Here is a 144179-nt window from a genome sequence, read left to right on the forward strand (position 1 = left end):
CAAAGGGGTATCAGCACTGTGGACCAGTCCTTATGGCTTCGCCTACTTTGTGACAAGTATGTTGCCCTGAGGAAAATGGCTATGCGTTCGGTTTTCATTGACCTCAGGACAGCTTTTGACACCATTCCTAGGGCCAGACTATGGAAAGTTTTGTCATATTTGGGCATTTTGGTAGCACTACTTAGAGCTATTATGCTGTTATACAGGGAGAATGGGGCCAGGGTGTGCTGTGATATGGGTGGGGCATTGTCCAGAAAACAGAATTTTGACATAGGAGTTTGCCTGGGGTGTGTTTTAGCCTCCATTTTATTTTGTTTTTTTTATAAATGGAGTCATCCATGAACTTCTGGCCTCACCCACTGATGCCCCAGCACTGGCGCACTATAGTTTTCCAGTCTAGATGTTCGCTGATGGCGCTATCCTCCTGTCTTTGACCCCGGGGGTTTGCTCCGTCAGCTGGACATCTTCTCAGGTTTTTGTAGCAACAATGGCCTGGCAATAAACACTGGAAAGACTAAGGGTTTGGTTTTAAGTATACGCCGGGTACAAAAGCACCCCAGATTGGATCTATTCCTTGATGGGTCACAAATTGAGCAGGTATGACTAACTGAGTATAAGAGTGCATAAGATTCTTCTTGGGGTTTGTGATGCTGGAAATGCATTGGAGGGACAGGGCCTCTCTGTCCTTGTTCTGTAGTTCTTTTTCATGTATGTTCTGTGTTATTTTCTGCACAGGGTTCCATGAATGCCATTTGAGCCTGTTTGGCTGCTTCCCTTCTGAATGCCCTTCTGAGTGATTGGTTACCTGAGTGTGACCTAGCAGAATGAATGAGAGTCCAAACAGTATATCTGGGGGGCTCTCACTGCTAGAAATCATTCTGAAGCAGAAGAAGATACTTGATGCTGATCCTTGACGCCCAGCTGGAAGAAGAAGAATTGCTGCTGCATCTGCTTTGACCCGATCCGAAAACTGTAGAGTTGTTGAGGACTGATCCGAGAGAGCACCTGGTTAGGAGACTGCTTACCGAGCTACGAGGGACCATCGAGCACCGCTAACCTTCACCAAAGCTCCCTGGAATTCAGACCCTTGACAGGCTGCCGACCGGAGACAGGGACCGCCGAAGAGAACGAGGAGAATAACCCAACATTCGTCCACCGCCGTCAACCAGGGTTCGCAGGTTTGCTATAACCACTGGAGCCCATCGGAGCTGTGTTGTCCAGAAGCGGGGACCGCTTGACGCTGTGCCACCGACGACCAGAGCCGCAACGCTCCACCTGATTAAGACATTCAAATTCAAGGATTAGGTGGGTTTCCCGCCACCCAAAGACCGCCGGACAACTCGATGCCCTTGCTGGGCCAAACTTCTTCAGTGACTGTTTGTGACAACGAACCACCATCGTCAAGGTGCACCACACACCTCTTCTTCGCAGGACGTCCATGACCGTTCATCGACGAACACTGCCAGGACCGAATCTGCAGCCTCAATGCCATTGAACCTTTTCATCGACGACTCTCGATGCCAAGGTTCACCTTCTTCGAGGAGTATTGATGATCCGTGACGCCTGCCTTAAAGGGGGTCACTCAAGAACGATCCATCGGCACCTCATCGAAGAACTCTGCTATCCCAGGTCTATTTGGGGTGGAAGAACTATTTAGAAAAGAATAAGACTCATATAAACAGGTTGCACAGGTAGGGGGATCCTCATACAGAAATGTGCCTGGTGGTAGGGGCCCAGTTTTCTGCCCATTGTTTTAACCAACCTGCTTTCTTCCTATGTCTATTATTGGTTCACTTTATTAACTGATTGGTATGACATTTGACCTGAGTACATTTGATGCAATTTAATGGAATCAAAGAGTAAATGTGGTACCGTGTAGAAACTGTATATATTTACCATTTTAGATTATCTTGAGCACAAAGTGTGTTATTGTGATAGTGTACATAACTTGATCCTATTTATATAAAGAACTGTGTTTTCACTAACATAGTGTGTGGACATTCCTTTATGGGTGCTTGGGTAATAAAATATATTTAAGAACCAGCCTGCATCACCTCCTGAGAGCTTAAGCCTTGAATGCTCGTCCACGTTTACGAAATAGAGAATCTTGGCTGGGGTCCTCTGTGCCTTTATCTGCCATATAGAGGGCAGAAGTACAGACACCCCGTCCAGTCTTTACAGGGTGAACAAACCAAAAAGGCGTGGTTCACTCTGTCTAGATAGAGTGACTCAATTGCTAATTTTGCAAAATCCTATCAGCGTGGTGCAGTGAATGTGGCACTAGAGGCCTACAAGGCCCAAACAAGGCAAGCTGCTGTTTACGGCGCAGAACTATGGGGGTGGTGTAACACCACCCATTTGTCTGTGGGTGAGAATGTCTTTGTAAAAATGTACTGGGGCTTCCAACTAGTGCCCTGACTTTTCAAATTCTTTTGGAATCAGATTTACTGTCCATCAAACAGTTAGTTTGAGTCAAACCGCTCCTATATTGGATTAGGTTGTGGAAAAATGAGAACCGTGTGCAATCTCAGAGATTTCTGGAAGATGTAATGGCTCAGGAGGGTGCTTTAGCCCTTCCTTGGCTGCTGCATGTAAAAACCAAATTCCTAGCCCTGGGTCTGTTGGATCTTTGGGCCCACCCTATGACTATTGATGTAAACTCAAACGTCAAAGTTCAACATGTCCTTAAGCTGGAACGGGCAGTAGAAATAGCTGGGAAAATAGAAATATCATTCCAGTTCAGTACCTATTGAGCTCTTAAGCAGGCTATGAAGACTATCTGGACGTTATGAGCCCCATGCGATCTTTGTTTCTCAAGCTTCAATTGGCATCCTACCTCTGGCATCTGTAAAGTCACCATGTAATGCCACCACCAGGCCGTTTTGTCCTTTTTGCCCAGGGCTTAGAGAAGATCAAGTTCATGTTTTGCTTCTCTGCCCCGTAAACAGGGACCTTAGAAGAATGTTTTTAAAATATTGTTTTTCACAGAATCAGGTCTCAACTGTTATTGAGGCCATTCGATTCTGTTTGGTAACCAAGGTACCCCTGGCCACATTTACCACAGGTTGGTTTTGGATACAGGTTTTGTATAGGAGAACAATTTTCTTCCATAAACTGTAATTATATTCTTTCATCTGTCTCTCTGCCCATGCCAGTCCATGTATGAAAGAATCTCTGCCCACTCTGACGGCCTGAAGAGATGTACAGACATTCACGTCTGACGCAGGTCAAAGCCAAAATCCTTATAAACTGCATGCATATAAGCATTTTGCTCTTCTGATTTGGTACTGAAAAACGATTGTTTTTATATTAGTATTGGTAAATGGTATTGTATTAGTTGGCCAAAATGCATAGTTCTTGCTGTTATTAATTGTGATTGTGTTTTTATTTGTCTATGTGCTTGTTGGCTTTTATGGTAAATTTGTTTTATTGAACCAAAGCAGAAATGATGCTAAATATTTTTGTAGAAGTCCACCCTACTGACCGTGAATACCAGCTAATTTCCTTAAAGTGGGTAATTTATCAAGTCGACAGCATATGCCATTCATTTTTATGACACATGAAGTGCAATCAAACCAGAAACTTCAAAGACATACGCCTCATTATGAGGTTGACTGTAACCCGCTATTGCGACCGGCGGATTGCCGCCAACCCTGTGACCCCAAATCAAGCGACTAGCCGGTACCACTGTGATATTTACCAGTGCCGGCGGCACGGGAAGTCAGGCGCCTGATTTTGTAACTCCCCATTCCTATAGAGTACTGTAGGACTCTATGGGAGTGGGGAGATGGAAGCACCGGCACCCGGCAGGTCAGACCTGATGGGCAGGAAGGCCCCGGCAGGCAAAGCCATAGTGTGGCGGTGCAAAACCAAGGGTGCCGGTAAGCTTACAGGCACCCTTGTTTCTGGACCACTACACTCGTAACGAGGCCCCATAGTTTGCAAAGTAAAATATGGAGGAACTCTTTGCCAACTGGATAACCAAATGCCAGCTATCCAGGTGGCAGAGATCCAGAAAGCAGAGCCAAAAGGCCAGATCACAAACAACACCCCTGTCTTTGGTGCAGTTTTACGATTACTCGGTCATCCGCAAACCTGCTTTCCTAACTTCAAACTTTGGTATCTAGCATTTCCTTAACCAGAATAGAACTGTTATCACTGATGGGAGATGCCGGGTATAACATAGCTTACCTTCATGCATAGGGAGCGTATTGAATTCACTTCATCCATAGCTTTCCATAAGCACATGGCATCCTCTTGACTACATTTGATTCTTATGTGACTCGAGCACAGTAATGAATATTAAGCAGTAATGGAAAAAAAACAAAAAAACTCTTCCTATGAAAAATCAGGATAAAAGGATACGGAATATAGCAACCATAATGATCTCACTTTATTTAGTAAAACTCCCCAAAAGTTTGAGACATAACGTGACTTTTATAAGTAGGGAATACATCAGCTTCAGAGTGCGCTTGCCAGTGTCGTGTAAAGAACACTTCTGGGTGGTATGCAAACCAGGCTCCAGAGTAAATGCAATTTGTGCACTGCTTCAGCATGATTTATGGGGTTATTTAGAATTTGAATGATGGAACAATTCAAAATGTGATTTATGGAAAACTTCACAATGAGTATGATTTACAGTATTTGTCATCAGACCATTTAAGAAGCTGCGCCGGTAACTGGCGTGCTCTTTTCCCCGCTCTGAATGTCTGGCTTTTGGCGCCAGTCACGTCCACCTTTCGTCAATAACAGTGCCTCCATCGTCGAGTCACTGCGTCCTGAAGGAATGCATAACCAATTGTGCTGTCAGCCGTAATAAAACTGTGCTGCTCATGTCAACGCTTTGGTTACAATTAAAACTTTGGGTGCTTTTGAATGTGGTTCTATTACTGTCTCACAACAGCAATGTGGCAGATACTAGCTCTGGTGGCACCACCACTGCACTCTGTCAGAAATAGGAGAGAGGGCCACAATAGTCATACAGTTTTAGTTTTGGCTATTGTGCCACCAATAAACTGAAACTATTGCATTATAGTATAGCAAGGGAGAAATGGCATATCAGGAGGGAGACAAAGCTTGCAGGTGTTGTTTGGTTATATACCTACCGATTGACTACCCATGGCCATGCTAATCACCATGGTCATTCCCACACAGTTCCTCCGCCTCCTGCCCAAAAACCATCCACCTAACTTTGTTAAGCCTTACAATCAAATATTGTGCTCAAAGTGCCTGACAGTGTTTGCTCAAAGCAGTCTTCTGAGAGTTAACAGCTTATATGGAGTGGTAAACGTGCTGCTGGTTTAATCAAAATATCTTAACCAGGTCTTCTGACTCCAGGCACTCGATTTTTAACCACTAAGTATTTTCTTCACTGAGGGTCCAGCAAAAAACAAACATTGGGAAAGTCAACAGTTTTGCCCTGTGCATAAGTATTAGGCATTTGGCAGGGACTAGTTAATACCACTGTGGCAGTGCATGGCAAGTGCATTTCCCGTGCCTACACAAAAGCCGAAACTGTTGGCATTGCCAATGCTTGTTTGTTATTTGGGCAAATATACACATTGTATTGTCTGGGGATATCTGGATTGTTTTACTGTGATGCTATATTTTGCCTGTCACCACGGTAGTGGTACTGATTTTCATTTTCATTATTACACCACTACACATAGAACCCTGTGGGCCACTCCAAACTCCACCTTTTTCAGAGGCAGAGAGAATGGGGAGGTTCCATGGATGGCTAAAGGTGTGTGCCACGCTATCTGCCTCCCCAGACCATTTAATTGTAGTGTGTCTGTTGTATGCCACTTTGCATTTATATGGATATCCTTGGCCCGGTCTGGACCGAAAGCACCAGTTGTGAGCCAAAAAATTATAGTGGGGCAAAACTAGTACCTATGAGATTAGTGATGGTGCAAAAATAGCACCTGAGTCAATAGTACAGCACAAGGAAACATGCACACTTTTTGTACCTCCTGCGAAAATGTCCCGAAGGTGACCGGAGGTAACCTTGAACCTGTTTTGTGGCGAAAGTAGGTAAACAGCCATATAAATGTATGATGCTGAGGGAGGCCTGGTAAAATTCTCAGTTATAGAACCATCTTAAAACCACCTTACCAAAGGAAGTAAACACCCAGAGGAATGCCCCAAAAGCAGAGGGTTTCTCTGGGCCAGTGCAAGATTTGCCCATGGACGTCTGGTACTGCGAGAGTAAAGGTGCTCTTTTGAGGGGGCCCAGTTGGGCCAATGGCAGAGCTGGTAGAGGCTTTGAAGAACCAAGGCAATATGAGGAGCCTGCTAAACCCCAGCATGACATTGGGCCTTGTGTCAAGGAAGCAGTGGGAACAGGAGAGCAACAAGACACTTTGATCTGGAGGGAGACCGGGGCAGACGTGTGGAGCCAGTTCAGAGATATCCAAGAAAAACTAATGCCACAATAGGGAGGAGCCCACAATGAGATACACCTGAATCTTGAGGTCATAGAGCAGAATAAATGTGAAGATTTGCTTTACCTAAAGAACAGAGCAAAGACAGAGCAATGTCAGCAGTTAGAGGAAGTTCACAAAGAAGCAGCAGTGTCCCGGCACTATGGGCGGGGGAGTGATGCCCCCTTGACTGAGTGGCAAGCTGCCACCGTGCCTGAGTGACGGGCATAACAGTACCCCATCTGAGTTATTAGCATGGGGGGCCATGTTACCTGAATCACAGCAGGGTGCGTCCCCTGATACACAATTGTTTTTGTTTGTTGCAGTGCGCTTTGAGCTCTGCAACACATGTAGCACAAAATACTGGGAGATGGTAGTTCTCCAGAAAACTGGCCCCGCTGCCTCGCATTATTGCACAAGGAGCATAGTCTGCATAGACAGGCTGCATGCATGTCTGGATTGTGTGCATGTATGCATATATGTATGTATGTATGTATGTATGAATGTATGTATGTATGTATATATGTATGTAGGTAGGTATGTATGCAGTGTGTAGTTCAAATATAGCCCCCAGATATAAAGGAAACTGTGTTTGGATAAGATGGGCCTAAAAATGCAGAACTTTGAAAACACACACACATGACTGTCAAACTGAAAGGGCAGCATTTAATTCTCAACTGCTACATCAACATGCTGTTTCCAGAAAAATAAAATCAAAAGGCCGAGGCATAGAGCAACGAATAAAGGGTAACTTTGCACACAAAACAAACAGTTACCATTGAAAGGTGTGCATTTTGCAGATTAGAACAAAGAACACATGAGAAAATGAATATCCATTGCCAGAATTATGCAACACATATACACAACAATGTAAAGATGAACATTGATGGCAAGGTACAGGAGAAAACTGCATATGAGATGAGCCCAACTATCTATGCAGGCCTCAAGTCTAAAGAAAGAAATTGAGATATTTAAGGCCTGTTTCATGGAAGTGTTTTATAATGGCACAATCCCATAGGAAAATTATCCATGAGGCAGGCCCTTAAAGTCTATATTTCTGTTCATTAGACCGGACTTTAACACTGAGATTCATCTCCACCTTACCCCAATGGATGCCAGGCTTCTGTTCTGCTCCTTGAAGTTTCAGAGCCAGAGAGGGAGCTGTTTTCATATATGACAGAGGAGTTATTGGGGTGGAGTAAACAGTCGATTTAACAGAGAGGCAGCCCTCTAATGGGGTGAACTCTGAATTATTTGTGAAAATAAAATCTAAATTGTGGTCAGCTCAGAGATACTGATCACAGGTCTGCTCCCGAAGGATTTCCCATGAGCATGGATGTGGGGCAATCTCCTCTGATTTTCAAGATAAACCAACAGATCATCCATTAGCCCGGCCTTTTACTGTGCAAGAATGTTGATGGACTTTATTGCTGGCTTGGATCAACAAGACCAGATGCCAGACCTGCATACAGGTCATGGGAAGCAAAATGGCTGCTTGATTGTAATAATCATATGCATGTAATTATTTTGCCATAGATTTACATAGAGGATCATATTTTGATTATTTTCTCGAGATCCATACGCTACAGGAAAACAACCCAAATATCATTAAAAAAACATTTGAATAGCTGAATCTGCTGAGACTACTCCCCTAGTCATTCAACCATGGAAACTCAAGTTATAATCTGAAATGTGACGGTAGCTCCCCAGAAAATGTCACGAAGCAGACATTTTGGAAAATAGTAGTTTATCGAAGTAAAGAACTGTGCATACAATTTTGTGATACTGACTTTTATCATTTTTGCGGAATTCACAATAAAACAGCATTCCAGCCTGCGACATTGTGCCAAGACAAGACAAGTTTCATTAGGTCCGGCATGGGCAGGCCCTTTTAGTCACCTAAATTTATGTGCTAAATTGAAATGTGTAGAAAAGTTAATTTCAATTGGAAGGACTTGCCCCTCCCGAATTTGAACTTGGGAAACTAAAGGGGCCAATAAAAAAGAAGATGTTGAGCCGTGAATAAAGGGATGGAAAATAGTTTCCCATCCAAAACTAATGACCAAGTTGTGTTGGCATCATTTAGACATTTTTGTGGGAGTGGTGAAAGATTAATAAGGGGACACACAATGGAAAACTTGCAACTGCATGAAATTACCTGGGTTGGAACTGCTGATAAAGTTGCTGGAGGAAACCAGGAAATGGCAGATAGAATTGGATCTATGACCAAGGAGAGGCAAAATAGAGGGATTGAGCCAGGAGAACATCATGACTGATATTGGATTCTGATTGTCCCTGTCCTGTACCTGAAAGGTAATTTGAGCCTTGATGTCCTTTTTCATGAGTGCAACCCAGAGATGTTTATGCAAGTTAACTTGTCCAAACAAACCATGTCTTGTGGGGATATGTGTGATGTAATGTTTCCCTTTATTGATTGGATGGGCCAGTTAAAATAAATCTTTAGCATGTTATTAAACAATAATTACATAATTTCCCATACAGCCAAATTACACAAGATGATTTTGTTGAAATTCAAAATGAACAGCATCGCTTCCAGTGTGAATAATTAACTTTTTCTTATTAAAGTAATAGACTACCCCTATTTCTTTTTTCCAACCACAAAAAATCCTGGCAGTGAGGGGTGCAATAAACACATAATTCCCTACTGCTTCCACTTCCACTGAACCCTGCATTAAGGTGGAGGGGTCCCAAATGATCAAATGAATCTCAGTGTGTGTGTGTGTGTGCTGGGGCAGAACTGGGTCTTGTAATCACAGGTTTAAAGGTACATCTCTGAACAAAGAGTGAAAGTGTTTCCGGAGAGAAGGGAGATTTTGCATTGCATAGTGGTGATGTTTTTAAAAGTTTGTTGTCTTATAAGAGCACACCACCAGTCAAAATCCTTTTACCATTGACATTTGTTTACATTTATTTTATATTAAACTCTATGGAAAGGATTGCCAGGCATGCAGGAAGATAGAAATACAGGTTGCTGCATGGGTGAAATTATTCTTGCAAATAGTAAAGTGGTGCATGCTATTTAAATTAAACTTCATGTAAAGGGTCTTGCTAAGTGTATATGATCTGGTCATGTTTCAAGTTTCTATATATAAGTGAAACCATGCAAAGTGGTTTGACTGTATATGTGGTGGGGTTAAAGGGTCTGTGATTTGTGTTATCCTGAACCAACTAATGTTTTCAATTTGTATAAAAAGAGATTGATATGAAAGAAAAGCATTTGACCAGAGAGTGAGGTAGCATGATTTGTGGTTTACTACAAATTTTAATTGTCCTACTCATTAATACATATATATTCTTTCTATATGCCAGCCTGGTTTTTGGCTTGCCTGTTACTAAAGGGTGAGGGATATATGTGGTACTATATGGATCACAGACAGGACTAGATTGAACCGAAAATGAATATTGGTGTGGTGATTTTGATTGGGAGGGAAAAAATTCCCTGCATCAATGGTTGGCACATAAATATCTCCAACAGTAGGTCTTTGTTTGTATGAATCCATGCATGCAAATAGTTGTATGAGTATTTGTATTTGTATTTAGTTTATTGGTATTGTGCACCTGGCACGGAGGCATCTGGGCGCATTTCTTGAGAATGTACAATCGTTACATAAAGCATCAACAGTTATAGTATTTGTAGGTACAAAAAGTTGCAAAAGGTTAAAACAATTACAATAGTATATACTATATGTCAAATAGTTACATAACAGATCAACAGTTACAATATGTGTGGGTGCAGATGTACAGAAGGTTAAGCATGTACATGGTACAGTATAGTTAGTAGTAGGGCAGTATGCTAGGCACTGGTGAGGCATCAGGAGTACAGCAACTGAACAGGTTGAGTTTGTTGTCAGGATTTACAATTTAAAAATTAAAAGGGTATAAAAGATACGTCAGGTTTAGGTTAGGTTTACATAATATATTACACGGCCACGTTAGTCCCCCAAAAGCATATTTGTACGTAGTGTAGTTATATGCCCCAATGGATGTCATATAGTGTGGTAGTAGCGGCCAGGATGTAGAGTATTTGAACAAAATAATAAGCACTGCAGTTGTAAGCAACTATGGATTTTATATACTGTATACCCATACATTGATAAATCTATGGCTTCACACTCACGTCTGTAGACTGTGGCTACAAACTACTGCAGCATATCACAGCTATAGGTACACTTGTACTATGCAACATCATTCAGATGGTTGTAGGGAGGGCGAAGGCCATGCTCCCAAAACCAACTTTGTTTGTAGTGAAATTATAAGGCACAATGGTTCCGCTATGCTGTGGTGTTTCTGCCCAGGACCCAGAGTCTTGCCTGCATGCCCAAAGGCTATGCAGCCAAGACTGAAGTCATAAGCAGTGGGGTTATAAGTGAATATGGGTGTGGTGTAATGCGATAGTTGTGTGCACGTCCTAGCGTCTTGGCTGCATGGCTGCAGACAATGGTCCCAAAAGTTAACTTATAAGTAGTTAATTTACAAGGACCATGGTTTTGATATGCTGCGATGGTTGTGGGTAGGAACTATACTCTTTGTACATTGGTCGTAAGGCGTAGGTGGTAGGTTACACAACCAAGATCCAAGGGCCAGCCTACAGCCACTGCACCATATTAGTACCCTAGATTAGACGTGTAGGTTTGCATGTGTACAAAATGACTGCCAATATACTTACTTTGTACTATGTTTTAAATGCCTTTAGTACTTGGCGGAAGTATCTTTTTTAAATTTCTGTGATAAAAGAAAAAAGTATGTTAGTCTTCGCATTTTATGAAAATTTACTACATTGCATAATAGACAGTTTACCTTTTTTTTTGTACCCTCATATTTAGTTTACAAACCAGAGTACTGTGCATCCTGCTCAGTTTCTGTGTTTGCTTTTCTAATCCTTGGGTCTGGGGAAAAAAATCCATGTTGGATTAAAAAAAAACTTTATTTGCTATGGTACTAACTACTTCCTTGTTTCCTTTGAGTGTTTCCTTCATCTTTCTGATTAATGTTATGTTTGTTGCCTTGCTGCCGATTTTTACCAACAGTTAGATACCTGTAGGCGTATTCTAACTGTGCATTTGTTCTTACAGTTCTATGATATTCATTTATTTGTGTCGTTGTTATATCTTCTTGGGCATTTAGATACCTGTTGGCGTATTCTAACTGTTTGTAGTCTTTTCCATAATTTTTTGATAGTCTTGAAGTACACATTATTTATTAAATTTTGGCTTTAAGAAGATTAAATACGCATTTGTAAGATAAGCTGGCAATATCTGCTTTAGAGTAATGGTGCTATCATTACATTCAATCCATCTAAATTTATTTTTAATGTATGCAGTGTAGTGACCTGCATTGGTTGTAGCTCCTGCATGGTAGATTATACCTATTGTTGTAAAGGTTTTCTTTCCAAGTGACACTTGACCGTGTGTGAATCCAGTCAGTGTGCAATTGTTTTTGGTACCATCTGCATTATAAAGTAGAAGCATAAGTATTATGGAGGCACTATGCGATTGTATCAGTAAGGTGGACTGATTGTCTGAATTGCAAATAGTACATAATCTGCCATGGTTTGCATTCTGTACAAGTTGCTGAAATGGAATGGATTCACAATTAGGTATGGAAACATAAACAAATTGCTCATTTGGGATTTGTTCCTGTGTCACATTGTTACAGAGAGTGCATGTATGTTTCCACATGTACGATATCTGGAATATTTCATTTACAGGTATGCTTTTGTTTTCCAATACTAGTAGTAAGTACATTAGACATTCTTGTGGATCTTCTTGTGAGTTCATAGTGAATCTCACCATTCCAGCACAGTAGTCCAATTCTTGCCTTATTCCATGAACACTGTATGTGTTGTCAGGATTGTTTGTTGCATTTCTATGAAACACTACCATTTACACACAAAATTGGTATGTACTGTGTAAGTAAATATTGTTAAGAATTGGTGGCAATTGAAATAGAATATTCATTGCTACATTTGCATAGCAACTTACCCCAGTTTCATTTGCAAATTTGAATTGACCAGCTAGTTCTGTATCTGAGTGTATTTTTTGGAGTTTCTGTTCCTTCTTTGAAGACATACCTGGTTTACATTCCCTAATAGGTTCTTCTTTGTTTGTGGTAATTGATGAAGCTTTAGCTTCTTTTGTTTTCTTTGAAGGATTTGCGGTTGGATTCTGTTCACTTTATCTGGAACAGTATATTGTTTCAGATGGGGGTGTACAGTTAACGCAGTCTATTGCATTCTAGAATGCAAGGAATATCAGCTTTGACTTTACTTACATCAAAGTTCATTAGCAATAGACCGTCAAGTGTACGTAAGCGTTATAAAGCTACGTAGCTCAAGTCTTCGTTAAGGACTCTGTTTCCTATATCTATCAATGCTTTGTCTAGGGTAAGACCTTGGGATTTATGAATGTAACTGCATATGCAAGAGTTAGAGAAAATTGCTCTCTATGTACATATATGTCTTTGAAGAGAAGGAATCGAGCAATTGAGCATCCTATCCTTTTCATTTCTGAAAGTTAATCAAAGCTAATATTGACAAACTGAATGTTGCTGTCACGTGGGTATGATTGAAAGCCAAAAACTGTACCCAGTGCTCCATTAACTAGTCCTTGCTCGACGTCAAGGTTACATTTAAGCATTACTCTACAATTTAAGGATAATTTTAATATTTTTTCCAACTCAGCTGTGTTGGAGATTGAATTTTATAAACTATTTAGTTATGTTGTGGCTTGTTCACACATAGGTACTGTCATACCATGTACATCTAGTTTGTCTGTGGCGCTAATTTCAATTATTGGTTGCATTTCTTTATTTAACATTGTTTCATTGAATTTGAAACAGCTTGCAAGAGTTGGCATTAAGGCCATAAAATTCACATTTTTGTGCGCAATTTGTTCCCTAACATCAGTTGCACATGCATTATCGCTATAAAGTGCATGAATGTGCCGGTTTTTCAATACTGCTTGTGCTTCTTGCGATAGTACACCAACTCTAATACTTTTTAAGATGTTTGCATAAGTGAGATATGCAGATTGCAGCATGTTCTCTGTTAATTCTCTGTATTGGAAATGTTGCCAAAGGTTGATATTTCCCATGCTGCCAACAGTTTTACGGCAGAGTTTGTGGCCTAAGGTTTTAAAAATAGGTTCACCTTTCACTGGTGTCAATTGTAGAAGATCTCCGAAAATGATAATGTGTTTCCCTGCTTTTTCGTTCGTTGTTACTTATAAGTACTTCTTGCAATCTGAGGTGAATCAACGCCAACATTAGTTTGGAGACCATGCTCACTTCATCTATTAGTAGCATTTTCATTTGTTTTAATACTTTGCGTACTTCCATTGCAGCTTCTGCAGAAAGTTTGTAATAGTCTAATTTATTTTGATGCTCTACTGGAAGCAGTAGTAATCAGTGTAAAGTGACACTGCCTATGTTTTAGGCAGCTAAACCTGTGGGGGCCGTTACAACAGCTGACAGTTTGTTGTTTGTCAATTGTTGAAGGAACTTTCTGATGAATTTGATTAAGAATGTTTTTCCTGATCCAGCTTCACCACTCACGTACAGCAGTATAGGTTTGTAATTTTTGCAATTACATTCTTTATTTTCGTGTTGTACACCATGTACAATTTGTTTTGTTACATCTTCAAAAATGGTGCGCTGATCTTTGTTAAGTTTTGCTTGTTGTACAGTTAAGTATTCTGTATCTTGTTGATGCTGATACATGGTGTTTTCTACTTCTGCCAAAGCTACTTCTGCCTCATTTGCTATTAGTTGTTGTCCTAGTGGTTCTTGACTTCCTGTTACAGAAGGTTGACTACTGTCAGAAGAGTCCTTATCTGGTTGGGCAGGAAGTTCGTCTTCCTGTTGCTGCTCATTGTGTAACATTGTTTTGTTCTGCGTAAAGTTCACATCGGTGATAGCGCTTCCGTTTGCTTTAAACACATCTAGATAGCAGTCATAGGCCCTCATTACAAGTCCGGCGCTGGACCATGGTTCTATTAGCACCATGGTCCATGCCGGACTCCGGCATGGTGGATGGCGGAATTACCGCCCCATTCCAAGGTGAGTGGGGCGGTAATTCCCCATTCACCATTTGCCCTTCCCCATTCCCATTGATGCCCCATAGGGCATAATGGGAATGGGGAAAGGTGCTAAGTATGGTGCCGCAAATTGCGGCACCGTACATAGCACCAAGGTCACTTTGCGGCATGGGTTTTTAACGCCTGCAAAAATCAGGCGTTAAAACGCGGGACCTCTTAATCAGGAGTTAAGGGTTAACGGCGCCGACGGCGCCGTTAAACCCTTAACGCCTGACTTGTAATGCGGGCCATAGTTATCTAGTATGTCTTCCTCTTTTCTCCATGGTTTAAAAAAGTTGTAACAGAGACATGTAATATAGTCCTTTCTTTTGAGAAGTTTTTAATTATATTTGTACATGATTAATTAAGCTTCGTTTGGTAAGTTTCACTAAGCCCCCTTCACAATCGGTCACTCTATATCTACCTTTGCTTTCATCAGGTTTTATATTATTTTTGTATGCAAAGTTTTGAGCTATGTGGTATAGACACATGCTTTTCAAAATGCTACTCCTGTTCAGATATTATGTGTCCAGTAAATTGTTTTTTAGAATGTCTTGGCTGTTGGGATCATTTCTGGCAATTGTTTCTATGTCTTCATATGATTTAAGCAATCTTTTTTCTAGATTTAGCAGGACCAAGACTTAGCCATACTATGTTGTCTGATTTTCCATACAAAGCAGTACCGGTTAAACGATCTGCTGCTTCATAGCCAACACATTCTCTATGAGAGAGCATTTTTATGCCTAGGCTGTACAATTTCTGTGATAGTGTTTTGTCTGATGCTAGGTCATCCCAGAGGTCTTGAAGCTCTGTTTTTTTCTGCTTTTGTTAAGTAGGCTGTAACATATTGTACAGCAGCAGTAGACTTGTCTGCAATGTACTGCACATCTATGTTTGCATTCCATAAGAGGGCAATGATTGCATTGTAATCATTGATATATTTTGATTCTTCTGTTCTTTTTATCTAATACGTGTTCTTAGGTGATTTACCTTTAACACTATGTCGAACAGAAGACATGAAGTTGTTTACTTCACCAGTTTCTGTAACTGGTCTAGGGAAACCAAAGCAGCATTTGGTGTAGTATTTACCTTTGTTTCTGTATTTGCGGTGACAATATTTGCCACAATTGTGTCTTTGAAATTTTAAAATCTGCCCATGCAGCTCACTATGTGTCTGTTGTGAAGGGATTTCACAAGTGACATAATTTTGGATAAACTGCAAAACAGTGCTATCACTATCGTGACCAAATTTAGATGCACCTTTGATCCATAACAGCATGTGATTGTGCGGTGCTCCTCTCGCTTGATATACTTTTCTTCAAAAGATGTGTTGCACTTCTCCAAGGGGAGGAACAGTTGTATTGCAAATAAAGTGTAGAATGGCAATGAAACAATGATGGAAATACCTTCACACATTAACTGGATCTAGAGAGCAAAGTTCTCCAGGTGTTAATATATCTATGTTGTTTTTGTTGCTGTTTGCTTGCGTAGGAACTCATGCAAATCTTCCCATGCATATTCTGCACAACTTAGTGTAACAAACCAAGTCGGTGGTCCAAGGTTTCTGATCATACAACGCACGTCTCCATGCCATCGGAACCAGTATTCCTTAGTACCACGCATGTTTGCAAACAAATTTGTTATACTTGATTGTAAAACCTCATCTTTTTCCTGTACTTTTTGTATTAACTGCGTAGCTGACATATTTTGAAAGTGGGTTCCAGATTTCAAAATTTGTACAACTCGGTAACATAGCGTTGCTAATTCACTTTCATAGAGTAGGTGGAATATGTATTCCACATTTTTTCTAAATCTGAGATCTTGCGAATACATTCGTAATGAGCTGTATTCTGATGCCTGTATCTGAGTGGGCCTATCATTGTATCTTCCACCTTTGCCAATAGGCAATAGCAGTGGAAAAGCACATGCATTTGGTCCACAAATGGAGAAAGAGAGACGCAATGTGAATAAGGCTGCCTGTGCCTTTCTAAGAGATGTTGGCATGTCCTCATACCACAATGAAAACATTTTGTTTCGCAGCTCTTTCATTTTCCGTAGAGATGGAGTCCATCTCACATATGCTGGCAATCAGATTTTTCTTCGCAATGTACAAAATGCATTGCAACCTCTTTTGCATTCACGATAACCTATGTGACAATCCGTTTTCTCCAATCCACAGTTTTTGACCCACACAACACACCACTGAAAGGCTCTTTTCAGAGCCACCACTTAACTTTCTCCGGATCTGGCATCATGCCCTTTTCTGAGAATATGTGCCCAAAGAATCGGAGTGCCCTTTTGCGAAACTCGCACTTCTCCTTTTTTAAAGTGAGCCGGGATTCTTCTAGGGCCATGCAGACTCTCATTATTGTGTCATCATGTTGCTCTTGAGTCTGGCCGAAGACCAAAATGTCGTCACTATAGTTCAAGGAGTTGGGTACATGTTTGATGACATTGTGTATTTCTGCTTGGAATATTTCTGCCGCGGAGGATATCCCAAAACTGAGCCGTTTGTAACAGAATAAACCTAGGTGGGTGGCAAAAGTTGTTATGTAGCGGGAGCTCTTGCAGAGTTCCAGATGGTGGTAGCCTTTGTTTAGGTCCAATTTGTAGAATACTGTCGCTCCATTTAATAGATGCACAATGTCCGTTATTCGTGGGGCTTGATGTCGTTCTCTCAGGATGGCTTCGTTTGGTCTCCTCATGTCTACACATATCCGGATGTCGGGGGAGTCTCTTTTGGGCACCGGTACTACAGGTGAGACCCATGGTGTGGGGCCTTCTGCTGGCTCAATGATATCTGCCTCGAGCAATTTGGTCAGTTCATTCTCGACTTGCTTTTGAATGTTTATGGGGATGCCCCTGTAGTGTTGTGCCACTGGTGGGAGGATGGCGTTGATGTGGAGTTCGATCTGTCTGTTTTTCAGCTTTCCAAGGCCTTTGAATAATGATGGGAAAACTTGGTCAATGCATGCTGTCGGGTCTAAGTATTTATGCACCATGAGGCGGTATAGTATGTGAATGAGTCCCATCTCTATGGCTGCTTGATAGCTTAGTATGCACCCGTTCTCCGTGGCAGCCTCTAGTACATGCATGGGGATGCTTTTCTCGTGTTCCTTGTATCAGCATGATGCCATGAAGAGTCCCTTGCATGCCAGGGGTGTTTTTGAGCTGTATGGATGGATGAGAGCTCTTGCTGGCTGTAGGCGAGGGGCGTTTGGTATGCTTTCGTAAACTTCCTCACTGATTACGTTCACGGTTGTCCCCATATCTATCAAAAATTCAGCAGCAGTTTGATTGATGTGTATTCACAGTATTGGGCTGTGTTCCTTTGCTGTGTTGTGTTGTACCCCTTTTTCCGTGGTGCTTCTTGGTGTTTCTCTGGTTGGCGGGCTCTCTCTTCCGATGACGCACTTGACACGCTGTCTGATTGCGACTGTTCTATGAGGCACCATATATATCTCCTGGGTCTTCTTCTTGTTCTGGATGGGGTGGTTTTGTTCTCCCTCCAGTTTTTTCTTTCTTGTCTTCTTGATGGTTGTTCGTCGTAGTGTCTGTGACGTCCTTGTTCATGGGGTTGGTGTGCTGTCCGGTGGTGCTGCGTGGGTGGGTTTTGCTCCAGTTCTGTTGTGGGTTTCCCGCTTTTTCCTGCCCCTCTCATCTTGCTGCAGAATATCAAACACACGGCCTTGTTTTGGTTGTCACCACCGCATGCGGAGCATGTTTGGCCCATGGCGGGGCACGTTCCTTCATGGGGGTACTCGTGTCCACACGGGTAGCAAAATGGATCGCTGTTGGCTCTCGCTGTTCCTTCTAACTTGTTGAGGCTTTTGTGCTTACCGTGCGTGATTTTTATTTCCTCCAGGCCCTCTAATTGCGCTGCGAGGGCAGCATCTGATCGTGCCAGCTGTAGGATTTCTTCTAGGTTTCTCGGCTGTTGAAGTAGTCATTTCCGAAAATCGGCGCTTTTGCATCCCACTATGATCTGCGACCTGAGGGCCTCCTCATTTGAGTAGTTGTTGAAATCACAGTGCTTTATTTTTGCTCTTAACCTCATGACGAATGAGTCTATGGTTTCTCCTCTGTTTTGCTTGGTAGTGTGGAATACATGCCGTTCATAGTCCATATTTGTGTGTTCGTCAAGGATGTCTCGCATGTTAGATCCTACGGCATGGATTAAGAGGTTCAGTTTTTGTTCATCCTCTAGTGGTCCAGCCGCTTTTAGGCATACTTCGAAGTCTCTCAACCATCTTTTCCATCTTGATCTGAGGGTGCCGGTGTCAGTGAGGTCAAAATTTGTTAGCAGTTGGGCTAAAAGACTGTCTGTCATCTTTCTGGGTTCTGGTCTGGCTGGAGTCACTGGGATTGTCAGTGACTCCCCTTCCGATCCACTCATGGGCTGATCTTCCGACGCTGTACTAGCTGTGCGGCTCGCGAGGCCTGCTGTCCTGTGTGCAGCCGTTCTGTGGATGCCAGGGGGGGAGGGGCTCTGTGCCACGTGTTGACGGGCCTGTGGGGCCTAGTTTTGAGGCGCGCCCTGGAGTCTTGTGCGCATTGGGGGTTTTTGATCTTACCCTTCTTATCCTTGTGGAGCTAACTCGGGAGGCCGTTTCCCTGCCGCTCTTCTCGGTATTGTTTTTCACCGTAGCCATTAGCGGGAGGGTCAGGACTCCTTAGCCGCCCAGAGATGTGAACACGGAGCCGCTGCTCCACCTGCAGGTGATTGGATGCGCCCACCGGCGTCCTTGCCGTTGGCAGGAAGGTTTTCCCTTCCTCCCCCAACCGGACGGATGATGCACGGGGAGCCGCTATAGCTGCTCCACCCGTGTGGGATGTGCGCGTTGGAGCCTTGGTTTAGCTTGCGCTGGGGCTCGATTTGACGGCAGGGAGCCTTCTCGCTTCAACCTGCTGCCTCTGGGAACCCTCGACCAGATGATGTCCTGCGGCTCCAGTGGTGCCTCACTGCTCACCACGAGCATTGTGGACCCGAGGTGGCGGGCACGGTGGAAAATACGTGTCCGCTTTGTCGCCAGTGTAGTATCTCGCAAGTGGACTTCCTCACGCTGATAGTCAGCTACCCTCATTCATACAAGGATACACCGACACAGGAGCTGGGGTGCAACACTTCTTTACTTCATAACCGTCAGCCTCGAACTGACTTTCTGGTGGTAGCTCCGCCCCTTGCTACACGTGGGTCGCAGCCCACTGATTAATGGTAATAAACAGAGGACTCATTCTCGGAACACATAAACACTGGCGACACCACAGGGGGGTCACCATGGAGAAAAATCCCACTGAAGCTGCACCTACTGTGAAGATTCACTGAGGTTAACTGCCCCTGTTTTATGCTCGGCCGTGTCTACCTATGCTTATGACCTGCGTCAGTACAAATTATTAAGGTCTCTTCTCGACCTGCTGCGCAGGATATAACTAAGATCACTGTTTGTTTTCCTACCATGTCTCTGAGTGTTTCTGACACATCCTCGGAGCTTCAAGTAAAATGATCTACTTCACTTAGGCACAAAAGCGGTCGAAAATGTTCCCAACGCCCTTCCGGGCTCCAAGGGTGAGTCTAATTGTTGACTTGATTGAATCTACATTACCCACACCTTCTGTACTGTAGCTATTGACTGTTCCTCGCCCACTAGCCCAGGAGGAATGTATCCTGCACTGCAATACTGAAATACTCAATGATAGGAACTTGTCATGCGGTCCGAACTACCTTTTTTTTTTAATTCCAAGTCAGGAGTCAATGATGAACCAGGAACGCCTCAGTTAATCAATCATTGATATCTGCATCTGAGGTTTATAATGATGTTAAGTTTGATGAATCATGTGTGCAGTTTATTATATTGGAACAACCTTTGAATCACTTAAATGAAAAATGTGATTTAATCGCCACTATCACTTATGATCACAACCAGACGTTAGCCCAGATCTTACAATTAATTAAGGTTCCCCATCGCCTCACGGCACGCCTTCAGGATTTGTCCATCAAGCTGTTACCCACTCCTCTGACACGTGTTGCCACTACTAGTGTAACAGGAGTGATGTCTTCGAATTCAGATACAGTTGTAATTTGTGATGCAGATATTGTTGGTGACGCCATTGTTATCGAGGCTGACCTTAGTGACGCCTTAGTGACTAATGATGTGGACGATATAAATATTATGTCTGTCATAACGAATGATAATTGTCTTCCCAAGAGAAATTGTAAAAACACAAGGAAAACGAAAGTTAAAACACGCCAATCCAAAGCGCATGGAGATAAAATAGATGTTAATAGTCCATGAGTAATGCTTCAAGGTGTCATTGACCTAAGATCCCCCAAAAGTATCGATTCCCCAACTGTGGTTGGTGGCCTTTGCAATATCAGACAAACAGGGGCGGGAGGGTGAAAAAGGAGACACTAGTGCCCTTAACATGCTGCCTCACTGTGATATTCACACGCTATATGGGGCCACTCAGACCAAAGGTCGCATAACGTTGTATAAACCACATACTAACAAAATTGTTAAGACAATTTCTGGACCTGTTTACAATGAGATGACTATACTTGAGGACATCCATCTACTTTTTGACTCAGAACCTCTTGCACCATTAATTTGTATATGCGACACAGGGGTGACTGGAAGAGTGCTTCATACTACGAAGCCTCCTTAGCCCCATGTTGTACTGTTGACTGAAGCTATTAGCCAAACTGATTTTCCAGAGACCTTTCCAGTCAACACTGAACTTGGTGCTGGCAGACGATTTGATCATCGTAGTATTCCGTCATGCCCCACTAAGACAAAGGTAGACCCGGAGGCAAGTAGAGTTAGATTTCAGCATAAAAGAGTTATTCAAATACCAAGTATCTTTTAGAATGCATCAGAGTTACTGCTAAATTGGTCCTCCTTTGTAAGAATTGTGTCACTGCATTCCCCAATTATCTCTACCAGCAGCTTCAAACTTGTAGAAATTCCTGAAGACCAACATTTTGCTACAATATTCATACATTTTTACCAGAACTATGTATACTTTGGACTTCATTCAACAATGTGAAATTGACCTTTATAGACTGGGCCATGCATGCATGATCGTAATGTTAGCTGAGGTTGATGAGTGGAATACTAGAGAGTTAAACGTTTGTGAGAGGGAACCAGTTAACATAACTAGAGAAAATTAGACCGGTCTTGGCTCCCTTTCTACCATTAAGATTGCCACTGAAGCCAATGGATCTAGAACAGTGTAATTCACTAATCCACCTTCTGCCTCTGATTCTGTGGAAGAAGTTGATTGATCATTAAAAACTGGTTTCCCCCATGTTATTTTGGGTAATGTCCCTGACCGTGAAATTAGACTACGTTCCTGGAATACCCAGGGTTTTACTCAATTCCACTTGGAGCATAGTTTGGTTAATAACTCACTGTGATTTAGCGAGAACTGGAGCAAACTGGAAGCTAAAGCCGGGCGCAGCACTTTGAAGTGATGCTTATCAACCAAAGTGTGTTCTACGTGGGCATGCCTAAGATTCCAATTGGAGTTGTTTCAAAGGCAGCAGTTTGATAGGGTGCGGATTCCCAAGAGGAAGATAAATCTGGACCATCTCCAAGTACAGGCCAGCCAGAAGCATCTGGTCAACATCGCAAATACTTGCAGGCAAAGGAGAGCAGGCCTAACAACTCTATTTCCTCAGAGATGTGAATGGAATATTTAAATTAACTCAAGTGGAAACGGAGTGCTGAGGAGCGCAGTCAGCATTTGGAGGCGTGTGATTTTTGGAGCTGTTGCTTCTAACGTGAATTTGACTGGCTGCTGCCTTTGGCATTTGTGCTGTCATGTTTGATTTCCTGGGTGTTAGCCTTAGCAGTGCACGTAGGAGGTGGCGCGAGTTATGGTTGCTTCGCTTACCATATCTGGTGAATTTTCTGGGTTTTTTGGTTTTACTTGTAACCATAACATTTCTTTGAGTTTTTTTAGAGAATTTCATGGGTTTTTGTTAATGCAACTTAACCATAGCATCTCTTTAACTAAGTTTTGTTCACTGAATTTCATAGTTTTTCATGAGTGAAAATGTTTCATGATGTTACATGACTGTATATAAGTTCTTAGAATTCCTCTTTTAACATATATGAGAGAATTGTAAACCTCCTTTAACAAACATATTTTTTGCAACACATACTTATGTGTGTCGTTATCAGCAGAGCATGCTGAGGATGCAAGTCATAGTTGAATTGTCTTGGGCATGAGGCTCTACCATGACCCCAGCCCCACAAAACTACCCCTGTTATCTATTGCACCTACCCTGCATCCTAGTTCAGTGTTCAGTATACCCTCATAATGTGACCAATGGCCATTTTCCACAAATCATGGTGCATGGGATTCGGTCATGCCACATTCCCCACTAGGCAAATTAGAGTAGAAATGTGTCCTTGCCGAGGGCCAGGCCCACTGCCCAGACAGAAAAGTATGTCACTAGTTTTTGTACTTACTTTTTTTTTAAGTGTCCTAATGTACGTACATAAAATAGTCATATAACTTGGACCCCACTTAACAAAATCCATTCAGAATTTTGTGAGAAACCTGAATGTGTCTCCCTAACTAATCACCGGGAATCTGTGATCCAGGTGGCCAGGACACGGCCATCAAGTACCTGGGGGTGGACCAGTGTGGAAGGATCACCTCGATGGGGGTCCCTGGGGAATGGAGCGGGAACAACCATTGAGTGAGACGCGGTACTCCACTTCTCATAACCCCTCTTCCCTGTCCTATTACATAGGATACTCCACATCTGTATCCCCCCTTCTAACACAAATGCTTCCGCACACCACGAGAGACAACAGACTAATGTTAGGACCATTTAGCAGACATGTCCCAACACAAGGGTCAGGCAAAGCCTGGCAATTAACCAGTATCACTCACAACTGACGGCCCATTCCTTTCCCGTGAGGGATAAAATGTGGAGCAAGACATCACACGGAGAGCAAGGCAGACAGCACAACGAGAGAGTTATCCCAGGGTGGAAGTTCAAGATGAGGAGAAAGATGGCGAGTACCGAGGGGGTGACAAGGAGAGAAGCGACCTTGCCGTTTCCGACCCAGACCCGTGATTCATCTGTGGAAGAAATTGTAAGAACGCAAACAAAGGCTAACGTGTGCTGCATCAGATGTAAACAGTACATGGAGTGTGCCTACACTGATAAGCAGGAGAACAGAAGGTGCTTTCTACCGTGGTACTGTCCTTGACACCAGATACAAGGAAAGCCGTACGGTTCATCACAGCTGGTGAGTTGAGGGGAGAACTGATAAGAAAACGAACTGTGTTGAGTGAAAGTTTCATGTTGAGGAAAGTTCAAAGAAATGTGATAGAAAGTAACAGGGGAAAGACAGCCAAAACCGTTTGACACCAAGTAGGTGTATGGTAAGAGACTCTAGTTGGTTTCCTATGTTTTTGTCAGAACTACATACCAGGAGGCTGTGCAAGAGCTATGAGAAGTGTGTCAAAGTGGTCATACAGTGGTCTAGCAAAATCTGCTGTACAGTCGAAAGTCTTTGACCAGCAAGTAATAGAAAGCAAAGGGAAACAATACATGATGAGAGAAAAGATTGGCAAGAGTGAACCCAAAAGAGTGAAGCCGATAAAAAGGGGTGAAGCCTGATGCCTCAATGAACATTTGTGCTGATAAGAGTAAACCCGATAAAGGGAGGTTCACTGTGAACTGTTTAAAAAAGATATTGAGAATCGTGAATGAAACAGAGAATATTGTGTAAAACCCTTTGAAATACAAGCCACAGGGAACCCGGCAGAGGGAGTCTAATATTTAAGAGGGGTCTGAGGAAGAAGGGGACACAGGGGTGAAGAGGTATCACCCAAAGTGCAAACAGAAAGTAACTCTTTGTTTATTATTTTGTATGCAGCAGGTCCCCTGGGGCAAGAAACTTTTTGTGGAAAAGAGACTTAACCTCCAGAGGTCCTGATCAATAAGAATGAAACTGTATGCTCATGCTGACAAAAGCTTGAGTGTGTATTGTGCTCCGGAATCCCACCTTGTCCCGTGCTGAAAACGTGAGGAAGGGAGACCCCCGGCTACTTCATCCTGACTTATCCTTTGTGAACACTTCTTTCTTTCTCAAGAAACCTTACCCCACGCTTTTCTGTATTTAGTTGTAAAGATTGGCAATAGTATTTTTTTTTTTTAGTATGGGCCGTTTTATTTTGACAAGACGCCACTAGGACTGCATAGATTTTCATCAAGTCAATGCCATCTCAGACTTTGATGCCTATACCATGCCACACAGCGATGACCTAATTGATAAACTCGGATCAGCCACCTTTACATCTAACCTAGATTTGACCAAAGGGTAATGGCAGGTTCCTGTGCATGCGCCAGATAAGGAAAAAACTGTGTTCTCAATGCTTTTGGGGCTGTTCCAATTCAAACTCCTTCCTTTAGCTTACATATTGCACCAGCCACTTTCCAATGCTTCATGGATCAAATTCTACAACCCTATTGCGATTTCTGTGGTACTTATATTGACAATACCGTCATTTATAGTAATAATTGGGAGGACCATCTCTTCCATCTTTATACCATCATGAAAATTCTCAGAAAAACTGCTAATCCAGCTAAGTGTAGATTGGCCCAGTCAGCCATAACATACCTTGGCTTCTTCACAGGGAATGGGAATGTATAGCCCCAAAATGAAAAGGTAAAAGCCATACACCATCAACCAAGATGAAAAGAGATCTTAGAGCTTTTCTTGGGTTAATAAGGTGTTGTCGTAGATTTATCCCCAACTTTTCAGACAAAACAGCCCAGTTGAAAGATAAACTTAAAATGCAGAACCCCAAAAACTTCATTGGAATGACGAAGACAAGATATGTTATAACACCTTGAAACAGACTCTCTGCCAGAACCCAATCTTGAAGGTATTTGACTTCTCTAAAGACTTTGGGGGTCATTACAAGATTGGAGGTAGCCATGCTGCTATTAGAGGCATGGCTACCCCCTTACTGGGTACCGGGTCCGGGTTCCATAAATGAGGAATTACCGGGCCATTCCAACCTTGGAGAACCCGGTAATTCCTCATTTAAGGAACCCGGACCTGGTACCTTTCCATTCCCTTCGAGCCCCCATAGGGCCCAATGGGAATGGGGAGGGTGCTAACAATGGGCCCGTTAATAACCGGTCCAATGTTAACACCCTGGTCTGCTCGTGGGACCCGCTAAGAGTGCCTGGTAAAACCAGGCACCCTTACCGGGTCCCACGAGCAAACCTCATAATGCGGCAGTAGGGGTTTAATGGGGCTGGCAGCTCTACCGGCCCCGTTAAACCCCTACTGCCAACCTTGTAATGACCCCCTTTGTCTTAGAAACAGATGCCTCCATGGGTTAGGAGCCGTCCTGTCCCAAGTTTGCAATGGATTAGAATATCTCATATTATTCACTAGTCTCAAGCTGTTCGCACGTGAAAAACATTACTCTGTGTTGGAACTAGAGGACCTGGTCATCATGTGGGCCATCATCCATCTTAGATACAATCTATTAGGATGAAAGTTCACACTGGTTACTGATCATTCATTCCTAGTTTGGATTAGCCAATGGAAAGACTCCAATCCTCGGGTCATGCAACGTTTCTAGAGCTACAACCCTATATTTTCACTGTGAAACACCAAAAAGGAAAAGACCAGGGAAACATGGATTTTCTTGCCCGGTGAAACAAATGTGGCTACATTGCATGGAGGAAGGGTATGCGAGAAACCTGAAGGTGTCTGCCTTACTAGTCCCAAGGGATCTGTCATGCAGGTGGCCAGGACACGGCCATCGCTATTCAATCCAGTTCCTGGGAATGGACCAGTGCAGGAGGATCACCCGGATGGGGGGTCCTCGTGGAGTAGAGCAGGAACACTGAAGGGGTGACACACAGTATTCCACTTCTCATAACCCCTCTTCCATATCCTACTACAAAGGATACTCAACCTCTCTAACCCACCGTTTTCTAACACAAACACTTTTGCACACCACGAGAGACAACAGACTTAATGTTATGGCCCTTTATCTGACATCTCCCAATACAAGGGTCAGGCAGAGTCAGGCAATTAATTATGATCACTCACATCTGACGGCCCTTTCCCTTCCCCACAGGGATAAAAGGTGGAGCAAGACAGCACAATGAGAGAGTTACCCCAGAGCAGCAGTTCAAGAAGAGGAGAAAGGCAGCGAGAACCGAGGGGGTAACAAGAAGAGAAGCAACCTTGACCTTTCCGACCCAGACCCACCATTCCTCTGAGGAAGAAATCATAAGACCACGAACAAAGGGTAATGTGTGCTGCTACAGATGTCAATGGTACATGGAAAGCGCCTACACTGACAAGCAGGAGATCAGAAGGTGCTTGCTAATGTGATACCTTCCTTTGACCAGCAAGCAATGAAAAACTAAGGGAAACGAATTTCACATGGTAAGAGAAAAAAATGGCAAGATTGAACCCGAAGGAGGGAAGCCGATAAATAGGGGCAAAGCCGAATGCCTCAGTGAACATTTGTGCTGATAAGAGTAAATCTGATAAAGGGAAATTCACCAATAACTGTTAAAAAAGACATTAAGAATTGTGAGCATAATGGAGAAGAGTGTTTAAAACCCTTTGAAATACAAGCCACAGTGAAACGGGGAAGGGGGGCTAATATTCAAGAGGGGTCTGTGGAAGAGGGGGAAAGAGGGGTGAAGAGGCATAGCTGAACGTGCAAACAGAAAATAACTCTTTGTTTATTATTTTGTATCCAGCAGATCATTGAGGGCAAGAGACTTATTGTAGAAAAGAGACTTAACTGCCAGAGGTCCTGATACCTAAGAATTGAACTGTAGGCTTGTGCTGCCAAAAGCTTGAGTATGTGCTGTGCTCCAGAATCCCACCTTGTCCCGTACTGAAAACGTGGGGAAGGGTGACCCCTGGCTACTATGTCCTGACTTATTATTTGTGAATACTTCTTTCTTTCTCAAGAAACCTTACCCCACACTTTTCTGTGTTTAGTTGTAAGGATTGGCAATATTTTCTTTTACTATAGTCCATTTTATTTTTTGACAAGACGCCACTAGGACTGCCTTATTATTATTTGATGTTTTTAGCTTGCTCCCATCTTAGATTTAGTTTTAGATCAGGTGCTTTTCCAACCCATTTATGCAGTTTAATAAACATGCTTGTACTGTGATCATTTGTGTCTCTTTACTGTTGCCACCATGATCTCCCTACACTTTGCACATACATTCAAGGTTTGGTGTATAATCTTTCTGCAAACCTGTGTGCACATACATTAAATGGCAACAAAGTTATAAGCCATCTAAAAATGTTGAGACCTCCCTCTAATGTTGACCCCGCTTTACAAAATCCCACTAACCTTTGCAATTAAATTCTGGGTCTAAAATCTTTTTGCAAATGTTTGTGCAGATTTGTCAAATGGCACCAAATGTATAAGCCTTTCGAATATTTTGGGACCCCCATCTACTTTCGCTCCCACTTGGCAAATAGCATCAAACTCTGCAGTACTCTTCAGGGTCAGGTCTAGAATGATATTGCAGAATTTCATGCAGTTTCACTGAGTTGTTCCAAAGTTATAAGCCATCCAAAAACTGCTTTTCAACGACTATGTTATTCAAAAATAGCCATGGATGTCCCAGAACATCTGAGATGTTCTCGAACATCACAGGACTGTACCCGTACTGATCTTGGAATTCAGGGAGGAAGAAACACCTGTTTTTTGGCTTCTTATTGCCAAATCTCATCCTATCATCATCACCCCAGAGCTCCCCAGAGATTGTATCATTAGCAATGTTGTGTTTTTTTATATGTTTTTACTGCGATGCCCGTGGACAACAGGCACTGTCTGCGAATCCAACATGGCGGGCATTTCCCAAAAATATGACGCACCTCACGCTTTTTACCATCCAATCATTGGGCATTTCCGATGTCCGTGGACATCGTGTCGCCCTCTGGACCAATAGGAGACCCATCCGTGGTCCACACAGGAAAGTGAGTCAGCTGACCGAACCCAGATCTCACTAATTTGATTTTCACCTACCTTTTGACTGTTCTTAAACAAACTACTGAACCAATTTACTCCGAATTTACTAAAGCATGCTCTAAGGACCACGAAAAAACAGTAATTAAATTAAACTGACAGAATAATAGCCTGAACATTTCAGGACTCACACATAGTTGCACACAAAATACATTTAAGTATACAAACTGATGGAAAGCAGCAATAGTTCTAAAATATTTTTTTTAAAAAATACCAGCAGAATCAGGTGAAGGAATTATATACATTTGTGAATGTATTCAGAATGTTTGCATATCCACCTTATTCTGCCTTGTACACCAGGCCAATACCAGGTACTTGGATGTTGAATAGACTGCCAACACATCATTGATATTGCAGCATTGGATCAATGCATTCACTGTATTACCTAATTGCCTCTCCCTAAAACTACACTAACAAATCTGCGTCTTGACATTAAATAGTGAGGACAAATCAGAATAAAGTGAATAATGGTTTCAGTTGATTCAGCACAGAATGGACCTGCCACTGTAACGTTTATGTTCCACGTGTTGCGGAGACTAGCTAGTGGTAGAGACCCAATTCACAGTGTGAGATGTTATGTTATAGATTTTCTAAAGCGCAACATTTTCCCATGGGCAGCGTGGTGCTATGAGCAACATGAAGGACAAGGCCAGGACCAAAGGTCTAGAGGAGAAAGGATTTGAGCAGCCTACAAAATAACAAATGATTTTCAGTGACTCGTACAAGGTTACGATACAAGGCTCTTTCATATTTAGGGTAAACATAACCAAGATATGCCTCATAACCTAGTCTTTGATTGTGGTTCCAATATGCTAGCAGCTGGGTGGATTGGTCTATTTTACTTAGGGTGCCCTGTTCTGCCTAAACTTGGTAGGCATTCTTGACAACCATCTTACTCGTGCTAGTCGTAGAATCAGGGCTCGTCCAGAGCTTGCTCAGTCCTATTGCACTAAGTTCACTTCTTATGTGAGCTAACCATGGAATTGACATGCCGCCGGACGGAGCTAAAAGAAGAAATCATAAGACCACGAACAAAGGCTAATGTGTGCTGCTGCAGATGTCAATGGTACATGGAAAGCGCCTACACTGACAAGCAGGAGATCAGAAGGTGCTTGCTAATGTGGTACCTTCCTTTGACCAGCAAGCAATGAAAAACTAAGGGAAACGAATCTCACATGGTAAGAGAAAAAAATGGCAAGATTGAACCCGAAGGAGGGAAGCCGATAAATAGGGGCAAAGCTGAATGCCTCAATGAACATTTGTGCTGATAAGAGTAAACCTGATAAAGGGAGGTTCACCAATAACTGTCAAAAAAGACATTAAGAATTGTGAGCATAATGGAGAAGAGTGTTTAAAACCCTTTGAAATACAAGCCACAGTGAAACGGGGAAGGGTGGCTAATATTCAAGAAGGGTCTGAGGAAGAGGGGGAAAGAGGGGTGAAGAGGCAGAGCTGAACGTGCAAACAGAAAATAACTCTTTGTTTATTATTTTGTATCCAGCAGATCATTGAGGGCAAGAGACTTATTGTAGAAAAGAGACTTAACTGCCAGAGGTCCTGATACCTAAGAATTGAACTGTAGGCTTGTGCTGCCAAAAGCTCGAGTATGTGCTGTGCTCCAGAATCCCACCTTGTCCCGTACTGAAAACGTGGGGAAGGGTGACCCCTGGCTACTTTGTCCTGACTTATTATTTGGGAATACTTCTTTCTTTCTCAAGAAACCTTACCCCACACTTTTCTGTGTTTAGTTGTAAGGATTGGCAATATTTTCTTTTACTATAGTCCATTTTATTTTTTGACAAGACACCACTAGGACTGCCTTATTATTATTTGATGTTTTTAGCTTGCTCCCATCTTAGATTTAGTTTTAGATCAGGTGCTTTTCCAACCCATTTATGCAGTTTAATAAAAACGCTTGTACTGTGATCATTTGTGTCTCTTTACTGTTGCCACCATGATCTCCCTACACTTTGCACATACATTCAAGGTTTGGTCTATAATCTTTCTGCAAACCTGTGTGCACATACATTAAATGGCAACAAAGTTATAAGCCATCTAAAAATGTTGAGACCTCCCTCTAATGTTGACCCCGCTTTACAAAATCCCACTAATCTTTGCAATTAAATTCTGGGTCTAAAATCTTTTTGCAAATGTTTGTGCAGATTTGTCAAATGGCACCAAATGTATAAGCCTTTCGAATATTTTGGGACCCCCATCTACTTTCGCTCCCACTTGGCAAATAGCATCAAACTCTGCAGTACTCTTCAGGGTCAGGTCTAGAATGATATTGCAGAATTTCATGCAGTTTCACTGAGTTGTGTCAAAGTTATAAGCCATCCAAAAACTGCTTTTCAACGACTATGTTATTCAAAAATAGCCATGGATGTCCCAGAACATCTGAGATATTCTCGAACATCACAGGACTGTACCCGTACTGATCTTGGAATTCAGGGATGAAGAAACACCTGTTTTTTGGCTTCTTATTGCCAAATCTCATCCTATCATCATCACCCCTGAGCTCCCCAGAGATTGTATCATTAGCAAGGTTGTGTTTTTTATATGTTTTTACTGCGATGCCCGCGGACAACAGGCACTGTCTGCGAATCCAACATGGCGGGCATTTCCCAAAAATATGACGCACCTCACGCTTTTTACCATCCAATCATTGGGTATTTCCGATGTCCGTAGACATCATGTCGCCCTCTGGACCAATAGGAGGCCCATCCGTGGACCGCACAGGAAAGTGAGTCAGCTGACCGAACCCAGATATCACTAATTTGATTTTCACCTACCTTTTGACTGTTCTAAAACAAACTACTGAACCAATTTACTCCAAATTTACTAAAGCATGCTCTAAGGACCACGAAAAAACAGTAATTAAAGGATAGTTCCGGGACTTTTTTTTTATTGTCCCTACGGGTCGGCCATGTGTTTGTAAGCATAAATCGGTAGATCGTAGGAAACTTTCCTATGGACCTTACCCGACTTTTCGCCCATTATCGCACTCGAAATCAGCCTCCATTTTGTGATAATCCTATCATTCCGCCGCATCGACCTGGCTCACCTGCCTTTGCGGCACTAAATCAAATCCCCCGCCCCTGAGCCTGACATCAGCAGACGCGTACTGCCCATTTCAAGCACGTCTCGTGTCAACAATCGCTGCGCCTCAGCTATTGACGTGTTGCCATGGAAATGGCAGGACGCCTCTTTCCCCAATAAGTATAAACAGACCGTTTCACAACACACAGCAGCAGATTTTCGATTCCATTCCTCTCTCTGTGTTACTTTGAGTATTCTGTGACTCGTTTCAGTGCTCTGGTCAGCTACCTTCGCCGCTTGTAGCCCGTGTGAACACCTGTACCATCTCTGTAAATTATTTTACTATCTTTACCGCACAATGGCCACAATAATGCCGTATATGTACGAGCCCGAGTACACCGAGGAAGAACTACTGGAAAGTCAAGCACGCGAAAACGATGGGGATTCGGACGGCAGTTGGGAGGACCAGTCAACGGATGAAGAGCCTGGACCATGTCGCATGGACGGCGTCTCCACCTGGTGCACGTGCAATCGGTGCGAGCTAATGCCAACTGAGGAGGAGAACTGCTGCTGCCGTGAAAATTCCGGGTGCTTGGCCTACATTTCGGAAAGCGAGCAAAGTCTGCAGGAAGGCGAGCAAAGTCCGCAATGCATCACCGAGCTGCCAGAGTTCAGGGAAGCCTGCTTCTCACGGACCGTGTTGAGGATGATGATGGTGCTTATGCACGAACTTCGCGGCACTGTTCGTCCGCGTAATCCGAGTAACGAGTAAGTATACTCTGTTTGTGATGTCAGTGATGCCACCACTATTTCATGGTCGTCTCCCACATATAAAATTACATTTACATATCATTCGAACGCATGTAAATTTGTTCCATATAGTGCATTTTCTAGATATAATTTTTTTCTAAGAAAAATGACATGTGTTACCTGAATCGACATTGATAAGAAAGTTTGGTCAGTTTAATACAGTTTGCATCTTTTTTTTTCACAGGTGGTACAGGCTGGTGGCCTATCGTTGCTTCACTTGGTGGCTTCACGGGAGGCTCGGACACCGCGTTCGGAGAGTAATACCTGCCTGTGCGGTACTTGCCATTAGTCAACATTTCCCCAGTGACAGTGGACAATACCGCGGATTTTCCCTCGATGTGCTGCAACCTCAACTTTACAATGTGTAATGTTTATTATTTATGTTTAATTAAAATCTAAAATAAAGCCCAACATATATTTTAACAATGGTTGTTTTGATTTTTTAAATGAATCTAGTGTATATTCTCCTGGGAGGGTGAGGTATTTATAAACTCACCCCCCTGCATTCCATGTAGTAGATCCTGCAGCCATCCTCTTACATTCAGTTAGATGGCCTCTCCTTGGTGAGGCCCTGCGGCAAACTGGTCTTGTCTGCACGACCACCGCCCCGATCCACCCCCCGCCCTATCAAAGGCAGTTCGCACCGGGGTACTTGTGCTGGCAAGTGGAGCTGTCAGGGAGCGATAAAGGCCAAGAGGTGCCAAAGACCATGTACACTTCAAAGTGGTCTATAGAGCATGGGTTGTTGTTCCCATGTCTACCTACAGACCCCGTGTCTCCTGCCAAGCATCCCCCCTCACGCTGGACGGCCCCCTGCAATCCACATAAGTGTGTCTCCATTCACAAGTCTTCCTGTGTCTTGTCTGCACGACCACCGCCCCGATCCACCCCCCGCCCTATCAAAGGCAGTTCGCACCGGGGTACTTGTGCTGGCAAGTGGAGCTATCAGGGAGCGATAAAGGCCAAGAGGTGCCAAAGACCATGTACACTTCAAAGTGGTCTATAGAGCATGGGTTGTTGTTCCCATGTCTACCTACAGACCCCGTGTCTCCTGCCAAGCATCCCCCCTCACGCTGGACGGCCCCCTGCAATCCACATAAGTGTGTCTCCATTCACGAGTCTTCCTGTGTCTTGTCTGCACGACCACCGCCCCGATCCACCCCCCGCCCTATCAAAGGCAGTTCGCACCGGGGTACTTGTGCTGGCAAGTGGAGCTGTCAGGGAGCGATAAAGGCCAAGAGGTGCCAAAGACCATGTACACTTCAAAGTGGTCTATAGAGCATGGGTTGTTGTTCCCATGTCTACCTACAGACCCCGTGTCTCCTGCCAAGCATCCCCCCTCACGCTGGACGGCCCCCTGCAGACCGCATAATGCCACGACATATACACGTCATTCATTCACAAACACACCCCTGTTTCGAATTCTTTATAACCCACTTCATATTTCTAATGAGAACTTCTTTGCGCTTTGCTAGTCAACCCGTGAAGGTGCTGGTTATCTGCTCTTCGTCTCTGTGAACTTCCGTGACCACTTTGAGCAAACTCGTCAGTTTGCAACCTGTGAACTGCTCCCTGTTCTACGACAAGAAACTACTCTGATCCCTGCATCTAACTGTTTGTTCGTCAAGGTAAGTCCATGTACCATAATCATTTTGCGTCCAATTTTTTAATTTATATCTATTTGCTAGTAGTCATCAAATTGCATCCATGTTTTCTTTTCGTTCACGACAGTACATGCAAGGAACTAGTCACATGTTCTGAGTTTAGTCAAATTACTTTTTCTATTTTTTGAAAGTTATTGAAATACTTATCCGCATGTGAATAACGTGTATAGTTCCAAGAACCAAAACGGACCTTGCATTGAACCTTTTATGTGTCATTTAATGTTTTAACACATTGGTATTCATAGAGAATTGTTGATCTTTACTTTTCAGAACTTTCCATAATGCCTGCCTGTTCCATTGGCGGTTGCCCTTCGAAGACCCATAACAAATCTGAAGGTACTATAATGCATGTTTTCCCTAAGACAATAGATCAGATAAGAGAATGGGTCCGATATTGCGGATAACCAGCCTCTGAGATAGAAAGTAGAGTCCTAGAAGTCTTTGCGGACAAGAGGGGTGATCGATACCGCATCTGCAGCAGGCACTTTAGCCCAGACATGTACTCCACATCATTGCTAATAAGGACGAAAACACCGCGAGCGAGGCGAAAATTGCTCTCAACCGCTATTCCCACTCTATTCGTCCACATCCCTCCACTGGTGAGTCAAGTTTACGTATTTATCTCTCGGCATTGCGGTAGTGTGTAGCATTAGCTAACAATAATTTCCCCATTTATGTATCCACTCAATATGAAGGCTGAAGATTCTCCATCCGTGTCGTTATTGCAGTCATCAGCCACTTCAAGCGCCTATCGGGTAATCTTACTTAGCTATTCTGACACTGACTTGTTTTAGGCATGTAAATCAATAGTTTTAATTGATCGTGTAATTATTTTACCTAATGGTACACCACAGTACTCGTCCTCTAGTCTTTGTTTTCAGTTATAATTATTGTTATCCAAAATAATGCAAGTACTGTCTTTCAGGGAGATGCTGAGGAGTCCAACGCATTGACGACAACCGTAGATGTCACTCAGATGCTCGAGGTACGTTTCCGGACAGTTCCATCGATGGAGATCATCAGATCTTGCATTCTTGTAGCGTGATTGTTACACACAATGTTTCTTTCGTTTTTAGCCATTGGTATGTCCTTCTGTCGTCGCCCTCCTATGTGTCTTCTTTTTTCAATATTGTGTTCATTACTAATGAAAGTCCTATGTTTCAGGGAGTCGATGGAGCATTAGTCCAAGAGGAAGGGGGAGCATGCAGTTACGGGTCGGCGCAACAGCTTGCAGAAGTGTGCACCGCAGTTACAGCGTCCCTTGATGTTCTTATGCATTTCGAGGTATGGATACTGACAGATCAATCATGCGAGATCAAATGACGTGATTACATCCGCTATACTTCCTTCTTTATTAACGCAAGTACTATGTTTCAGGGAGCTGACGGAGCTTCTTCAACAAGAACATCACCCCTAGTAGTTGATGCAGATCTCTGGGTGGTGACACTTCCAACGATGGAGCAAATCGAATCATATTTAGATATCCATTATTTATTTTAGACAACTGATCATTTGTGCAGGTCTATTTAGATGAGCCGTTGACGCCTGCAGAAAGTTTATGTTCTTTTAAACAAAATACAAAACCATACTAATGCAATTACTGTGTTTCAGGGAGTTGCTGAAGCCTCATCTTCAATAATATCATCAATGGAAGTCTATGCGGAGCCCGAGGTATGGATCTTGACAGTTCAATCTAACTAGATCAACAATGCGTGAACTATTGTCGTTTGAATGTTCTACACAATGCGTTCATTCGTGTTTTGCTATTGAGATGTACGTATGGGTATTGGTCCCCAAGTACATTTTGTGTTTTCAATATTATTATACATACTAATGAAAGTTCTATGTTTCAGCGAGTCGATGGAGCCTCAGTGAGTGATGGATGTGCTTATCATGAAAGTATAGTCGTTGCAGCGCGAGAGGAAGTGGAGACATGCACACACGAGTCAGAGCAACAGCGTCCAGATGTTGAAGTTCGAGGAAAGAAAGTTTCAAAGAAAAGAAAGCAAAAGAAGGTTAGTGTCCTGTTCACTATATTATGTTGTCTTTCACTGTCAATAGTTCAATACTGTAAGTTGTGTTTAAACTGAACATCCCTTTTCTAATCTGTCCTCTAGTTGCGAGTGGGTGTAAGAACTAGATCTACACAGACAGTGAAGCGAACGAGAGATGTTGCTTGTCAAACCTTTTGGCAGGGACTTGAGACTGGAGATGCATCGTGCCAATGGGAAGAATATGAAGTGATTGACAACGGAGCTATACCACCACCAGCCATTGATAGTGAATGTCCTCCTGGTAGTTTGGATGCAGTCGTAGATCAATTCACAGAATCCACACCCGCAAAAAATAAGAGCACGCGAAAGTTGAAGACATTGTTTTTTTCTCCCATCTCCGGACAAGGAACAGATGTTGCAATGGAAGAGAATGAAGTGGACGACAATGAAACACCATCAATATCACTCAGCATAGCGGAAGACGATATCAGAGATTGTACCTTTCATGCGAGTGACATGTCCTCAACGTTACAGGCCGAACCAGCTGGGATGCAGAGTGACAGTATAAGGAAAGAGGCCAAATTCATTGTATTCGATAGCTGTTTGATGGATATTATTATGATGATGAAATGTGGGCATTGGGTTGGTGGGGAAGTATGTGGGGAGCCATTGATTAATGTGACTCGTGCAATTCGAGGCACTAACCTTAAAATACATGCCACCTGTACACAATATCATCCGTTCGCATGGTCTGCACAACCCATGCTGGGGCAACTGCCAGCAGGCAATCTACTTTGTGCAGCGGCCGCACTTTTTAGTGGTTCAAGTTTTAAAAAGTTACAGTATTTCTTTCAGTTTGTGGGAATCCATTTCATTGCGAAAAGTCAGTTCTACAAATACCAAACCGATTATCTATTTCCAGCCATCAGCGAAGCTTGGAGATTGGAAAAAATGTCAATGGAAAGTACATTCGCGGGCAAACGCTTCAGGCTAGCCGGTGATGGACAATGCGACAGTCCAGGATTTTCAGCCAAGTACTGCACCTACCACTTTCAGGACATGGAAAGTAAGAAAATTGTGAGTTCGGTGGTCGTGCAGGTGTCACAAAGTACATCCTCAGTGGCCATGGAGAAAGTTGGCTTTGTAGCATCATTGCAAGAACTACAATCGCGGGGAATGGTGATCGACCTGATAGCCACGGACAGACACGTTTCAATTGCCAAGACAATGAGAGAACAGTACAAAAATATAAATCACCAATTTGACGTTTGGCATCTTGCAAAATCAATCAATAAAAAATTGTCGGCTGCAGGAAAAAAAAAACATATGCAAGGTATTTCACAGTGGTCCAAGTCAATCAGCAACCATCTTTGGTGGAGCTCAAAAACATGTGAAGGGTCGTTGGAAATTCTACTGGAAAAATGGCGGTCAGTAATGTTGCACTGTAGCAACGTACATCGATGGTCGACAAATGAGCATTTCCACAAATGTGAACATGGCCATTTGTCCACAGAGGAGGCACGGAAGAAGAAGTGGTTGATTCCTTCATCACCCACTCACAAGGCCATTGAAAAGATTGTATTTGATAAAACTATAACAAGAGATTTGAGGGGACTCACGAAATTCTGCCACACAGGAGATTTGGAGGTGTTCCACAATATGTGCCTAAAGTACAGGCCCAAAAGATTGCATTTTGGCATGGAAGGCATGATAAATCGGACTCTTCTAGCGGTCTTGGCACATAACCATAATGTTGGCCGTCAACAAAGTAGGACGACCGGAACTTTAGGGACGCTTCGCTACAATAAGGCCTTCACTAAAAGAAGTAAACAATGGGTGATCAAACCAGTGTTTGAGGATATGCAATATGAGTTTATTGAGAGACTTATCGTAGATGTCCTCAATAGGCACATACATGGAGTGGTGAACGAACCTATGCAGGGGACAACTGCATTGCCACCCAACATTGCCTCTGTTCCATGTCCACCTAAAGCAGAGCTCATTGAGAAATACACATCACGGTTTAAATGATTGTAATTCGATTGTCTGTTCTCTCGAGTCTCCTCATGTTGCAGGCCCATTGCAATTAAACCAAACAGTAATATAAATCATTTTTACAAAAATTATAGAATGTTTCCGTATTACAAACACATGGCCGACCCATAGGGACAATAAAAAAAAAGGCACGCAGACAAGATGCCCTTACACTAACTGGAGCTAACTAGAAATGTGTGCTCGCTCAAAGTGAAGGTCAGCTGCTTTGATGTTTTGCTCGGGTGGCGGAACGGCCCACGACCCAATATAAGGTTCTATTGTGATTTGACCTTGACAGGCCGGGACCATCCTGAAAGACTAAGAAAAGATAATGAATAAAATTTCAGAAACGAAACGATGAGCCACGTTCATTAGAAGAAGTAACGTCGGCAAAGAAGGAGTGGTGTTTCGGGTCTGCCCTACACAGAGACACAATGGAAAATGCAAATATAATGTAAGTAACTTTTGATGAGTTTATACCGCAATTTCATTACTATACAGTGGCTTTAAAGACGGGTTCAGTTGTACTTGTTCGTTCTATGTGGCATAGTGTTTTCTACCACGCACTATCTGGAGGAGAAACATCTGCTTTTACTGAAGCACCTCAAAACCTTCCTCTTTGCTTCTGCTTTCTCTCTCCCTCTCCCCTGCTACAACTGGTCCACTGTCTGCGACCTCGGTCCTGGGCCCTTCCACTCTCCACCTGCACTGCCTCCCTGTCAACCCCTGCACTGGGGGACTGTCTCAGTATCCTACAGCCCCCCCTTCCCAGCACTTGTTCTGCACTTACCTTGCACTTGCCACCAGCTGGCCCTATTTATTTATTATTTTATGCTACTTACCTTGTACTCCACTCCCCCCCCCCTCCATGCCTCGCCACGCCTTTAAACACTTGTGTACACCCAGTAGCGCTGTCCTCGCTATGAAATGAATAATTTTAATAAGGATCTGATGGTGAGACTAATTTCATTTTTTATGTTTTTAGGTACATCATTCACTACTGTCTGTGTCACGAGTACCAGACACCGGCGGACGGCTTCTACAGCCGCCAGTTGCTTCTCCGCGTGAACAACGTTACCACCCTGACCATTTTATGGGACGATCGCCAAGTACAAGTATGCCCTTACGCGGTACTAACGGTTAGATGCAACATACCTACCGTTGTGGTGGCCTAGTGCCTCGTTGTTGGAACAGCCATGCGATTATCAGTGCGACAGAAGAGCTTATTTTTATCGTAAACCAACACCCTGTGTACTGCACACGAACATCGCTTCCCTCAAGACGAACTAATTTGGATCGAGAGCAAAGAAAAATGCAAATCGCTGAATATTCTCTAAACATTTGATGTCCAATAAACGTACTTTGCCAAATGTACAATCTTGCCGTTTGCTTTTAAACCACGGTTTCACATTCCGAATTGTGGTGCTGTATTGTGAGATGCTCTAAGACCCTGTGTACAGCAAAGGACCATCGCGTTCCTCAATACGAACTTTTTGGAACATGAGCAAATAAAAATTCAAATCGCTGAATATTCTCTAAACATTTGATGTCAAATAAATGTACTTTACCACATTTACAATCTTGCGGTTTGATTTCAAAGTACAGTTTCATATTCCGAATTGTGGTGCGCTGTATTGTGAGCTGATCTGTGTTGATTTCCGGGGTCTGTGTGGCGTCGCGTAGAAGACGCCTGGGCGCGTTTGCCTACGCAGCTCAGTCACGTCACGGATAGAGGCGGGGAATATGAATGTTTTGATAAAGTCTGTTTCAGGGGCGGGGGATTTGATTTAGTGCCGCAAAGGCAGGTGAGCCAGGTCGATGCGGCGGAATGATAGGATTATCACAAAATGGAGGCTGATTTCGAGTGCGATAATGGGCGAAAAGTCGGGTAAGGTCCATAGGAAAGTTTCCTACGATCTACCGATTTATGCTTACAAACACATGGCCGACCCGTAGGGACAATAAAAAAAAGTCCCGGAACTATCCTTTAAATTAAACTGACAGAATAATAGCCTGAACATTTCAGGACTCACACATAGTTGCACACAAAATACATTTAAGTATACAAACTGATAGAAAGCAGCAATAGTTCTAAAATATTTTTTAAAAAAATACCAGCAGAATCAGGTGAAGGAATTATATACATTTGTGAATGTATTCAGAATGTTTGCATATCCACCTTATTCTGCCTTGTACACCAGGCCAATACCAGGTACTTGGATGTTGAATAGACTGCCAACACATCATTGATATTGCAGCATTGGATCAATGCATTCACTGTATTACCTAATTGCCTCTCCCTAAAACTGGACTAACAAATCTGCGTCTTGACATTAAATAGTGAGGACAAATCAGAATAAAGTGAATAATGGTTTCAGTTGATTCAGCACAGAATGGACCTGCCACTGTAACGTTTATGTTCCACGTGTTGCGGAGACTAGCTAGTGGTAGAGACCCAATTCACAGTGTGAGATGTTATGTTATAGATTTTCTAAAGCGCAACATTTTCCCATGGGCAGCGTGGTGCTATGAGCAACATGAAGGACAAGGCCAGGACCAAAGGTCTAGAAGAGTAAGGATTTAAGCAGCCTACAAAATAACAAATGATTTTCAGTGACTCGTACAAGGTTACGATACAAGGCTCTTTCATATTTAGGGTAAACATAACCAAGATATGTCTCATAACCTAGTCCTTGCTTGTGGTTCCAATATCCTAGCAGCTGGGTGGATTGGTCTATTTTACTTAGGGTGTCCTGTTCTGCCTAAGCTTGGTAGGCATTCTTGACAACCATCTTACTCATGCTAGTCGTAGAATCAGGGCTCGTCCAGAGCTTGCTCAGTCCTATTGCACTAAGTTCACTTCTTATGTGAGCTAACCATGGAATTGACATGCCGCCGGACGGAGCTAAAAGGTCTGCGAGAGCCTCTTTATTATACTTGCCCAACTGCTCGATTGACCATAGTCTTACCCGATAGAACACAGGCCTTGTTTGGCATATCAATTGGGCAGTTCGTGTTTGCAAACTTTGCGAGTAATGCTGGTTAATTCTTGCATCTATTAATTCACCCACATCTTTTAATAATAAAAGGCCAGATGTATGTTTGTCCGATACAGTCCTGCGCAGTATAGACAAACCACTTTGCCTGCCATTACTGCTAGAGGGAGCTGTTTCCTTAGGAATACATTACTTTCTTTTTATGCAACTTTGGCAAGTGTACACAGGCTTTTCCACTAATACAAAATATGGCAGTTAGTGTGTGCCCAAAATAAAGTTGACTTATTTCATTTTAAATTTGCATGAATACATATACTTCAACTTAAGAGCAGATGCTTCAACAAATCAATCATGGTGTTAGTACTTAGGGGCAACCCTTCCAAAGGTTATATATATTTATATCAGTTTGCTGAGGCTAATGCAAAAGCTTAATGGAACATGTTCTGCAAGCACAACACATTTTATGCTATTCTGAGACTGTGGGGGAAAACGGTCTTTCAGCTCCTTGTTGCTGTACTTGCATGAGATTCTGACTCCCACCCCATCCTCGCCCTTCTCCTCCCCATGAGGTGTCTGCTTCAGGTGGGCCAAGCTCTGACTAGAGATATTCCGGGAGGGATCTACCTTTATTGTCAAGCCTGGGGAAGTGCCCTGGTTCTGATCACTTCTTCCTAATAGGTGTATGTGCTTTGTTATTTTGTTCCAGACCTGCGTCTGCTGCTAATACGTGTAATCGCTATGCTTTGCTGAAGGGTATCATGCAGTCACTTCAGCTCAGATGGTTCTATGTAATAATGTTGCCAGCAAAAGCATCACCAGTGGAATGTTTTCACCCTGACACTTACATATTCTAGGACTGGTGTTACTTACAATTCAAACTCTTCCATAATCAAGTTGCACGTTTAAACCGTATAACCTGGTTTCATTGAAGTAAATCACACTGTGGTAATTTACTTCACCAGAATTACTTTGTGGGGAAGTAAATGTATATATTCTTTTAGAGGTTAGGGGTATGGGGGTTGAAGAGTGTTAGTGACAGGGCACGGTTGGTGGATATACCCCCCATAAAAAACGGAAACAATCAAAGTAATTATGATGATGCAAATTAGCACAGAGTGATTTACTTTATTAAAAGCGCATAGAAGTGCCCCCTGGCAATGGGCCTCATTATAGGTTTGCCGGTCCAGTAACAACGTTACCTGTAAGCTTGCCAGTACTGTTGTTACCGGACCGGCAAACTACGAGTTCTGCCCGCGGGTGCCTTCCCGCCCGCCACAACTGGCCTGGCAGGCAGACTGGCACCTGCAAGCATAGCATGTCGGATGCACCGGAACCATTCAGGAATGGTGCCGGTGCATCCGACCTCCCCGTTCCCAGTGAGCTCTATGGGGCTCAAATGAGAAAGGAGACGCATTTTCTTCCTGCGCCCGCGAATGGGCAATTACTGGGTCCAGCGGGGCTGTAATGACCCGGATTTTGCCCATTCGTGTTTGCCGGAAAAATTGCAAGTTTGGCAGCAGCCTTCCGGTTTTACTGGAAAGGCTGCCGCCAAACTTGTAATGAGGCCCAATTTGTTTATTGACAACATTATCAGTGGATACATCTCAGATTGGTGTACTTATCTTTTGTAATTCATGATAGCAGAAGGAAAAACTTGCTGTTTCGAACACTCTGCTGACCAGCGCTTACAGAGCTGCCTATTTTGCCTAGTGCTTGCACCAGCCATGTCTGGCTTCCATTGAAACACAAATGCATATACTCACAATAAATTAGGTGGATATCAGTTACCAATCCTACCATTATATTGCATGCTATTGGCCTGAGCCTATTCTAAAATGTGATCATTGGAGTCTAGAAACATTATTTTGCACTGACACGTGCACAGGCGGGTCGCATGGGCTCCTTGAGTTCACTGTAGGAGTTAGCTAATAGATGTTGATGGACTCTGCTGCTGAGTTACAGACTCTGCAAATGCAGGACTGTACTGTGCTCTGAGGTGCCCTTCAGCTACCTTGTCCTGGAGAAAATCTGAGGACGAATCGGAACGATTCCTCAGGAGGAGCGAGTCCATGCTACCTCACTGCAGAGTTACCTATGTTACATTTAATAAGTGGATTTTTAGCTGTGCAATTCATCATGAGAGCTCTTTGTGCCCCAATTTGAACTTTTTGGGCATGCTGGACGGGAGCAGCAGAATACACATAGTCATTCTTGAGGTAAATTTGTGAAGTGCAGTACTCTGCAGTTTTATTACCTTTTAATTTGAATTATGTCTCATCCCCGCTTGGTGTTTTCCATTAGGTCTCAGGAAACTGCATGGTCACTGAATAAAGAATGGAATGCATCATTTGATCGGCCAATGACAGCCATTATAGATTGTATGTAATTTGAAAACAGGAACAGGGGCATCCATAAACAATATTAGTACCCGTCGAGGGCGTAATCAGAATGAAAGAGCCATTCTGTTTGGCTATCGCCAAGTCATTACCAGACCGGGAATCCCTCTGTCGGGATTCCACAGTGTTTGTACCCTGTGGGGGGCGTGGCAGCCCCTCAGCCAATGAGGATGCCCGAAGGAGGGCCATCCCCGCTCCGAGCCTCCCCACGGCTGAGAGGCTACCTTCACCTCCCACCGGGGACTGAGGTAAGGCTTTTCTTTCCCCCTCCCCACCCCACTTACCTTCTATCCTTGGGTCCCCGGTGGGGGGCGATGGCAGCCTCCTGCTGTGTGGAGACTCAGAGCGGGGCCATCGCCACTCCGAGCCTCCACACGGCTGGAGGCTTCCATCGTCCCCCGCCAGGGACCCAGGTACGTTTTTTTTTCTTTCATTTTTTTCCCCTTCCCCCCTCTTCTGCTCTCCCAACCGCACTTACCTACTTTTATTTTGGGAGCGGATGCGCTGGAAACGCTTCTGTTTCCAGCGTGTCTGCTCCCGATGGCCGCCATGGAAAGGGAAAATGGACTCTGTTTTTTTTTCTTTGTCGTCTTTTCTTTTTTTCCTGAAATGCTGCAGCGTTTTGGGACAAAAAAAAGCTTTTAGTGCCCCGGTTACGCAGTTTTTGCGGGCTGGGGTACTAATAGCTATATGCCCCTCGCGGCAGGGCATTACCGACTCTGGTAATGCCTCAGGGCCTTCGTTAAGGCCCTTGCATCACTCGGGCCTATAACTATGGACCCCGGGGCATTATCTGAGTCGGTAATGCCCCTGGCACTCGGGGCATATTGCTTTAATACCACACGCCGATGTTCTGCATTGAAGAAGAAGAAGAACACATAGATGAATGTACCAAGGAGAATAGAAACAACAAATGATTTAAAAGCATATTTCTCAAAGCTATCACCCGCTTGCACAGCTCCACGGTCTCTTAAAAGATGGCACCTGTTGGAACTAAGCTTTCAGCAGGATGCACACGTCATGCTTGACCTGGCCTCTCTCCATATCCATTTGTACAATAGGCTGGCAAGGAGCAAGCTCTCTCACAAGATATAAGAACTGGTACTGGAGGCTGATTCCTCTTTGCAGAGGCAGGATGACTCCTACAAGCCAAGTAAGATTTCACAGCTAACTACAGCTTCAGGACCTAAGATATTCCCCAGAGATTGTTGCATTCTGGCACACATTATGCAGCTATGCTCACTGATGGCAACTTGTTTAAAGGGTTGAAGAAATATTGCCATTTGCATAACTTTGGAGTGGGTTTCAAAAGAATATAATTCATCGCACAGTTTAAAATGGATGAGATTAATAGAAATCTGTGTATCAAATGTGATTTATAAAGCATCTCAAAGTAACAATAATTCACAGTGATCATCTAGAGTCATGTGTTATAAAAAAACATTCAGATTACGATTTAAAGAGGCATTTGACGGTATATGATTTGTGGTCTGTGCCCCACTGAGTTTAACTTGGAGTAGGTTTCTGAATAAAATGATTAAAATAGCTTCTTAGTGAATGTTATTTATGGACTACATTTGGAAGTGATTTTAAAGAGTGCTTTTGCATGAATTTGATTTGTGTACCGCTTCTAAATGTGTTTGATTAATGTTATGCTGCACAAGGGCAGTGATTCATATAGTACTTTAGAAGGAAATTCATAGATTGCTCTGGAATTAATGTGATTTAGAATTAGATGGATAAGGATCTTCATAATAAATATGAATTAAAGAGCTCCTAAGTATTAATATGATTTACAGAGCTCCAATGTGCAACTCTTTCATAGAGTGCTTCAGAATATAATGTTTAAAAAAACCCACGTGTGGCTTAAAATTACGAACAGACGTCTTTCAAAGCGCGCTTCAGAATAGCCAAAAATGGGACTTTGTAGTGTTCTAGAAAGAATGTGATCTAAGAGTACTTCACAATTTATGTCGTTGTTTCAGGGGAAATGCGACCTAACAGGCACTTTTACATAAATTGTACCAGTTGAAGAGTTCAAGAGATGGTGAAGTGGAAGGGAGCACAAGAAAGTAAGGCGCCTGTTCGGCTCTGGTCACTTAAAGGCATGCAGTGGAAGGCTGTAAGGGACTAGAATGAGGCCTATGCTCCATGAGACCTCTGAGTAACGGACTGGAGAATCTGTAAGCCGGTGACCTACTAATCTTGTGCTCCATCTCCTGTAGGGTTGCCTTCGAGCCCAGTGAAGACATCTTTATGGAGTTCTGGAAATTGCATGTGATGGCATAAACATGGAGCTACCTAGGGATAGGTGAACCAGTGACGGACTGAGAGCCAAACTATGCCCCATCAGGTCACATAAAGAACATTGAGAAACAAAGTATAACTTCTGGCACCCCAGGAAAAGTCCTTGAAAGAAATCATTGTTCAAGAATATATTAACAGCGCCCAGGATTCGGCTACTGGCTGTAACAAGAGTATCCCTAACCACTGAGACATTATTTGTTAAGCATTTCCACGCAATTTATCCAATTCACTCTCCAAAAGCTCTGCACAAGTCTTTACAAAAAAATGTGGAAGTCATGCAATTGCAATCAGCAGTCTGATGATAGGTTAATTTCCATCGCTGTGAAAAATGATGTATTTTTGTTAATTTAGTTCATAGACATTAATTATCCTTCACCTTATGTTTCTGAGATCCCTGTCACCCAAATGCCTCACATATTAGGAGGTGTCCTTTACAAAGCTCCAGAGTGGTTTTGTATTAGGAGTTAGCTCCACATGAGCAAGAGAATATGCTCAGGCCTCTGCATTTGGGGACCACATTACAGAAATATCTCGCACTGGTAAATGGCCAACATAGAAAACATGTTCATCTGAGTTTGCTGGGATTTGTTTATAAAGTCAACATTTATTTATTTATGTTTGCATTTGTTACAGCACACTGAACCCTCAGGTATCTAGGCACTAGTTGCATTGCATTGGAGGAAGATACAAAAGTACAGCGGGGAGGGCGAAAAAGGGGTAAGAGGTATCAGATGTTACCATCAGACATGGAACCAAATAAAGGTGGCAGTTTGTCCGTTTGGGAGAGGCTGCAGGTGCAACATGTCTTAAAGCAGGGTGTCTTAGATGCAAAGCCAGGTTTTCAGGTTTTTTTCTAAAGGTCCAGTAGGAAAGTTCTTTTCTCAGGATGATGGGGAGATTGTTCCAGAACTTTTCACCAATGACAGGAAAGCTTTAAAGGAAGATTTCCACAGGAACCTACTTACACATTGGTGAATTGGGGGTCTTATTGAGCAATGCTAGTGGGCTTTGGAGAGCTTTGTAATTTGAGAGTGGCTCAGTATTTGTTTTTCCCTGTTTGGAATCATGTTATCTGTCTGTAGTTTGCAGTGTTGCTAATGTTTCTAGACCTCTTTTATCCATTTGTTTGTGTGTGTTCACCTCTCTAATTGTAAGTGTTTACCTTTTCATTCTGCTTTTCTTCCCTTTCTGTAGTGCCAGAATTTAAAAAGAAAAGCACATTCTGTGTAGGTTGTGGTTGCTTCCGGAAGGCGGCCAAGTTGGTAGGAGAGGAGGTGGTTCTTCAGGTGCAGCATGCAGAGGTAAGCACATAGATGCAGGGGTACGAAGGGCTGAGGGTAAAGGAAGCTGTAGTAGCAATGCAGGAGACAAAAGAAGACCATCCTTTGTGGCCAGAGAGCAGAGCGAACAAGAGGAGGGTACTCCATTTCCTGCACATGCGGGGGAGGGGGCAAGGCAGTATAAGGCTTCTCTTAAAGGGTTATAAGCAGGACAGAAATCATTTCACATGACATTTACCACGCATCTGGACATGGGTGGGGACTAATTCCAAATTCATTTTGTAAGCAGGTGTGAGAAGCAGGAGGGAGGCATGCAGTTTAATATGCCACTTCTGCCAGAAAAGAGATAATCGGGGTAACTCAAGAAAGAGCACCATGGGCATCTCCATGATTAATCACTATGGGCTGTGGCTCAAAGATGTATACAGAGAGCGCACATCACATGTGACAGACCAAGATAGTACAGCACCACCCTTCCACTGCTGAACTAACCACAAGTGAGTGTCAGATGACACCAGCTCATCACATGTCCTTTTCTATCAATCAGCCCCCATGTCCCGTTAACTCTGCACCAGCCCAGTCGTCTCCCCAACTCTAAGTTGCTGGCCCAGCACAGCTTGACCCATTGGCACCATTGCCTGGCATGGTTGCTTTACCACAAATAGCATGCAGCCTCTTGTTGTTGGTGCTGGACCTCAGGGTGTGACGCAATTTGGGCAGGTCAGGCAAGACAGAGTGAAGTGGTATGCAGGCATGTAGTTCTTCCATTACCTGTCTCTGTCAGTAGGGGGAACTGAATCATGTTGCCGAAGTGGTTGCCATGGAGAGGCACATGCTCCAGCAACATCCTATCCTCTTATCAGTGATTCAGCATGAGGGTAGTAGGGGGGACATGGAAACCTAAAGGAGGGCAGATAAAGATAGGAGTGGCTCCAATAATGGTAGGCAGAGAAAGAATTATGAGGCAAAGCTTCAGTTTGTGAGTGTTGTAATAGCACTCACGTAGTGGCTATGTGAATTGGCAGAGCCAAATAACCCGATACAGAACCTCCAGATTGTGAGCAAAGTATTAGGACTCAGAGAGTAGCTTCACTACTGTTAGGAGCCGAATAAATTGAGGCAGAACCTTCAGTTTGTAAGTCCAGTACTCAGGGACGTCATTTTACCAAAATGCCAGGAGTAGCAGAAGTGACATCCCATGACCCCTTGACCCCTGATGACATTGCAGAAAGTGATGTCATTTGACCCCCCCCCGAAGTGATATCGCGGGAAGTGATGGAACATGACATTTCACCCGTTGACAAAACAGGAAGTGGCATCACATAGCATTGTACACTATGAAAAATATGGTTACGATATCACTATAATCTGATGTACATTTCATACAAGAATGGATCACCATATGTATCATTAAGATTAGTGTGTATAGGCCCATATTACCAAATTACTGCAGACATCCATGACCAAATGAAAATGATGTGTTATCATATAGCACTTACGCTTAAGCGCTTTATATAGAAAGAATATACACCAAATAGCACCCAGCCATCCAAGATGGCCGCCGGGACAGAGAGACGTACGTAGTTCTCTCCCCGACCGGGCCGCCGCAGAAAATGAAATAAAGCAGGACTTCAGCAACAGAATTGCAGCAAAAACTTACCCGCCGAAGACAGGACAACACCAGGCGCCCGAAACCGACCGCGCACCGAAGGAGACCCGGATACAGAGACCCACAGAAGCAGAGAGACGTAGCCGCCCTTCCCCCTCCGGAGTCTCCAGTAGACAATGCCAAAGCGAAGAACCAGCAGGAGATGCAGGCGACCGAGACGGCATCCAGATAGCAGCGCGCCTCCGGAAGCGATCCTGTGGGAGAGCGCGGGGCGCCCCCCCCATCTCAGGAGCGCGCCCGCCCCCCACTCGCCGAGGAGACGAACAAAGGAGCAGAGGAGAAGACGGCATCAGAGCGAGGGGCCCAATACCGGAGAGGAGAAGGGCAGTAGCCCGAAAAGCATGCCACACGCCATCGGTCACCCGGAGGCGCTTCAGGTGAGCACCCCCCCCACCCACAACAACGAACACCCGAACAACCCACAGCCAGAGAAGGGGGGGGCAGGGACTGAGGGGAGCAGAAAGAAAAACCCTACCACAGGACAAACCCACAAGTGGGCAATATACACTGAAAGGGGGACCCCCACACTCCCCAACGATCCACAAAGTAAGGGGGAACCAGCATAAGGGGAGCGCCCCCCCCAACTCATATTGCGAACATCGGAACACGGAACAACCCCCCAGAGGCCTTACGCAGGGCCGGGGTAGAAGAGCACAGAAAAATAAACAAAATAAAAACCCCACGCGAGGACAACAGCCTCGGGAAAGGGGATCACCACCCCCCCCCCAAACAATCCTCAAGGCAAGGGGAACCAGTTAAAGGCGTCAACTGGAAGACAGCCCCCGGAACCCTCCATAAGCATTTCACTCCTCACAGCAACTCCAGGAGTACGATACACATCAGGGAAGGCATGTCGAAAGCAAAGGGGAAGGGGAACACAGCTCTCCCAAACTCACAATCAACCAAACAAGATGCGAACCTAGTACAAATGTGGTCGGCTGAATCCCAGATCAACACCAGGGGGAGACCCCGGGAAGACTCCCCAGAGGACTGCAACCACACCAACGCAACCACATCGCTCCCATCAAGGGAAGACATGCATTCATGGTTCGCGGAGCTACAGGAGAGGTTCATGACCACGGTCCAGGACCAGTTCACCTCAATGAGAAACGAAATGAAACAGGTGGTCCAAGAAGTCAAGAGAGACATCGCCAATCTGGAAGAGAGGACCGACAAGGTGGAGAAAATCATCCAAAACCTAGAGGATGAGACAACCCAAAATAGCGAGACCCAGGAACATCTAGTGCCCCTAACCCACAATCTAGAGATCCAGTGCGAAGACCTAGAAAATCGCTCCCGCAGATCCAACATCAAGAACATCACGGAGGCGGTACTCGACAAGGACCTCAAGAACTCAGTCCAGGAAGTCTTCAGAGACATTCTGGAGGCACAGGAAACAGAAACCATAGGGATAGACAGGATCCACAGAGTGGGTCCAAAAAGAACAGGGGCGCCCGGAGAAAGACCAAGAGATGTCCTAGCAGCCCTATCATCATATTCACAAAAGGAACACATCTTGAGGAAGGCGCGACAATTGGATCACATTAGGATGAACGGAGCGGACATTCAACTGTACCAAGATCTGGCATCGATCACACTACAAAAGAGGAGAGATATGGCACCGCTAATCAAAGTACTGGTGTTGAAGGAAATAAGATACAAATGGACATTCCCATTCGGCCTTCTGTTCAGCTGGGAAGGCAAACAACGAAGAGTGACAACATGTGATGAAGGCCTACAAATAATGGACATACAAACAGAGGAATCGGGGGGAGTGCACGACAGAACAAGAGGCGGACTCCAAAAAAGGCAGAGAGGATGGGAAGAGATACGGAAAAGAAAGAAGCAAAATGGTTAACCAAACAACACAGCAACGGTCCACGGAAAACATAAATCGGCGGCGCGGGAAGGGCCCCTACGGACTGAAACTCGGGAAGGTCTGAGGACATGCGGGGTATAGGACCCCCCGCGAAGTTGTTACCGAGCACCTTGAGGGCAGGGAGCGATAGGCGCAATGCCCTAGCAACCTTAGGTACCCGGGCCCTCCTCGGGAAGTTATATGTTTCAAAGTTTGAAGTTGGGGGGACAGAGAGGGAGAGGGGGAGGGAAATGTACCGGAAGATGCAAAGTTCTCACAACACAAGGGAATGGGAATCTCCCATAGTGATAGTACAAAATGGGGAAACTTAGAATCCTAACATACAACATACGAGGCCTGAACTCCCCGATAAAGAGAAAGAAAGTGGAGTCCCTGCTGAAGAGAGAAAAGGCGAACATTCTCCTGCTTCAAGAAACACACATCAAAGCACAGGACAAGCAGAAAATACATCTCAGGGGATACCGGATATGGGCACAATCGAATGCCACTGACAAAAAAGCAGGAGTCTTGATAGCAATAAAAGAAGGAGCGAAGGTCATTCTAACAGACAGGCTCACGGATAAAGAAGGGAGGCTAGCAATTGTCAATGTTCAGCTCGATGGATGCCACCTAACTCTGGCTTCAATCTACGCACCCAACACGGTACAAGATGGCTTCATTCGAGATGCTCTGGAGAAGCTCGAGGGCTTCGCAAAGGGAGAGGTAATCTTGGGAGGAGACCTAAACCTTGCATGGCATCCACAAACAGACAGGAGCACAGTGGGCCCCACCACACAGGACGCCCCCTCCAAATGACTCAAACAAAAAATGGACCAACTGGCACTCTGCGATGTGTGGAGACAATGAAAGGGCCACCAGAGAGGCTACACGTACTTCTCACACGTATATAACACGATGTCAAGGATAGACTATTTCTGGGTTTCAGTGGGCCTCATGGGGAAAATCCAAGATATAGAAACGGGGTCGATATCCCTGTCAGACCACGCCCCACTCTGGCTAGAAATAGTGACCCCAGAAAAAGGTGGAGGGCTGTGGCGCTGGAGGCTCCCTCAGGATATCCTCCAGTACCCAGTTATGGGAGAAACGATTAGGGACAAGATCACAGAATATTTTACACAAAACGACACAGGTGAGGTCCCACAAAGCACGGTCTGGGAGGCATTCAAAGCAGTAACCCGAGGCCACTTCATAGCCCTAAAAGCCACCAAAGAAAAACAGAGACACCGCTGGGAAAAAGAACTCGAAAAGAAAATAACGGACATACAGGAAGAAATTATATCCCACCCCTCTAGACCCCTAAAGAAGGCCCTAAAACACACACAGGGACAATTATAAATGCTTCGCACAAAAGGAGCCGAAAGATCCCTCAAATTCCTTAAACAACGGCTATACATAAAAGCCAATAAGGCGGACAGACTCTTAGCAAGACAGTTGCGAGAAAAACAAAAGTCAATTAACATAATGAGCATGCGAGACAAGCAGGGAGAACTACATACACAAACCCAAAACATAGGGAGAATCTTCCAGGAATTTTACCAAAATCTTTATACCACAGAACATCCGAATGAATCCGACCAAGACGCATACTCACAAACTCTCCCCATAAAGAAAATCCCAGAGGAAGACAGAGTAGCATTAGAGAACCCGATCTCGGAAGAAGAAGTCAAAAAGGCAATAGCGGCACTCCCGATAGATAAGGCACCTGGCCCAGACGGCTTTATCGCCCCTTTTATAAAAAATACGCAGATATACTCATCCCCGTCTTGACGAGACTCCTAAACACCTTTCGAGAAAAGGGCAATGTGACTCAATCAATGAATGAAGCAAAGGTCCTGGTGTTCCATAAAAAAGGGAAAGACCCATCCCTCCCCAGCTCATACCGTCCCATTGCACTGATTAATATAGATGCAAAAATATAAACTAAAATTCTGGCGAATAGGCTATCCCCACTTCTCCCGTCATTAATAAACCCAGACCAATCAGGATTTATCCCAGGGAGACAAACGCGTGACAACCTGAGAAGAATAATACACCTGGTCGAGAACACCGAGATCACCCAAACACAAGCAGCCCTACTTTCATTAGATGCCGAAAAGGCTTTCGATCGGGTGGAGTGGACAATACTATTTAAAACTCTAAAACATATGGGATTTGGAGAACAATATATAAAAATGGTAAAGGCCAACTACACCTCCCCAACAATTAGGATAGCCATAAATGGGGCGGTCACAGACAAAATAGAAATATCACGCGGCACCAAACAGGGATGCCCACTGTCCCCTCTTCTGTATGCCATCTTCCTGGAACCACTTCTAACTAAAATAAGGGAGACGGACGCCATAACGGGGATTGAAATGGGAGGATCACAACACAAAGTTATAGCATACGCAGATGATATGCTGCTAGCCTAACGAACCCGGGGACTGCACTTCCCCATGCCATTAGAGAGCTGGAAACCTTCGGGGCGATATCGGGCCTTAAAATAAACAAGAACAAATCAGAACTCTTACTCTTAGCCGGAGGGAGGCTGGAAATGGGAAGAATAGCAGCATCGCAGACTTGAAAATAGCGGATAAAGGAATCAAATATTTAGGGATAACCTTGACACGTAAGATAGAAACATTATACAACGAGAACTACCCCCCCTCCTTCTGGAACGGGTAAAGAGAGACCTGGAGCGCTGGAACCCCCTAACGGTGTCATGGTGGGGTAGAATTCAAGCAATAAAAATGAACATCCTCCCCAAAATGCTATACCACTCAGGCTCTCCCAATCAGGGTCCCCAAATCATTCTTCAGAGCACTGACCAAAGCAATCTCGTCCTATATATGGAACAAAAAGCCCCCGAGGATCGCCAGAGCGACCCTCACTGCCCCAACAAGGGAAGGGGGAATGGCCCTGCCACACTTTCGCAAATATTACATGGCAGCACAACTCTGGGTCCTGAGAGAATGGCTGGGAGACAATCAACAAACAATATGGGTGTCACAGGACCGGGCGGTCGCCAGATCCCCCTTAGAAGAAACTCTATGGAAAGCAAAACAACATAGGCACCCCAACCTCCGCATAAGCGAAATCATGAAAACCACCTTAGAAGCATGGGATGAACAGACACGGAAGGGCATCATGACCACAGTGGAGGGGCCATTCACACCCATCTGCCGGAACCCTCAGTTCCCACCGGGAATGGCACAGGGAGCATATGAGAAATGGGAGGCAGCAGGATACACCAAAATAGGCGAAATGTTCCAAAACGAAGAAATAAGATCCTTCAAAGAATGCAAAGAAATTCTAAAACTAACAGAAGCAGACAAATACAAATATGGACAGCTAAGGCATTGGCTCGCAACCCCAGACATCAAAACAGCAGCCACAAGGGAACTTAAGCCATTCGAGAAGTTTCTAATAACCAACTCAGGATCTCGAAAATTAGTCTCCTCGCTCTACACATTTATCAACTCCAAAGGGGAAGAACTCAAATGGGCATACATGGTCAGGTGGACGAAAACATTGGGGGAGGAAATCCACAAACGCCAGTGGGAAGACCTGTGGAACACCATACCGAAAATGACCCGATCAGTCCAAAAAAGAGACATTTAGGCGAAAAAGTATGGCTATGCGGAATCAAAGATCAGGCAGCTAAGAAATTCAGGAAACCACAATGGAGAGGCTTCATGGGTCTACTCATACCAGCTTGGGCGACAATTGCCCAAAACTGGAAAAAACAAGAACCCCCTCAGATGTTCACATGGCTCCAGAAAGTATGGACACAACTGACCATGGAAAAGTTAACACATACAATACAAGGAACGAAAGAGACCTTTTCAAAGGAATGGGGAGAGATACTGGAATACTTGCAATCAGATTATATGGAACAATGGTGCCCACACAATATAAGAATATCGGACATATTGAGAATATAGACATTCACAGTCACGAAAGAACTAACGCGAAATCTTCCGGGGTGGGAGGGGGGTGGGAGTTGGGGGGAGTTGGGGAACGGCCAGGGGTTCCCAATGTTGTAACAGAAAATAATAAATAAATCTTTTAAAAAAAAAAAAATGACCCTGTTGGTATACCATGCAGAAAAGCAGCACGGGAGGACAAACAACCTTCCATTTTTAAAAGAGTGAACCAACACATTGTGTGATTCTTGATTAAACTCCATGATAGCATCTGCCTATGAAACCCATTCCCACATAGCTTGAAAGGGCCTGACATTGTTCGTGTATATGAAAAAGCAAGAAGACAGTAGATGGTAATTGATACCCAATCTCATTTATTGACTGGGTTGTTTAGGTTTATTTGGAAAGTATTGTTACAGTGCCTCGAGGAATGGGTGCAAGAGAAAGACATTGGGGGTCATAACGAGGCTGGAGGTAGCCATGATTTCATCACCTTACAACACTTCTTAGGATCAATTGTAAATGAAAGGTGGCATGATCATGCAGGTGGACAAATTTGATTATCTGTGAATCCGGATGAAAAAGAAAGCTACATGGGCACCCCAATCCTAAAAAATGTCCTCTCTTGGAAAATGTGAATGGCAGCCATATTATCGTTTTTAAAGTGCTTTGAGGTTAGCTGTGCTGCGCAGAGCTCAGTTATGCGACTTCCATCAGTTGTCCTGCATGGGAGCTGGAGAAAGCAATTTTCTTAATCACCTATTATCTCTTCCTCAGAGCAATCCAAAAGTCCTGTTACACCACAAGGTGGACCTTAGATTCCTTGCGTCAATGGGAATGGAACCCTGCAGTTTCCCTAAAGCAAACTGATGTCGGAAAACTGCAAAATGCCTTGCTCCTTTTAAGTGTGAGGCAGATGACCCCGGTGGTGGCACTAACACTGCTCTGTACTACGCATCCTTGATCCTGAAAACAAGGAAAGGGTGCCTTTTGAAGTGTCAAACACAGCCGTTTGCCTCTGTGAAAATCTGATAAAGGTTTGATTTTTTTTGCACATTTCTTTTAAGTCTTGTCTTTTATTACTAGGCTGGGGCAGACACACGTTTGAAATGGAGAGTGCTGAATACCACTTTCCCTGATGATTCACAGCTCAGTGGGAAGGGGTCATTAGCACCCCAAAGCTCCTCATCTGTGTATAAGCCACAGTAAATGACTGCACCACATAACCCTGATTGTTTTCTATCTAGTCTACGATGTCTAAATTGACACGAAAACAGTGAGGTAATAATGTATATACACGTCAGAAGATGCTTATGTGAAAAAATTATGTGATGTGAAGACAAGAAGGGCTATACAACAATGTCTGGTTGGCTTGTGCAAATTATAAAATGTCATGCATCATGATGTTGTAATTGTTTTACAGACTCCTTGATTTCGGGAATAAGGGTTGTTTAAAATGAATATTGAAAACACAGAAAAGGGGTGTTTTGAAAAAATGGAGACCAGCATGGACACAACTTTAGACTGAGAGTGCCACCACCGGGCAGAGGGCTCAGTGTAGGGAGAATCCAGACCAATGGAGATGGTTTCATGTTTAAGTGAGAGAGTCGCTAAAAAAATACATAATTTTAGTTATGATTTCTGCCTCTTACTTGCTACCACAACAAGGGTGCACCTGCGGTATGCAGGTAATCACCTCAACACCTGAGAGAACACTTGTGGTGGACCAGTTTAAAATGAAACTTCATTTCTAAAAATGAAGAGGCACAGATCCGTAAAAAATATAATCCTGTTAAGTGGAGAGCACAGAATATGTTACAGAAATGTTTAAATGATAAACTTCCAATGGTAGGATGGTGTCAAGTTTTCTAAATGGCTCGCTCATGCCTTCCCCATGGTACATTAAATGAAGGAAAGGAATCATTCATTCACAGTCTTTTAATGTAATGTTTAATTTCTCCAAAAAACGTCTGATTATTGCACTGTGTGTATATGATAATATATTGTACTTAAATAATATCCTACAGTATAATATGTTGAAAAGAAAAGATTTTGTTTAGTTGGTTTGAATAACATTGGTATTTGATTCATCCTGATATTGTGCTGACTTCAAGTTGACCCGTGTTTTAAATCAGAGCCAGCTACCCCTCCGACCTTTAGGAGTCTTCCAGGGGAGAATGTTAGAACAATGCTTAATTCCAAGAATATGCAATCTCTGGGCTTTACACAAAATTAACATCTAGAGTGAAACGATGGCCTGATTTTAAAGCCAGCCTGAAAGCATGTTTATTCATTAACTTGAAACATTTGTTGACCCGCTCTCCCATGAAAATCAACCTTTTGCTCAGACACTGCTGCAATGAGAACAATGGGAACATGTCAAAATTGCCTAATTGAATATTAATCAAGGTATCACAAAGAGCTGTTTATATAACAAAAGTGTTGTTCATGAGACTCCAAGTTGAATTAAAGGGAATGTCCTAACACGTACATTTACCTAGGTTTAAAACAGAACATGCTATTTACCAAAAATTCTCTATGCAAAAGACAATTTATTAATAATTCTGGACCATATAATTTATGAACATAAAAATGTGCGGGGTTCGAAGATCAGAAACTCCTTTTTAATTTAACACCAAATTCAAACATGTGCATTAATCAGATATTATTAAAATGAGAAAAACTCATAACTTTATGAAGTAATATACCAAATATTTATGTCACATACCCAGGTGTGCATCTGCAGGCACAGATTAAAATGAGATTGATTTCATTGAATTAGCATACTTTTGCATTATTGATGGGATAAAAACAAATGCGCAGTAGTTGTGGTCCCACTGATTTTCTGATCACATTGAAATATGAACACCCAATAAAGATTGGGGCATTTATTCAATGGGGGCGGGGGTGACTATTGGGTAAGTCAGTGGATCAGGCCAATGAAATAGTGTAACATAATGATTACATATGTGTGGGAATTTCAGAAACTTTAAAGATAGTGTGAGCACAGAAGAAAGCATTCATACATCGTAAAAAGCTGCTGAAAAACAACAACGGTTTACAATTTACTACAAGATGAAGGGTGATGAGCTGGGAAATGAGGAGCATTGTGCAGGAGGGCAGTTGTACGCTGGTAATGATCGATTTTACCTGTGTCAGAGGGCACCAGAGACCAGGAGAACCAGATGCCTAAATGATGCTGGTAAAAAAATCCCCTGAAGTAAATTATAATTGCCGGTCAGTGTTTTCTATGTTAAGTCCCAGGAGTGGGTGGCTTGGAATTGGCAGGGTGTGATAACTCCCAATAGAATGCAGAAGTACTGTAATGTAAAAAGCATTTTGATTCTCGCTATAGGCAAGTGCCAAATGAGATTTCTTTTCAAGAAAACAGAATGCTGTTAGTGTAGTGTCAAATTGGCACTATATATTCAGGGTGATGCTCTTAGAAAATCATGCTCTCATTAAATTGTACCCAACATATCTGTTCATAGAAATAGAGAATATTGGGCTGTGGTATGAAGACATCTGTTGCACAGCCTAATGAAGATACTTTTTTTGTAATGTGTTTTCGTTGAAGGCCAAAGCTATTTAAAAAGGAATAGGAGAGAGGAAAGTTTTAAAGAGTAGTTAATATTCCCACATAGTGCCACTGTAAATCCTATGCCACCCCTCATTCTGAAATTTCACAGCGAGATTCATTTGCGATTTGAAAGGAGAGGGGTATTCATATTTGTTCAATACAATCTGAAAAACATGTTCTTAGGTTGGGTGGGTGAGTCAAAATAGTCTCTGCATTCCAAATTAAAAACATTACTTCCCTAACTCAAAACCTGCAGAATTCTAATGCAATTTGTTGTAAGAATATTGTAAGATGCACATATGTTAGAAGCTCACAGCACCATATGTACAATTGAAGCAAGAGACCTGAAATAGTTCTTGGATTCTAACATGTATCAATATCATTGGAGAAAGGGAAGCTTTTGCATCATTTGCAAATGTAACTTGAGTTTAATTTGGAAATGTTTAAACGTAAAGGAAGTGTTGAAATATTGGCCAATAAGTGCCAGAAATGAAATTAGCAGACCTATTGTAATTTAGAACTTAATATAGATATATACTTGATTAAAAAATATATATATATATATCACCCAGCCAGTGTTGCTACTCATTTATCGACCTCAGAAGGATGAAAAGCTGAGTTGAGGCATTTAAGAACAGACTAAATCAGTGACTCACCCCCTGAAGTGTGCCTGAAATAAACCTTTAATGAGTCTAGCAAATATCCTATTCTTTCTTATTTAGGGTCAGTGCTGAAAGTGTTAGACCTGTGGCACTCCTGTTCTTATTTTTCTTCTTTTTTTAAGGGGCCTGAACAAGAAAGCCAGCCAGAGAAGTAAAGAGCCACATGGTACTGGCCACAGCCCAGGAGCTTGCATAACAAAAAAAGAAAAATATTTTTTTATTTTTATAGGTCGCATGGGAGCCCACAGTGGTCGCAAGGGAGACCTCAGAGGTCACAGTTGCGACCTCTGGTGACCCCTAAATGATGTCCCTGCCAGTACAACGACTAACTGACTGGCTTTGTGTTTTTGGTTTTAGAGCCATAAAAATGGAGGCAACCTGCCCACACTGTGAGCATGGTACTACTAATGCGGACAGTGGCTCAATGAATGGCAGAGCCGCATGAATGGAGGATGAGAGGAACAAATGAAACCTTTAATATTCCAAAGCAAACACTACTGTCAGAGTCAAAGTCAGCACCATCCTTTCTACGACCCTCCAACCACTTGTCTCTATCTGACATGCATATAAAGAATCATTTGTATGGACTTGAATTTGATGGTCCTGATGTTTCCTCCTCCCATAATCTTTGGCAATACAATGCTTCTTAATTTGTATGGAAGTAAGCTCTCTCAGATGTGTATCATGAAGCGTCTCCCAATGTGTGTGGCAATAGCAATAGGTATATTACAACTCCATTGAAACTACACACTAGCAAAGGGGCACCTGAACAAGTACAGAAAGCCAAGTTTAGTGCTTTCCAGAATTGCAGTTGGTCATAATTACTGACAAGGTATCCAGAGCAAAGGCATGCATTACCTGGTTTGCAGTGCACTTATTAGATTCTCACTGGACCCATCACATAGAGTGATCCAGACTGGAGGAGTACTCTCTCCCACATTATCCTAGGTTTTCCAAGGGTAGTCATGGTGTCCCTAAATTAGTTTTAGAAGTTATGGAGAATGAGTGTGTACTTGTGATATCCAGTGGTGGAGTACCAAACTGGTTTCATAGGCTCTGACCTTTGGCTCTTACTTTGTGTTCTGTTTGAGATTTTACACATCGTTTTAGTGCATTCTTAGATGTGGATAACATGACCTCTCGAACATGAGAATCCCATGCATGCCCTCATCCACACACACATTTTGTATCCTCTTTAAAGGCTGCTAGCTTGACCTTAAAGCATGGGACAAGAAGTGAGGTCAGGAGGTGCTCCATACCCCACCTCATCCCAATACATGGGTACTGTCAGAAATTCAAGAGTCGATTCATGGCCAATGTCCTGCTTCAGCCTCACCTGACATTTCATGTTCACATATTATGTAAGATATTTCCAATAGCAACAAATACACCAGTGGCAGCACTTGAAAACCCTCTTCGAGTCCTCATAAAAAGGCTGCAGTAAAGAACAAATGCTATCCAACAATCTAGCATTGGAAGTGTTGAATTCCACTGAGTCAACATGGTCATGTTCATCCTGTTGTAAGGGGGTGGCGGTAGTATCTCTCCTAATATATTTAGCACTATGGGAATGGGAAATGGCATTCTGAGCCATGTGTACCATCTCATCTAGTTGTGGGTAATTGCTATTAACAGGGTAATTCATAGAATTTCGCACAAAAGTGGCGCAGGTGGCTGGCGCACAGTGTCCCCGTGCGATACACTGCGCCAGCCGCTTGCGATAAAATCCATTTCATCGCACAGCGTATTCATGGATTTTAGCCTCCAAAACCAGCCGGGGCGCAGAGTGGCGCAGCGACCTTGCAGCAGTGCCAGTTACGCCCCCAAGAACGCCCTCGCACAAGGAAAAGCCACCAAAATCCCCAATTCATCGCAAATGTCTGCACTAACCCTGGACCAGTTCACAGGACTGCCAAACAGCAAACGCCAAGCGGGGAACGTGTATTTCAGGGGTGCGCGGGAAGTTTCACACGTGAATTCAGCAGGGTACATGTATTTCAGGGGTGTGTGGGAAGTTTCACACGTGATTCCATCAAGGTACGTGTATTTCAGGGGTGCGCGGGAAGTTTCACACGCAAATTCAGCAGGGTACGTGTATTTCAGGGGTGCGTGGGAAGTTTCACACACGATTCCATCAAGATACGTGTATTTCAGGGGTGCGCGGGAAGTTCCACACGCGATTGTCCTGGGTACGTGTATTCCTGGGGTGCGCGGGAAGTTTCACACGCAAAATCAGCATTCAGGGGTGCGCGGGAAGTTCCACACGCGAATGTCCTGTGTACGTGTATTTCGGGGTGCGCGGGAAGTTTCACACGCAAATTCAGCTGGGTACGTGTATTTCAGTGGTGCGTGGGAAGTTTCACAAGCGATTCCATCAGGGTACGTGTATTTCAGGGGTGCGCGGGAAGTTCCACACGCGATTGTCCTGGGTACGTGCATTCCTGGGGTGTGCGGGAAGTTTCACACGCAAATTCAGCAGGGTACGTGTATTTCAGGGGTGCACGGGAAGTTTCACACGCGATTCCATCAGGGCACGTATATTTCAGGGGTGCGCGGGAAGTTCCACACGCGAATGTCCTGTGTATGTGTATTTTGGGGTGCGCTGGAAGTTTCACACGCAAATTCAGCAGGGTACGTGTATTTCAGGGGTGCGCAGGAAGTTTCACACGCGATTCCATCAGGGTATGTGTATTTCAGGGGTACGCAGGAAGTTCCACACGCGATTGTCCTGGGTACGTGTATTCCTGGGGTGTGCGGGAAGTTTCACACACAAATTCAGCAGGCTACGTGTATTTCAGAGGTGCGCGGGAAGTTTCACTCGGGAATGTCCTGGTTACGTGTATTTCGGTGTGCGCGGGAAGTCTCACTCGCGATTTCAGCAGGGTATGTGTATTTCAGGGGTTCCGGGGAGTACTACACGTGAATTGGCCATGTGGGTCCTCCCAGGTGTTCGCTCTGCAACCTCCACGGCCCCTGCAGGCAGCCCACACCACAGGGGACTACCCTGCACCCCTGCTCATGTCCCGCAGGCAGCCCATCCACCATGGGCATGCCCCCCAGCCAAGCCACATGTCACCTTGCACTACTGATCAATAACGCATGTCTCCCAGCACCCCCACCCCCAGCACTGTGGGGCACCTGCCAGCAGGCCCCCACTCATGTTTCCCAGCACCCCCACCCCCCAGCAGTCAGGGGCACCCTCCACCAGGCCCCCACACATGTCTCCCAGCACTCCCACCCCCCAGCAGTGCAGTGCAGCCTCCACCAGGCCCCCACACATGTCCCCCAGCACCCCCACCCCCCGGCAGTTTAGGGCACCCTCCACCATGCCCCCACACATGTCTCCCAGAACCCTCACCCCCCAGCATCCAGGAGCACTCTCCACCATGCCCCCACACATGTGTCCCAGCACCCCCACCCCCCAGCATCCAGGGGCACCCTCCACCAGGCCCACACTCATGTCTCCCAGCACCCCCACCCCCCAGTAGTCATGGGCACCCTCCACCATGCCCCCACACATGTCTCTCAGCACCCCACCCCCCAGCATCCAGGGGCACCCTCCACCAGGCCCCCACACATGTCTCCCAGCACCCCCACCCCCCAGCAGTCATGGGTGCCCTCCACCAGGCCCCCCACACATGTCTCCCATCACCCCCACCCCCCAGCCTCCAGGGGCACCCTCCACCAGGCCCCCACACATGTCTCCCAGCACCCCCACCCACCAGCACTGTGGGGCACCCTCCACCAGGCCCACACTCATGTCTCCCAGCACCCCCACCCCCCAGCAGTGCAGTGCACCCTCCACCAGGCCCACACTCATGTCTCCCAGCACCACCACCCCCCAGCAGTGCAGGGCACCCTCCACCAGGCCCACACTCATGTCTCCCAGCACCCCCACCCCACAGCAGTGCAGGGCACCCTCCACCATGCCCCCACACATGTCTCCCAGCACCCCCACCCCCCAACAGTGCAGGGCACCCTCCACCATGCCCCCACTCATGTCCAACTCATGTCCCCCTGTACCCCCACCCCCCAGCACTGTGGGGCACCAGCCAGCAGGCCCCCACTCATGTCCCACTCATGTCCCCCTGCACCCCCACCCCCCAGCAGTCAGGGGCACCTGCCAGCAGGCCCCCACTCATGTCTCCCGGCACCCCCACCCCCCGGCAGTCAGGGGCACCCTCCACCAGGCCCCCACTCCTGTCTCCCTGCACCCCACCTCCCAGCAGTGCAGTGCACCCTCCACCAGGCCCCCACACATGTCTCCCAGCACCCCCACCCCACAGCAGTCATGGACACCCTCCACCAGGCCCCCAATCATGTTCAACTCATGTCCCTGCACACACACACGCGTACATGGCCTATGTCACACATACAGGCAAGTATCAGACAACCAGCACACTGCAACAAGCCCTGTCTCACACAGCAATGCTAGGCCACTTACCGCTCGACTCCAGACGGGTCTGCCTCTCAAGGATCTGGGCATGGAGCGCTGGGCGTAGGCGTTCCAGGACCCTCAGCTGGATGTTACTCATGCTGCCCTGGCCCCCCTCCACGAGGCGCCGGGCCTTCATGAGGGTCCTGGACCTCAAGTCCTCCCAGTGCTTCTTGACTTGCTTGATGTTGCGGGTTGCCACCCCCTCCGCGTTGATGGCAACCACAAAGTCATCCCAGATCCTGTCCTGTCCTTCCTTGTCGGCGCGTGATGATCCGAAGAGGGCATCATAATGCCCCAGGACAAGCTCCACCAGGACACCAACTTCCTTCTGACTGAAGCTGGTGGCCCTCTGCCCCTCTGGCTGGGGGACGCCAGTTGTCTTGGATGGTGTTTGCCCCGACATGGCGACCCCCGAGGCAGGCGTGGGTGGGCAACTGGGTCCTGGGGCTGGGCTGTGGAGCGATGCTATCCCAGTCGGGAGTCTTCTGTTCGAGCAGCGGTGGACACAGCAACTGGACCCCTGCAGATGGCTGATGTGCAGGCACCAAATGGCAGGGCATGGTGGCGGCAGGCAGGCAGGCAGCAGCTGATGGCTCGTGGGAGGCTGCTCGGGGCTCTGGGGGGCAGTAATTCTGCCTTTTGGGCAGGAGTGTGGTCTTCTTTGTGCTTACGTGTGGCCAGCTTGACACGGAGTGATTTGGCACGTGAAAATTCTGCATGTCAGCGTGTAATTCGAGGAAAGGCCCTTAGCGTGTAAGCGCGTCAGCACTCATACGCGATTCCATTGGACCAAAGGCCTTTAGCGGGTAAGCGCGTCTGTGACGTATCGCGCACAGGCGTTGCCCAGGCAGGCCTTGAAGATCCCACGTGGATTTCCATTGCTCTGTATGTGCTTTTCGTGGGGTGCGGTGCGTGTGTTCTGCAGGCGTTGGGGTTCATACGCGATTACTTCACAGCGGGTGGGTGTTGGCTACGCGTTCTTCTACACGCAAGGCAGACGGTGAGTGGTACCCTGCTCCCCCAGGCCCGATCGCGTGTTAAACTTCCCGCGAGCCCCTGAAATACACGTACCCTGCTCCCCCAGGCCCGATCGCGTGTTAAACTTCCCGCGAGCCTCTGAAATACATGTAACCCGCTCCCCCAGGCCCGATCGCGTGTCAAACTTCCCGCGAGCCCCTGAAATACACGTAGCCCGCTCCCCCAGGCCCAATCGCGTGTCAAACTTCCTGCGAGCCCCTGAAATACACGTACCCCGCTCCCCCAGACCCGATCACGTGTTAAACTTCCCGCGAGCCCCTGAAATACACGTACCCCACTCGCCCAGGCCCGATCATGTGTTAAACTTCCCGCGAGCCCCTGAAATACACGTACCGCGCTCCCCCAGGCCCGATCGCGTGTCAAACTTCCCGCGAGCCCCTGAAATACACGTACCACGCTCCCCCAGGCCCGATCGCATGTCAAACTTCCCACGAGCCCCTGAAATACACCTACCCCGCTCCCCCAGGCCCGATCGCGTGTCAAACTTCCCGCGAGCTCCTGAAATACACGTACCCCGCTCCCCCAGACCTGATCGCGTGTTAAACTTCCCGCGAGCCCCTGAAATACACGTACCCCGCTCCCCCAGGCCCGATCGCGTGTTAAACTTCCCGCGCACCCACGAAATACACGCACACGCTATCATTCATACTGCGGGTGTCCGTGTTTGTCGCGTACCCCTTTGCACGTCATTTAGGTTTCACACGCAAATTCAGCAGGGTACGTGTATTTCAGGGGTTCCGGGGAGTACTACACATGAATTGGCTGTGTGGGTCCTCCCAGGTGTTCCCTCTACACCCTCCACGGCCCCTGCAGGCAGCCCACACCACAGGGGACTACCCTGCACCCCAGATAATGTCCCGCAGGCAGCCCATCCACCATGGGCATGTCCCCCAGCCAAGCCACATGTCACCTTGCACTACTGATCAACAACGCATGTCTCCCAGCACCCCCACCCCCCAGCACTGTGGGGCACCTGCCAGCAGGCCCCCACTCATGTCCCCCTGCACCCCCACCCCTGAGCACTGTGGGAATCCTGACAGCAGGCCCCCATTCATGTCCCACTCATGTCCCCCTGCACCCCCACCCCCCAGCACTGTGGGGCACCTGCCAGCAGGCCCCCACTTATGTCCCACTCATGTCCCCCTGCACCCCACCCCCCAGCACTGTGGGGCACCTGCCAGCAGGCCCCCACTCATGTCCCACTCATGTCCCCCTGCACCCCCACCCCCCAGCATTGCGGGGCACCTGCCAGCAGGCCCCCACTCATGTCCCGCTGCACCACCACCCCCAGCAGTGCAGGACAGCTGCCAGCAGGCCCCCACACATGTCCCCCAAACACCTCATTACGATTAATAACCATGGCCCCCATGCCCCCTCAATACACTGGCCACGCCACCCCAGTCCGAACACACCAACAGGTATGACATCCACCACACAAAGAAATCACCAGCACATGATGCATCCCAAATGGCTATTCTGCACATCAACATATATCCGTCAAAACCACACAATGACAGCATGAGAATGAAAAAACACACATTGCGACATGAATGAAACCGAAGAGAGAATACCACACATTGAAGTACCAACTGATAATGTATTAAACAGAAAAGCAAGGCAATGAAATGGAACAGAAGAAAATGGAAATAAACAAAGAAATCCAGCATGTCCAATAAATGAAAAAGACGCATGAAATCCAAATGAAAAGCAATCCAAAAGCAAGTCTCCAAAGTGTCATTCTGAGAAAATAAATCCAAGGTGCAAAAATAATAAAAAACCATTGATCCATGGGAAAAAGAATCAACAATCCAAATCCATTGTCAAACTATGTACAAAATGAACATCCAGGGTCCAACGGGCCAATCCTTTAAATGAAATGTATAAAATAAAATCCTACCTAATGAAGAAATACATACAAGAAGTTGGGGCATTGTCCAAGTGCCCCAAAACAAAACAAAACCGAAAGGAAACTTAACACTAAAGAACTATTTACAAGGGCAGCGGGCTAGTCCGACGGCTCACTTCTGGATGTTCCGGGCCAGGGCATCATCGAACTCATGCTCAATGTCCCGGAGGCGGTCCTCTTCCATGGCCCCGAGGGTCCGCAGGGATGACGACATGTTCTCCTCCAACTCCCTGCGGATTGCCTCATGGAACTCGGCCCTCCTCAGGGCCCTCCGCATGGAGTTCTCCACCCTGACCATCGTGAGCCGTGCCTCTTCCGCCCGCTGCCGCTCCGCATCTATGGCATGGCCCAACCGCTGCCACATGGAAGACACTTCCCGTCCTGGGTCCTCCTGCCCTCCGGCCGATGCCTGCCCCTCCGATGTCGAAGGCCCCGAGCCATCATGGCTCCCACCTCATTGCTGCTATTGCTGTGCCTGTGCTCGTGCCCTGGCTCCTACTGCCTGCACATCCTCCACCGGCCGGGGTGCAGTCGTTGATGTGGCCACCCCTGCTGGACGTCCGACTCCCGACTGTGGCAGGGATGTGTCCTCCATCAGCCTGGCCGCACCGTCAGAGGCAGCTCCACAGGGTACCCAGGTGACAAATGGGTGGAAAGATGGCACGGAGGACGACTGGTGCATAGGGTGTTCAGTTGAGGAGGGGGTCGGAACAAGCTCCAGCAAACAGAGAAATCCGGCCTGGCTGACCTGTCCCAGTAGGCCGACGCGGTCAACGAGCCATTCGAGATGATATGCAGTCTTCCCATGAAAAGACTGCAGGTCACCTCGCATGGCCCGTTGACGCAACGCCACACCAGTCAGGACAGGCTCAACCGGTACCTGGATAGCCACGTCCGCAGGCAGAAGAAGGCCAGTTGTTGTAAGCTCATCCCCTGCCTGAAAAAGGGTTTGGACGTAGGCATCCCTGCTGGTGCAAGATGATGCAGTGACAATATCAGGGACAGGATTGCACACAGGCACCTCCGCGGCGGCCTGTGCTGCCTCCTGTCCCAGGTCCAGCACTGCACCACTAGCACCAGTGGAATCCCCACCTCCAGACCCCGTCTCTGTCGCTTGCACGGCCTCCTTCTCCACGAAACCCTCCACCAACCTGGATGACTCCGTGCCATCTTCCCCCGTTGGGCCCTGTGGGGTCCCAGCTGCCCCTTCTGCTGCCGAGGAGTCCAACTCCGACCTCTGCCTCCTGGACCTCCCCCCGGCAGCTGCGGCCTGGGACGCGGCACCGGACTCCTCACTCCCCGACGAGATCACAACCTGGGAGGGGAGCCGGCCCTTGCGTTTCCGGCTGGCGGTGCAATCCCTGCCGCTGTGCTCCACAGCACCTTCTCCACCCTCTTCATCAGTTGACGCTGCAGACAGGGAGAAATCAAACACAGGCATCAGGGCACTGTACAATGGACGCATACTCACATGACAGTTGTACATGAGTGGCATTGGCAAACCTCAGACATGGCATCACAATCGCCAACACACATGTCATTTCAACTCGCACACATGAGCCATACCACAGCCATATTGCAACAGCCAGCACCATCCATACACATACGACAGCATGAGCAGGCAAAGGTGAGCAAGACATCACATGCAACACAGGGAGTGCACTACACATGCACACACACCACCACACTTGCATGCATGTGTACACCTCTGCCAACTGTCGCAGTGTTGAGATCGGCATCCATGTCACATCTGCCAATCAGTCTTCCACATCCCTGTGTCACATGCATCCATGTTGCATCACTGTTGCCCCCTTGTCAAATACACACACATGCACATGTACACAGTGCAGATACATGTAGCTGAAACCAACCTCCATGTGTGACATCATGAACATGCCTAGTTACATACACATTCATTCAAACATGTGTGCCCACACATCTGCATTTGGCATGCAAGCCTACACACACAAGCACCATCCATGTCTCACATATGAGAGCCCTCGCATGTGTTAGCCTCACGGCCCTGTACACCCCCCCTACTTGGCCCCATTAAAATACATGTGCAACCTGCACACTACTGGCACACGACCACATGCACAGCTTACAATAAGGAAGCATGTATACTTACCGCTGGACTCCAGACGGGTCTGCCTCTCAAGGACCTGGACATGGAGCGCTGGGGATATGCATTCCAGGACCCTCATCTGATCTTCCGACAAGTGGCCCCGGCACCCCTTAGCATCCGCTGCCTTCAAAAGGCGCCGGGCCTTGTTGAGGGTCCTGGACCTGAAGTCCTCCCAGCGCTTCTTGACATGATGGAATAGTCAGACTGCCACCCCTTCCGCGTTGATGGCAGTCACGATGTCCGTCCAGATCCGAGTCTGTCCTTCCTTGTCGGCGCGCAAACTTCCAAAGAGGGCATCATACTGCCCCAGGACTTGCTCCACCAGGACACCAACTTCGGTGGCAGTGAAGCTGGTGCCCCTCTGCCTCTCTGGCCGGGGGTTGCCAGTGATGCCAGATGTTGCAGTGCCCGACATGACAACCCCAGAGGCATGAGTGGGTGGGCAACTGGGTCCTGGGGCTGGTCTGTGGAGCGATGGAATCCCAGTTGGGAGTCTTCCGTTCCAGCAGGGGTGGTCACAGCAACAGCACCAATGGCTGATGTGCAGGCAGCAAATGGCAGGGCACGTGGGCAGTAGGCAATCAGGCAGCAGCAGATGGCACGTGGGAGCATGCTCGGGGCTCTGGGGGGCAGTAATTCGGCTTTCTGGGCAGGAGCGTGGTCTTCCGTGTGCTTAAGCGTGGCCATCTTGATACGGAGTGATTTGGCACGTGAAAATCCAGCACGTCTGCGTGTAATTCGAGGAAAGGGCCTTAGAGCGTAAGCGCGTCAGCACACGTACACGAATTCATTGGCCCAAAGGCCCCCAGCGTGAGGTGCGTCTATGAGGTTACGCGCACGTGCGTTTTCCATGGCGCGTAGAAAAAATAAGCACGTCAGAGTGTCATAGCGTGTAATTGGTGGAAAGGGCCTCATCGCGTATGTGCGTCTGTGACGTGCGTGCGCGGGTGTTTCCCTGTACACGGGTGCATGTTACACGTCCAATGACTGCATGTCAGAGTGTCAGCTCGTGTGATTGGAGGATGGGGCCTTAGCGTGTACACGTGGAAGTGCCGCTGGACGTGTGGGCATCTTTAAAAGGTACGTGCAGAACGCCATTTCCTTGTACGTGCTTTTCGTGGAGAGCGAGTGGGTGAAATCTGTACTTCTTGTCGGTTCACACGCGATTTACTTCACAGCGTTCCAAGTTCGTACACCCTGTTACCTCTGACAGCTTTTTCTCTTCTTGTCTTTTTCCTGGGCCTGTTTCCTCAAACAGCGTTCACATCTCCTGTTGTCCTGTCTCCTCAGACAGCGTACAATTCTTCTTTTGGCGGGGGTGTTGCCAACGCGCACACGTGCGTATTTTTCACGCGATATTTCCTGGCAGACGGTGTGTCACGCACGTATTTGAAATCTGTGCTTGCCCCGTGTGTAGCCTACCCCTTCAGAGGTCAGTCTAGGCTGCGTGTGACACGCATACGTTCATTTTTGTGTTTCTGGGTGCCACACCGTAGTGCAGGATTTTTTTTCCACACACGTGGTCTAGGAGGGGTTGCGTGCACATTATCTCCCTTTTTCGGGGTGCCTGTGCGTTGCGTGACCCGTCATCTTCCCCCAGGGGTCACATACAGCCTTGCTAGAGCACTTGGGTACGAATTCCATCTAGTACCCTACCCTTTTGACCCCCAATTGCCCAGGACAATAGTTTACTGCAACTCCCATACGCACAACAACATCAGTGCCATGGTTGGGAGGCGAGCACGCGGTAAGGGTGGCAAAGGTGGGCGAGCCACAAGAGGTGGCCATGGTGGATACGGTAGGGGACGTGGCCAGGACTTGCAGGGTGCCCCTAAACCCCCATGTGTGGGTGACCAGTCAGAGACACCCATGCCCCCCCGGTTGAGGGTAACGTGGCTGACACCATCCCTGCTCAGCCCTTGTTGGACCAGCCCACTGTGGCACCAGACCTGGCACTGGGTGACTCCATGGCTGACTTCCAGGTCAGCAGGTCTAGGCCAAGTGTGGCAGTGCACGTTGGTGTCACCAGTCCACGTGGATCAGGGGCAGCCATGTCATCTGCTGCCCCGAGAAGGCAGGGTGGGGAGGCTGCAGGGGCAGCTGCGGCTCCATCCACCCCAGCTCTGAGTGTCCCAGCCAGGACAGTGTCGGTCCTAGTCCATCCTGCTGACATTCCCCCTGACTACATCACACTTCAGCTAATGCCTGCACCAAGTCCCATGGTGAGTGTTCATTCCCACACTCCTAGTCCACAGTCCACCGGGGCTCCTGCCCCTAGTGTCCAGAGTGACGTAGGACACTCAGTATCACCACCACCTTTCAAGCGGAAGATGAAGAGTGCTCGTCCAGTACAGGCTGATGCCCCAGACACGGCTACACAGTCCGGCCCACCAAGGAAGCCCAGCTTCAATCAGGTCGAACTTGATGCACTTGTGGAGTATGTGTCCGCACATGACAGCGAAATGGTGATTACTGCAGGATGCAAGACCACACCTGCACAACGTCAGGCACACTGGCAGACCATTGCAGAACTCATAAGTGCCCTTGGATTCGTGAGGCGCACAGCTAATGATTGCTACAAGCGCTAGAATGACCTTAAGCGCGGGGCAAAGAAAAAGCTGGCCTCAAGTCATGCCGCAACTCTAGTGACTGGAGGTGGGTCTCCGGCAGAGGACATAGAACTCACTCCACATGAGTATGTTGCTGGGACCTACGTCATGGAGGAACAGATCCAAGGCGTGGGAGACCTGCGAGATTACGAGGCGTTGTCCGGTGAGTGCACATGCATGTGTGTGTCATCCATGTGCATGGCGTGTGTGTGAGTGCTTCTGATTGAGTGCCAGGTGAGGGGGTGTGTGCCTGAGTAGTTTGGGTCACCCATGTGCTTCATCCAATACATTCTGCGCACCAGGATTTGGGTGTTGCAGTATCCCTTCTGGCAACAGTAGACATTCAGCCCAACCTCACGTCAGTTGCCCTTGAATTGTCATCTTGCCACAACATAGTTGCATGTTATTCTTTGTTCATTCAGGCTGATTGTCTGCATTCCACCACTTTCACTAGGCATTTCTCAGTCCTATTGTCACATGTGTGACATGGCTAGGGTACATGCCATCTGTGTGATGGCATGTGTCATGTATGTGTATTGGACATGCCAATCACAGGCCAATGTGTGATGGCACTGCTAGGCAGCATGCAGCAAATTTGTTGGTCTTCCATCTTGGTGTCATCAATGTGTGCCATTTGCCTCCCCTTCATACGCAGTGACAGTGCATGCATAGGAGGGTTGTAGTCATGTGGTACATGTGTCAATGAAGTACTGTTTCTGTTGCTTCTCAGCCCGAATTGTGTTCCATGGTGCTAATGCCTGTTCCCATTTCTTTTCTTTCATGTCTTTGCACGGGATGACGCACTTGATACTGCTGGGGTTGTGGAGATGGTGCAGACACAGGAGGGGTCTCAGGCCCGAGCGGGCACCAGTGAGGGATGTGGTGTGGTGGTGGGTGAGAACCCACACTTGCTGCAGGCCGTCATCTCAAGGGGTGTCTCTGGGTGCACCTCCCCCGAGCTCTATTCAGGTGTCGATTCGGATGATGAAACCTATGTGCCGTCGCAGGTAAGTGTTTCTGGGAGGGATTCTGTACTGTCCAACCCACCTGCACCAGGGGTAGAACCCTCAATGGGGATGTCAGTGTTGGTAGGTCCGCCTTTGGTGGTTACGGATGCAAGGTCACACTCCGCTACATCTGATCCTGTTCCTGGGCCAGCAGATCAGAGGGGAACGCAGTCCTGCAGCCTCAGGCAGTGCCGGCACAGCAAGGCGTAGTTCGCCTTGCCCCAGACAGGTGTGGTGCCCGCCGATGAGGTGGCCGTACGCCACCTGGCAATACCGCATGGGAGCAATCCAAATACGGTATGGCAAACCAACAGGCAGCATCAACTGAGATGATGGCTCAGGCCCTGGATAGGGTGGCCACTTCCATTGTCCCCCAAGAAAGGCTAATTGAACAACTACAGCAGGCAACAGACTCCATTAGCCAGTCACACAGGGAGGACATGTTGGCGTCCAACAGGGACAGGCGGGCAGCACTGGAGACTCTGCGGGAAGCCTTTCTATTGAGTCCCAGGGCCACAGGGAAGCCCTGAGGGTGGAACTCCGTCAGCTCAGGGCAACTCTGGTTGAGCTTGAGGCTTCAGCTAACAAAAGGACAGAACAGCAGCTGGAGCAGCTCACACGTATGCTCTTAGCTGAGATGCAGGCAACTAGGGCGGAGGTCCGGGCATCCCGTTAGTTGTTGCATGGGGACCTACGCACAATTATCCTCCAGAACCAGACCTTCCACACCCGCATGCTTGCTGCCATTGAGGACCAGACTAGGGCTTTGCGTGGGCTGCCTCCATTAGTGCCATCACCTCCTGATGCAGCTGCAGAGGGTGAGGAGAGCGACAGCAGCGATTCTCCCTCAATGGGGTAGCCGTGCAGGCCATGAGCCCATGGAGGTGTTTTTTTTCCGCAAGATCCACACAGGTGGGTTTTGGTGTGCACCCTGTCCTCGGACCTCCTGGGTGGCCTCCCCCACCCCCCGGGCCCATTCATGGCCATTTTTTTTTTTTTTTTTTTTTTTTACTTATTTTTTAATCTTGATTTTTTTGACAGTGTGTTGCCTTGTGTGGCTCCCGTGGGCATACGCTGTATTGTGGCTGGGCACATGCAGGCTTGTCCTGAATTTGGGTCAGATGCTTGGGTTTGTGTGACACACCCCTCCTGCTTCCCGTTTCCATGGGCTTGCAAAGGGTGTGCCCAAGTGACATTGACTTACACGGTGACGTTGGACGCCCATATGATGTGTGGCCAGTCTGTAGTCAATACTGTAGTGTTTACATTCCTAGTGCATATTGTGGTTGTATTGTACACTGCATGGTGTATTGATATGTGCCTCTGCATCCTTCTCATCCTCCTAATTTGCAGGTCCATTTCTCATGTCTTCACAAAGCGGTCTACTTTGGAACTGGAGTCCATGTTGTAAGCAGTGCACCTACACTCTTGCGTGGCGCTAACACTGTATAGTTGGAAGTGTTCGAAGTGCTGGCATTATCAGGTAGTGAGGCTACCAATTTTTTAAGTCCGTACTGTCATGTTTATGGTAGGTTGGAGGTTGTGTAGGTGATTGGTATTATTGGTAAGTATTTGCTAATGTGTGTTGTTGGTCCTGCATTACAGTGAGCATTTCATGTGTGGCCAGTTTCCATTAGGGACACTGTAGTTGGTGACACTTGGGTCATGTTGTGGGGATTAATTTGTTTGCTCTCACATTGCATGACATGCCATGGTGTGTTGTGTGGCCGTGCCGGGGAGGGGTTGGGTGACATGGCACTGTTCTCATGTTGTATTTTGCAAGTGGCTATTCATTTTTGCTGCATGGAAGTGTGTCTTTTGATGACACTGCATTGGTGGTGTTTGTGTAGGTAGGGATGCACACATTGTGACACTTCCAGGTGAACAATCTCAGGCTGCTATCGTTCTGACAGTTCACTGTCCTTTGATTCATCAGAATTGTCAGATTGAGTCATCATTGATTGTCAGATGGTATCTACCAGGGCTGTGTGCACTCGACAGGGGTGTGCTTTCTATGTGAAGTAATTAGCCACCAGCTGTGTACGGGCTGCCTCACCCCGTGCGCTTTCCCCTCCCATGCGCAGCGGGCGTGCATGTGGTTGGGGATGTGGGGGCACCACCATGTCCACAGCTAGGCCGCGGCGTGTTGCAACATTGTGCAGGACACATGCTGCCACTATGATCCTGCACACTACTGGGGGAGCGTATAACAGCTGCCCACCAGAACAGTCAAGGGAGCGAAAGTGTGACTTGAGCACTTCGAATGAGCGCTCCACTATGCCCCGGGTTGCAATATGGGCTGTGTTGTATCTTACCTCGGGAGGCGTGATGGGGTTCCGAATTGGGGAAGTGTGTGCTCAGAGGGTAGGCACTGTCCCCTGGGGAGGTGGTGATGGGGATCATTAGTGGGGTATTGGCATTACTCTGTATCTGTCATGCATGCGTGTGCTGTGGCATTTCTACTCACCAAGCAGCCATGCATCGCCATGCTGCCCAGCTTCCATGTCCCGGTTTAGGATTGACATCCTGTAAATGAAGCTGTCGTGGGTGGACCCTGGATAGTTGGCATATACTGAGGTGATGATTCCCTTGGCATCACATACTACCTGGACGTTGATGGAATGCCAGTGCTTGCGGTTTCTATAGATGTGCTCAGATGCCCTGGGGGGACGTAGAGCCACATGGGTGCAATCAATGGCACCTAGCACTTTGGGGAATTGCGCCACCCTGTAGAAATCCTGGCTGACAGCCTGCCTTTCTGCAGGTGTTCTGGGCAGGTATATGTGCCTGCGGACAGATGGGCGTGCAGTGATGATGGCCAACACCTGGTGTAGGCACCGTGACTGCGTGGCATGTGACACTCCCCCCCCACTATGGCACTTGTCCGCTGAAATGATCCGGTAGCCAAGAAGTGCAGTACATTGAGGACCTTCTCCAGGGGGCTGAGTGCTTGGGAGCACAGGGTGGGTGATGTGAGGTCATCCTCCCACTCACTGACCAGTCGAGTATTATGTGTGGTGGAAACCTGTACCTCCCATACACCTGGTCATCAGGCATACCAAATAGCCTGGTTCTGGGTGTGAAGATTTTGGCCCTGACTATCCTTCTCCTCCTCCTGCGGTATCCCACGGCCACTGCTGCTAGGAACGGTATATTCATCCTGGCGTCTGAGCTTGTTTGTTGTTTGAGCACTCTTTTATGCTGCGCGGGACGTGTGCCTGCTTCATGCTGGCGTACGTGTTTCAGGATTGGACCATTTATTTTTTGGCGCGTTGTAGTGGACCATGTGAATCTTCCCGCCCACCCCAGGAATACACGTAACACGCTCTCCCAGGCCCAGTCGCGAGTAAATATTCCCACCCACCCCTGGAATACACGTACCCCACTCTACCAGGCCCAGTCACGTGTGGAACTTCACGCGGACCCATAAAACACGTACCCTGATGGTATTGCGTGTGAGACTACCCGTGCATCCCTGGAATACACGTACCCAGGCAAATCACACGGCTGGGGGGTGGGGGTGCTGGGAGACAGGAGTGGGGGCCTGGTGGAGGGTGCCCTGCACTGCTGGGGGGTGGGGGTGCAGGGAGACAGGAGTGGGGGCCTGCTGGCAGGTGCCCCTGACTGGGGGGGTTCGGGTGCAGGGAGACAGGAGTGGGGGCCTGCTGGCAGGTGCCCCTGACAGCAGGAGGTGGGGGTGCAGGGGGACAGGAGTGGGGGCCTGGTGGAGGGTGCCCTGCACTGCTGGGGGGTGGGGGTGCTGGGAGACAAGAGTGGGTAACCTGGTGGAGAGTGCCCTGCACTGCTGGGGGGTGGGGGTGTAGGGAGCCAGGAGTGGGGGCCTGGTGGAGGGTGCCCTGCACTGCTGGGGGCTGGGGGTGCAGGGAGACAGGAGTGGGGGCCTGCTGGCAGGTGCCCCTGACTGGGGGGGTGGGGGTGCAGGGGGACATGAGTGGGGGCCTGGTGGAGGGTGCCCTTCACTGCTGGGGGGTGGGGGTGCAGGGAGACAGGAGTGGGGGCTTTCTGGCAGGTGCCCCTGACTGCTGGGGGGTGGGGGTGCAGGGAGACAGGAGTGGGGGCCTGCTGGCAGGTGCCCCTGACTGCTGGGGGGTGGGAGTGCAGGGAGACAGGAATGGGGGCCTGCTGGCAGGTGCCCCTGACTGCTGGGTGTTGGGGGTTCCTCTGAGACAGGAGTGGGGGCCTGGTGTAGGGTGCCCTGCACTGCTGGGGGGTGGGGGTGCAGGGAGACAGGGGTGGGGGCCTGGTGGAGGGTGCCCTGCACTGCTGGGGGTGGGGGTGCAGGGAGACAGGAGTTGGGGCCTGGTGACAGGTGCCCCTGACTGCTGGGGGGTGGGGGTGCAGGGAGACAGGAGTGGGGTCCTGCTGGGTGCCCTGACTGGTGGGGGGGTGGGGGTGCAGGGGGACAGGAGTGGGGGCCTGCTGGCAGGTGCCCCTGACTGCTGGGGGGTGGGGGTGCAGGGAGACAGGAGTGGGGGCCTGCTGGCAGGTGCCCCTGACATTCTACAAACGTGGTTAGTAAACTGATTGCCAGCATTACATCAAGGATGGCATTGCATAGATGAAGTGTTTACTGTCTTTTGTTATATAACACGCACAAAAGTTTCATAAATGATGGTTTCGAGCATAGAGAGTTACATTTGTTGTCTGTATACTGTGGAATTTCCATACCAAGATGGTACTCTGACAAGTCTTGTGAACATCTGTGAATCAGCATGATTACTTGGTCTGCCAGTGTGTGATTGTGGTGCAAATGTTCCAATTACCTGTTGTTGAGGGGTGAGAGGCTTCCATGTCACATTTTCATTTTGATCAGCATGGAGATAGTGCCCTCTGATATGGTCCCACAGCCAAGATTCGGCAAGATGTACCTGGCATCTGGGAAGAAAACTTTCTTTGTATATGATGCAGGTCGCAAGATGTGCTTGTTGCTTTTCCAACATAAAAATAAAATAAAATGGCTACACTGAACATTTTGGAAGGATGACGTTATGACGTTAGAACCTAACCTCTCTTCCTTTTTTAGGTCTGCTCAGTGTACTTTACTGTTGATTCTGTGTGGGTGCTACTGATGGTGGCACCAGTGGTGTTGCTAGTGTTAATATGCATGTGCAACATTCTAAACATAAAGGGAAATGCAGACTGTGAGAATACTCAAAATGTGAGGGTTGCATGTTGTTTTAGAGTTTCGGATGCATCAAAGAGAACTTCTAAAGTTGCCAAGTACATGGCTGGATTGCCAGGCAGTGTAAATAATAATCATATTAGTTATTGTCTCAAAGTTCCTGTTAGCCTGTCTCATGAACTTTTTTCCCTGGGAAATTGAACACTCAGAATATGAAAGATTTGTGTTTTTAGCATTAGCTAAAAGGAAATGTGATTGTTGCAAAAGATGTATACTGGTGTGAATTAGGCCTTGTCACTGACAACATACTTAATCAGATTTTGGATCTACTGCCCTCTGGTGAAGTCCTAGGACTTCTGAGTCTGTAACAGAGTGCCTTGGTAGTACAAATAATACAAGAAATTATTTCTCAAACGTGGGACCTCTGTTACAAGTTTTTTTCTATGAGCATCTCTCATTACCAAGCAAGATGATAATCCTGCAAACTAGAAGTTTCTGTCCTTGGCCTAGCTTAGTAGTCGGGACAGGAACATGTATCAATGTGATAGTTGCAAAGATATGTTGCACAGTGAGGAAGCTGCAAGGTCTGGGAATCATCCGGGGTTCCAATATGTCTGGTGTCATGGGAAAGGATGCCGGTGTATCTACTATTTGTTGCCATGAGATGTTGATTCCACTATTCACTAAGTGCCCTATTAGGTCTTCTGTATGTATGTTGATCTTTAGGTTTTGAAATGGCAAGAGCTAGTAGGAGAACAGGGATTGGTATTCACTTAATGTCTGGAATATTATTGTAATTTTCTGGTTCTATCTATAAAAACTGTGGGCCGATGTGGGCGGGTCAATGTTCTCAGCCTTTTGGTCTCTTGAGACTGATTGATCTCCTGGCAGATAATTGCATACATTAAAGAGCTGTCTTTCTGCAATTTGTGCCACTCGTTATTGTTTCTTGGATTTATTTGGAGTCATGCACTAGGACACACTGGACATGTGTTTTGGGAGAACGCTGTAGACTATCACACAAGAGTTTCTGAATTGTGCTTCCTGTGCACAGTGCTTGCATTTCATTTCATTCATTTAATTTATTGAATTTGTATAGAGCTTTTACCAAAGTGGTTTGAACTTCTCCTAGGCTTTGATAAAGGACAAGAGCTTTTCAGTTCTTTGCCCTCCCTCTCCACCTACAAAATACTTGTGGGCATCTCAGTGCTTGGCTTTTCTCATCTGAAAGCAAAATTAACATGGGGCCCCCATGGGGTGTAATCAAAGGCCCCAAACCAACGGAACTGAAGGGCTATGTAAAAAAGGCCTACCTGTCATTATCAGGGTAAAATTAGCAATTTGATTCACAAAGGACGAAGAAATTGAAAGGTTCCTTTCACATGAAAAACAGGATTTGTAAACACAAACTCCAAAACGGCTTTGCATGTGTGTTTGCAAGCCATGAGAACAATGCCCCCTGCCATCATAAAGATGTCAAGGAAAAGACATGGTGTGTGAGTTTCCTAAAAGTAATGTAGATTATGCTTCTCATGTGAAATAAAATAACCCACTTTGTTGCCATGAAAAGTTCATGACTATGTGGGTGCCTTTCTGCAGTGGAAATCCAGAGAAAGCTAAAACAAAAATGTAATCCAAATGCAGACTGGAAAAGCACATCACATTACTGGCTGAGAAATAAATGCCGCATTTTCACTGAAACTGCCACCCATCAAAAGGTGGTGCTCTGGGACAGTTCAGACCTACTTTTCTGCAGGAAAACGAACAGCAGATAATTAAAAGTGTATTTTATTAATGACTTAAAGAAACAGCACTGTACTTTCAGCACAAAAGCAAAGTGAACCCTGATCAGTAAAACACATCATATGTGAAATAATCAAGGCGGATGTTAGAAAATGCAATATGTGAATCCTTTTCAGCCAAGGACAAATGGTGGGGCTCTCAGCAAAATTCACAAACAACTCCCCCACTGAAAGCCTGGCTTGCATCTGAACTGTTTACTACTGCAACAACATGTGTCCTGCCTTAAGTGTGTTGAAAATCAAGTGTTCCCCAGAATTGCTGTCTCTGAAGGAAGTTCTATGCAGAGAATGTATCTATAGCTAGTGCATCCCAGGTATTTATGAGCTGCAACCAACTTCAACAGCTAACTTCAAAGAGGCTGGTCACAGGCTGGCCCAGAGTGGCAAATGGCAAATGGCCTGGATGAAGGCAAGCTCCCATTTACACATATGACATTTCCCTTTGTTTAAATGGATGGTCACACGTGTTGCTTTTCCTCAAACTACAAATCAAACTGTATTCATGTATGTTTTATATTTTACTAATTTCAAGGTGATTTTGGTGATATAAAATGCCTCCATCTCTGACTTAGGGAATTGTAATAAACAGCTAAAAGAGTGTTCATGGCTGCTCTGAAAATGTCCCAATTTTAGAATTTTAGAGTTGGCAGACTGGTGGGGTGTGAAATTTGGTATTTGGAGAATAAATTGCATGTTCCTAACGATTATGCTTTTTGTACCAATGGTGGAAAATCATCAACTGGCCATGCAACATAGTGCAGACCTGGCTGTTGTTTTATTAAATTCCCCCTGATTAGCTGAACTGGAAAATATACCTATTATGTCAGTTACTAGTAAATCACAAAATGTGTGACACATAAGTAGATTTTTGCAAAATGTGACATGAGAACAAATGGGGACTTCCAATGGAAGTTGCTATATGTCTGTTCCAGACTCTTAAACCAATCCTTAGAGAGGGGCTGGGGTTGGGAGGGGAGAGAAGGGTAACTCTCCAATCCTGGGTGTGAGAACTCTTGCAGGGTACTCCCCAAGAATGTAAACGTGATGGTGTCATTGCTGCTATATAAAGTGGATGCACCATGAGGAAGAGGGAGAGCTGCTGAAATATACCATCTGACAGCCTCCAGGAAACACTAAAATGGAGATTGGACTGTAATTGCCTCTGAGTGGAGCTGTCTATTGATGCTGCCTCTTGCTGGGGAGGCCCAAAAAGCTGACTCAGCCTTTTGATGAAGAGCTGGGGGCCAACCTTGAGAGTGCGTTTACCAAAGCTCTACCCTGTTCTCCAAGATGGTCCTGAAATGCAGCTGGATTTCCTGAACTTTAAACAGAGGTTTACAATGAAAGTAGACTAGAGCCTTTTGTAACCAAATGGTGGGGGAATCTGCTGGCCTTAGACATTTCACTTTATAGTGGGCAGGTGGGGGCAAAAGTGTGTAGATGTAGATCCTTAGCCTATTTCACAAAAAAACATTAATTTAATGAATTTGCCTTTGCAGACTACCACAGTGTGAATTCTTTTAAAATTTGAAATTAACAAAGCTCATTCTCAGTGTGCGCTGAAAACTGTAGACTGGATTTTAATTTGATGATCCAATTTGTCCTGTTGACCCCAACATCTTTAGGATAAGGGGAGCCTTTGTCCCTAAGCTGAAAAAATAAACCCTTAACTGCCAGCTTCCCCCAACAGTGGTCTTTAAGTGAAGGGGGTCTGAACTCCAACATTCTTCAATCATCCCAATGTGTATCATCCAGCTTCCCCAACACAAGCCTGTAAGCAGAGGGGGTTCAAAAATCCCAAATTCTTCAATCATCCCAATTTTTCTGTCCAAATTCCCCAACACATATCAAAATACGGGTGGGGGGTGAAAAAAAACAACTGCTAACTAACCCTTTGTTATTTTAAAGAATCAGGTGTGGTTGAAATCATAATGGCCATATGCATTTCACCAATCAGGAAAATCAGAGTTGCACAGCCTTGCATACATAATTGGTTTTGTTTTTTGATCAATTTAATTATTTCTTGAAGTGGAATTTGTAGAAAGTAAAGAATTGTGATTTGTGTTCTTTTTAACTCACTTGTGTGATTTATTTATGTTGAGAGTAGTTAATTGTGTTGTGCCATGGATAAAATGGTGTTTGACATTTTAGTGTGATTTTCTTAACATCTCATTCAAATAAATATACCTGTAAACCAGGCTGGTTCTTGGCTCATTGGTAGCTCAGAGGGAGGGATCCAAGAGGCATGATATGAGGCTGAAATAGGACTGAATAAAGAACTGACATTCACTGTTTATTGTGTGACACTTAGCATGGGGGATGGAACAAACTTCCTGTGTTGAGAGTGGCCTCTCAATAAACTGTTACGAATTGGGGGCTCGTGGCCAGGATTTGACTGGCTATTTCTGACTCATGACAAGTGCGTTATGACAGACTATTAGTTTTGATGAAAGTGCATTAAGGTGAAGGGAAAGTCATCTTTTATTTTGTTGAAGTGCCTTGAGCACTTGAACCCTGAATTCCAGGGATGTGTATAGGTGATAAATTAAGACTGAGTAAGAATGTATTTGGATTTGCCATTGTGAGTGGAAATTAAGTGGGAACTGGATAATCTTTGCCCCTGTGTAAAGGAAATGTATACAGCAAATAGCAAAAAGGCCATTTTTAAAAATGAATACAATTGAATTAGATGATGCCACAAGACAGTTCCCTACTAAGCTGTTAATTTGTGGTGGGTGGACAGAGGTGGGTGAAGGAGGTTGGCAAGCTAAAATGATGCAAGATGTTACATCAGAAGGAGTTGACATCTGGTGTGAAGGTGGTCTATGATACAAAGCATTAGAGGCATTTTATATGACCCAAAATTCTCAAGAAGAACTGTGTCAAATGTCTCAGCTCAACGTTTATCTATACTTCCACTTGCAGTTAGTAGAAGAGTAAGTGCAGACTAGTGAGACCTGTGCGCAGAGCCAGACTGAGATTCTAAATATTGTGCAGGAAGAACTTAAGCAGTTGGAAGATCAAGCACAGCAGAGCCATGAGTTTGAGTTAAAACAAGAAAGTCTCATGTAACAAGTCAAAAATGAGTTAAAAGCCCAGCGGAAAGAGAGTTCAGAGAGTGAAACACTATTTTCTGCACTGCAAGATGCACATAGTGTGTGGATAATTTGAGCACACTACAACATAAGGTCATTGATCAGACTATTTATAATCAAGGGCTATTTGATGATATTATGGCCTTTCAATGACAATTAAAGGATTTGAATAATGAAAACTGTCAGTTAATTATAAAATGGGTTGATTCCCAAAATGACTTTGATGAGATATATAAGCAGGTACATACTTTAAAACAACAGAAAATGTAACTGGTGAAGGAAAAAGGCCTCTTGAACCAGGAGAATAGTGCACTTGCACAGGAGTAGCAACATTTGAAAATGGATACAGAAAAGAGTCAGTCAGGTTCCCAAGAAATGGCTAGAGATTGGCACGAAAATGAAGAACTCATGGAGCATATGCGGCAAGTGGAAGCTGACCTGTTACAGAGGCAGCACAGTGTAGAAATGCGCAAGAGAAAGAGATTGGTATTTTGAAAGCCAGCTGCTTTGCATATACAGGCACATTTCAGGCCACACAAAACGAAAATGTGTCAAGTCAGAATTAAATCAGGGAATTGAAAGATTGATTAATAGCCAAGAGTAAAGTGCCCTGGTCTCAGAGTTAAAAAGCCAGCTCTCTGAACACCATAAGGAAATAAGGACAGAGAGAAGAAGGTTTGAGGGTATGGCAAATTAAATAGAAAATACCAAACAGGCATTTAGGCACCCTGACCAATCCGGGATTGGGAAATGGCCTTCTGATCCATGGATGATGCCCTACCCATGTGGGGAGGATCGGGGCCTATTGAATTGGGACAGGAGCCTAAACACCCATTTGCTCAGACTTCCTGGTGGGTGAACACAAATAGAAGCAAGTTCATAACTTTATATTTCCATGTGCTCCCCAAATACATCCTCACTCAGTTGGTGCGTGATTTTCACAAGTATAGGACCGTGGATTCGGTGATTGAACAGGCCACCAGGGTCTATGAGAGTAACCTCCCCAAAAAGAAAACAAAAAAAAACGTCTAACACCCCTGCTCCTGCAAAGGTGGCAGAGATAAAAACTACCCCTCCATTGGATCTGGAGACAGGGGGGGGGCTAAATGTAACCCTCCTGCCAACAAGCAAACTGCAAGGCATAGGGAACCCCTAACCTGGCTCAATCAAATGGTAGTCAGGCAGGTCTCCAGAACAATGATCCCTCAAACCCTGCCTGTCACTCTCTGAGTCCTCAGACTATTGGCTCACCTGTTTGTTTCTTGATGTTTTGTTTCTTGGGTTTGCAGATTTCTCCTTCTTTCTAGAAGTTCAAGATTTGTTCAAGAAGGGGTGTGTCTCCTCTGTCGCCAGTATGCAGGTAGGTAATGTGTTGATGAAGGTTTGGGCTCCTGCCGAGGAAGGATACGAAGGTCTACAGCATTCAGAGTTCCAGGAAGGATTCCAGGAAAGACCAGGTGACAATCCCGGAGGGAAGGCAACAATCCAGGAAGTTGTGAAAGATACTCGCACGACTCCGAGAAGCAGAGATAGCGAGGAGCGGGACAGATCAATACACCGGGAAGGAAGGGAAGGCTAACCGCAAGGAAGCCAAAGGATTAGGGAAGTGGACAATGGATGGAATCAGAGTAGCAACTTGCTGGCATTAACATTATAAACAAACTTAGCGTTGAGACGCGGCGAGCAACGGGGGCGTGTCTGTTTTCAAGGAAGCAACAGGCATTACTGGGAGACTAGACCGTGTGTTTCCCCTTGGCATCGGCCATGTTGGGAGTACAATGGTTGCAATACTAGGATGTTTGAGGAACCATGTTGTCCAGAAGGTGCGGAATCAGCGATTCATGAAACTGCACCTGTATAAACCCTATGTAGAAGGGTAACAAATCAATCATGGGGTATGTATACAGTCCCCCAGCCCAAGCAGTGTTGACCAATCAGGTAAGTACTTCCCAGTAAAACATTTGCCCAAACTTCCCTTAGTAGAGAAGTATCACTCCACCTCCAAATTTGAACTTTTCCTCCAGATATCCCCTAAACCAAAACCTCCAAAATAATATTACTCTCTCCCCCGGTTCCAGGACAATAGACCCCTAAACCCCGGAGCAGGGAGATTCAGGATGGCAAATTATGGGAACATTTCCAGAACCCGAGCTACTCCAGGAAAAGGGACAGTTATCCCTTTTGGGAGCTGCAGAGGTGCGACTCGAGTCCTCCCTACAACCCTGAAAAGGTCTTGTAGTTGGCAGCGACAGGTCCAACAACTGACCGACGACCTGGGGTGCACGGTGAGGGCTCAGTCCAACCCTCAACCTAACCCTACTTCCCAGTATTCCCTAATGCACAGGACTGATGACCACAGAGTTACCTGAGGGCAACCAGACGTGGACTCCCTGCTCAATGTGCTCAGAGAGGCACAGCTTCACCTCACTGATGAGGCCCAACAAGGCTGAAACACGTGTATGGGGTTGTGTTGGTACTCTTGTTCAGAGAGGAATTGCCATAACATTTTGGTGCTGGACTGCGCATGTGGGCAGGACAAAGACTGATATGCAAATGGATATTTCCCATCTGAGAAAGGTACAGTGAGCAAAAGGTGTGTGCTGCAAACTCTCATCTCAGAACAGGTTATCATGCCATGATCTTTCTGGAGAGGAGCGCCTGCTACCTTTGTTGAAAAAATGATGGGAGGAAATGTCCAAACAACCACAGGAACCTGAGGAGGGGGCCTAGGTGGAGGGTAGATGACAAGCCCTAGAATAAGCTTGCTGTCTCACCCAGATATATCCCCTAAAAACCTCTCAGCCTGATCTTGTCCCTGCTACCCCCGAAATGTTAGAGCCCAAAGAGCAAAGGGTAAATAGGTGAGGCCAAAGAAATACCCACTTTGGGGAGGAACTGCGGATTGACCCCTTTGAAAGAGAATCATTCCTGGAGGATTCAGGTAAGCAGACCTTCTCTTTTAAAAATTGGGGTATCCCTCACAAAGAAAAATGGGTCCTAAAAGGCCCTGAGTGGGAGAGGGTAAGTATGGAGTCCAACCCAAAACAAGATACTAGTTAACCCTCAAAATGTGAGACAGACAGAACTGTGGAGGTGTCCTTCCCCCAAACAGATTCTGAGTACTGCCCCCAGGAAAAAGGGTACAACATTGTGTTCTCCCTGATGTTTTGTTCTCGTGGGATCAATCTTAGACTCGGGGGATTAGACACGATAAAAACAGCAAGATTGATTACCCCTCTCTTAATCCCAAAATTGTCACACAGGACACTGCAAGTTATCCACTGTTTTATAATCCAGTGGAAGACAAAAGCTCTACAAAAGCTAAATATTCAAAATATCTATCAATTTATTAATACATAATAAAATCTAAAAACAATTAATAGAAGCATTCAATAAAACAAAACAAAAGACTGTGGTACAAAGAAAGGAGGTTAGTAAGTGACTTGGAAACATAAATCCAATTGATATGTCAAGAAAATTCACAATGAATTCATATTGGACACTAAACAACATCAAAGAAAACAATTATTATTCTCCATTTTTCTGGTGTATCATGTATCTGTCTTACACCTGACATAAGTCACATGTTATTTTCTAGAACATCCTGCATTGGGTTTTCCCACACGGATACAAGAAGCATGATCTTATCACCTCATAAATAATAGACATATGTTTCGGCCTTCAAAGTCCATACTGCACTAGCCCTAGTGCTGTGGTTTGATGTTTTTAGAGGCCTTCTTCAGGACAGAACATTGCCTTTATTCAGGAATTCAATTATAACCCAAACGGTCTTGTGGTTCTTTCCACACTACAAAAAATACATAAAAACACTTGGGCAAAAACCTACTACATTAAAATTAAAGTCTTTGTGGAGATAGTTGTCTGGGTGTATTATTTCTATTCCATTTTGAGCACTGACCTGTGAAACAACATTCTGTTCAGGGACTTCAGCTTTTTATGACCGATTCATTTATTAGTGTCTGGTCTTCTCAGGGGCCTAACGGCTACCTGTAATAGAAACATCTTATTGTTTTTCTTATTAATTGCTTGGCATATTATTTGGCTGCAAGTGATACATTTGTTTACTCTAACCCACCTTGAATTCATCACAACCTGTGTGGCATTGTGTTTTCTTTCTTTTTCTTCTTTTTGCTGGTCAGGGAAACCATACTTATTTAATTTCTTTTTGGTGCCTCCTTTTTCAGTAGGCTTTATTATTTTTTGTGGAAAATTTATCAGTCTGTGTGTCAGACTCAATGTGTAAATAAGTAAAACTGTATTTTCTATTTAGTTTCTTCTTAATGGCACACAAGAATTTTGTTAAAACTGCAGGTTAAAAATCCCTTAGCAGTTTTCTTATTACTTTCAACTTTCATTAATTTATCATCTTAATTTCAAGATGGGGGTGCCCGTTCTTGCGACTGCATTCCCTCATGGTGGCGCTTAACTATGGGCCTCCTTTTTAACTATATTTCTACACACTGATGTAGGGCTGCTCATTAACCCACTTTATACATATACGGTTCCTTGTGGTTACTTACCATCATACTCAAAGAAATCTCCTTGCTTTTTTGCTATGTGTTGAAAGCGATTTTTCTATGCAAACGACCCTATCTGCAGATAAGGTAAAATACATTCTTTACTGCATTTGTTCTCAGTGACACAAACAAGAAGTGTTCACATTTATTTATACTGCTCTCTCAGATCATGCATCAGTTTTTTGGTATTTGTTTTAGCATGTCTATTCGATGTGATATCCCTAATGTAATTGTCATCTTTATATTATGTGGGGGCATGCTTTTACAAATGCATTTTCACACTGTCACACTCAACTTAATTCCTCCATGACTACATACATGCCTTGCATTGCCCATTTACTCATAGTGAACATATTCCGTATCTTATAGCTACTTACCGACTCATTTGAAAAACAAGGGTCTCCCTGTTCCTCAGCGTCCACTCGCGGATCTACAATAACGACGTGCAAGCATTTCCCTTTTACTTTTGTAAATAAACGTGCAGTCACGTGACACGATACGATGCATGCGTGTCATGTGATCGCTTTACCCGCATTGTGTGTTTACGCTGGTTTCACTTTCGTATGCTGTACTATTTGACTGGACGTGATTGAAAGCATTATGTGTTAATGCTGGTTTCACTTTTGTAAGTTGTATTATTCAACCAAATATGTTTGAAATAGCTGTTTTCTGTAGATTCTGTTACTATATTATATGAGTGGACACTTGATATTATCAATGTGTATTATTGTTATTGTTTTGTCTACCCATGTCAAGGCATATATGCCATGCTAGAAGGACCTATATTGCCTATTGTCTACAGCCTTTCTTTTACAATATCTTACTTAGGGGAACAAAGTCCCCTTTGGTGCTACCAATTCCCAAATGTTAAAATGTTCAATAACTTCTACACTTATTCTGCCTTATTCACTTTTGTTATATCAATAATTACAGGAATCCTCTCAGTGTGGTGGATTGTTTTTTCTGTAGATAGAAAAACATAAAACATAAACACAGAAAGAGGTGTCTTATATAGTATGCTGTAGTATAAGAGTGGAATTACCACCTGTGTTTGTTTTTTCTGTTTGGCCTTATCTGCCACATTTTCATTTATTTGATTGGTGACCCAGTCTAGTATTCTGCGGCCTTACTGATGTATTTCTCATTTACTCTGGTTCCTAATACTTCCTACTCCTGTGTAAACATGGTACTCGATACCCAGACTAACTGGCCTATGAAATTTAAAATGTGTACCAATCATGTAAGCATGAATGGTACCTGTCATTTAATTGATCAGCACTCTGGGAACGTAGATTTCCATTTCAAGAAAAACCAAGTCCTAAAGATCACTGTTGTCTCTCTAGGAGAACAACCTGGTGATGGGAACCATTTTCAATTCTTGAAAATAAACCTTCCTCCCAGTTTTAAGTGGCAATCCACACTGGAAGGGAACACCCTAGAATGTGACACAAGTGCAAAATCAGAAGAAACCTTTAGTCCCGTGAAACCAGATAAGGACATTCAGCAAAAGGGCAAACAGTTGTTTTTTCCCCTTCAGTTAAATGAGAGGCAGGAGCCGGTGCTCACCAGAATATGCCTGAATAATGGAAGGAGCTTCATCAGCAAAGAATTATTCAGGAAACTCCAAAAAGACCAGACTATTCCCATATATATTTTGATTGACAAATTCTGAGGTCGGCCTGGAAACCTCAAATTCAAAACATCTCCTGCCTAGCAGGTGTATGGCAAAATGTCCAACAAAAGTATAGATCAAAGTTTTTGGGTAGTGATAGATGTCCATTCGGACTTATCTGGGGAGTGACATTCTCAAACAATTAATTTGGACATAATTAACAACACCTGGTCCAGACTGGGGGGTAACACCATGAGCTTTGACAACACCAAAAATTAATTCTGGTGAGCTCACTTGCTGCCCTATGGGGTTGAAGTTCAAGTGCGAGAAGATGGTACCATCTCAGGACAGGTGCAACAATTCACTGTTCCCCTGAAATATAAGTGAGGACAGCCTACATATATTTACATTCCCATCTCCACCAAAAAGGTTTCTATTTAAATCCAGCACCTCTATTAGACCTAGAACACAACACCATTTGAATATTGGTGGGAACAGCGACCCTCGAAGTATCACATTGGGCGCAGACACCTTTAAGTTAAAGAAATCATGGGACCAATCCCAAATGACTGTTTTGACATCAGTAATGGTATTCCATATTTTTACTTGCCATGGGGGGAATTTCAAGGTGTACTCTTCCGGCCACTATGAGTTGGAAGAGGTGATGTGTGACATTAGAAGGGAGGGGATAGTGCTCAGAGTCAAGGACCACTAACTAGAATCCATAAAACATACTCTCCAGGTCAATGATCTCCCCACGCAACTAGTGGATACCACTGGAATTGCCTAGTCCGAGGTCTTTCTAGGTTTCAAGCAGATGTTTGAGGAAAGGACCAATCTTGCTGATGCCTGTGAGATCAAGGAGCAAAGGCAAAAGCTGAAGCAGGTCTTCCAGGAACTCCAATATATCTTTACAGTGGACTCATACGACTGTGGATGCACATTCATTCAACCACCATACCCATGGACCCTGAGATGGCTCCAGTATTTGTGAAAAAATACTGGTTACCTCTCTTGTCCATGGAATCACACACAGAGATTATTAAGAACTTAGAATCCCGTAGGGTAAGTTGTCCTATCCACAGTACCATCAACAATCTGGTACTGGGTATACTCAAACTAAACAGCCAATTGAGACTATGTGCAGACCCGAGGGAGTTGAACAAATGGGTCCACATGTCAAGATGGCCCCTTTCCTACATCGATCAGGGACTGGCCCAGATACAAGGTTCACAGGTGTACACTGCCATTGACCATTACAGACGGATACTGGATAGTACCCGTGAGTAGTACACACTTGCCTTTAACTTTAAGGGGCAGCAATATACATGGACCCAAACCCCCTTTGGAGGCATATACTCCTGCAATGAGTTCAACATCTTTTTACATAAGTCCATGCTCGACATGAGCAATAGGGGAAACCTGGCCTATGTAGATGATGTTCTTATCAAGAGCTCAACTGGGGAGGAACATATAGCAGCAATCCACTATTTTCTAACCCAGTTGCAGAAAGTCATAGCAAAACTGTCCTTTAAGAAGCCACAGAAGTGTAAGACCCGAGTGAACTTCTTAGAGCAGCCCTGAGGGTAATAAACCCCAGGCAAAGAAGGTGGAAGCCTTTTTGAAATTAAAAGACCCTACTACTCTGTGAGAATTAAGAAGCCTACTTGGACTAAATAATTATAGTCAGAAGGTCATTGAAGAATACACAGAGGTCACTCGATCCTTGGTCCATTTAATAAAGGCCGGAATCAAGTGGGAGTGGGGTCCAGAACAAGCCAAGGCAGTTAAATAACTGAAAAGAAGCCTTTCACAGGATCCTTGTTTGGCTTATGCCATGAAGAAGTTCTTCTTGGCGACAGGGTTGTCTGATTCTTGACTAACAGCGGTTTTGTATTAAAAGCGCAACAAGATCAACAAAGTAATCTCGTACAAATTCAATGACTGAGAGAAGGCACTCCTGGCAATGGTGTGGGCATTGAACAATTAGTGCCCATTCATCCAAGGGGAGCACATATTGGAGAGACTCCTCACCAACCCTTGCAATATCTGCAAAGTGATAGAATCCAGGCAGGGAACATCAGTAATTCCAGAATTACTTCCAGGATTCTGTCTATGCCAGGCTTTCTTGTGGAGGTCAGCTATTGTGGACTTACATGATTGTGCTCAAGAAAACTGTCTCAAGGATGAAAGTCTAATGACCAACAACAACATGGAGGCATAGTTAACTTCCCCATACAAAGTCTATGAAGAAGATACCTGTCAGGGGATACCCCCAGTTTATGTGAGTGGTTGTTCCTACCATGTTGAAAACAACAGGGAAAAAGAACTGGTGGCTGGCATTGGGAATACCTGGATGAATGATACCCCGGAACACTCTGCTGTTGCAGAGTTGATGGTTGTTCGTCAAGCCATCCTCACTGAAGTGCACCACCAACTCAATGAACTGGTCATAATCATTGACTCTGATTATGTCAGGAATGGGTTTGTGGTACACCTTATTAACAATCAAGGCTTGCTTTGTGCTAGCAACAAACCCCTAAAGCATGCCAAACTGGTCCACTCAATTGATGATCTGGTGACCTTGGAAGAGATGACCATCTATTGGAAAAAGATAAGAGGTCATTCCACAAGAGGGGCCAGATAAAACTGGGAATGACCTGGCTGACCAACTGGCTAAAACCAGAGCTCTGCCGGGGGATTTCATAGAAACAGAATCTCTGCTAGGGGAAATCCAAGTTGCCACCATCACCAGGTCACAGACGTGTGCTAACAGCCAACTCTCGACAGCCCAGTGGAGTGCAGATACCCCAGATTCAGATTTTATCATTGCATCGAAAGAGGACCTGATACTTTTTAACTGTTATCGAACATTGTAGAGCCTGTGAGTTTTCCTCTAACAGAGGATCTCCAGTTGCTGATGAAGATTTACAAGATTTTCCAGATCCAAGACAGTTTGTTGGTAAGGAGAGCCCTATCTGGCTGGAACCAGTGGGTGGTACTTCTGAAGCCTGATGTTGAACCACAACCTTGATCTGGTCACTGCCAGTTATAGGGTATTTCACATGACATTAGAAATCTTGTGTGAGGTTGCCTACTGTCCAGACATGGGCCGGGACCTCTACACTTACCTAAAGGGGTGTCATGTGGGTGCTCAATTTCAACCCAGTCCACTCACATGCAAAGCTCCCCAACAAAAAAGCAGAATGACACTGCCTTGGTCAGATTTGCAAGTTGATTTCATCGGGCCAGTGATTGGCTCCTATAGAGGAAACAAGTACATGTTGACTGGTACATGCTAGTTCACAAAGTTGGTAGAATGTCTTCTAGCCCAAATTGTAAGGCGGGGACAGCTGCTGCACTAATGATCAATCACATCTTCTCTTGTTTCTGCCTTCCGCAAAGGACTGAGTCAGATCAAGGAAGTAATTTTACCAGTGAGGTAAATGTGAAGATGTGGAAGATTCTAAGGGTAAAAAGAAAATTCCACATTGCCTACTGCTGACCTTATGCAGGGGGGTTGAGAAATACAACAAAACAATTGTTAAAGATATTTCTGCCAGACTCTGGACCCAGTTGGGACATCCAGAATAACTTTTCCTGATGGCTACTAGGTCTACACCATCTTCTGTAATAAAGATGTCTCAATTTGAGCTCATGACCGGACAAAAAGTGGTGTTACCTCAGCATCTGCTCTACAGAACTCAGGAGCAGACGCTTATGAATGTGTCCACTACTCTAGAGTGCATTGACAACTTGAGGAAGCACCCCCAGCCTGCTTTTGCTTATGCTCAGTGCAATTTAGAAAAGTCGGCTGAAGGAACGAAGACCTATTATGATCTAAAAACCACCAACAATTAATATGAAGTAGGTGACAAGGTTTACCTGTACAATTTTCAAAGGAGTCAGGCCAAGGAGTGGAAATGTCCTTAAATATCACCTGCTGCCTACAATATTTGCATCCCAAAAGGAGAACAGACAAAAGAAACATTGGTCCACATGAATAAGTTTGAAAGCTGTCACCCCAGACAAGATTTACGATTTATTGAAGAGCCAAATGAAAATCGAGCAGAGGAAGCATTTGAGGAGTGAAAACCATGGATGAATTATAACAGGCGAGACATTTAATTAATATTCTTTTGGAAATTTTAAAGGTGTTGAAGGGATATTCTCAAATATTGGGCCTAATTCCAAGTGTGGCGGTCTGGAAACAAGGGTGCCAGTAAGCTTACCACCACCCTTGTTTCCATACCGTCAAACTATGAGTCTGTCTACAGGGGCCGTATCCTGGTAGGCAGAGTCATCACGCAAGCACTGGCACCATTAGCAATGGTGCTGGTGCTTCGGTATCCACACTCCCATGGAGTCCTATGGGACTTCACGGGAATGGGGAGTTACTAAATCCACTGCCTGACTTCTTGCGCTGCCAGGACTTATAATGCATGGGTGGTCACGGGAAGTCAGGTGCGGATTCATTGTTTCTGTGTCAGTGTCAACCCGCTGGTGGCACCGGCACGTTTCCACCGACCTCAGAATGAGGCGCATTGTGTGTAGTTTTATGTAATATCCTCTTTCAAATGGAAGTCTTGAAATTGATGTCTATTTCTACGTAAATACTTTCTCTTGAATGCAATGTTCATCTTCCGTGTGAAACGTAGTGTGTAAAAGTACTGAACCTCTTTTTCTTTCTATTTTTTAGATAATGTACTTCTTAATTTCCAGTATGGAGGCAAGAGGGGGGACCCTGAAGGAAAGAATAAAGGGGGTACTGTGCTACACTCCCCAACCCAAAGATGGAACGGGAGACTGGAGTGAAGGAAATTGAGCCAGACGGGCTCCAATGAAAGCAAAAATATAAGAAAAAGATAACGGGACTTCAGACGAAACCACACTTTGCCCTTCGCTTCCCCATCAAAGAATTGTAGAAGGATGGAGATGCGTGTGGGGTGTAATCAAAGGCTCCATGAAAGGTTCATGTGAAAAAGGCATACCTGTCATTACCAAAGGAAAAGCAGCATATGTCTTCACAAAGGAAGAAGAAATTCAAAGGTCCATTTAACATGAAAAACAGGATTTCTAGACACTGACACCAAAACAGCTTTGCATGTGTGTTTGCAAGTTAAAGCAAGACATGACAAAAATGTACCCCTGCCAACATAAAGATGTCTGTGAAAAAGACATGGGCCTCAATACAAGTTTGCCGGTCTGGAAACAACAGTACCGGTAAGCCTGGCACCGTTGTTTCCAGACTGGCAAACTACAAGTCTGCCTGCTGGAGCCACTGTGCCCTACAGTTCTGACCCCGCCAGGTGCAGTTGCCATGGTAGGCAGACTTGTTATGGGAGCACCGGCACTGTTGTTAATGGTGCCGGTGCTCCCGTGTCCCCATTCCCATAGAGTCCCATAGGACACTAATCGAATGGGGATTAACGAAATTGCCAGTGCCTGACTTCCCAGCCATCGGACTTGGAATAGCCCTGTGGCACTTGGAAGTTAGGCACTGGTAATTCATTCCGAGTCTGGCGGCAACCCGCTGGTAGAACCGGCATGGTTATCAGCGGACTCGGAATGAGGCCCATGGAGAGTGTGTTGACAAAAAGATATGTAGATTATGCTTCACATGAAAAATACCAGAAAACATTTGAAAAGAAATGCCTACTTTGTTCCCATGACAATATTCTATAGGACCGAGACAGCCTATGTGGGTGCCTTACTGCAGTGGAAATCCAGCGAAAGCTTAAACAAAACACAAATGTAATTCGAGTGGAGATTGGAAAAGCACATCACATTACTAGCTGAGAAATAAATGCAGCAATTTCACTGAAACTGCACCCATCAAAAGGTGGTGCTCTGGGGATATTCAGACCCACTGCTCAGTAGAAAAACAAACAGCAGATAATTCAAAGTGAATTTTATTAATGACTGAAAGAATCAGCTCTGTAGTTTCAGAACAAAAACAAAGTGAACCCTGATCAGTAAAACACAATGTGAATCAAGGCGGATGTTAGAAAATGCAACAAGTGGGTCCATTTAAGCAAAGGATGAATGGTGGCACTCTGGGCAAAATTCACAAAGAACTCCCCCACCGAGAGACTGGCATGCATCCCCCAACTGTTTACACCTGCAATAGAATGTGTCCCCCAGAGTTGCTGTATCTGAAGGCAGTTCTATGCAGAGCTAATGGCCCTTGCTAGTTCATCCCAGCTGCAACCAACTTCAAAGAGGCTAAGAAAAAACTCTGGTCACAGGCTGGCCCAGAGTGGCAAATGGAAAATGGCCTTAAGGAAGGGAGGTTAATATTACCATATATGAAGATTTCCTTTGTTTAAATGGATTGTCACAATTTTTGCTTTTCCTCAGAAAATATAAATCACACTGTGTACATGTATGTTCTGCTCTGAAGATGTCTTGGATTTTAAAGTTTTCAGACTGGTGGGGCATAAAGTTAAGTATTTGGAGAATTAATTGCATGTTCCTAACGATTATGCTTTTCGTAAAAACAGTAGAACATTGCCAAACAGCTGTGCAACATGGTGCGGACCCGGCTGTTTAAGAACAACATCAATTACCCGTGATTAGCGGAATCAGAAAATACACATAATATGGCAGTTATTAGTAAATCACAAAGTTTCTGACACATAACCAGATTTTTGCCAAAATGTGAAATGAGAACAAAAGGGGATTTCAAATGAAGTTGCCATATTTTATTTATTTATTGGTCTTATGTCTGTTGCAGACTCTTAAACCAATGTTCGGATAGTTGGGAGTATGTAAGTATACTTGAGCCCTTTGTAATCCAACATTCTCAAATCATCCCAATGTTTACCATCCACCTTCCCCAGCATAGGCCTTTAAGTGGTGGGGGGTATGAAGGTCAACAAGCTCCAATCATCCCAGTTTTTATCATCCAGCTTCCCCAAAACAGATTTTTAAGTGGCGGGGTGTTTGAAATCCCAAATTCTTCAATCATCCCAATTTTTCTGTCCGACTTCCCCAAGACAGACCAATTTATAGGGGTGTCAGAAAAAAACAACTGTTAAATCACCCTCTGGTATTTTAAAGAAAAAGTTGTGGCTGAAATCATAATGGACATAACCTGAAGTGCTAGCCATTTTAAGCATGTTGAAAAATTGAAATAGGACAGCATTGCATATATAATTGTTTTTGTTTATTGATCAGTTTAATTATTTCTTGAAGTGAAATTTGTAGAAAGTAAAGAATTGGGACATTTGTAATATCCAAGTGACTTGTGTGATTTATTTATATTGAGAGACGTTTATTGTGCTGTGCCATGGATAAAGTGGTGTTTGACATTTTGGTGTGATTTTCTTATCATCTCATTCATATTTCCTGTACACTGGCCTAGTTCTTGGCTCATTGGTAGCTCAGAGAGAGGGATCCAAGTGGCATGATATGAGGCTGAGATAGGGCCGAATAAAAGAGCTGACATTAATCATTTATTGTGTGACACTTAGTTTGTGGAGGAAAGGAACTCCCTGTGTTGAGGGTGGCCTCTCGATAACGGTTACAGCCGTTACTGCTTTGGCCTTCTCCTTCACATAGAAAATGCTTATGGGGCACTATGCGCCTTGGTCTTCTACTATGCCTACAAAATGCACATAGGGTTCTAAATGTATTGGCATTCTACTTTGCATATAAAATGTACATGATGTTCAGTTTTGACCTTCCACTCTACCTACAATATGCATGTTAGGTGCACTGTCCTTCCAAATCATGTGCCACAGCCCACCAAAAAATGAAAACCTAATTCTCTAACTCAACCTACGTCCTTTTTGATTTAATTCTATTCCTCTTAGTTAATTTCTCTTAACTGTAACTCCCATAGTAAACAAACCTGAACCAATAATTTCTGTTCAAATTCGACCATCAGCTAGTCTGCATTTCTTCTCACCTGCCATTATATAGCAACAAGGTCAAACCCAGCAGAGGCTTTTTTCTCAAGCCTTCAGAAAAACCTGTAAGGTTGACGTGGTTGTAGCTATATTAATTCTAAGGTTTCACATTTTTCACAAACAGTCCTGCCTATGCCTACATTTAGACATTTAGGGGCCGATTCATGGAACAAACGAGCGCCGAAAATCTTTGCGCAAGCAGGCGCAAGCGCAAAAAAACAGGCGCACTGCAACATCCCGAAAGGCGTGCGCGACGTGCACAGTGAAAGCGCACAACCTCGGCGCATACACCAGAAAGTGGGCGGGACACGGGGCATAACGCGCGGAATGGGGAACAACGCGCGAAAATAAGGGCGTAACTGGGGATGTACTGCAGGGAAGCAGACGGAACGCCCACACGCACTCGAACCACACGTATTCATGGAATCGAATAGGGCAAAGCCACGCACAGCCAAAGACACGCACAAGCTGAAACACGTCCGCCACACGAAGGCTGGCGGAAGAGTCCCTGCGCATTACAAAAGTGGCAACATACAGCAATTGAGCCTGTGCGAGCAGGGCACGTGTATTTCAGGGGTGCGCGGGAAGTTACACACGCGATTCAGCGGGGTACGTGTATTTCGGGGGCGCGCGGGAAGTTACACATGCGATTGAGCGAGGTACGTGTATTTCGGGGGTGCGCGGGAAGTCACACACACGATTGAGCGGGGTACGTGTATTTCGGGGTTGCGCGGGAAGTTACACACGCGATTGAGCGGGGTACGTGTATTTCAGGGGTGCGCGGGAAGTTACACACGCGATCCCATCAGGGTACGTGTATTACGGGGGTGCGCGGGAAGTTATACACGCGATTGAGCGGGGTACGTGTATTTCGGGGGTGCGGGGAAGTATCACACGCAACATCAGCAGGGTACGTGTATTCCAGGGGTGCGCGGGAAGTTCCACATGCAATTCCATCAGGGTACGTGTATTACAGGCGTGTGCGGGAAGTTCCACATGCAATCTCATCAGGGTACGTGTATTACAGGGGTGCGCAGGGAGCACCACACGTGAATTGTACGTGTGGGTCCTCCCAGGTGTTCCCTCTACACCCTCCACGGCCCAAGCAGGTGGCTCACACCACAGGGGCCTACCCTGCACATGTCCTGCAGGCACCCCATCCACCATGGCCATGCCCCCCAGCCAACCCACATGTCAACTTGCACTACTGCCCACCAACGCATGTCCCCCTGCACCCGCAGCCACCAGGGGCACCCTCCATCAGGCCCCCACCCATGTCTCCTATCCCCCCACCTCCAGCACTGTGGGGCACCTGCCAGCAGGCCCCCACTCATGTCCAACTCATGTTCCCCTGAACCCCCACCCCCCAGCACTGTGGGGAACCTGCCAGCAGGCCCCCACTCATGTCCAACTCATGTTCCCCTGCACCCCCACCCCCCAGCACTGTGGGGCACCTGCCAGCAGGCCCCCACTCATGTCCAACTCATGTTCCCCTGCACCCCCACCCCCCAGCACTGTGGGGCACCTGCCAGCAGGCCACCACCCATGTCCAACTCATGTTCCCCACGACCCCCAACCCCCAGCACTGTGGGGCACCTGCCAGCAGGCCCCCACTCATGTCCAACTCATGTTCCCCTGCACCCCCACCCCCCAGCACTGTGGGGCACCTGCCAGCAGGCCCCCACTCATGTCCAACTCATGTTCCCCTGGACCCCCACCCCCCAGCACTGTGGGGCACCTGCCAGCAGGTCCCCACCCATGTCTCCCACCACCCCCACCCCCCAGCACTGTGGGGCACCTACCAGCAGGCCCCCACCCATGTCTCCCACCACCCCCACCCCCCAGCACTGTGGGGCAGCTGCCAGTAGGCCCCCATCCATGTCTCCCACCACCCCCACCCCCCAGCACTGTGGGGCACCTGCCAGCAGGCCCCCACCCATGTCCAACTCATGTTCCCCACCACCCCCACCCCCCAGCAGTGCGGGTCACCCTCCACAAGGCCCCCACCCATGTCTCCCACCGCCCCCACCCCCAGACACCAGGGGCACCCTCCACCAGGCCCCCACCCATGTCTCCCACCACCCCCACCCACCAGCAGTGCAGGGGCACCCTCCACCAGGCCCCCACCCATGTCTCCCAGCACCCCCACCCCCCCAGCACTGTGGGGCACCTGCCAGCAGGCCCCCACCCATGTCTCCCACCACCCCCACCCCCCAGCACTGTGGGGCACCTGCCAGCAGGCCCCCACCCATGTCCAACTCATGTCTCCCACCACCCCCACCCCCCAGCACTGTGGGTCACCTGCCAGCAGGCCCCCACCCAAACCAACTCATGTTCCCCACCACCCCACCCCCCAGCACTGTGGGGCACCTGCCAGCAGGCCCCCACCCATGTCTCCCACCACCCCCACCCCCCAGCACTGTGGGGCACCTGCCAGCAGGCCCCCACCCATGTCCAACTCATGTCTCCCACCACCCCCACCCCCCAGCACTGTGGGTCACCTGCCAGCAGGCCCCCACCCAAACCAACTCATGTTCCCCACCACCCCACCCCCCAGCACTGTGGGTCACCTGCCAGCAGGCCCCCACCCAAACCAACTCATGTTCCCCACCACCCCCACCCCCCAGCACTGTGGGGCACCTGCAAGCAGGCCCCCACTCATGTCCAACTCATGTTCCCCTGCACCCCCACCCCCCAGCACTGTGGGGCACCTGCCAGCAGGCCCCCACTCATGTCCAACTCATGTTCCCCTGCACCCCCACCCCCCAGCACTGTGGGGCACCTGCCAGCAGGCCCCCACTCATGTCCAACTCATGTTCCCCTGCACCCCCACCCCCCAGCACTGTGGGGCACCTGCCAGCAGGCCCCCACCCATGTCCAACTCATGTTCCCCTGCAACCCCACCCCCCAGCACTGTGGGGCACCTGCCAGCAGGCCCCCACCCATGTCCAACTCATGTTCCCCACCACCCCCACCACCCAGCACTGTGGGGCACCTGCCAGCAAGCCCCCACCCATGTCCAACTCATGTTCCCCACCACCCCCACCCCCCAGCACTGTGGGGCACCTGCCAGCAGGCCCCCACCCATGTCCAACTCATGTCTCCCACCACCCCCACCCCCCAGCAGTGCGGGTCACCCTCCACCAGGCCCCCACCCATGTCTCCCACCACCCCCCAGCAGTGCAGGGGCACCCTCCACCAGGCCCCCACCCATGTCTCCCACCACCCCCATAACCCTAGCAGTGCAGGGGCACCCTCCACCAGGCCCCCACCCATGTCTCACACCACCCCCACCCCCCCAGCAGTGCAGGGGCACCCTCCACCAGGCCCCCACCCATGTCTCCTACCACCCCCACCCCCCAGCACTGTGGGGCACCTGCCAGCAGGCCCCCACTCATGTCCAACTCATGTTCCCCTGAACCCCCACCCCCCAGCACTGTGTGGAACCTGCCAGCAGGCCCCCACTCATGTCCAACTCATGTTCCCCTGCACCCCCACCCCCCGGCACTGTGGGGCACCTGCCAGTAGGCCCCCACTCATGTCCAACTCATGTTCCCCTGCACCCCCACCCCCTAGCACTGTGCGGCACCTGCCAGCAGGCCCCCACCCATGTCCAACTCATGTTCCCCACCACCCCCACCCCCCAGCACTGTGGGGCACCTGCCAGCAGGCCCCCACTCATGTCCAACTCATGTTCCCCTGCACCCCCACCCCCCAGCACTGTGGGGCACCTACCAGCAAGCCCCCACCCATGTTCAACTCATGTTCCCCACCACCCCCACCCCCCAGCACTGTGGGGCACCTGCCAGCAGGCCCCCACTCATGTCCAACTCATGTTCCCCTGAACCCCCACCCCCCAGCACTGTGGGGCACCTGCCAGCAGGCCCCCACTCATGTCCAACTCATGTTCCCCTGCACCCCCACCCCCCAGCACTGTGGGGCACCTGCCAGCAGGCCCCCACTCATGTCCAACTCATGTTCCCCTGCACCCCCACCCCCCAGCACTGTGGGGCACCTGCCAGCAGGCCACCACCCATGGCCAACTCATGTTCCCCACCACCCCCAACCCCCAGCACTGTGGGGCACCTGCCAGCAGGCCCCCACTCATGTCCAACTCATGTTCCCCTGCACCCCCACCCCCCAGCACTGTGGGGCACCTGCCAGCAGGCCCCCACTCATGTCCAACTCATGTTCCCCTGGACCCCCACCCCCCAGCACTGTGGGGCACCTGCCAGCAGGCCCCCACCCATGTCTCCCACCAACCCCACCCCCCAGCACTGTGGGGCACCTGCCAGCAGGCCCCCACCCATGTCTCCCACCACCCCCACCCCCCAGCACTGTGGGGCAGCTGCCAGTAGGCCCCCATCCATGTCTCCCACCACCCCCACCCCCCAGCACTGTGGGGCACCTGCCAGCAGGCCCCCACCCATGTCCAACTCATGTTCCCCACCACCCCCACCCCCCAGCAGTGCGGGTCACCCTCCACAAGGTCCCCACCCATGTCTCCCACCGCCCCCACCCCCCAGACACCAGGGGCACCCTCCACCAGGCCCCCACCCATGTCTCCCACCACCCCCACCCCCCAGCAGTGCAGGGGCACCCTCCACCAGGCCCCCACCCATGTCTCCCAGCACCCCCACCCCCCCAGCACTGTGGGGCACCTGCCAGCAGGCCCCCACCCATGTCTCCCACCACCCCCACCCCCCAGCACTGTGGGGCACCTGCCAGAAGGCCCCCACCCATGTCCAACTCATGTCTCCCACCACCCCCACCCCCCAGCACTGTGGGTCACCTGCCAGCAGGCCCCCACCCAAACCAACTCATGTTCCCCACCACCCCACCCCCCAGCACTGTGGGGCACCTGCCAGCAGGCCCCCATCTATGTCCAACTCATATTCCCCCCCACCACCCCCACCACCCAGCACTGTGGGGCACCTGCAAGCAGGCCCCCACTCATGTCCAACTCATGTTCCCCTGCACCCCCACCCCCCAGCACTGTGGGGCACCTGCCAGCAGGCCCCCACTCATGTCCAACTCATGTTCCCCTGCACCCCCACCCCCCAGCACTGTGGGGCACCTGCCAGCAGGCCCCCACTCATGTCCAACTCATGTTCCCCTGCACCCCCACCCCCCAGCACTGTGGGGCACCTGCCAGCAGGCCCCCACCCATGTCCAACTCATGTTCCCCTGCACCCCCACCCCCCAGCACTGTGGGGCACCTGCCAGCAGGCCCCCACCCATGTCCAACTCATGTTCCCCACCACCCCCACCACCCAGCACTGTGGGGCACCTGCCAGCAAGCCCCCACCCATGTCCAACTCATGTTCCCCACCACCCCCACCCCCCAGCACTGTGGGGCACCTGCCAGCAGGCCCCCACCCATGTCCAACTCATGTCTCCCACCACCCCCACCCCCCAGCAGTGCGGGTCACCCTCCACCAGGCCCCCACCCATGTCTCCCACCACCCCCCAGCAGTGCAGGGGCACCCTCCACCAGGCCCCCACCCATGTCTCCCACCACCCCCATAACCCTAGCAGTGCAGGGGCACCCTCCACCAGGCCCCCACCCATGTCTCACACCACCCCCACCCCCCCAGCAGTGCAGGGGCACCCTCCACCAGGCCCCCACCCATGTCTCCTACCACCCCCACCCCCCAGCACTGTGGGGCACCTGCCAGCAGGCCCCCACTCATGTCCAACTCATGTTCCCCTGAACCCCCACCCCCCAGCACTGTGTGGAACCTGCCAGCAGGCCCCCACTCATGTCCAACTCATGTTCCCCTGCACCCCCACCCCCCGGCACTGTGGGGCACCTGCCAGTAGGCCCCCACTCATGTCCAACTCATGTTCCCCTGCACCCCCACCCCCTAGCACTGTGGGGCACCTGCCAGCAGGCCCCCACCCATGTCCAACTCATGTTCCCCACCACCCCCACCCCCCAGCACTGTGGGGCACCTGCCAGCAGGCCCCCACTCATGTCCAACTCATGTTCCCCTGCACCCCCACCCCCCAGCACTGTGGGGCACCTGCCAGCAGGACCCCACTCATGTTCAACTCATGTTCCCCTGCACCCCCACCCCCCAGCACTGTGGGGCACCTGCCAGCAGGCCCCCACTCATGTCCAACTCATGTTCCCTGCACCCCCACCCCCAGCACTGTGGGGCACCTGCCAGCAGGCCCCCACCCATGTCTCCCACCACCCCCACCCCCCAGCACTGTGGGGCACCTGCCAGCAGGCCCCCATCCATGTCTCCCACCACCCCCACCCCCCAGCACTGTGGGGCACCTGCCAGCAGGCCCCCACCCATGTCCAACTCATGTTCCCCACCACCCCCACCCCCCAGCACTGTGGGGCACCTTCCAGCAGGCCCCCACCCATGTCCAACTCATGTCTCCCACCACCCCCACCCCCCAGCAGTGCGGGTCACCCTCCACCAGGCCCCCACCCATGTCTCCCACCACCCCCCAGCAGTGCAGGGGCACCCTCCACCAGGCCCCCACCCATGTCTCCCACCACCCCCATAACCCTAGCAGTGCAGGGGCACCCTCCACCAGGCCCCCACCCATGTCTCACACCACCCCCACCCCCCCAGCAGTGCAGGGGCACCCTCCACCAGGCCCCCACCCATGTCTCCTACCACCCCCACCCCCCAGCACTGTGGGGCACCTGCCAGCAGGCCCCCACTCATGTCCAACTCATGTTCCCCTGAACCCCCACCCCCCAGCACTGTGTGGAACCTGCCAGCAGGCCCCCACTCATGTCCAACTCATGTTCCCCTGCACCCCCACCCCCGGCACTGTGGGGCACCTGCCAGTAGGCCCCCACTCATGTCCAACTCATGTTCCCCTGCACCACCACCCCCTAGCACTGTGGGGCACCTGCCAGCAGGCCCCCACCCATGTCCAACTCATGTTCCCCACCACCCCCACCCCCCAGCACTGTGGGGCACCTGCCAGCAGGCCCCCACTCATGTCCAACTCATGTTCCCCTGCACCCCCACCCCCCAGCACTGTGGGGCACCTGCCAGCAGGCCCCCACTCATGTTCAACTCATGTTCCCCTGCACCCCCACCCCCCAGCACTGTGGGGCACCTGCCAGCAGGCCCCCACTCATGTCCAACTCATGTTCCCTGCACCCCCACCCCCAGCACTGTGGGGCACCTGCCAGCAGGCCCCCACCCATGTCTCCCACCACCCCCACCCCCCAGCACTGTGGGGCACCTGCCAGCAGGCCCCCATCCATGTCTCCCACCACCCCCACCCCCCAGCACTGTGGGGCACCTGCCAGCAGGCCCCCACCCATGTCCAACTCATGTTCCCCACCACCCCCACCCCCCAGCAGTGCGGGTCACCCTCCACCAGGCCCCCAGCCATGTCTCCCACCGCCCCCACCCACCAGACACCAGGGGCACCCTCCACCATGCCCACACCCATGTCTCCCAGCACCCCCAGCTGTCATGATCTCTGCTTCCAAAAGATCAGGACTTGCCCGACTCCCTTGGAAGCAGACCCATAACCCCGGTTCCGAGTGCCAGCCAGTCCCAATTGGGAATTTTTGGACCCTGTCCTGGCGCCAGTCGCACCAGGCTCATAAAGATGCCCAGTCCCAGCGCTGGAAGCGCCGGGCACATAATGCTTGGGTGGACTTACCTGCAGCAGACCATACTGCTTACTTACCTGCCAGTTGAACCCCTGATCCTCTTCTGTTTGGGACTACTTTTCCTGTTGGGTGGGGCAGGAGCCACTCCCTAGGTTCAGAACACTGGAACTCTTCTGGAAAGCAGGAACTCTTTTCTTAGGCGTGGCTGTGGAAGGAGACACCTAAGCACTACAGGAGGCTATTTAAACCACACCCGATGGATGAATCTTGCTTTGCGTTATTCTGCATTCTCTGCAGCAGAACGCTCATCGTGTCTTCTGCTTCTGATCCTGGGCCTAAGGGAACAAAGGCTTACCATCCTGGAATCCAGTCTTCAGCAGCACCTGTAAAGACAAAGAAAGAACAAGTTACCACTACGGTCTTCAGTGGCAGCGCATCTCTTACCTGGTCCATCGGCTGTCACCCACGCCTCGCGCTGCATTCCGGCATCTGAAAGACAAAAGCTTACCAGCTCTTCGCACGCTCCGGAGGCCTTCGGCGCTGCATCCCGCATCTGAAAGACAAAAGAAGGTGCATTTAAAGACATTGGACAACTTTATTACTCACGTGCCATTACTCCCTCCCACGCCGAATCCAGTGGGTATTCCAGCACCCTTCAGCTTCTCTAAAGCTCCGAACTTGTACCTGCAAGATAAAAGGGACAGTTAGTGCGCATCGTGAAGCAGGCTACAAGCGCTTACTTACGTGCTTCCAGGCGCTTCTATTCCTCACGCGGGTTCGATCCTCAACTCTCATCAGCCCGCCATCCGCCATCGCCGGAATCCTGCAAAACAAGAGATATCATTACAAAAGACTTTTAAGACATTTGAAGTGCCCAGAACTTACCGTTCGTGCAGTTAACGACGGACAGCAGTCCTCTGAGGTCAAGAGGCCTGCACCCTTATCCAGTGAAGAAACTGGTTACGGCACCCTGCCCCGAGGCAGATGGAGAGCTCGGCGTTCACTTACCTAAGGTGAGGGTGTTAACCTTTGGGGTTCTACAGGAGAAGAGAAAGGGAAGAGGAGAGAGGCATCCAATAACCCCAGTTCATTAATCCCATATTTTCTATCTGCAGACATCTTACTCTTCGAGTCAGACATACAGTGCACAGAGGTCCAGCCCAAAGAGCCAACCGTGTGTTACACATCACCTTTGAAGATACGGCATTCACCCAGTCAAGACCGGCGCCTCTGCGGGAATCAGGTGAGCGTTACACCACCCCCCAGCACTGTGGGGCACCTGCCAGCAGGCCCCCACCCATGTCTCCCACCACCCCCACCCCCCAGCACTGTGGGGCACCTGCCAGCAGGCCCCCACCCATGTCCAACTCATGTCTCCCACCACCCCCACCCCCCAGCACTGTGGGGCACCTGCCAGCAAGCCCCCACCCATGTTCAACTCATGTTCCCCACCACCCCCACCCCCCAGCACTGTGGGGCACCTCCCAGCAGGCCCCCACTCATGTCCAACTCATGTTCCCCTGAACCCCCACCCCCCAGCACTGTGTGGAACCTGCCAGCAGGCCCCCACTCATGTCCAACTCATGTTCCCCTGCACCCCCACCCCCCGGCACTGTGGGGCACCTGCCAGTAGGCCCCCACTCATGTCCAACTCATGTTCCCCTGCACCCCCACCCCCTAGCACTGTGGGGCACCTGCCAGCAGGCCCCCACCCATGTCCAACTCATGTTCCCCACCACCCCCACCCCCCAGCACTGTGGGGCACCTGCCAGCAGGCCCCCACTCATGTCCAACTCATGTTCCCCTGCACCCCCACCCCCCAGCACTGTGGGGCACCTGCCAGCAGGCCCCCACTCATGTTCAACTCATGTTCCCCTGCACCCCCACCCCCCAGCACTGTGGGGCACCTGCCAGCAGGCCCCCACTCATGTCCAACTCATGTTCCCTGCACCCCCACCCCCAGCACTGTGGGGCACCTGCCAGCAGGCCCCCACCCATGTCTCCCACCACCCCCACCCCCCAGCACTGTGTGGCACCTGCCAGCAGGCCCCCATCCATGTCTCCCACCACCCCCACCCCCCAGCACTGTGGGGCACCTGCCAGCAGGCCCCCACCCATGTCCAACTCATGTTCCCCACCACCCCCACCCCCCAGCAGTGCGGGTCACCCTCCACCAGGCCCCCAGCCATGTCTCCCACCGCCCCCACCCACCAGACACCAGGGTCACCCTCCACCATGCCCCCACCCATTTCTCCCAGCACCCCCAGCTGTCATGATCTCTGCTTCCAAAAGATCAGGACTTGCCCAACTCCCTTGGAAGCAGACCCATAACCCCGGTTCCGAGTGCCAGCCAGTCCCAATTGGGAATTTTTGGACCCTGTCCTGGCGCCAGTCGCACCAGGCTCATAAAGATGCCCAGTCCCAGCGCTGGAAGCGCCGGGCACATAATGCTTGGGTGGACTTACCTGCAGCAGACCATACTGCTTACTTACCTGCCAGTTGAACCCCTGATCCTCTTCTGTTTGGGACTACTTTTCCTGTTGTGTGGGGCAGGAGCCACTCCCTAGGTTCAGAACACTGGAACTCTTCTGGAAAGCAGGAACTCTTTTCTTAGGCGTGGCTGTGGAAGGAGACACCTAAGCACTACAGGAGGCTATTTAAACCACACCCGATGGATGAATCTTGCTTTGCGTTATTCTGCATTCTCTGCAGCAGAACGCTCATCGTGTCTTCTGCTTCTGATCCTGGGCCTAAGGGAACAAAGGCTTACCATCCTGGAATCCAGTCTTCAGCAGCACCTGTAAAGACAAAGAAAGAACAGGTTACCACTACGGTCTTCAGTGGCAGCGCATCTCTTACCTGGTCCATCGGCTGTCACCCACGCCTCGCGCTGCATTCCGGCATCTGAAAGACAAAAGCTTACCAGCTCTTCGCACGCTCCGGAGGCCTTCGGCGCTGCATCCCGCATCTGAAAGACAAAAGAAGGTGCATTTAAAGACATTGGGCAACTTTATTACTCACGTGCCATTACTCCCTCCCACGCCGAATCCAGTGGGTATTCCAGCACCCTTCAGCTTCTCTAAAGCTCCGAACTTGTACCTGCAAGATAAAAGGGACAGTTAGTGCGCATCGTGAAGCAGGCTACAAGCGCTTACTTACGTGCTTCCAGGCGCTTCTATTCCTCACGCGGGTTCGATCCTCAACTCTCATCAGCCCGCCATCCGCCATCACCGGAATCCTGCAAAACAAGAGATATCATTACAAAAGACTTTTAAGACATTTGAAGTGCCCAGAACTTACCGTTCGTGCAGTTAACGACGGACAGCAGTCCTCTGAGGTCAAGAGGCCTGCACCCTTATCCAGTGAAGAAACTGGTTACAGCACCCTGCCCCGAGGCAGATGGAGAGCTCGGCGTTCACTTACCTAAGGTGAGGGTGTTAACCTTTGGGGTTCTACAGGAGAAGAGAAAGGGAAGAGGAGAGAGGCATCCAATAACCCCAGTTCATTAATCCCATATTTTCTATCTGCAGACATCTTACTCTTCGAGTCAGACATACAGTGCACAGAGGTCCAGCCCAAAGAGCCAACCGTGTGTTACACATCACCTTTGAAGATACGGCATTCACCCAGTCAAGACCAGCGCCTCTGCGGGAATCAGGTGAGCATTACACCACCCCTCAGCACTGTGGGGCACCTGCCAGCAGGCCCCCACCCATGTCTCCCACCACCCCCACCCCCCAGCACTGTGGGGCACCTGCCAGCAGGCCCCCACCCATGTCCAACTCATGTCTCCCACCACCCCCACCCCCCAGCACTGTGGGGCACCTGCCAGCAAGCCCCCACCCATGTTCAACTCATGTTCCCCACCACCCCCACCCCCCAGCACTGTGGGGCACCTGCCAGCAGGCCCCCACTCATGTCCAACTCATGTTCCCCTGAACCCCCACCCCCCAGCACTGTGTGGAACCTGCCAGCAGGCCCCCACTCATGTCCAACTCATGTTCCCCTGCACCCCCACCCCCCGGCACTGTGGGGCACCTGCCAGTAGGCCCCCACTCATGTCCAACTCATGTTCCCCTGCACCCCCACCCCCTAGCACTGTGGGGCACCTGCCAGCAGGCCCCCACCCATGTCCAACTCATGTTCCCCACCACCCCCACCCCCCAGCACTGTGGGGCACCTGCCAGCAGGCCCCCACTCATGTCCAACTCATGTTCCCCTGCACCCCCACGCCCCAGCACTGTTGGGCACCTGCCAGCAGGCCCCCACTCATGTCCAACTCATGTTCCCCTGCACCCCCACCCCCCAGCACTGTGGGGCACCTGCCAGCAGGCCCCCACTCATGTCCAACTCATGTTCCCTGCACCCCCACCCCCAGCACTGTGGGGCACCTGCCAGCAGGCCCCCACCCATGTCTCCCACCACCCCCACCCCCCAGCACTGTGGGGCACCTGCCAGCAGGCCCCCATCCATGTCTCCCACCACCCCCACCCCCCAGCACTGTGGGGCACCTGCCAGCAGGCCCCCACCCATGTCCAACTCATGTTCCCCACCACCCCCACCCCCCAGCAGTGCGGGTCACCCTCCACCAGGTCCCCAGCCATGTCTCCCACCGCCCCCACCCACCAGACACCAGGGGCACCCTCCACCATGCCCCCACCCATGTCTCCCAGCACCCCCAGCTGTCATGATCTCTGCTTCCAAAAGATCAGGACTTGCCCGACTCCCTTGGAAGCAGACCCATAACCCCGGTTCCGAGTGCCAGCCAGTCCCAATTGGGAATTTTTGGACCCTGTCCTGGCGCCAGTCGCACCAGGCTCATAAAGATGCCCAGTCCCAGCGCTGGAAGCGCCGGGCACATAATGCTTGGGTGGACTTACCTGCAGCAGACCATACTGCTTACTTACCTGCCAGTTGAACCCCTGATCCTCTTCTGTTTGGGACTACTTTTCCTGTTGGGTGGGGCAGGAGCCACTCCCTAGGTTCAGAACACTGGAACTCTTCTGGAAAGCAGGAACTCTTTTCTTAGGCGTGGCTGTGGAAGGAGACACCTAAGCACTACAGGAGGCTATTTAAACCACACCTGATGGATGAATCTTGCTTTGCGTTATTCTGCATTCTCTGCAGCAGAACGCTCATCGTGTCTTCTGCTTCTGATCCTGGGCCTAAGGGAACAAAGGCTTACCATCCTGGAATCCAGTCTTCAGCAGCACCTGTAAAGACAAAGAAAGAACAGGTTACCACTACGGTCTTCAGTGGCAGCGCATCTCTTACCTGGTCCATCGGCTGTCACCCACGCCTCGCGCTGCATTCCGGCATCTGAAAGACAAAAGCTTACCAGCTCTTCGCACGCTCCGGAGGCCTTCGGCGCTGCATCCTGCATCTGAAAGACAAAAGAAGGTGCATTTAAAGACATTGGGCAACTTTATTACTCACGTGCCATTACTCCCTCCCACGCCGAATCCAGTGGGTATTCCAGCACCCTTCAGCTTCTCTAAAGCTCCGAACTTGTACCTGCAAGATAAAAGGGACAGTTAGTGCGCATCGTGAAGCAGGCTACAAGCGCTTACTTACGTGCTTCCAGGCGCTTCTATTCCTCACGCGGGTTCGATCCTCAACTCTCATCAGCCCGCCATCCGCCATCGCCGGAATCCTGCAAAACAAGAGATATCATTACAAAAGACTTTTAAGACATTTGAAGTGCCCAGAACTTACCGTTCATGCAGTTAACGACGGACAGCAGTCCTCTGAGGTCAAGAGGCCTGCACCCTTATCCAGTGAAGAAACTGGTTACGGCACCCTGCCCCAAGGCAGATGGAGAGCTCGGCGTTCACTTACCTAAGGTGAGGGTGTTAACCTTTGGGGTTCTACAGGAGAAGAGAAAGGGAAGAGGAGAGAGGCACCCAATAACCCCAGTTCATTAATCCCATATTTTCTATCTGCAGACATCTTACTCTTCGAGTCAGACATACAGTGCACAGAGGTCCAGCCCAAAGAGCCAACCGTGTGTTACACATCACCTTTGAAGATACGGCATTCACCCAGTCAAGACCGGCGCCTCTGCGGGAATCAGGTGAGCGTTACAGAACGCAAAGCCTATCGCAAAACTCCCACCCAGGCGCTATGGAAACCTCGGATACCGACCAGCTAGCCCAGTTACTTGGGGAACTAAGAGCAGAAGTGCATGCAGCCCGTCAGGAAACGAATGCTCTAAGAAGGGAACTGATTATTTCCAAGGAGCGAACAGACGATCTCGCTAGACAATTGCTACAGTCACAAGCCGGACAAACTCCGTTACCCGCATCAGGGGCAAATCTTCCTTCAACATCCTCTACGAACCCAGTGCAGATCAACCTACCTGGGAATGTACCTCTGGCTCCGCCCGAACGATTTTCTGGTGACCCAAAGAGGTTTGCAGTATTTATTAATCAGTGCCGGTTGCACTTCTTATGCCGGCCAGCAGCCTTTCCAACTGATCAAGCTAAGGTAGCTTTCGTGCTTTCGTACCTTAGTGGCAATGCGGCAGACTGGTCGATCCCTCTAGTTAATCAAGATGATCTGGTTCTCCATGATTTTCGAGCTTTTCAGCTCAGTATGGAAAAACTGTTTGCAAGACATTCACAGGGGCAGGCCTTGGACAATGAGCTCCTTTCATTGCGACATGGTAATCAAGACCTTTTGGCTTATATTGCGTCTTTCAACAGACTGATAGTGGAAACTCGATGGCCTGAGGACAAAAGGATTACGCTGTTTTATAGAGGTCTACGTGGAGAGCTCAAAGATGTGTTAGCCCAAGTAGTGAATCCCCCGCAAGACTGTTCGGACTATATTGACTTAGTCGTTCAAATTGACCACAGACTGCAGAACAGGAAGGCCGATAGTTCCAAGTTTGATGCTCGAGTATTTTCCAAACCACCAACTCCTACCAAAGGAGTAGACTCCGGGGAACCCATGCAAATAGGGGGCCTGAAAGGACCACTAACACAAAAGGAGCGGGAAAGGAGAAAACAGCTGCAATTATGCCTCTATTGCAGAAACTCGGGGCACTTTCTTCGAGACTGTCCGGTGAAACCAGCCAAGTAGGCAGTAGGAGCTGCAGTTACCAGGGTCACAAACTCTGAGCAGGGAAACGACCTCGCCCGACAAGAATAGAGGTCCTCTTGCCGAGCGTTAAAACCAGTTCCGTGACCTCGCATTTCGTGATACCTATGGTCCTCATTAGCCCTGAACATCCGGATAGATTACATGCGATTGAAGCTTACGTCGACAGCGGTGCCATCGGCAATTATGTGGATCATGAAATGGTTTTGAGGATGAATCTGACTCTTTGTCCAAAGGCTGTAAAGGGCGTCATTACTACGGTGGATGGTACGGAGATAGCCTCCGGACCAGTAACGCATACCACCCAAGAAGTGACGCTAGTAAGTCAAGATGGACACCATGAGAAGATCGTGTTCGATGTGATCAAGGCCCCCCAGTTCCAGATTATTCTAGGAATTCCTTGGTTAGAGAAGCACAATCCTCAGATCGATTGGCGAGCAAGAACGGTTCAGTTTCCAGAATGTGTCTCCACTTGTCACCTTCGACCTGGTGTTGCACTGGCAGCAATTTCCTCGGAGGCTCCTCAGTTACCTCCTGAATACCTAGAATTCCACGATGTTTTCCGGAAGGATCAGGCTAACTCTTTACCTCCTCATAGGTCTTATAGACCTGATACCTGGATCTACTCCTCCTTGTAGTAGAATTTATGCCCTCATCGAGCCTGAGAATCTTCACCACCGACAATACCTGGATCAATACCTAGCGAATGGGTTTATTCGTCCTTCCAAGTCCCCTGCTTCCTCAGCTTTGTTCTTCGTTCCAAAAAAAGAAGGGGACCTTAGAACTTGTATAGATTATCGCGCCCTGAACCAGATCACTGTTAAGAATAGATATCCGCTACCTTTGATCCCTGAACTCCTGGACCAAGTCAGAAAATCATGCATATATACAAAGCTGGATCTTAGAGGAGCCTACCACTTGGTACGAGTAAAAGAGGGCGATGAATGGAAGACGGCCTTCCGCACCAAGTATGGGCTATTTGAATATCAGGTCATGCCCTTCGGACTTTGCAATGCCCCGGCCGCCTTTCAATATTTTATGAACGATGTCCTCAGAGAGCTCATAGATGTGTGTGTTGTTGTTTACATTGACGACATCCTCGTTTATTCTTCATCGGAAACTGAACATCGGAAACACGTGAAAATGGTCCTCAAGAGATTGCGTCAACACAAACTTTTCGCTAAGTTGGAAAAATGTGTTTTCAACGTGACTGAAGTTGAATTCTTGGGATTCATATTATCACCTAGCGGAGTGCGTATGGATTCAAAGAAGGTCGATGCAATTCTCAAATGGCCATCGCCATCCTCCGTAAAAGGTGTTCAAAGCATGTTAGGCTTCGCTAACTTTTACCGCAGGTTTATCCCCGAATTCTCTCGAATAGTCCAGCCCATCACCGCCTTGTTAAAGAAAAACAAACGTTTTGAATGGTCTACCGAGGCAGAACAAGCTTTCCAGAATTTGAAGACTAGATTTATCTCTGCACCGATCTTAAAACATCCTCGCCCAGAACTCCCCTACATCGTTGAAACTGGTGCTTCGAGCCTTGCAATGGGGGCAGTTCTATCACAAAAGGACCCAGTAACCAATCAGTTGCATCCCGTGGCATTTTGGTCCCGCAAATTCTCGCCTCCTGAATCAATTACACTATTACTGATAAGGAACTTCTAGCTATCAAGTCCGCCTTTAAGGCTTGGCGGCATTATCTTCTGGGGGCCCGACACACCGTTACTGTGATTACAGATCACCGAAACCTGCAATATTTGAAAACCGCAAAAGCTCAATCCTCTAGGCAACTCCGTTGGGCACTATTCTTTGCCGAGTTTGACTTCATAATTACCTATCGACCTGGTACAAAAAACGGTAAAGCTGATGCCCTTTCTCGGATGGGAGAGGAAGAACATTTGATCAATCCTAAGCCTGTACCTATCATTCCCGAACAAAGAACTCTAGGTGTAATCGCCACGCAATCCATAGAGGAAGTTAAGGATAAAGCCAGGCTACTGGTAACTCCAGCAGACATACAGAATTGGCATCTGCAGGGAAAGGACTTTACGGTGAAGGATAACCTATTATATTTCCAAGAACGGTTATACCTGCCCAGCACAGATTTACAGAAAAAGGTAATCTCTTGTTATCACGATTCTTTAATGGAAGGACATCCCGGTATGACCAAGACCTCGGAAAAGATCAAGCGCTACTTCTGGTGGCCGTCTTGGGAAAAAGATATCAGAGACTTTATAATGTCCTGTGGAGTATGCGCCCAAAACAAGAGTCAAAAGGAAAAACCAGCCGGCCTCTTACGCCCTATTGACATCCCGCCTCGCCCTTGGCATACGCTTTCTATGGACTTCATCACCGATCTACCTCCATGCTCCGGATACAATACGATCCTAGTAATCGTGGACCTATTCTCCAAGATGGCGCATTTCATTCCACTCAAAGGCTTACCAACAGCAGCAACTCTGGCCCGAGAATTTCTCGAAAACAACGTCCGATTGCACGGTTTTCCTTCAGTTCTAATTTCGGATCGAGGTAGTCAATTTATTTCTCATTTTTGGCAAAGTTGCTGTCGGTCGGCTCAAATTGATGTGAGACTTTCGACCAGCCACCACCCTCAAACCGACGGACAAACCGAGAGGACCAATCAAACTCTGGAACAGTATTTGCGCTGCATGCTACAACAAACTAAAAAAACTTGGAACAATATCCTTTGGATAGCCGAATATGCCTACAATAACTCTGTCCACTCGGGAACTGGGAAGACCCCGTTTTTTCTTTTATACGGTAGTCACCCTCGAACCTCGGAGTTGGATCCACTCCAAGATCTTGGAACACCAGCAGTAGACCACCTGCATTCTACAATCACCCAAGCCTTTAAGGAAGCCGTTTCTCACCTTCAAAGGGCTAAAGAACAATACAAGAAAGGAGCAGACCAACATCGGAAGGAAGCCCCCCAATATCAAGTAGCAGATCAAGTCTGGTTATCCACCAAATATCTACCTCTAAAAAGACCACGGACATTCAACCCAAGATACCTTGGTCCCTATTCCATCACTACCATAGTAAATCCAGTAGCGGTCAAGTTGGACTTGCCCCCTCACATGAAGATACATCCGGTCTTCCACGTCTCTCTATTAAAACCCGTGCAACCTCAAACCCGACTAATTACATCTCCAAAACCTATTCTAGTTGATGGAGAACTCGAGTTTGAAGTCAAAAGCATCCTGGATTCCAAGATCTCCAAATCTAAACTATTTTACCTGATTGACTGGAAAGGCTACGGTCCCCAAGAAAGATCCTGGGAACCTGCAGAATATGTCCACGTGCCTCGTCTAATCAAAAGATTTCATCGAACATTTCCTAACAAGCCCAAACCCCCGGAGAAGCCCGGTTCGGGAGGGGCCTTGAGGGGGGGTGCTGTCATGATCTCTGCTTCCAAAAGATCAGGACTTGCCCGACTCCCTTGGAAGCAGACCCATAACCCCGGTTCCGAGTGCCAGCCAGTCCCAATTGGGACCTTTTGGACCCTGTCCTGGCGCCAGTGGCACCAGGCTCATAAAGATGCCCAGTCCCAGCGCTGGAAGCGCCGGGCTCATAATGCTTGGGTGGACTTACCTGCAGCAGACCATGCTGCTTACTTACCTGCCAGTTGAGCCCCTGATCCTCTTCTGTTTGGGACTATTTTTCCTGTTGGGTGGGGCAGGAGCCACTCCCTAGGTTCAGAACACTGGAACTCTTCTGGAAAGCAGGAACTCTTTTCTTAGGCGTGGCTGTGGAAGGAGACACCTAAGCACTACAGGAGGCTATTTAAACCACACCCGATGGATGAATCTTGCTTTGCGTTATTCTGCATTCTCTGCAGCAGAATGCTCATCGTGTCTTCTGCTTCTGATCCTGGGCCTAAGGAAACAAAGGCTTACCATCCTGGAATCCAGTCTTCAGCAGCACCTGTAAAGACAAAGAAAGAACAGGTTAGCACTACGGTCTTCAGTGGCAGCGCATCTCTTACCTGGTCCATCGGCTGTCACCCACGCCTCGCGCTGCATTCCGGCATCTGAAAGACAAAGGCTTACCTACTCTTCGCATGCTCCGGAGGTCTTCGCACTGCATTCCGGCATCTGAAAGACAAAAGCTTACCAGCTCTTCGCACGCTCCGGAGGCCTTCGGCGCTGCATCCCGCATCTGAAAGACAAAAGAAGGTGCATTTAAAGACATTGGGCAACTTTATTACTCACGTGCCATTACTCCTTCCCACGCCGAATCCAATGGGATTTCCAGAACCCTTCAGCTTCTCTAAAGCTCCGAACTTGTACCTGCAAGATAAAAGGGACAGTTAGTGCGCATCGTGAAGCAGGCTACAAGCGCTTACTTACGTGCTTCCAGGCGCTTCTATTCCTCACGCGGGTTCAATCCTCAACTCTCATCAGCCCGCCATCCGCCATCGCCGGAATCCTGCAAAACAAGAGATATCATTACAAAAGACTTTTAAGACATTTGAAGTGCCCAGAACTTACCGTTCGTGCAGTGAACGATGGACAGCAGTCCTCTGAGGTCAAGAGGCCTGCACCCTTATCCAGTGAAGAAACTGGTTACGGCACCCTGCCCCGAGGCAGATGGAGAGCTCGGCGTTCACTTACCTAAGGTGAGGGTGTTAACCTTTGGGGTTCTACAGGAGAAGAGAAAGGGAAGAGGAGAGAGGCACCCAATAACCCCAGTTCATTAATCCCATATTTTCTATCTGCAGACATCTTACTCTTCGAGTCAGACATACAGTGCACAGAGGTCCAGCCCAAAGAGCCAACCGTGTGTTACACATCACCTTTGAAGATACGGCATTCACCCAGTCAAGACCGGCGCCTCTGCGGGAATCAGGTGAGCGTTACACCACCCCCCAGCACTGTGGGGCACCTGCCAGCAGGCCCCCACCCATGTCTCCCACCACCCCCACCCCCCAGCACTGTGGGGCACCTGCCAGCAGGCCCCCACCTATGTCCAACTCATGTCTCCCACCACCCCCACCCCCCAGCACTGTGGGGCACCTGCCAGCAGGCCCCCACCCATGTTCAACTCATGTTCCCCACCACCCCCACCCCCCAGCACTGTGGGGCACCTGCCAGCAGGCCCCCATCCATGTCCAACTCATGTTCTCCCCCACCCCCCCGCCCCCCAGCACTGTGGGGCACCTGCCAGCAGGCCCCCACTCATGTCCAACTCATGTTCCCCTGCACCCGCACCCCCACCCCCCAGCACTGTGGGGCACCTGCCAGCAGGCCCCCACTCATGTCCAACTCATGTTCCCCTGCACCCCCACCCCCCAGCACTGTGGGGCACCTGCCAGCAGGCCCCCACCCATGTTCAACTCATGTTCCCCTGCACCCCCACCCCCCAGCACTGTGGGGCACCTGCCAGCAGGCCCCCACCCATGTCTAACTCATGTACCCCACCACCCCCACCCCCAGCACTGTGGGGCACCTCCCAGCAGGCCCCCACCCATGTCCAACTCATGTCTCCCACCACCCCCACCCCCCCAGCAGTGCGGGTCACCCTCCACCAGGCCCCCACCCATGTCTCCCACCGCCCCCAGCAGTGCAGGGGCACCCTCCACCAGGCCCCCACCCATGTCTCCCACCACCCCATCCCCTAGCAGTGCAGGGGCACCCTCCACCAGGCCCCCACCCATGTCTCACACCACCCCCACCCCCCAGCAGTGCAGGGGCACCCTCCACCAGGCCCCCACCCATGTCTCCCAGCACCCCCACCCCCCAGCCACCAGGGGCAGCCTCCACCAGGCCCCCACCCATGTCTCCCACCACCCCCACCCCCCAGCACTGTGGGGCACCTGCCAGCAGGCCCCCACCAATGTGCAACTCATGTCTCCCACCACCCCCACCCCCCAGCAGTGCTGGGGCACCCACCACCAGGCCCCCACCGATGTCTCCCAGCACCCCCACCCCCCAGCCACCAGGGGCAGCCTCCACCAGGCCCCCACCCATGTCTCCCACCACCCCCACCCCCAGCAGTGCAGGGGCACCCACCACCAGGCCCCCACCCATGTCTCCCAGCACCCTCACCCCCCAGCACTGTGGGGCACCTGCCAGCAGGCCCCCACCCATGTCTCCCACCACCCCCACCCCCCAGCAGTGCAGGGGCACCCACCACCAGGCCCCCACCCATGTCTCCCATCACCCCCAACCCCCAGCCACCAGGGGCAGCCTCCACCAGGCCCCCACTCATGTTTCCCACCACCCCCACCCCCAAGCAGTGCAGGGGCACCCTCCACCAGGCCCCCACCCATGTCTCCCACCCCCACCCACCCCCCAGCACTGTGGGGCACCTGCCAGCAAGCCCCCACCCATGTCCAACTCATGTCTCCCACCACCCCCACCCCGCAGCACTGTGGGGCACCTGCCAGCAGGCCCCCACCCATGTCCAACTCATGTTCCCCACCACCCCACCCCCCAGCACTGTGGGGCACCTGCCAGCAGGCCCCCACCCATGTCTCTCACCACCCCCACCCCCCAGCAGTGCAGGGGCACCCTCCACCAGGCCCCCACCCATGATTCACACCACCCCCACCCCCCAGCAGTGCAGGGGCACCCTTCACCAGGCCCCCACCAATGTCTCCCACCACCCCCACCCCCCAGCCACAAGGGGTACCCTCCACCAGGCCCCCACCCATGTCTCCCACCACCCCCAGCCCCCAGCAGTGCAGGGGCACCCTCCACCAGGCCCCCACCCATGTCTCCCAGCACCCCCACCCCCCAGCACTGTGGGGCACCTGCCAGCAGGCCCCCACCCATGTCTCCCACCACCCCCCCCTCAGCACTGTGGGGCACCTGCCAGCAGGCCCCCACCCATGTCCAACTCTGTCTCCCACCACCCCCACCCCCCAGCACTGTGGGGCACCTGCCAGCAGGCCCCCACCCATGTCCAACTCATGTTCCCAACCACCCCCACCCCCCAGCACTGTGGGGCACCTGCCAGCAGGCCCCCACTCATGTCCAACTCATGTTCCCCTGCACCCCCACCCCCCAGCACTGTGGGGCACCTGCCAGCAGGCCCCCACTCATGTTCCCCTGCACCCCCCAGCACTGTGGGGCACCTGCCAGCAGGCCCCCACTCATGTCCAACTCATGTTCCCCTGCACCCCCACCCCCCCAGCACTGTGGGGCACCTGCCAACAGGCCCCCACTCATGTCCAACTCATGTTCCCCAGCCAACATGTCATCACAATCTAGATCCCTGGTCCCTATGGTCAGCCACCAATTGCAAGTTCCGAAACAAACACATTTCCCTCACATACACCCAATGGGTGTCAGTGAATATCAAAACCCATATCATGAAATGCATGAAACCAATGAGATGATACTACACATTGAAGTATGATAAAAAAATATGTATTAAAGCAAACATAAATAGAATCAAAAATAAAGAAACAAAAATGTGAATGTACAAAAATCAAAAGAAGCATGTCCGTGAAAAAAAGCAAAACCAAAAATCATATCCCAAAGTAATGGTGTCCAAAGTCACTGTTCACAAAACAAAATCCAATGGGAAATAAAAAAGAAAGCCATTGCTCCATGGTTAAAATGTGAAAGAAAAAGACAATCCAACAGTGAACTATTTACATGGGAACAAGCCAGGGTCCATTATCCCAACAAAAGAAAGGAAACCTAGCTAACTACACTAACTAATAAAATAAACTATATACAAAAATGTGGCCAATGTCCGAAAGGTCCAAATAAAATCCCAAAAAAAATGAAACCTAACACTACCTACAAAACTATGTACAAGGGCAGCGGGCTAGTTTGACGGCTCACTTGTGGATGTCCCGGGCCAGGGCATCATCGAACTCCTGCTCAATGTCCCGGAGGCGGTCCTCCTCCATGGCCCCGAGGGTCCACAGGGCCGTCGACGTGTCCACCTCCAAACCCCTGCGGATTGCCTCGAGGCACTCGGCCCGCATCAGGGCCCTCCGCATGGAGTTCTCCGCCCTGACCATTGTGAGCCGTGCCTCTTCCGCCCACTGCCACTCCGCATCTATGGCGTGGCCCAACCGCTGCCACACGGAAGACACTCTCTGTCCTGGGTCCTCCTGCCCTCCGGCCGATGCCTGCCCCTCCGATGTTGAAGGCCCCGAGCCTTCATGGCTCCCACCACGTTGCTGCTGCTGCTGTGCCTCTGCCCGTGCACTGCCTCCTGCTGCCTGCACATCCTCCGCCGGCTGGGGTGCAGTCGTTGATGTGGCCACCCCTGCTGGACGTCCGACTCCCGACTGTGGCAGGGATGCCTCCTCCACCAGCCTGGCCGCACCGTCAGAGGCAGCTCCACAGGGCACCCAGGTGACAGATGGGTGGGAAGATGGCACGGAGGACGACTGGTGCGTAGGGGGTCCAGTTGAGGAGGGGGTCGTAGCAAGCCCCATCATACGGAGGAATCCGGCCTGGGTGACCTGTCCCAGCAGGGTGACGTGGTCAACGAGCCATTCGAGATGGCGTGCAGTCTCCTCATGAAAAGACTGCAGGTCACCTCGCATAGCCCGTTGACGCAACGCCACACCACTCAGTACAGTCTCAACCCGGACCCGGATAGCCACGTCCGCAGGCAGAGGAAGGCCAGTTGACGTGAGCTAATCCCTTGCCTGAAAACGGGTCTGGACGTAGGCATCCCTGCTGGTGCAAGATGATGCAGGGACAGGATCAGGGACAGGATTGCACACAGGCACCTCCGCGGCGGCCTGTGCTGCCTCCTGTCCCTGGTCCTGCACTGCACCACTAGCACCAGTGGGATCCCCACCTCCAGACCCCGTCTCTGTTGCTTGCACGGCCTCCTCCTCCACCAAACCCCCCACCAACCTGGATGACTCCGTGGCATCTTCCCCTGTTGGGCCCTGTGGGGTCCCAGCTGCCACTTCTGCAGCCGAGGAGTCCAACTCCAACCTCTGCCTCTTGGACCTCCCCCCGGCAGTTGCGGCCTGGGACGCGGCACCGGACTCCTCACTCCCCAACGAGATCACAACATGGGAGGGGTTTCGGGCCTTGCGTCTCCGGCTGGCGGTGGGATCCCCGCCGCTGTGCTCCACAGTACCTTCTCCGCCCTCTTCATCAGTTGACTCTGCAGACAGGGAGAAATAAAACACAGGCATCAGGGCACTGTACAATGGACACATACACACATGACAGTTGTACATGAGTGGCATTGGCAAACCTTAGACATGTCATCACAATCCCCAACACACATGTCATTTCAACTCGCACACATGAGCCATACCACAACTGCCAGCACCATCCATACAAATACAACAGAATGAGCAGGCAAAGGTGAGCCAGACATCACATGCAACACAGGAAGTGCACCACACATGTACACACACCACCACACTTGCATGCATGTGTACACCTCTGCCAAGTGTCGCAGTGTTCAGACGGGCATCAATGTCACATCTGCTGATCAGGCTTCCACATGCCGCTGTCACATGCATCCATGTTGCATCACTGAAAACAACATACATGCGTGACATCACAGACATGTCTACTTACATACACATTCATCCAAACATGTGTGCCCACACAACTGCATTTGGCATGCAAGCCTACACACAAAAGCACCATCCATGTCTCACACATTCCAGCCCTCGCATGTGTTAGCCCCACGGCCCTGTACACCCCCACCCATACTCAACCCCATACAAACAGATGTGCAACCTGCACACTACTGAAAAATCACCACACGCACTGCTCACAATCAGGATGCAAGTACACTTACCGCTCGACTCCAGACGGGTCTGCCTCTCAAGGACCTGGACGTGGAGCGCTGGGGATATGCATTCCAGGACCCTCATCTGTTCTTCCGACAAGTCGCCCCGGCGCCCCTTGGCATCCGCTGCCTTCAAGAGGCGCCGGGCCTTGTTCAGGGTCCTGGACCTGAAGTCCTCCCAGCACTCCTTGACATGTTTTAAGGCGCGGACTGCCACCCCCTCCGCGTTGATGGCAGTCACGATGTCAGTCCAGATCCGAGTCCGTCCTTCCTTGACGGCGCAGGAACTTCCGAAGAGGGCATCATACTGCCCCAGGACTTGCTCCACCAGGGCACCAACTTCGGTGGCACTGAAGCTGGTGCCCCTCTGCCTCTCTGGCAGGGGGTTGTCAGTGGTCTCAGATGGTGTTTGCCCCGACATGACAACCCCAGAGGCAGGAGTGGGTGGGCAACTGGATCCTGGGGCTGGGCTGTGGAGCGATGGAATCCCAGTCGGGAGTCTTCGGTTCCAGCAGGGGTGGTCACAGCAACAGCACCACTGGCTGATGTGCAGGCAGCAAATGGCAGGGCACGTGGGCAGCAGGCAGTCAGGCAGCAGCAGAGGGCAGGTGGGAGCGTGCTCGGGGCTCTGGGGGGCAGTAGTTCGGCCTTCTGGGCAGGAGCGTGATCTTCCGTGTGCTTACACGTGGCCAGCTTGATACGGAGTGATTTGGCACGTGAAAAATCTGCACGTCAGCGTGTAATTCGTGGAAAGGCCCTTAGCGCGTATGCACGGCGGCACGCATATGCGATATCATTGGACCAAAGGCCCTTAGCGCGTGAGCGCGTCTGTGACGTGACGCGCGCGGGTGTTTCCCTCATTGCACGTGATGACAGAACACACGTGGATTTCCACCAATCGCGTGTGAAAGTTCCTGCGCACCCCGGAACACACGTACCCAGGCTAATCGCGTGTGGAACTTCCCGCGCACCCCGAAACACACGTACCCAGGCCAATTGCGTGTACGCTCACTCCCCTCCGATCACACGCAATGACATTTGGACGTACAGTCTTACCATGTATCCGAATACGGGAAACCTGTGCACAGCAAAAGACGTGCACAGGCGTCAACACGTCCGCCCACATGAAGGCAGGCGGAAGCGTCTCCGCGCACAGCATAAAAGTGCACGCAAACAACAAACGCGTATATACAGCTACGATGAATGCCCCATTTGTCGCTGCACTGATCGTGGGACACCGCAGGAGGAGGAGAATAGCCAGGGCACGCATTTTCGCACCACGGACAAGCCTTTTTGGGATGCCTGACGACCAGGTCTACGGCACATATAGGTTTCCACCCCATATCATCCTAGACCTGGTCAAGGAGTGGGACGATGACCTTACATCCCCCACCCTTTGCTCCCAAGCATTGAGCCCCTTGGAGAAGCTGCTCAATGTCCTGCATTTTTTGGCCACTGGGTCATTTCAGCAGACCACTGCCATAGTGGGGGGGTGTCTCACAGGCCACGCAGTCACGCTGCCTACACCAGGTACTGGCAATCATGACAGCGTGCCCCTCAGTCCGCAGGCACATGTACATGCCCAGATCACCCGCAGAAAGGCAGGCAGTTCTCCTGGATTTTTTCAGGGTGGCACACTTCCCCAAAGGGCTCGGTGCCATAGATTGCACCCATGTGGCCCTACGTCCACCTAGGGCCACTGAGCACATCTACCGAAACCGCAAGCACTGGCATTCCATCAATGTACAGGTGGTATGCGATGCAAAGGGAATCATCACCTCTGTCTATGAAAACTACCCTGGCTCCACCCATGACAGTTTCATATACAGAATGTCTGCCCTGAGCCGGGCCCTGGAAGCTGGGCAGCATGGCGACACATGGCTTCTAGGTCAGTACAAATGCCCTTGCACATGCATGCAAGTCACACACAGACAAATACCCAAACCCTGATAATCTCAACTATTATCACCTCCCCAGGGGACACTGCCTACCCTCTGAGCAACCACATGATGACGCCAATCCGGAACCCCACCACACCACCCCAGGTAAGATACAACGCCGCCCATATTGCAACCAGGGGCATAGTGGAGCGCACATTCGGAGTGCTCAAGTCACGTTTCCGCTCCCTTGACCGCTCTGGTGGGCAACTACTCTCTGCACCACCAGTAGTGTGCAGGATCATTGTGGCAGCATGTGTCCTGCACAATGTTGCAACACGGTAGGGCGTCCCGGTGGACATGGTGGTGCCCCCACATCCCCAACCACAGGCACAGGTGCTGCCCATGGGAGGGGACAGGGCATGTGGCGAGGAAGCCCGGACCCAGTTTATGGCCACATTTTTCACCTAAACTCCCACCCCTGCGGAGTGCACACAGGCCTGGCACATACCAGGTGACAAACGATGATGACAAAGAGACAGTCAACTGTCACAACCCTACCACCCTGAGATAGTTGCCATGGAAGTGCCACATCGTCTGCATCCCTAGCTACTTAAACACAAGCTATCCTCTGTGACCAAAAGGCACACATATGACATGTGACATGATATGGCCCATACACAAGTATTTCAAGGCGCGATGAGGCAGGGAGGGGGGAACAAGGGAAGACAGACAACGGTACTACTAGGCCAGGTGTCATTGAGATTGTGCAAGTGCAGGGGTAGGGAGAAGGGAAAAGTGCAAGGGGAAGGGTGGGGGGGAGCCAGTACAGGGGAAGTAGCCCAAAATAATAATACATAGGTCGGCTAGTGGCAACTGCAAAGGTAAGTGCAGACAAGTGCTGGGAAGGGAGGGCTGTAGGGATGGAGAGACAGTACTGCAGTGCAGGGGTTGCCAGGGAGGCAGTGCAAGTGGAGAGTGGCTGGGCCAGGGACCGAGGTCGGTGAGAGTGGCCCAGTTGCAGCTCCAGTGCAGTTCCAGTGAAGAATTCTGCAAGGGAGAGGCAGAGAGTAAGCAGAAGCAAAGAGGAAGGTCTTGAGGTGCTTCCAGAACTGGAGATGGTTCCCCTCAAGTTCAAGTCAGGCAGGAAGTCTGTTCCAGGGGGAGGGGCCTGCCGCGGAAAGAAATCTACCCCCAGCTAGTTGCTCTGAGAAGCGGATGACCCTGACATGCAAGGTGTGCATCACACACACCTGCAAAACAGGCCATGGCCATCACTGTCATTCATGTCACTCAAACCCTCCCAAACCACAACATGACATGGCAAGCAATACCCATACACCAACACAGTAATGATAAGGTACACATTGCCATGTCCTAAATGTACAGTGGCATCAGACAATGATGCCTGACCCAGAATCAGATGAAATGACAGACCAACAAAATCTCCCACCCAAAATAAGTCATTTCATAATGCATTACAAGAGTCGTAGACGTAACATAACAATGAATGCCTGTCTACATGCACATTATGCATTACAAAATCAACACTGCAGCTCATGTGTGCAGTGTCCTACTCCTGAAACACACTGCTCAGCGCACAGCACAGTGAACAGCCATTGTGTGTGATGCACACCCTGAGCATCACATCTAAGTGACAGACCACATCAAACAGCAAATTAGGCATGTACTGGGTCCATAATCGGTCACAGAACATGTGCTGCAGGGACACAGTGGGCACCAGAAGGCAAACAGTGTAAACGTGGATATGCAAGGGTGGGAGTACATGTAGTGCATCAGAGTGCAAGTGTGTGGTTCTGCAAGGACATGCACTCCACAAATGCATGTGCACTCAAGTGACCATCAGTGTTCTCTACACATCACATGTGAACATTCACCATGTGTACACCCCAGCATGTCAAACCACAACTATTCCCTCGCACCTGAAAGGAAAACACATGAACAGGCATTGATCAGCAGAACACAACATGTACATAGGATACCACCATTACAATGTCAGAGTTCCCATCACACTGCAGGGCAAGGCAACTATCAACAACAACCCCCCCTCCCTCACAAATGACCATGACCCACTGAACAACTGCACCTGGGTCATGGATCCTTCAAACCTCAATTCCACCTGGCCACAGGATCACCTTTACCCTTCGTCACCATCTCCCACCTTGTGTGTAAAAAGGTGCCTGCACCCTCATAATCAATGTCCAAAATCACAAAATCCAAGCCAGGAAAACGAACCAGAACACCCTCCAGTAGATGACTTGACGTAGCAGTACCACACAAAGGCCAAGTACTACCACAATGGTGCAACAACCAAGGTAGCACAGCAAAACAATGTCACGACAGGATGTCAGACATGTGTGGTACATGACATAGGATGATGCACCATGAACGGATGTGTACTGTCACAGGTCCCCTGTACAGGCGCAGGAGTGTCACGAAACAACCACCCCCACCATGTCCTGGGTGCCTGCAAGGTCAAACTCACACAGGCCCCTGAGACCCTGGTGGGGAAGGAGGTTCAGGGATATGCAGTCGGGACAGGTGTTGACACACTGGATGACTGGAATGAGTGGCAGGAGAGGGGAGGAGGAATGACACATGAAACTAGGGAATGCACGGAAATGTACAACCTGCATGAACACATACACAATCCATACAAACTTGGACATCATTGTCATGGCCTTCTGTAGTCCAGGCTCAGGAGTGGTACGAACCAACCACCCCCTCTAGGGTTTTGGCGCCTGCAAGTTCGGGGCTTACACAGGCATCCGCAACCCCAGCGGGGAAAGAGGGTCAGGGAACGTTGCTTGTATGGGTACGGGAAGCAGGAACACTGGGTAGAGGGTACAGGTTTCAAAATTGCATAGGATCACGGGTGATTAGGGAGAAAAAACATACCAAATTGAACCACACATACATCCATGCATTAGTACACTCCCCAGCAAGCCTATGCAGAGCAGTTCGAAATAAAAACAACAAGACACTTAGCTCTGGTTTTGAGTGCTGGCCTCCTGCCTGCGCACTCTCAGGTCCGGTTACAGGAGCACTGCAATGCTGCAAAGAGAGCCACAGTCAACAACCTGTACGTGCCAATTACACAAAAACACAACACCAAACATGCCCCATAGCAACAAACTACTCTACAAACAGACAATCTGGGGTTGATGCTTCGTACCCATTTATAACATCACCCCTGTGACGGGTCATACACAGTCAATGCAGTGAGTCAGCTGCTGGTGGGTGCGTGGCAAATGGAACACCAATGTGTCACAATTCACACAACATGCAATGTTCCCTGGGTAAGCAGCAGACCCATATAGCAAGCCATGACTACAGAGCAAGTTGCGTACCACCATGACCGAAACAAAGTTGGCAGTGCATTTATCATAAAGTACATGGAAAAGACATGTACTGCACCCGAGTATGTCCCTTGCTGTATGTCCCTGTGAGCTGCCCCTTTCCATGTCTCGGAAGGCTACATGGTTGATACAAGTGCCTCAATGGACCTTGGTGTACCGGAGGGTATGTGCCACTGCCCCTGCATGTGTCCCAGACAACCCTACTATCAACAGCCATCAGTCCACAAACACATCTGAGCTGCATTGTGTGCTTTAACACCAATATTCGTCTAAGCTCACCCTCAGTGCTGTGACTAAGCCTGCATGTGCAACTCGCCTGGTGCAAGCGTTGCTGTGTCATGGCCCCCCTGTGATGCTCACCTTGCCTGGAGTTCCTTGGAACATGTCAGCAGTTCTAGGATGTGGGTCTGCAATCACTGTGTCTCTGCTTGTGCACACATGTGCATGTGGGCAGCAACAAACGGGTCCAGAATTCCGTTGTCCAATGGGCCATGTCTGCTGGCAAAGGTGCTCTGGAGGCTCATCCCCCTGAAGAAAGGGCATGAAACACATGATTAATGCTTCAAAGTCATCTGTGTGTGTCTCATCAGGCATCTCATTACTTGACCATGTCAGAGAGTCACATCACAAATCACACCATCAGTCCGTCTTTCACATCCAAAGTGTGGAACACTATCTACAGCATGAATTGCAACAAGCACGTGTACAGGAAAGATATGAAACATACTACACAATGCATAGCAATCAATGTACACATTAATCATGACACACCCCATCTAGCAAAAGCTGAACAGTGGACAATAACACCAAAATCATCCCCACTAGGGGTGTCAACACAAGTCACACAGCACCAGACATGCCACAGATATGACAGTCCAAAGCCCTTGTGTAATATTCTGTAACACCGAACCATCCTTGCGAGCCCATGGATAAGGGAGGCAGGAGTGGCATATGTGAGTCAAGGACCCCAAGCAGCAAACACATACACAAGACAACCATGAAGGGCCCAGCTGGAACAGACAGTGGATGCCTTCAAAAGCCACAAAGCACCGCACCATCACATGAAAGCACAATAGACTAGCAATTTTAAACTAAATCAACTATTAACTAATTACACTAACAATGGAAAACCTACTTTACCTATTTAAACTAACTATCAAACAGAAACTTAACTAACTAAACTAAAAGAAAAATCAAAAATGGCCACATACGGCCCGGGGGGGAGGGGAGGCACCCAGGAGGGGGGAGGTACAGGGTGCTGCTCAACATCCACATGAGATGATGCTGAGCCAAAAAAAAAACCTCCATGGGCTCAATGCCTGCACAGCCCGACCTATGTGGGAGATAGATAGTCGTCCGAGTCTGGCTCATCCTGGAAAGGAGGACGTGGCACAGTAGCCTGGCCACGCCTAGCCGCAGCTTGCCCCTCGTCGGCAGCAAGTCTGCCGGACGGGTGAGCCTGGTTCTGTGTGGCGATGTGACATAGGTCCGCATGCAGAACCTCACGTGGTACACGTGCTTCCTCTTGCAAGGTAGCACGTGTAACACAGAGTTCCTCCTGCAAGGCCTGGCTGGACAACCGCTGCACCTCCCGGCAAGCCTGTAGCTCAGCCGAGATGGTACGCTCAAGCTGTGCAAACCTCTCCTCTGCCTGCTGCCTCTGGGACATCATAAGGACACCCAGAGTGGATCTGAGGGAACCATACTCCTCCCTCAGGGCATCCATGTGCGCCTCTGTATGAGCAGTAATTGCTTGACGCAGAGACGACATTTCAGCCTGGCGTGCCCTGTCTGAGGCCGTCATGCCCAGCCTGAGCGAGCGGGCCGTGGACCGTGCCGCCTGCTGCTGGAGAAGCACCTGCCTAGCGGGGGGAGCACAGATCGGGCCACACGCTCCATGCTCTCAGCGATGTTCTCCATTGCTGCCCCCTGCCGTTCGGAATTGGCAGTCATGTCTTGCTCCCACTCAGTATACAGCGGTTGCGCGCGGCGACCTCGTTGCCGGACTTGACCCCTGCTGGTCCCCGGGGGTCCTCGCTGTGTTGGCACCGCCTGCGGCTGCACGACTACATGCCCCCGTCGACGTGATGTCCCAGGCACATCAGTGACTGGTGTGGAGGGTGACCCTGCGTCCCGATCCACCACGGGCGGAGGAACCAAGACTGTCTGATCCCTCAGTGCAGGTGTCGCAGACAGAGGAGTGTCCACATCAGAATCACTCACCCCTGACACATGGACTTGATGCTCATCCAACTCAACATGGACGTCAGAGTCGTCATCAAGGCTGGACTCATAGGCAGCCAGAGACAAGATGGACTGCAGCACTTGGGGGTTTTCGTGGCCTACCACCCCACGACCCCCACTAGTGCTGGGTTGATGTGGTGTTACCAACCCTGTGTCTGGCATGACAACACCATCCTCCACCTCCATTACGTCATCACCTGAAAAATAGAGAGAAAAAAGGTCACTACACATGTCAGAAGCACACGACACACACCGACAGCAAAGGCATCCGGCAGACATGTGACACACAACATATAACCTGGCATGCATGCTGGGTCTACTTTGAATAGCTTCTGTGATCAGACCTGTTGAAAGGTGGCAGTTTCCATGGAAGTGGGTCTATGCAGTGCAGAAAATGTGTATGCCACTCACTACCTACATGTACAAGCACTCCATGGTGTGTGCCAGGAAATGTGAAGGCAGTGCAATGTCAAATTCACACATCACGTGCATTGTGCATTCAATGTGTACCATGTCTAGGAGCCAAGCACCCATCCACCCCAGTACCAAAGCAGGGATGCCTAGCATGGTATCAAAAGGCTGACCATACACCTGTGTATTGACAGGCAGTGTTGACTGGCATCAACAGCTTAATGTGATTCAAATTACAACACTGCAAATGATGCTGGGACAGTAGGCAGGACACATGATGAAAACTCCGGAGGCCGCCCACGTGTGAAGAAGACACAACAAGAGTTGGACAGAGTCATTGGCCATTGAACAGGCTGAGGCCTGTGAGCCACACAGATTGTCAGAGCCTAAACATGTGTGCAACGCAGGACTGAGCCACAGTTGACATGGGGAATCTGATGAGATGGCAGGCAATGTATGTAACCAAGGACTCATATTACAGTGATCATCCAGTCAAGGACACATAGGGGCATGCGTGCAATGCACATGGAGCATGAATGGGCACTCATGTCCCTGCGGTACATCTGACCCATGCACAGTACAAGTGAGATACCCTGCATCGAGTACTAAGGCTGTACCACACGGCATATGTCTGGCAGTTTAAACGCTGGAAGTTAGCATCTACACAGGACACATGAACAAGAAACTACACATTGGCAAGATTGAAGCAAACCAGTGCAAAGGTGTAACTGGGGTGCAGAGTGGCGGAGAAGGGGCAAGGGAGCATGCCCACATGGAGTCCCGCATGCAGGCAGAGGAGACATGCATGAAGGAAGCATTGCATTACTTACACATCAGAACCATGTACACGTCACATGTAGCAGCAATCATGCACAACACATCCCACAAGTGAAACACACACGTCCTCAACAAACACGCATCAACACTCACTGGACTGGGCATCAAAGTCCAGCATCTCTCCTACTCCTTCGACCAATTCAGGTGGTATGAACTCCGCAACGAGAGCCTCATGCGGAGTGAGTTCTTCCTCCTCTGGTGCAGGCCCACCGCCAGTCACCAGAGTCAAGTTGTAACTAGAGGCACGCTTAGCCTTAGTGCTGCGCTTGATGTCATTCCAACGCTTTTTGCACTCCTGCGCCGTGCGCACCTCATGGCCGAATGAACTGACATGTTCCGCAACATCCTTCCAGTGGGTGTCACGTTGGGCAGCCGTAGTCTGACTATTGGCACCCACTAGCATGTCACGGCTGTGGCCCCGCACATAGTCCACGAGGAAGTCCAGTTCCTGTTTACAGAAAGGCTTCTTCCTCGACGTGCAGGAGGTCGTGGCTGTGTGTGGGGTCCCAGCCTGTGCTGCAGGTGCAACCTTCCTCCTCTTGGACTGTGGCGCAGACCCTGGCTGGCTAATGCCGCCATGACCAGTATGGCCAGTGGGTTCGGTGGATTGAGCCAAGGGAGTGGCAGGTGGAGGGATGACCAAAGGCTTAACTTGTGTCAGTGGCAGCTGGGTGCCCACTAATGGACCCTGCGCAGCAACATCAGCTGTGGCAGGGTCATTGACCGCAACGGTCCTGGTTGGCAGACTCACAACCGGGGTGCTGTTGGGTGCATCTGCCCCTGCACTTGCCAACACCCGGCTGTTCGGGGCAGCAGATGACATGACTGCCCCAGGGACACGTGTCTTGGTCTGAGCAGCCCGGCGTGCCCCTATGGTTTCCCCGCCTGCCCTGTTGGAGATCTAACAAGGGCTCTTCAAGTGCCAACGCAGCCTGCGCTGGCAGACCCTGAGCCTGGGTGTTCGGTGTCCACAGCTGCACCTGCAGCTACCACTACCCTTGGGCCTGTGGCAGTCAATGGAACTGACTGCCGGGTCGTACGGGTGCCAGTGCCAGATGCAGGAGCTGCATCCCCCGGAACCACAGGGGGTGGTGGCATGGCTGCACCGACACATGGCACAACATTGTGCTCAAGTGGCGCACCCCTGCCTCTTCCCCCTCTGTGGCTGCCCTGGACACCCTGGAGTCCCCCTACTCCCTGGTCACCACGGCCACGTCCCCGACCACGCCCGCCACGAGGAGGATGCCCAGCTGAGGCGCCCCTCACCTTTGGTGCCCTCCCAACCATGGCACAGATGTAGTAGTGCTGGCACAGATGGAGTGGTGCCAATGGGAGGTGTACACCACAATTGACCTGGGTAATTGGGGTGAAGTGGGTGGGAAGCAAGATGTTAACAGCCCCCCTGCACCTACAAGGCTGTATGTGACCCCGGTGATGTGGTGACGGGTCACGCAACGCTCAGGCACCCCAAAACTGCAGTAAAACCGTGCACGCAACCCTGCAGCCTACGTGCGTGGATTCAACCTCCCGCAGTACGCGGTGGCACCCAGTAACATGAATAACGCGTACGCGTGGGACACGCAGGCTACTATGACATCGAAAATGGGTGCGATACACAGGGGCACCCGCAGTGGGAAAAAGAGCGTGTGCGACTCACCGTCTGACTAGCGCGATGCAGAAAAACACGCGTAGCCAATACCCCCGCCAAAAGAAGAGATACGTCCTTGATAGCTGTGAAGTTGTGATGGCGCGCAAAACAACAGGAAGCAGCAACACACGTCGGTCTCCACGAAAGGCACGTACAGCGAACTGCTGGGCCCGCTCACCTTTAACCCGTGCTGAGGGAAACGCACATGCGTGTCACGTCACTTACGCGCATGGGCCCTTTCCTCGTATTAGACACGGACGTGCAGTTTTTCACGTGCGCAGAAATGCCCATGCACGCCTGTACGCGTCAAGTCACAGGGCCGCTTGCGCTTGAGGGGCCTTCTGTCCAATGAAAATGCGTATGCGTGCAGACGCGCTTACGTGCTAAGGGCCTTTCCTCGAATTACTCGCTGACGTGCAGATTTTTCACATGCCAAATCACTCCGTATCAAGCTGGCCACGCTTAAGCACACGGAAGACCACGCTCCTGCCCAGAAGGCCGAACTACTGCCCTTCAGAGCCCCGAGCACGCTCCCACCTGCCATCTGCTGCTGCCTGACTGCCTGCTGCCCACGTGCCCTGCCATTTGCTGCCTGCACATCAGCCAGGGGTGCTGTTGCTGTGACCACCCCTGCTGGAACCGGAGACTCCCGACTGGGATTCCATCGCTCCACAGCCCAGCCCCAGTACTCAGTTGCCCACCCACTCCTGCCTCTGGGGTTGTCATGTCGGGGCAAACACCATCTGAGACCACTGACAACCCCCGGCCAGAGAGGCAGAGGGGCACCAGCTTCAGTGCCGCTGAAGTTGGTGTCCTGGTGGAGCAAGTCCTGGGGCAGTATGATGCCCTCTTCGGAAGTTCCCGCGCCGACAAGGAAGGACAGACTCGGATCGGGACTGACATCGTGACTGCCATCAAAGCGGAGGGGGTGGCAGTCTGCGACTTACAACATGTCAAGAAGCGCTGGGAGGACTTCAGGTCCAGGTCCCTGAACAAGGCCCGGCGCCTCTTGAAGGCAGCGGATGCCAAGGGGTACCGGGGCGACTTGTCGGAAGAACAGATGAGGGTCCTGGAACGCATATCCCCAGCGCTCCACGTCCAGGTCCTTGAGAGGCAGACCCGTCTGGAGTCGAGCGGTAAGTTTACATCCTGATTGTGAGCAGTGCGTGTGGTGATTTTTCAGTAGTGTGCAGGTTGCACATCTGTTTGTATGGGGTCGAGTATGTGTGGGGGTGTACAGGGCCGTGGGGCTAACACATGCGAGGGCTGGAATGTGTGAGACATGGATGGTGCTTGTGTGTGTAGGCTTGCATGCCAAATGCAGTTGTGTGGGCACACATGTTTGGATGAATGTGTATGTAAGTAGACATGTCTGTGATGTCACGCATGTATGTTGTTTTCATCTGCATGTATCAGCACTGTGTACATGTGCATGTGTGTGTATTTGACAAGGGTGCAACAGTGATGCAACATGGATTCATGTGACAGCGGCATGTGGAAGCCTGATCGGCAGATGTGACATGGATGCCCGTCTGAACACTGTGACACTTGGCAGAGGTGTACACATGCATGCAAGTGTGGTGGTGTGTGTACATGTGTGGTGCACTTCCTGTGTTGCATGTGATGTCTGGCTCACCTTTGCCTGCTCATGCTGTTGTATGTGTATGGATGGTGCTGGCAGTTGTGGTATGGCTCATGTGTGCGAGTTGAAATGACATGTGTGTTGGGGTTTGTGATGACATGTCTGAGGTTTGCCAATGCCACTCATGTACAACTGTCATGTGTGTATGTGTACATTGTACAGTGCCCTGATGCCTGTGTTTTATTTCTCCCTGTCTGCAGCGTCAACTGATGAAGAGGGCGGAGAAGGTGCTGTGGAGCACAGCGGCGGGGATCCCACCGCCAGCCGGAGACGCAAGGCCCGGCTCCCCTCCCATGTTGTGATCTCGTCGGGGAGTGAGGAGTCCGGTGCCGTGTCCCAGGCCACAGCTGCCGGGGGGAGGTCCAAGAGGCGGAGGTTGGAGTTGGACTCCTCGGCAGCAGAAGGGGCAGCTGGGACCCCACAGGGCCCAACAGGGGAAGATGCCACGGAGTCATCCAGGTTGGTGGGGGGTTTGGTGGAGGAGGAGGCCGTGCAAGCACCAGAGACGGGGTCTGGAGGTGGGGATCCCTCTGGTGCTAGTGGTGCAGTGCAGGACCAGGGACAGGAGGCAGCACAGGCCGCCGCGGAGGTGCCTGTGTGCAATCCTGTCCCTGATCCTGTCCCTGCATCATCTTGCACCAGCAGGGATGCCTACGTCCAGACCCGTTTTCAGGCAGGGGATGAGCTCACGTCAACTGGCCTTCCTCTGCCTGCAGATGTGGCTATCCGGGTCTGGGTTGAGCCTGTTCTGAGTGGTGTGGTGTTGCGTCAACGGGCCATGCGAGGTGACCTGCAGTCTTTTCATGAGGAGACTGCACGTCATCTCGAATGGCTCGTTGACCACGTCAGCCTGCTGGGACAGGTCACCCAGGCCGGATTCCTCCGTATGATGGGGCTTGCTACGACCCCCTCCCCAACTGGACCCCCTAAGCGCCAGTCATCCTCCGTGTATCTTCCGACCCATCAGTCACCTGGGTGCCCTGTGGAGCTGCCTCTGACAGTGCGGCCAGGCTGGTGGAGGAGGCATCCCTGCCACAGTCGGGAGTCGGACGTCCAGCAGGGGTGGCCACATCAACGACTGCACCCCAGCCGGCGGAGGATGTGCAGGCAGCAGGAGGCAGTGCACGAGCAGAGGCATAGCAGCAGCAGCAACGTGGTGGGAGCCATGAAGGCTCGGGGCCTTCAACATCGGAGGGGCAGGCATCAGCCGGAGGGCAGGAGGACCCAGGACAGAGAGTGTCTTCCGTGTGGCAGCGGTTGGGCCACGCCATAGATGCGGAGCGGCAGCAGGCGGAAGAGGCACGGCTCACAATGGTCAGGGCGGAGAACTCCATGCGGAGGGCCCTGATGCGGGCCGAGTGCCTCGAAGCAATCCACAGGGGTTTGGAGGTGGACACGTCGACGGCCCTGTGGACCCTCGGGGCCATGGAGGAGGACCGCCTCCGGGACATTGAGCAGGAGTTCGATGACGCCCTGGCCTGGGACATCCACAAGTGAGCCGTCAAACTAGCTTGCTGCCCTTGTACATAGTTTTGTAGGTAGTGTTACGTTTCATTTTTTTTGGGATTTTATTTGGACCTTTCGGACATTGGCCACATTTTTTTATATAGTTTATTTTATTAGTTAGTGCAGTTAGATAGGTTTCCTTTCTTTTGTTGGGATAATGGACCCTGGCTTGTTCCCATGTACATAGTTCACTGTTGGATTGTATTTTTCTTTCACATTTTAACCATGGAGCAATGGCTTTCTTTTTTATTTCCCATTGGATTTTGTTTTGTGGACAGTGACTTTGGACACCATTACTTTGGGATATGATTTTTGGTTTTGCTTTTTTTCACGGACATGCTTCTTTTGATTTTTGTACATTCACATTTTTATTTCTTTATTTTTGATTCTATTTATGTTTGCTTTAATACATATTTTTTTATCATACTTCAATGTGTAGTATGATAGGGAGAATTCTCTGATTAGGCTGAATTTCCTAACCTAGTGAGTCCCCCAGCAGCTTTGCTGGATTTCTGGAGTTTGTTTTTTTCCATCCTGCCAAGAGTGAGACTCTTTTCTCCCACTCTTGGACATGTATGTGTGTAATTCCTTTGAAATGTCAATGTGTTTGATGGGCTATGGGGTCTTTTACTCCATAGGGTCTCATATGTTTTCTATGTGTGTTACACCGCACCCTACGTGTCGTAACACGGGGGCGCCCTAGCGGGTCCCCCACCACAGACTCCATACCCGGGGACTGACTACTGTCTCCCCGGGCATGTAAAGTCACCATTGGCTTTACTAGACCTAAATTTACTAACAGAACTAGTACCAACCATCTTATTGTGGACTTACTAGTAGGGGTAATTCGATTACTCCTGGATCTGTTACTCGAGGGGGCACTGTCCCGTCCCCCCTCGTCGAGTTTTGGCTGGTGGCAGTGGAAACTACTTGTTATGTTCGACCCCGAACATAAGCCTATGGGATTCGTCCCATTGTTGGAGATTGATCCTTTTTCTCATTAATCTCTGACGTACCACCGATCTACTTATCTTAAATAAGTTTATCAAGTGGTATTTTCTGCCAGAACTCGGTTTTAAAATGGCGTCTGTGTTTGTCTCTGTGACTCCTAAACCAAAGGTCGAGCCCTTTTTTCCACTTTTGGCGGGCTCTGTACAGAGACCCTCCAAAGTGGTGCCATTCTGTCTGGGTTACCACAGGGGTGTGGGAGGGGGTTTGGGCACCCTGGACCGAGTTGCCTTGCCAACTCTGGTCGCACTCTGGAGTGATTGGCCCAGGTGTTGAGCCTTCCCGCTCACCACTTAGCATGTGTTGATTGACTGCTAGGCTGAATGAATGGGGGTCTTCTGCATAAAAGCAGGGCTTTTGGGACTGGATCTTTAGGAGTCGCCACAGGACCTAAGAATCCGACGAGGCTAATGCTGAGCCGACTCACCACTTCCAGACGACAGAAGAGATCTCCCGGCCGGAGAGTCTCTTCCCCTGACTGGTGGGAACAACCAGTCCCCTTTGCTTTTTATTCGCCTCAGGACGCAGTGGTCGAATTGCCCGTGCAGAGCACCTCGGCAACCAGATAGCCACTACCCCTGCACCGCGACCAAAAGGTGGTGCCTTGTGACGGAGCACTCCGCGGCTGATCTCTTCCCTGGTGGTGCACCGGACTTCGCTTTCCTTCGACGACGAGATCATCTCTATTCTTGGCCAAGACCCGACGTGCATCCACCACCAGGAACAACTGCCCCCGCCGGAGCTGCCCTCCACAACAAGGTACCGTGTCCGCCTGGCTTCCCTTTCGTTCGGTTCGAGTGATGTGTCTTAATCCTCTCCGTTCCGCTGGGTCGCCTCCAAGCTTTGCTCATTCTTTGTTCTGAACTGGTTCAATCTGCCGATAGCAATTTGCTATAAAGACTTAAAAGCATCTCCACTAGAGACTTTTTGGGACATCGCGCCTTGCCTCTCTCCGAGTGGGCCTGGCCTCTGAACTTTATGATCTATTGTGATTCTTGCCTTCCTGCCTTGCATTTTATCCACGTAGGATTGAACTGTGTTGATTTCATAACCTGCCTATCTTTTTCTCTCCCGTCCTAACTAATATTCGAGTGTCATCTGGGTTGAGGTATACACCTCTGTCTGAAAATAAGTGGTACCGGTAGAACCTAGAGTTGTCGATATTGCTAGGGGGATTGATCGTCTACTTCGTAGAGTAATTGTGTTTGATTTGTTTGCCGTGATTTGCCTTAGTGTTTTTCATAGACATTGGGCCTCATTACACGGACGGCGGTAAGGGTTAACGGTCACCGTTAATGGCAACGGTGACCGTTAACCCTTACCGCCGTACTACGAGGTCCCTTTGCGGGTTGGAGGATTTAACGCCTGCTTCTTGCAGGCGTTAAAATCCAACCCGCTAAGGGACCTCGGAGCTAATTACGGCACCGCAAAATTGCGGTGGCGTAATTAGCGCCTTCCCCAGTCCCATAGAGCCCTATGGGGCAGAAATGGGAATGGGGAAGGGCAATGGCGGAAAGGGGATTTACCGCCCCTCCAACCTTGGAATGGGGCGGTAAATCCCCTTTCCACCAAGGCGGTGCCGGTATTTTACCGGCATGAGCCATGGCGCTAATAACGCCATGGCTCACCGCCTACCGTGTAATGAGGCCCATTTTGTTATAAATAAATACCTTAATATCTTTACACTAAGCCTCGTTGCGTGTTTGCTTGTCTTGCTGTGAAGAATTGCCCTATTTTGTATACTCCACATACTGCTCAACTTTTCTTGAGAGAAGTCTGACTGCTCAGCCACAGCTACCAAGTGAATCTGTGTGGTACAGATTGCTACCAAGTGGGTTCACCGCCAACGCATGTAGTCCTAAATCTTTTGCAGTGGTCCCAGAGGGAACTGCACAGGTTTCCGCCTAACATAGTATCATCTCATTGGTTTCATGCATTTCATGATATGGGTTTTGAGATTCACTGACACCCATTGGGTGTATGTGAGGGAAATGTGTTTGTTTCGGAACTTGCAATTGGTGTTCTGTGATGTAATTGCCAATTATGAGTGGGTGGATGCAATACTCGGGTGGGTGTTTCGCATTTGGAGGCTGACCATAGGGACCAGGGATCTAGATTGTGATGAAATGTTGGCTGGGGAACATGAGTTGGACATGAGTGGGGGCCTGCTGGCAGGTGCCCCACAGTGCTGGGGGGTGGGGGTGCAGGGGAACATGAGTTGGACATGAGTGGGGGCCTGCTGGCAGGTGCCCCACAGTGCTGGGGGGTGGGAGTGCAGGGGAACATGAGTTGGACATGAGTGGGGGCCTGCTGGCAGGTGCCCCACAGTGCTGGGGGGTGGGGGTGGTGGGAGACATGGGTGGGGGCCTGGTGGAGGGTGACACGCACTGCTAGGGGGTGGGGTGGTGGGAGACATGAGTTGGACATGGGTGGGGGTCTGCTGGCAGGTGCCCCACAGTGCTGGGGGGTGGGGGTGGTGGGAGACATGGGTGGGGGCCTGCTGGCAGGTGCCCCACAGTGCTGGGGGGTGGGGTGGTGGGGAACATGAGTTGGACATGGGTTGGGGCCTGTTGGCAGGTGCCCCACAGTGCTGGGGGGTGGGGGTGGTGGGAGACATGAGTTGAACATGGGTGGGGGTCTGCTGGCAGGTGCCCCACAGTGCTGGGGGGTGGGGGTGGTGGGAGACATGGGTGGGGGCCTGCTGGCAGGTGCCCCACCGTGCTGGGGGGTGGGGGGTGCTGGGACACATGGGTGGGGGCCTGGTGGAGGGTGCCCCTGCACTGCTGGGGGTGGGGGTGGTGGGAGACATGGGTGGGGGCCTGGATGAGGGTGCCCCTGGTGGCTGGGGGGTGGGGGTGGTGGGAGATATGGGTGGGGGCCTGGTGGAGGGTGACCCACACTGCTGGGGGGTGGGGGTGGTGGGGAACATGAGTTGGACATGGGTGGGTGTCTGCTGGCAGGTGCCCCACAGTGCTGGGGGGTGGGGGTGGTGGGAGACATGGGTGGGGGCCTGCTGGCAGGTGCCCCACAGTGCTGGGGGGTGGGGGGTGCTGGGAGACATGGGTGGGGGCCTGGTGGGGGGTGCCCCTGCACTGCTGGGGGGTGGGGTGGTGGGTGGGTGGGAGCCTGGATGAGGGTGCCACTGGTGGCTGGGGGGTGGGGGTGGTGGGAGACATGGGTGGGGGCCTGGTGGAGGGTGATCCGCACTGCTGGGGGGTGGGGGTGGTGGGGAACATGAGTTGGACATGGGTGGGTGTCTGCTGGCAGGTGCCCCACAGTGCTGGGGGGTGGGGGTGGTGGGAGACATGGGTGGGGGCCTGCTGGCAGGTGCCCCACAGTGCTGGGGGGTGGGGGTGCTGGGAGACATGGGTGGGGGCCTGGTGGAGGGTGCCCCTGCACTGCTGGGGGGTGGGGGTGGTGGGAGACATGGGTGGGGGCCTGGTGGAGGGTGCCCCTGCACTGCTGGGGGGTGGGGCTGGTGGGAGACATGGGTGGGGGCCTGGTGGAGGGTGACCCGCACTGCTGGGGGGTGGTGGGAGACATGAGTTGGACATGGGTGGGGGCCTGCTGGCAGGTTCCCCACAGTGCTGGGGGGTGGGGGTGGTGGGGAACATGGGTTGGACATGGGTGAGGGCCTGGTGGCAGGTGCCCCACAGTGCTGGGGGGTGGGGGTGGTGGGAGACATGAGTTGGACATGGGTGGAGGCCTGCTGGCAGGTGCCCCACAGTGCTGGGGGGTGGGGGTGCTGGGAGACATGGGTGGGGGCCTGGTGGAGGGTGCCCCTGCACTGCTGGGAGGTGGGGGTGGTGGGAGACATGAGTTGGACATGGGTGGGGGCCTGCTGGCAGGTGCCCCACAGTGCTAGGGGGTGGGGGGTGGGAGACATGGGTGGGGGCCTGGTGGAGGGTGACCCACAGTTCTGGGGGGTGGGGGTGGTGGGGACATGAGTTGGACATGGGTGAGGGCCTGCTGGCAGGTGCCCCACAGTGCTGGGGGGTGGGGGTGGTGGGAGACATGAGTTGGACATGGGCGGGGGCCTGCTGGCAGGTGCCCCACAGTGCTGGGGGGTGGGGGTGCTGGGAGACATGGGTGGGGGCCTGGTGGAGGGTGCCCCTGCACTGCTGGGGGGTGGGGGTGGTGGGAGACATGAGTTGGACATGGGTGGGGGCCTGCTGGCAGGTGCCCCACAGTGCTAGGGGCTGGGGGGTGGGAGACATGGGTGGGGGCCTGGTGGAGGGTGCCCCTGCACTGCTGGGGGGTGGGGGGTGGGAGACATGGGTGGGGGCCTGCTGGCAGATGCCCCACAGTGCTGGGGGGTGGGGGTGGTGGGAGACATGGGTGGGGGCGTGGTGGAGTGTGAACCGCACTGCTGGGGGGTGGGGGGGTGGGAGACATGAGTTGGACATGGGTGGGGGCCTGCTGGCAGGTGCCCCACAGTGCTGGGGGGTGGGGGTGGTGGGGAACATGAGTTGGACATGGGTGGGGGCCTGCTGGCAGGTGCCCCACAGTGCTGGGGGTGGGGGTGGTGGGAACATGAGTTGGACATGGGTGGGGGCCTGCTGGCAGGTGCCCCACAGTGCTGGGGGTTGGGCTGGTGGGAGACATGAGTTGGACATGGGTGGGGGCCTGCTGGCAGGTGCCCCACAGTGCTGGGGGTTGGGCTGGTGGGAGACATGAGTTGGACATGGGTGGGGGCCTGCTGGCAGGTGCCCCACAGTGCTGGAGGGTGGGGCTGCTGGGAGACATGGGTGGGGGCCAGCTGGCAGGTGCCCCACAGTGCTGGGGGTGGGGGTGCTGGGAGACATGGGTGGGGGCCTGGTGGAGGGTGCCCCTGCACTGCTGGGGGGTGGAGGTGGTGGGAGACATGGGTGGGGGCCTGGTGGAGGGTGCCCCTGGGGGGTGGGGGTGGTGGGAGACATGGGTGGGGGCCTGGTGGAGGGTGACCCGCACTGCTGGGGGGTGGGGGTGGTGGGGAACATGAGTTGGACATGGGTGGGGGCCTGCTGGCAGGTGCCCCACAGTGCTGGGGGGTGGGGGTGGTGGGAGACATGACTTGGACATGGGTGGGGGCCTGCTGGCAGGTGCCCCACAGTGCTGGGGGGTGGGGGCGGTGGGAGACATGGGTGGGGGTCTGCTGGCAGGTGCCCCACAGTGCTGGGGGGTGGGGGTGCTGGGAGACATGGGTGGGGGCCTGGTGGAGGGTGCCCCTGCACTGCTGGGGGGTGGGGGTGGTGGGAGACATGGGTGGGGGCCTGGTGGAGGGTGCCCCTGCACTGCTGGGGGGTGGGGGTGGTGGGAGACATGGGTGGGGGCCTGGTGGAGGGTGACCCGCACTGCTGGGGGGTGGGGGTGGTGGGAGACATGAGTTGGACATGGGTGGGGGTCTGCTGGCAGGTGCCCCACAGTGCTGGGCGGTGGGGGTGGTGGGAGACATGAGTTGGACATGGGTGGGGGCCTGCTGGCAGGTGCCCCACAGTGCTGGGGGGTGGGGGTGCTGGGAGACATGGGTGGGGGCCTGGTGGAGGGTGCCCCTGCACTGCTGGGTGGTGGGGGTGGTGGGAGACATGAGTTGGACATGGGTGGGGGCCTGCTGGCAGGTGCCCCACAGTGCTGGGGAGTGAGGGGGTGGGAGACATGGGTGGGGGCCTGGTGGAGGGTGCCCCTGGTGGCTGGGGGTGCAGGGGGACATGCGTTGGTGGGCAGTAGTTCAAGTTGACATGTGGGTTGGCTGGGGGGCATGGCCATGGTGGATGGGGTGCCTGCAGGACATGTGCAGGGTAGGCCCCTGTAGTGTGAGCCACCTGCAGGGGCCGTGGAGGACCCACACGTGCAATTCACGTGTGGTGCTCCCCGCGCACCCCTGTAATACACGTACCCTGATGGAATCGCGTGTGGAACTTCCCGCGCACCCCTGAAATACACGTACCCTGCTGATGTTGCGTGTGAAACTTCCCCCGCACCCTGAAATACACTACCCTGCTGAAATCGCATGTGAAACTTCCCCCGCACCCCGAAATACACGTACCCTGCTGAAATCGCATGTGGAACTCCCTGCGCACCCCTGAAATACACGTACCCTGCGGAAATCGCGTGTGGAACTTCCTGCGCACCCCTGAAATACGCGTACCCTGCTCGCACAGGGCCAATCGCGTGAGGTACTTCCCGCGCACCCCAGTGATACACGTAGCGCGCTTGCCGTGCTGGTACAGGGTTAGCGCAGCCCTTTGCGCTGGATTGGGTATATTGATGGCTTTTCCCTGCTTGAGAGGCGTTCTTGGGGGCGTAACTGGCGCTGCTGCAGGGTCGGTGCGCCACTGTGCGCCACGGCTGGTTTTGGTGGCTGGAATCCATGAATACGCTGTGCGCGGAAATGGATTTTAGCGCACGCGGCTGGCGCAGGGATTCGCACGCGCACACTGTGAGCCAGCCGTGTGCGCCACTTATGCGCTGAATTCTATGAATTACCCCCTAAATCTTCAACTATAAAAGTCAAGTTAAAGAACATTCATAGGTTGTACTGCAGCAGGGAAAGTCCCTGATGCACAGTTTGTTTTTATTAGTCCTTAAGTGTTATCAGTGGTTTGTTTGCATTTCTGTAACTATATAAAACCAACAGCTGATTATGACCTCACCTCACACTCTGTTGCTTTTTTAAAGATGCTTCACGTTGATGCAATAAGCATAGCAGAACATTCTGACACAAATGGCTTAAAATAGAGTGAAAAAGAGAGAGTGGTATTAATAATTCTGTGCAAATAGAGCTTGAGTTCATTAATCAAAACCCTCAGGTTAGGGATAACAGAATTGGTTGAATTAATGACAAAAACATATGAAAAGAGCCTCAGAAAACTGCACCATATTCTCAACTGGTAATTATAACACTTTGAGTACCACAAGATTTACATTAAATCAGACACAAGTCACTATGAATGTATTTGAATTCATTACAATTGGATTTACAACATGTAATAGAAATGTGCATCACAATGTTCATGTGGTAAAACAAGAGAGCCTCCTCATTACGAGTTGGGCAGCATTCCGACAGTACATTCGGCGGAATAGTGACCAATGGAATGACCGTTACTGCCACCTTGCCCAGCGAATATACCACAGAATTACAAGTGGTGGTGGTAGTGTTAGTCCCCATTAATGTGGCGTCCATAGGACTCCATGGGGATATTAAGTAGAATTACCACTGCATAATTCCACCAGCAGTAATTCCACTGATTCTGCTAATTTCTCAGCTGAACGTGGGAAGATTTACTTCCAGCATGATGCTAGAGGCAAATCTCCCTACTCCAGGGCCAAACTTGTAGTACGACGGAGGGCGAAAAGTTGAAGTAATTTTGTTACTGACACTTTTTTCCCTGCACCGCAATACTCGTAATGACTAAAATATGTGTGATGTAAAAGAGTTTGATGCACGATTCTACTCAAGGGAAAGCTTCAAATATTGAAAAGGAAGAATTGACGACTATCACATGCATGATTGTGAGGCTAATTGAGCAATAGTTAATTAACAGTGTAATGACTATGGATATCTTTGCATTGGTACTGGGCATGTACACTGCCCCTTACACATAGACATTCTCCCTCTGAGATCTAGGATCCCCTCTCAGTCCCTCATTTTATACATTTCCACAAGGATCCCAAACACATTAAGCCATTTATTTGCATGTCCAAATCCTCAGGATACTTGAATAAGTAAATATGGTTAATGGTTACAGACACTTTCATTTTAGGGAGAGTTTTATGAAAAATAACATGAGCACCATATCCTGTGTTCATTATGTAATATAGGATTCAACCATATAACCCTTGTATTACAGACATCGTTGTCAGATATAAAGCTCTGTGGTCATTCCTTATGTTCCCCAAATATTCTTTGATTGTATACAAAGTAGCCAGGAAACCGCAATGCTGGTATTTGTTTCCCTTGCCTTTCTGGTAGTATTTTGAAACAGTACAATATGTGTCTAGCAGACTGTCAAGCTTGGAATGATAAACCTCTAGCAGAAAATAATGTATATTTAGTATAGGTTTTAATTATTTGGTTTTCTCAGTAATATATGACTTCAATTATTTACAAGTATAATCTTTTCAATAGAGCCAATTTATTATGCTAGCAGAATTAATTCATTTTCTATTTTAATTCCTTCTGTGGCACGGCATTCACATAATTGGATCTTTCAAAATGGCCATTCTTCTTTAAAGGGTTAATGATCAGATGAAACCCAGAGGTCTGTTCCTTTTGTGAGCGCAATGACAATGATTGGTTTGTACTACTGCTGAACTCTCACATTTGTTATTAAAGTATGTACAACAACTAATAATTAAAAAATAAAAAGCATAGTTGTAGAACCGGCAACATAGTCCTCAGCTGAATCTATCTGCATCCCTGTATAGTGTGATGCTGACAATCCTGACGGATAGATACAATGACAATGTATGTCTGCAATATCGCCTGTCCCCACCTCAGGGATTCCTCAGATGCTGCAGCTCCCATCCTACTTTTAACCATTAGAAACATAAGAACACCCCTCCATTGCGATATATGTGTTTTCCTCTGTTGTGCTGCTCTCAGCAATGTCTTGGGGGCTCTTGGAAACACACACCTGAAAACACAGGACTCCTGCCCACAGAGAGAGAGAGATAGACATCAAGTGAGAAAGAAAGAGACAGAGGCATGAAGTGATTGCAGAGAAATTGAAACAGAGAGAAAGAAAAAGAGAGATAGAGTGGAGGAGATTGAGCTATATCCGTGTATGAAACGCCGGCTGCGGCTAATTCTGATTCTCCTAACAATTTGGTTCTCTTTATTGTACCCAAGATCAGCTCTTCAGTGATCCATCCCTATCTGCCCTCTCTGCGGAGGTTATTCTCATTAATGTCAAATATAAGATATGTGCAACAATTTACAAACCTACGGGAGTACGTGGGCCTGGGTAGCCTTTGCTGAGTCTCCAGGACTGAAGGGCAGAGCTCTGGAGATTGTTCCTGACCAATTGGGATAGATGTATTGGTATTTCCCATGGGTGATATGGTCAAGATCCTCTTAAAACAAAAATCAGAAGAGATACCCTGGTGGATAAGGCATGGAAGGAAAACATTTTACAGCCCTTGATCTCTAATTACAGAAGGCAGCTCCCAGAGAAGGT

The sequence above is a fragment of the Ambystoma mexicanum genome, chromosome 2p, assembly GCF_040938575.1.
Source record: "Ambystoma mexicanum isolate Mex_15411 chromosome 2p, UKY_AmexF1_1, whole genome shotgun sequence".
NCBI classification, from domain to species: domain Eukaryota; kingdom Metazoa; phylum Chordata; class Amphibia; order Caudata; family Ambystomatidae; genus Ambystoma; species Ambystoma mexicanum.